Source organism: Chenopodium album, chromosome 9 (genome assembly GCF_948465745.1).
Source record: "Chenopodium album chromosome 9, dcCheAlbu1.1, whole genome shotgun sequence".
NCBI classification, from domain to species: Eukaryota; Viridiplantae; Streptophyta; class Magnoliopsida; order Caryophyllales; family Amaranthaceae; genus Chenopodium; species Chenopodium album.
Window position 1 is genome coordinate 174,853 of NC_137842.1, and position 142,150 is coordinate 317,002.

Below are 142,150 nucleotides of genomic sequence, written 5' to 3' on the forward strand. Positions count from 1 at the left end.
CAAATATTAGGGGGAGTAAATTGCTTATCTGTAATAAAAATATCTTTAGAAACTATCCAATCACTAAATAACATTGACAAGTAACTCAGCTCAGGGATCTGCAAGGGATTGTCCCAGCCTCCCAGGCCTGCAGTGTACATCACGCATGCACGAAAGAGGCCCAATCCAGCAGCAAAGGCCAATCGAATAGCAATAGGAGGCTGAGCTGTTATTCTGAGTTGGAAAATCTGTTACAAGAGTTTGTTAGGAGAAGGGTAATTAAGTAATCTGACTAGAGTTTGTTATTTTTGTTAGCTGAGCTGGAGTGAGGGAATATTGTAATAAATTGAGTAAGGGGTTGGGAAGGGAATTCATTCAGAAAAGTTGTTACCAGAAACTTGGAGAGAATTCCTTCCTCTCGAAAGAAGGAAGTTGTATTGGGAATACTTTGTTTTCAATACAATCTATCTTGGGCTAATTTCTTCTGTGCTAATTTGATTGTTTCTGTTTTTTATCCTAATTCCTAACAGGATACCACAGTAGATCGTATGATAGGTCATTAAAAAGACTTTTAAACCAACTCCAAGTTGCAGTTTTTAAAAAATCAAAAAAATCAAAAAAAAAAAAAAAAAAAAAAAACAAAATTGATGTAGTTATAATTAATCTTGTATGATTATCAATAAAACCACAGTGCAAGCTGTAATTTAACATAGACCTGCCATCATAAACTGCATAGTAGAAACACGTACTGTTGTTTAATGGGGATTAACAGACATGGTTGTGGCAGATGATTAACATTCTCAACAAAGGCATAAAAGAAAACAATAACATGGACTCAGGCTTCTACCATTATACCCATAGTGATTAGCCATTAAATATCAAACCATAACAAAAGAGAACCAAAACCCATAATAGAACATAATATCAAACAGTAGATCATGGATGAAATATTGTGGTTAGTGACATGACAAAATAAACAATATTACAGTTGACTGTTGACACAGAAAGTAAGCAAAAAGAGTAGTATGAGAGTATACAATATCAAACTTTGAGCTTTGAAGCTAATAAAGGTCATACAACTACTAGTGTTCATGTGTCAAAAAAAAAAAACTACTAGTGTTCATAACTTCACACGGAATTTAGAAATCTACAAGACTAATTTTAAAATGAAGATGCATAGTTTAAGAACCTAGGAGCAAAGCCAGAACAGATTCAAACTTTGTAGGGGCATAATTTTGTGGCTAGGTGCTTAATCAAGGTGATTCGATTAAACCCTTCTTTTTGTAAAACACTAACCATCAGGGAGGACTGGAGAAACAATTTATGAAAGGTGAGATACTAAGAGAAAGCTAGAAAGGGGAAAGGGGCTACAACTTTGCACGTGTGTGTTGATATGGGTTAGATCTTCAGAGATTTAATTATTTTGATGAAATATTTGTGTTCCACACGTCTGTAGGAAGGTGAACCAATATCAATTGTCTAAAAAGGCCTCTAGGAAACCCAATTTAATGTACTTTGGAAAAGGCACACTAGAACAGTAAGCCAAACCCCATCAAATTGATATTCGAAAAGCAAAACAGCATGAAAAGAATCAATTTAAAAAAAAAAAAATCTGCCCCAAATCATTCCCCCACTATAACAAAATGTTTTGAACCTCTAAAGTAGTTTTAAAAATCCTCAATAAGAGAGCGGAAGAGAGAGCAGACCCTTTTCTGTTTTTAAGATCAGAGAGAGAATGTGGTTGTGAAAGAGAGTGGAGCTAAGTGGGTTCAATAAATGGAATAAGAGAGGATAGAAAGAAAAAGGGTAGTGCAAAGAACATTAAGGAACAGCTCAAAATGAAAAGATGCAACCAATTAAGGAATGGAGGGAATAATTAATTTGAGATAGTAAGTTGGGTTTAGGGTATTCTAAATCAAGAAGCTAGTGGGTATCATTTTGCCTGTTTGGAGAAGACTTTAATCACCCTTGAAGCATTTGTTACTCCAGAAATACATTAGACTTTTTCCCTTCGATTTGTGCTTTCAGTAAAATATTGTTTTGAAAACAGCAAAAGGCTAGGTGGTAGCTGGTGCATAGCCATTTCTATGGTAATTGTGTGGAACATGTGTAAAATACCCCCTACCAAGGCTACCATCCTAACTATTTTTATAGTGTGGAACACATATTCAGATACAACAGATGTGAAGAAAGAAACCCAAGCAGACTGTTAGTCTGTTACACACACACACACACACACAACCCAAAAAAAAAAAAAAAAAAAAAAAGCACAAACCTGAGACTTTAAGGAGGTAATATAGCAAGTATGACACTTCTGAGTTTTAAAGAATTTAGACCCAATCAGCCAAATACATCCACTTTTGAAGTTATCTTCCTAATAGATAGATAACGGCATAAAGAAGTTTGAAACAAAGCTCATTCCAAATTATGTGAGACATAACAGAATATTCCTTCAATTTCACAAATGACAGCTATGTAGAGCCCACAAATCAAGCATAAATTCTTAGAGAGCTTAAAAGAAATACGAGTGGAAGTCCCATTTATTTCAACAACTAAAATTATCAAGAAAAAGGAAGGGATCGCTCTTAATGTAAAGGAAGTCCCAATTTATCTCCTTGATAAACAAAATATCAAATGGCAAAAATGTAAATAAATCTACAATTTTGTCTAGTAAATGACAGCTATGTAGAGCCCACAAATCAAGCATAAAAAAGAGCTTAAAAGAAATACGAGTGGAAGACCCATTAATTTCAACAACTAAAATTATCAAGAAAAAGGAGGGGATCGCTCTTAATGTAAAGGAAGTCCCAAACAAAATATCAAATGGCAAAAATGTAAATAAATCAACCATTTTGTCTAGTCAACATGACATTTTGGTAAATAAATCAAAAACGGTGGGCCCCAGATTTGACAAAAAAAGTTGTTGATTTATTAACATTTTTGCCATTTTATCTAGTCATCATGGCATTTTGGTAAATAAATAAAAAACTGAGGGACCCATATATGACCAAAAGTAAAAATTCAATTTAGTTCGTTTAGAAATCAGTAAGTTCATAGAACAGCACAACAATGGATCAAATTAATTTATATCAGTTACAATCGGTTTTTTTTTTTACTTCCTTCAGTTTGAATTAGATGCATCACTATACCCAAAAAGCTCTCACATTTTTAGTAAAGTGATGCATCTTTTTTGAAACATAGTAAACAGTAAAAATCAATTTTATAAAACATAAGGTGAAGAAAACAAGCCCTAAGCCTCTAGACGTTGAAGAAATGGTGCATTATAACAAGGATCCTATAGCACCATTTTTTGTTACAAGATTCATGTTCTTGGCTACCTCCACTCTATATTTTCAAGCAAGGACAAATAGTTATACTCATAAATGTAGAATTAAATTGGCTAAGCCAAAACCTAACGGACACGTGCACCATAAGGAATCACTATTTAAAAATCTCATTATGAACTAATTGTGTATATAAGCCTAGAACAAGCAGAAAGTCAATGCCACATCATGGATAAAAATCAATGTAAGATAGTGAATGAAAGAAATGAACAAATCACTTATATTAAAGAGGAAGCAAAGAAAACTCTGACGACAGAAAGGACAACTTAGAATAGTTAGGGCAGCTTCCTAAAGATTAAGAAGAAAACAAAAAGGAATTTATAGAACTGCTAGATCGAGACTGACCAAGCCCGGGAGATATAGTAGTAAAGAAGACAGACAATAAACATGCCCTTCTCACAACATATATATCACGTCCAATATACCACATGGGCTGTTTTGTTACACCATCACCTTTATGCCAATTCATTACCCAATAATGTGCACAGAGTGTGTTACCCACCTAAACCTCCATCCCTCCCAATTTGTTACTAGAACAACCAAAACACCCTTCAAAAATTGCTCCTAACATCATTAAAAATGCCCAATGATGGAAAATTTATCCACCCAATTTACTGCGTTTAATTATAATTCATGAGTTAACATAAACAAATGAGCCACTGGTAGTCCAATGACTCCGTACCAACCATAAATTATATAAAAATGAAGAGTTGAAGACAATAGGTCAATAGGTATGATTTTGAAGAAAAAAATTTGTTTCAACATCAAAGAGGCAACAAGGAACCCAAAAAAAAAGGATGAGCACAAATGCAACAAGTGACATACCAATGCGTAGCCAGCGAGCAGCCCAGCTCCGACTTGGATCCATAACAGAAATTATCCTAGAAAAAAATATGATTCTGGAAAATCAGGAGTTGCACAAGGGAGTTTCTAACAAGCAGCACTACATGCACAAGTACACAACACAGCTCTAGTATGAATATGATATGCATTTCTCAATACGAACATGATAGAATCTTATCAAGTAGAACACTTTCAACTTTCAAGGGATGAATTTAATCTACAAGTAAATAAATGATTAAAAACAAACTAAAACTTGAAACTGATACCCAGAAACCCTTAAAAAAAAAAAAAAAGGGAACATACCCAGTGAAATTAGGAGTAGTACACTCAACAACACGCTCATGATCTTTATCCAAGCCAAAGAAGGGACAATTTTCGCATCCTGATTCCCTAAACTGTAAAATAAAAAACGTGGGTGATAAACCCTAACAATTAAATAAAGCTAAACTGTAAAAACAAAAACATTGGTGATAAACCCTAACAATTCGAAAATACAAAGACATGGAAATAGAAAAGAAAGAAAAAGAGAGAACCTGATCATAGGTTTTGACAAGTCTGCAGCGAAGGCAAGCTCTAAGCTCATGTCCAAAGCTGGTGGGTATCTGTGCCACCACGCTTCCCATTCTTTCTCTCTTTCTCTCTGCGTTGCCGTTGCCTGCCAATGGAATGTTTATTTACCTCCCCAATTCACCCCAATTCAATGGTTACGACTTTCGACGGAGTACTAGTAGTATAGTATTTTTTTTTTTTTTTTTTTTTTTTTTGTTTGTAAGAAGAAAGACCCTACCGTGTCAAAACCTCTCAAAGGTTCTCCGGCCCCAGGCATGTAGGCAACTAGACAATTTGAAAGAGTAGGGGGAAGATAAAGAGAATTCCACCCCCCAAATTGTCTTTAGTGGGGATTGAACCCTCAACCTCATGGAGTCATGGTTGAAAAGTACTATTCTTTCTACTAGATCAAGTTTGGTTTGGTACTCCGTAGTATTGTATACTATATGACACCCGCCTCACAGACTCACAGTTTTAAAAGTTTTAGTACTATGAAATTCAGATCAATTCAGGTCTCGGATCATATTTAGGTTCGACTTTCCTATCCAAAACTAATGAAACATTAATTGTATTTTCATGTAGGCGGTCGAGTTTATGTTTATTTACCTCCCGTATCTACAAGAATGGAATATTATAAGTTACGAGTACTTCATATACTCCGTGGATTACAAAAAAAAAAAAAAAAAAAAAAAAAAAAAAAAAAAAAAAAAAACTTAAGAGTCTTTGCTAAATATACGTATAAAATTCAAGTTGTTTTGTTTAAAAAAAAAAAGAAAAAAAAATTTCGGAAACTAGGTAGCTACTAAGAGTTATTCAAGTTGTTGGATCTCTCAGCATTGCACAGGATCAAAGCTAGTTAGCTACTCCCTCCGTTTTTAAATACTTGCTCCACTTTTTAAATACTTGCTTCATTTCCTTATTTGAAAAGCTTTTAGTTTTAATTCCTTTTATAGAACTTTTTATTCCCTTTTTTTTTATCGTACACAAACTCACATCGTAGGTCTAATTTTATTTAGCAGGAGTGCTTTCACTCAATACAACTCCAATTAGTAGCAATTCCATAAATACAGCTCCTCTTTTATACGAGTACTATGGAGAGTTGGAGACCATACATAGTTATAAATCTCACTTCCTCTTTTTTTTTTTAATACAAATTTACTATGTATGGTCTCCATTTTCACTTTTCCTTAATTTGATGCATAGCAACAATAATTGAGTCACACCCAACAATTAAAACAATGATAATATAATAATCATCTATATACTTCAATCAATAACAACTTTAAGGGGTTGTTTTGTTGGGGTTAATCATCACAGGGAAAGAGAATGAACAAGTCTCATTCCCTTTGTTGTCGTTTGTTTGTCACTTTTTGTCATTCCCTTTATCCATTTATATTTTTGAGTTCACCCAAATTTATTCTACATTGATTCTCCACACCCCCTAACCTTTTCCATTACCTTTCCTTAGCCACCACTACACCACCACCCTCTTACCTACCCACACTATCGGAAAACCCAACCACCGCACCGCCACTCTTCCCCCACCCTTCGCTGCACCTCCTCCGCCTCTCGCTGCCGCTCCCCTCCCCCCCGCAAAGCTCCCCCTCCCCCGAAAAACTTACTGATAATCTCCTTGTTGAAATAACCACTTTATTTAAGTTTGATTCAACTTGAGCTTTTTGGTAAAATCCACTACTCCATATGTCGAAAGCTGAAACTCGTAGATTCATAGTAAACACTTTGACTCTCTCCTTACAAAGCATATTAGGATTTCTACAAGATTTGGATACTAATTTTAGTTGCTCTGAATTTAAGATTAATCTTAGTTAGTCAAAAGTCAAAACTATCAAATAAAGGCATAGAAAGTGGTGTCTAGAAAATTAGAGGATCAACATTTGCAATGGTAGAAGTAAGATGTATCTAAAAACAATGATAATTGCACAATTTACACTTTACAGTAATGATGGCAGACAGAGGCGTAGCTGCAAGGCTTTCTTGATGCTACCAGTGCCAAAAGCAGAATATGTACACAAAAGAAAATAGGCATGTGATGTTATGTATGAGAGAGAGATGTATTGCTATCCTCCTTGCTTCCCTATCTTTTTCCATCTACAAGTTTGAAATTTTGAATTACTAACAACCCCATATTATAACATTCCTGTCATCACTTGCTGATGCCATCATATGAGGGTTACACGGATTCCAACTCACACAATTGACAGCTCCTGAATGTCCAGGCAACGTCAAGAGGAGCTCTCCAGTGCTTCGGTGCCATATGTATACCTACATTTACAAAACACCCTGTCATCAATCCAAAACTTCTGCTCATATATACAACAGAATGTTTGCCAGGCACAAATTTTGCTTTGTGACTATCATAGGTACAAATCCAAACTTCGAAGTTCTTAAAGTATCCTATGGCGGGAGGATGCAAGCCATGCAACAGTCATGGGTAATGGTGTAAAGCCAAACTCAGACAAATGGTACGGGGTACCCAGTAATCGAGTATACTAAAGTTAATAGGCTTTTTTTCTGATCTCTAAGCCAAACAATACAAGCATAGGAGAAGAAGGTAATTGCTGCTAACTCAAACTACTGGGTACCAAAAACTTTCTTTGCCGTCTTTACAGTATTCTTAAATGTGTCAGATTCCCAGCAAGTAACTGAATAACATTCCTATATTTCTCTTGCCACATAGTAATTTTAAGAATAACACCCCAAATAATGCTTAGATATTTTCATATTTTAGAATCAGAGATGAGAAGCAAAAAGTAACTAAAAAACCAGTCTACTCAAGTCTACTTTCAAACTTAGAAGGTTGGAAGTTAATGGAACAACAGTAATTCACCATCAAGCGCCTCAAGTTGAGAGTTATGACAATCTTCTTCATAGCCTCTAGATGGCACAAAAGGAGAATAGAGTGGAATTTACTGTTTTCACCAACTATTAACTGATGATTCAGCACCTATGGAATAAGGATAATACTCCAGCAGAACCGATCAAATATGCAAAAGAAGAATTAGATCCCTGTGAGACTGAGTATACACCACATCTGGAACATTTTCAGCCCATTTTTTTGGGGATGGGGTCTAAGGTGATCCACTGGATTTTCTAGAGACAGTCTATCTAAGGCTACCTGTCTACAAAACATAAACAGAAAGAAAAAGAAGCCAATCAGATGAGAGGGAAATTATATGTTCACATACAATTATTACCTGTGAATCCTCACTACCGCTGGCAATAAAGCCTTGCTCAATGCCCCCAAAGCAGGAACGAACGACAAAACGGGAACGTTTGTGTCCTTTGTACTTACAGATAACTTTGAAATCACCCTCTAGGCTCCAGAGATGTATCTCTTCGTTAGCAAGGTTTACAAGCAAGAACTTGCTGTCCTTAGATAAAGAGAATGATGTTATAGCTTGGTCTTCTTCAATCAATCTCTCAAACTTCGCTTGTCTGTCAAGAAACACTATAGCACTATCCTGGCAAAGGCTTAATAGACTCTTTCCATCATTGGTTATAGCCATTTCCGATGTCTGTAGTGTCCTATGACCTCTCCAACATTCCTCTTCTCTTCCATCTAGATACCATATGCAGATACTTTTATCAGTGGCACCACAGAATACTCCTTTTCCGTCAGGAAACCAACCACATGAAACCAAAGCAGTGCCAAGGTTTTCATAAACATGGAGACATTTACCAGACTGGACATCCCAACGTCTAACAACTTCTTCCAGTCCACATGTAAGAAGTTGGCTGTCATCGGGACTCCAAGAAACAGTACAGACAAGTTCGTTATGACCAGCTAGCAAATGCTTTAGACACACACGGCCACTCTTAAGAGTCTGCGGACAAAGTATTGTGCCACAGAACTTTAGAAACAAAAAAAGGGAATATAAATAGTAAATAGATTACATCGTTCTCACAAAAAAGTAAAATGTTATTCTCTTTGTTTAACAAACACTATTTTACTCACTTGTCACCCCCTCCCGAAAAAAGCCACATATGTAGTTTCTGAATGGTCAAAGATGTGAGTGACTGACTATGGAACCAAGCTATTCAAACCCTGTAGAATAAAACTAAACTTCTTAATTTCCTCACTTTTTCTAAATGGTACTTATTTTACTTTCCTCACGTATTCTAGATGGTACTCACTCAACAGGGGCTTTTAACTCCAGATTTCTTCAACCAACATGATTCTATATCCCTTTGAATCCACAAGGGAGATAGACCCAGAGTACAAAACTTCAGCAATCCTTGGCATATAACAATGCTAAATAAAGGAATAAACAATTGAGTATTATCATACAAAACTGGTAGAACATTAATTGACCTGCCTTTTAATCAAGTATTTTTACAAAATGCACATCTTCATAAGTTACATGCAAACCAAAAGAATAAAATGAAAAATATGTACCTCCCAAATATATACCATCCGATCTGTAGCTGCTGATGCTAGGTACTTCCCATTGTGTGAAAACTGCACATACCAAACTTCACCGCCGTGTGCTTGAAGTACCTGATCCATCAGATCAAACAGCACATGTGAAAGGCAGTATATGGCGAGCTAATAAAGCATATATGCAAAGTCGCAACCTAACATTCTTGGTTCGTGTAACCGAGCCCAATTTTTGGGCTTAAGGCTTTGAGATATTTCTAACTAAAACATCTTCCACAAGCAAATTGGGGTGTAACAATAATGGAAAAAAAAAAAAAAAAAACATGCCTGAGATAAACATTTTGAAAAGGCCAAGTCTTCTTACTTTGACTGCAAAATCTCTCTACAATCACTCCCTATACGATAATGCAATGCTAAATGTCAAATATGGCTTCTAGATTAACACCTAAATCCTAATTGAATAAGCAGATCAATCATTATGTGTTAGCTAAGTAAAGACAAGAAAACTGGTGTAGTTTAAGAAAACCCCATTCACCCATCTTACAGTTGGTCCATCTTCGATCTGTATAATGTGTTATACAGGAATGTTTAACAATGTAACTGAACTATGAGCCATCATACCAAAATAGACAAAATAAGGATATTTTCCTTTGTTTATCTTGTTATACGAACCCACTAGTGGAAGTTATTTTCCACAATGCTTTAGGATCCAGCATCACTAATTTCGTGGTCAAGTCTTTTTGTATAGTTCCTTGCATTAGTCTAGTTTTGTATGATAATCCATAGCTTAGACCAATTTGTTAAACATCGAAGTATTAATTTTATTGCAACCACAAAAAATATTAATCTAACTCAGGAACTGGGGGCTGATTCCTTCTAATAGTATAGATATGTCCAGAAATTCATTGCTTGGAAATTTATTTTGGTTAAAAAAAAAAATCACCATATATCATGATGTTATGGGAAGTGACAATGAGATTTAATGTAAAGTTACATAATGTGCAATATACTTCGTATACATGATTTGAAACAAATAATTTATCAACTTGATGGTCATGTCAATTCTATTGTTCCTAATAGCTGCTATCACAACTAACTTTACCACAATACCCTTGTACGACAACTCAAAAACAAAACAATCCAGTACATACCGATTCTGACCTGTATATTTTCAGAAGGAATCTGGTGGCTCTCACATCGATGGTCAATATACAAGGATAATCCACTATCAAGTATGTTGTGGAACACACAAGATTCTCGTTGCCTGTCAAGAGCCTGCTCCACAAGTTGTTCTAATCTTCTTTCAGGTACAATCACTTCAGCAGGAAGCAACTTCTGCAAATTCTCCAAAATTTCTTGCCGCGAACTGACAAAAATAGTTTCAGTGCTGGGAATTATGATTTGTGAATGAGAGACAAGGCAGGCAGCAAGCTGATGAACCCTGTTCGTGTTTATACAAAGAGGTGAAATCTCATTCCTAAGCGTCAACAGCGAATCTTTAGTATTTCCACTTTGTAGGTGTTCCAGATATTTTTGCTCCAAAATAACGAATGTTGCACATTTCTTGGTCTCAGGAGAGAGACCAAACTCACGCAAAATGGTAATACTGTCATCCCATTTCCCTTCCAACACAAGCTGCATAAATGAAGTTACACTAGATGGATGCAACTTTATTTGGGATTCTTCTTCTAAAAGAGCTCCAGCCTTACCATAACCGAGAGAATACAAGGCACTGGTGATGATTTTAACGAATTCATCTCTTCTTATAAGCCCTCTAGATCCTACCATTTCATCAATGATAAAAGTCCTAGCCATTGTATTCCCCAAAGCAACAGATACCGGGTTGATGTAACAAGAAACTATTCGATTCCTTAGTACGTTTCAAAGGTGGCTCAATGTCGTCTATACCTCCCATATAATGCAATATTCAGTCCATAAGCATTGTCCTAACACGTAAAGAACCATTTATTAACAAATTGCAAACAATCAAATATTACTCAATCCAAAAATCAATTCAAGGAAGCCATTCATTTTATATTTACAGAATCACAAAACACAAAAGATAGACTCATTTCATTTCAGCCCACATAGTATATTCGTAGCAATTGAAATTCCCATCCATTTTCAATGAAATCAATCTTGATAGCAAGAACAACTAAAACGAAATTATATACAATGCCCAGAAACAATAACAAAGATAGTTGCATAATTTACATGATCAGTAGCAAAAATAATATCAACTACTAAGAAATTCAGAATGCACAACAAAATATCAGCTAAAACAAGGAAAATTACACAAGAAACAGTGAATGAATGAGATGAAAACAACATGAAGAAAAAACTGACCTGAATTGATGAAGCAAAGAAGAGAGACACTAAAATGGAGGAATATTGAGAAAGAAATGGAGAAAAAAAGATGGAAGTGTGGGGTTTGGGAAGAAGAAGGGAGGAGAGCGGAAGAGATGAAAAGAAGACCCAGAAGAGAAGAATGCGTATGGAGATTCAATTTGACGCCACACTGCAGACTCAAGTACTGTATATATTAAAGCTCAATGCCTTTGCCCGTTTCGACTTGCTTCTCTCGGTAGATACCTCCAATTATTCACCACAATTGAATTCACCATATATTCTTAATCATTAGCCTTTAACTAACCTATTTATGAAATGTCACGATTTGGTTGCCTTTACTTTCAAGCTTTCCATTTAGATTTATGGGGTTATTTTAACTCTTAAAAATAGATCGGAAATTCTTTCTTTCTGAAAGAAGAATCGTGATAAGAAACCTAAAAATACCAAACCAGAAAACATAGTCTGAGCCTTTCCACTAGTGAAACCAATGGAAACCCCTTCAAAACTCAACTATGGAGACTAGGGTTTAAAAAATCAACAATGGAAACTATGGGTTTAGAAACAAAAAAGGCCGAAGTAGAATTTTGGGTGTTTTGGGGTCTCATCCATATGTATATAGGATTTATAGGCACGTTTATGCTGCTTTTACAGCTATATTTTAGGTATTTTAGTTGCATTTAAATTTACATTTGCATACGCTATCTACCTTGTGCTTTATTACACTATGTTTGTGTAATTCTTAAGATATCAAGTAATTTCATAATCATTTGTCGGCTTTCATAATGTTTAGAGTTAAATCGGACAACAATTAAATGAAAAAAAAAAATGGATTGGCGTTATAGATTAGAGTGTTTAGAGAATGAAGACTCCAAGATATACTAACGAGTTGTAAAAGTTAGTTAGAGCAATACATAGTTTCCCGGGCATAAAAAAACAACTCCTTCAGTGTTGATTGTTGAGGGTAGTACTATCTACTACGTAAAACTAATATAACAAGCTCACATTAGTGTGGGGAAATTAACATTAGAAATTGATGAAATACATATAGACCGTAAAAGGCGTAAATCAAAGTCACCTCGTTATAAGAAAAATAAAAAATCAAACTCACTAGAACTAAAGCAGCTAGCCTGCAAATTGATTTATAATTTGATTTCAGCTCCCTTCTAAGGATTAGGTCAGTATTCCAAATTTGCCTGATTTCCCTGCCAGAGAAAGTCAAGCCTGTTTCAAACAAATGACCTAGGTTATTACATCCCCTTCATGATTGTAATCAATAATTCCCAGAAACTGTATGCATAACCAAAGAGGGTAACCTGAGTACGAGTGGACAACCACCAGATGCTCTAAGGTTACCTGCTCTTGGCAACAAAAATCCCATCAAATATGTGACTGCAAGCCAGCTACATTTTCCCTGAAAAGTCAAGTCATATCAGGCACATAAAAATATCAGCTCCAAGGTATTGCAATTTAAAGCAACAAGAAGCCCATGACTTCTCATGATGCCACACACTTGCACAAAAAAAAAAAAAAAAAAAAAAAAAAAAAAAAAAAAAAAAAAAAAAAAAAAACAAAACTGTATAAATTGGAGCCTTAGCTTGGAGGGAATATTATTCAAAGAAAAGCTCTTTCAAATGCCACAAAAATTTTCAAGGAACTTGCTCAGCTTCTACAGAAAGCAGATCTTAAGTAGTTTGATAATCGGTTAAAAGACCATCAAATTAGGGAACACAAAAGCTCTTATAACGTAGGAATATGCACCTCGATTATATCAGCTTATTCTGAGCTTTCATCATTATCTTCTGAATCAGATCCATCTTCAATCATCTTTTCAAGGGCTTCTATGTCTCCAGAGTGTGAGAGGGTGTCTATCCGTAGCTTGTCTGCATCTTCACTGCAAAATTCAGCAGCCAAAACATAAGAAAATGGAAAAAAATAAGAACAGATAGAAATAATGATATAATTAGAGCACAAGACTTACTCTGTAACTCCAAAAATTTCCTTCACAATTAAAGAGTTGTCCCTAGCACAGAACTCTGAAAGCTGCATCACAATCAAAGCATAACTACGTGAGAGTGCAAGGGTGGGCATTTGTGCAGGAATAAATCAACTTCCATATAGCCTGTTAGTCCTATCATGACTAAAATAGTACTGATTTTCTGGGGCAAAATCAAGGACATTGAAAAGGTCAGCAAAGTAGCAAACCAGTAGGTTTTCTCATTTGACCATATTGTTACTTTCAATGGTACTCGCCATACGGGCTCTAACAAGCAGTCAAGTAATACAAATTCTCAAAGCTACAACTCTTACGCAAATTGAAGCTACTTAACAGTTTACAGGTCTGATCTTAAGAAAGTTTTCACTATATAGGTACATGGGCTCTAACGAGCAGTGAGGTAGTACATCAAGACCTCCCAGATCCAGTCAATAGCATGATCATTAACAGGGGTTCATGTGGAAATCTCTCCAGCTTAAGCAGAATATGCAAATTAGGCGGTGAAACCCCAAGTAAACCATTTGCAACACCTTTAATCCCGATTCTAAATAGTAATTGCTACAATGATTGGGAGCAACAAGCATATACTACATTGTACCTCTTGAACAATTGTATATCTTCAACCTTTTTTTTTTAATCTTGTTACCCCTATATGGGGTATCAATAAAAAAAAATTATAAAATAAATCTATCAAGTTGACAAACAATTGAAAATACGAGGATCCAAACTGAGGACAGAGGGATTAATGAAACATATTTGAAGAAGCAAATAAATTAACATCGGATATACTTCAAAGAGAGGGAGAGTTTGTGCGTATGGAAACTGCTAAGAATAAAGTGGAGCATTAAGCGCAAGTTATTCAAAGACAATATGACAATTACATAATAATCTTTTAACAAAATAAAAGGTAATTAAATTAGGATTGTTTCTTAGGCTCTATTTGCCTCAGTTCAATTTTGCTTAAATTTTAATTATTATTTTTTTTTTTTAATCTTTTTATGTTGAACACCTAGAACTTATTTAAATAAGCTGAGAAGAACAAAACCTTGGGAACCATTTTGACAAAACTATGTGCCCTAGATTTATAGGCATTGGATTCAAGGCTTATTCTTCTTTTCCATTTCCTTAAATCTAGTGCTTTGGGAATCTGATTTGAGAAGAAATGGATTTTTTGGCTGAATCCTACAAATCATACAAGTTATCACTGTTTACAAGAATGAGTGAAGTTCTAAGTCAAACTGTCCTCTGAATACTCATCATATATCAGAAGGCCTAATCTTTCCCCATTATCATTGGGCATTTTTCAAGTATCTGGTATTCTGGCTGGTTTGAATAGATAACAGTTTCAGAGATTCAACAACCTGCAATTTCAGCCATGCTCTTCATAGCTACAGTATCTAAAGCACTCAGAAAATATCTTCAGAATCAGAACAGTTACAGGGGATAGAGAAACCTCTTCTTATTCTTCTTCTTCTGCTTGAACGCCTTAATCCCATAAGTGGGGTCGGCTACATGAACAACCATAAGGAAATCCAAGGAGGTCGCCCATCCTAGTACTACTCAATCATTGTGGTTCATGTCAAGCAGGATGTGACAAAATTTTACATTGGCTAACACTAGCCTACCGTAACCCTCCTCTATCCAGGGACTGGCAGTGGGAAACCCATTGGCGGGATAGAGCAACCAATCTATATAATTGAAAATGTGTCCTCCATAACAGATTTTTCTAACAACCTTTTCCTTTCCTTGGGGGTGGATGGGGGATTTCGCAATCATCCATGCAAAAGCTGAACCAGAAATAAAATCTAAAAATTGATGGAACAAATAAGCTTATAGATTCAACGCAAAGAAGCTTACCTCAGATAAATAGAAAACCTTTCCGAAAAGAGCCTGCACAGCAAGCTTTCTCTTGAAACCCCTTTCAGTATAACCTGAAGCATCCATGACAACAGGACCTAAAGAAATGGAAATAATATCAGAGATATATGGATAATCAGTTTGAAAGATCCATAGAGAGGCAGTTTTTTGGATGCATTGACCATAAAGGACCAATGTTCCAACTTCCAAGTGACACAAAAGGGACAACATACATGCATAATGCTTGCTTTAATTGCTTTACATCTAATTGTATGTAGGGGAATGGAAGTTTCATTAAAAACAGAAATACACAATTAATGGAAAAATCATAGAATCACAATCCAATATCTAACCACAATATGACAAGATGCAAAGGTAGATTAAATACAACTCTATGTCCATGTTTTACACCATTTAGTTCCTGTCCGATAACCAGTTAACCACACTAATTCCATACATGTGTCCCAACAAGTGCAACTTTTGGACTGAGTAGTTGCATATCCTCTCTCACATACAACTTACAATGCCCTCCCGAAAACCCCAACTAGAGTCTCTCAGTTAATCAAGATGTTTGTTTATGCTCATTGTCCTCAACCCCTCTAGAATCAAGATGGAATTGCATTCTCACACCATGAGATGTTAATAATACCTAATCACATTTCACATACGTGAGGAGTCAGTGGTCACATACACTTGAATAGTTTTACATCTCTCATACTCATTGGTAGCAACTCTACCTTTTATGAGGGTCACAACTCACAACCCACAAACCGTGGCAAGTATCACACACACATATACATAGCACAACCAAGAGATATGTTGCCTGATAATGAAAAAAATGTCATCAACCATCATGATACATATGTTGTTGTGTTTTATACTCTTAAAACAAGAGCACAAATGGACAGCATCATGTACTCAGAAATTCCATATAAGTATGAAGTAACCAAGAAGAAGCCAAGACTTACATCCACAACAATATAGAGCAACTAGCAGCTTGAAAGTTATTGATTTTAAGTAGGAGACCGATTTATGAATATAAAACATGGTAAATCCGCACAAATCAAGTCAATCTGACAACAATCTAAGATTACAAGGAGATGAGGGAAACTTAAATAAAACCAGGTATTTACTTTTTTAAACAGGAAATACCTTTGTCCTTCACAATACGTCTTGATACATCATTTAGAATTTCAGCAACTTGGGAGTCACTCAACATTGAGGCTTTCCTTAGTTGAATCAGGTCTGCAACCGTGTCTCCATTGAATGGTTTATCATTGAATGCATAACGAAGGTACTTCCGCAGAACATCCTCCATGCTAAAACCTGTCTGAAAAATATCAAATTTTACAACAGCATGAAAAACTTGAGCATGCAAAACAGCAAAAGCACATTAGAGTTTCTGAAAATCATGTTTGAGAGGTTGACAGCAACATGTGTATCTTCAACTATTATACATAGGAAATAAAAAAATAAAAATAAAAAGAGCGTTCCCACAAAGTTTATTCAGCTAATCATTATCACAATGCAGCATATCATTATATAAGATATCCTCCATCCACAATAATTTTTTTCTTTCAACCTTGCCTTCAAAATTGACAATGCAAGTAATAGATCCCTCTCAATGCATCCACAAGGAAAGAATATCCCAGACAAAGTAAGGTACCACAAATAAAGTAGAAGACTAGTTGTTGGAGAGGCAAGCTCCAAAGAGACAAGAAGCAAACAACACTAGTGACACGTGTCACTATAATTGCATGGTGTAACCTTTTTTTCCCATCCCCTTCCTGTCTTCTAGATTAGGAATTAATGCCTTTTTTTATGGTGGTTTAGCTTTACAAAGAATGGGAGTATATTTGTTCAAGCATCTAGAATCCACCCCCTTTTAAATGGATACTACTGCATTTCCTATAACAACCTGTCGATGAATAGCACCTGCAAAAATGCAAAATCACAGACCACTTCTACGGGATTTCAGATTTCAAATGACACTTATTTGTGTTTGGGGGGGGGGGGGGGGGGGGTTGGGTGGAATTCTATATTGCATAGGGCATATCTTGCAACCAAAGCTTCCCAAAAGCATAACTTTGATAAAAAAAAATTCACGAACTGAGGGCCCAATTTTTTTGACACAGCACATGGCTGCCATAATAATTGAGACGGGCCTGATTGACACAACAATAACAGGCTTATAATAAAAGATATTACTGTAAATAATATTAAAAGACTATCTTAGATGATAAGCCTCTAATTGAAGAACGGATAATATAAGCATATCAAATTACATTGAATAAAAGAAGAAAGAAAATCTCCGACAGTAATATTTTTACACTTAAAAGCTTGTAAATTGGTTAATCTTTTGGGCACATATGTCATTGCCATTGAACGCAGTAATTATTTTATACAAAATGTTCTAATGCATAATTTCTAAAAAATTTGAACAAGGCAAGTGTCTGTTTCTTTCTCTTTTCCCTGCTGAACAATTACTTAGAAGCATGCATCTCACCTTTTTCACAATATCCTCCAACGCAGAATACTGAACTGCATCTCTGCCTTTCTCAAAGAGTTCATCAATTGATTTATTCAGTGTGGCATTTTTCCTTACCTGCAGTTTAAATCCAACAATCACTCTTTGCAAAATGTCCAAATAAGCCAAAAGCCAGTACATACAGAGAAAGATGGGCACCATATCAATCATAATTTCCATCACATTTTAACTTTCATAATCCTACCACTTGAGTTTCATTAAGAAATAGCAAGCATCCTTCACATAAACCTTGCAACCCTATTCGGCACAAAGCTATGGGAAACACAAACAACTAAATTACTTGTATTGCGTTGGGGTGGCAGCAAGGAATCAAAATTTGCATTCAGTACACCACCAAAACAGAACTTCATCAAAATGGGTTTATAACTAGTGCACTTTCAGTGCTAATGCTTTTTGGGGTTCTCTAATACAGAAGATGAGACGAGCTTAAAGTCTAATTGATGCCATTTGACTATGAGTATTAAAAAAAAAATAACCTAAACAAATGTCAAACTCTTTGAGTCTCCAGCTTGTACAAAATTAGGGCTTGTATAACCCCATATCACTCCATTAGAGCTAAACAAGTTAAAATTAACTTACATAATCATAATAAAAAAAAAATGAAAGCACACCCAATTCAAAACACAAAACATTGAAAACATAGGAAAGCAATCAATCAATAGAAACCCAGATAAAAATAAAACCTAAATAAAATGAAGGAATTCAAGTACCAATTTACGGCGTTTTTCTCTTGGAGAAGTGAATTTGTTAAGAGCCTTAAGAAAGCTAGTAACAAAAGTAATCCCCAAAACAGCTAAAGGAACAGCAAGAAACCAAGGGAAAGAGGTCTGGCCAACTCGTGGACCAGGGATAGCTTGAGATACAGAACCAGTAAATTCGACCAAATCCAAAGCCTTTTCTTGTATCCATGGAAGATCTTCTTCAACTTCAATTTCTTCATCTTGTTCAATTTCTTGTTTCTGGGTTTTGTCATTGTCTGTTTTGGGTGTGGAGGTTGATTTGCCGAATGCTTTGGATTGTAACGAAATGGGTCGACGTTGGGATTTGTGAGGAGAGAGAAAGGAAGCGGGAAAGAGGAGAGGAGCAGCGCCCTTCCCCTTTGAGGATATCAGAATGCTTTTTCTGGGTTTCGAATTGAATGATGATACACAGAATGTTGTTGTGCTTACCATTTTCGCCATTGTCAGAGTTGGATTAACAACTTTGAAAGGTGACTGTTATGTAATGCGATAACGGCTACCAAATTCGACAATGTTGAGACTTGAGAGTTGAGAGCGAGGGATACCTTGATGGTTAGAACTCCCCTCTCAATTCCAGGAGATAAAAAAAATCGATTAATGTTGATGAAATTGTTTCAACATCGTGGCTTGCTCTTGTGCGCATAAATGTTACAACAATACGGACTACACTTCTTTCTTAGTAACACAAGGCAAGAGAAATGACAAGTTGACCTGTATAAAAGATCAAATTTGTAACGCAACAAGTCGCTTTGTAATTGAAGCAAACAACAATTAAAATAGTGATGGGAAATTGGAGAGTGCAAGAAGCAAAAGGTTAAATTTGAGGGAGCCCCAATTAATCTCTGAGATTAACATTTCAAGTTAATCTCCCCTCACAATTTCTCGCATTGATTTCTATGCCACTTTATTATTTCACTTTTATTATTTTGAAAATAAACATAAAACAATATATTGTGAGAAGAGATATATTTTCAAGTTTATCACAGAGATAAACTTAAATTTTCCCGTTAAATTTTATTCTTGTAATAAAAACTCCAAAAAAAAAATACAATTAGTGATTTTTTGTGATCCTAACATCTTTTTCATTTATAATTGTTGTAATTATAAAATTTATTCAGAGCTATACATATTTTGAAGAAAATGACACTCAATTGTAAATTATAACAAGTTTTTACTTTATGGCTGCCCTAGAAGATTATTTTACCTTCCAACTCCGTACCCCGATTTAAAGGGTGGAATTACTTCAAGAACTACGCAGATCTTTATGGGACATGGAAGGTATATGTGTTTAGGGTTGCTGTTACTCTATGTTACATCTCAATCTTTTTCTCAAATAAAAAATAATGAATTCAAAAGACAAAGGTCATATTTATAGACTGCTCCAACCCCGAAATTTACCCCGATCGGGCGCAATCTCAGGGCATCAAACTCTTCTACAAAGCTCCTTTCAATGGGTTCGACATCCCGCCTAGTGGCCCCAATCCAGGCAACTAAGGATCAAATATAGTACTCTAGCAGTTCAACACATAGCTTAGCGCCTAATATAGTACAGCAATAATAAATATAACAGGTTAAAGGGATATAACATAGTTTTTTTTTAGACAAAGGTTATAACAAATCAGACTAGATAGAGGTACAGAAAGATCTAGTTAGGCTTTCCTCATAGCTAAGGCTAGCTCATGGGCCTTCTGTACCGTACTTCTGTCCACTTTGATACACATGAAATAGGCTACTTCCTGCAGCATATGTATTATATCATAGACTATGGTTTTCAGCTCCGTTGAGGCCGTGCCTGGAGACTTGAGTGTCTTCGCCATTGATTCACAGTCTGTCTTCAAAATTATATTTTTGAAGTTCTTGTGGGTTTCATGGATCGCCCACCAGACTGCATACCCTTCAGCCTACTCAGCTGAAGTAGCATGAATTCTCCTCTAGCCTTGGATTTCCTCGTGTTTTTGGCTGACGGCAGCCCACTCCACTGTTGCCTGCCATCCTGGTCGGCCTGTTTTTCTCAGCTTTCTTCTTCCAAGATACATCCACAACAAGTGATAAAGTCCGGCTCCTTGAAGGAGTACCTGTTACAAAAATATGCGGGATTTTGCCTACTTTACTATTACAAGTAATCTGTTTTTTTCTGCTCCCTGTCTCATGTACCTATGCAAGCTCCAATATTACTTGGGGCTTATCACTCATGCCTCTGAATATAATATCATTTCTGTGGGACCATATCACCCATAGAATTGTGAGAATAGTACATGGAATCTCTTGTGAACCCTCTGAACCACCGCGTGCAACAGGTGTTCAGGTTTGCCATTGCATTTAGCCCTAGTGGGCTAGCTGCCCAAATTCTTTGGGCAATCTGGCATTCTTTAAAGAGATGTCTCACTGATTCCTCAGTCTGATCACCTAGCACACATCTTCCCTCCACTTATATACCTCTTTTCCTCAGGTTATACCTAGTAGCTAACCTGTTATTCACTAGTAGAAAAACATAAATCCGAATCGGTTTTGAACCGGTTTAGATTTGAGGGATGCTAAAAAGTGAAACTTTCACACCGGTTCAAAACCGGTGGCATTTCTTAATCTTCGCACCGGTTCTTCAATAATTTTTAAAAATAAAAAAATAAAAAATAATGTATAATTTTTTTTTTTTTTTTTTTTTTTTTTTTTTTTTGCATTTTTTCAATATAATTGACATATAAACACTAACATAAATATATATATATATATATATATAAAAACTTATAATTTCCATCAACACAAAGCTGTAATATGACAATTTTTAAGTCAAAAAAGAAAAAAAATATTACAAGTTTAATATTGTAAACAGTAGTGTAGAGCAGATTAGCAGCAGCGAGAGCAGTAGAGCAGCATGCAGCAGGGGGTCTGGTATTCACAAACCACCACACTAGTATTTGGAAACTGGACAAGTACAGGATGCAGAAAATAAAACCAAGCTCAGGGAGGAAGTATATGAAACCGTATATGCAAGTGCTACTTGCAGCCAAAAAGATATAATTAAAAGTAAAATCTCTGTATAGAAGAAAAATGCTTCACAACACTTACTTTGAAAAAAGATGGTTTATGTTTTTGGCTGATGAGGGATGGGGCTTGTATTCAAGGTATAAATCCACCCTTGAGGTGTTAAAGCAGCAATTTTTTCCTGCAAAATGTAGGAATGCTTTTACCTAATGAATAGAGAAAGTTATTGAACCAAAAAAAATCAAATGTAAGCTAAAAAAAAAAATCAAATGTCAAATTTACAACTTAGACTGACCTCGGCAGAGTAGTAGCAGCTGCAGCCTTGCCAGGCCAGCTACAACAGCAGCCTCGGCAGGGCAGCAGTAGCTGCCGCCTTGCCAGGCCAGCTGCAACAGCAGCCTCGGCAAGGCTGCAGCAGCAGCCTCGGCAGGGAAGCTGTAGCTGCAGCCTTGCCAGGCCAGCTACAACAGCAGCCTCGGCAGGGCAGCAGCATCAGCAGCCTTGCCAGGCCAGCTACAAACGCCTTGCCAGGCCAGCTGCAACAGCAGCCTCGGCAGGGCAGCAGTAGCTGCAGCCTTGCCAGGCCAGCTGCAGCAGCAGCCTCGGCAGGGCAGCAGTAGCTGCAGCCTTGCCAGGCCAGCTGCAGCAGCAGCCTCGGCAGGGCAGCAGTTGCTGCACCGGGCAGCGGGCCAGAGTCTCTAGTCCCTCATTCCTAGTCCCTCCTAACCCTCAATGATTCAAAATTGAATGTAGAATTCTATTATACAACCTACATAGCCAATCACAATCAAAACCCCAGAAATTAAAACCATGAAATGTGAGAAGTGAATTCTGATATCAGGAAGACAAAAATAATGAAATTAATTACCTAAAAATTTGAATGATTCGTGTATATACACTTAATCAAAACTCGAGTAGTGTAGGACATGAATATCCTCAGGTTGCAGATGACATTAGAAAAATCCACACTATATTTCCAAAATAGTGTGTCAAGTGTCCATACCAATATTAGATTGCAGAGTAACCAACATGACAACATTGGTACTATAGGTGAAATGAAATGAAGGGCTTGGGTAATATAGCTCTCTAGAACAGTTGGAAAAAAAAAAAAAAAAAAAAAAAAAAAAAAAAAAAAAAAACCTAAATAGAGATAGGTTAGCCACTAGCAGCTTTGATAAATGAATGCAACACATGTATACAACCTATTCCAAACACACAAAAAGTAACCTGGTTCATATCTTAATTGTATCAAGATAGCCTGTGAAGGTGTTACCATGTTACTCAACTGTTTATATTCTAGACTTCGGGAAAAACACACAAAACTTCTCAGACCACTAACTCCAACAATAAAGTAAGCTTAATTATCACAAGGTTATCAGGGTTAGTCCGTGAAGGTGTTACTGTTACCATGTTACTCGGCTGTTAATATTCTAGACTTGCAACTAAATGATTAAAAAAAAAAACACACAGCTTCTCAAATTCCACTCACTCAAGAAGATTTTACATCCCACACACAAGCAGCAGGCAACGCACCACACAAAGAAGAAACATAAGCAGCAGCAGGAACACTTTACCCACAATAAAACGCAGCAACAAATAGCAATATAAGCAACACGCAGCACCCAACACATACTAAGGCACCACGAGACACAACATCACACATTCAACACCCAACAAAATGAAGATTTTCATGCAGCAAAATAATCACAAAAAAATAAATAAAAATCACAAATCATATCCGTGCATCATACCTTGTGATATGAGGATTGGGCTTATAGACTCATAGCAAGGAAACTTCTGAGCTGAGGTTTGGTATGTGGAGCTTGTGATGAGAGAGTTCTAGAAGTCTGAATCAAGTCCTTCAAAACAAATGGTGACCAAATTATCAAGGAGCAACAACAAACATGTAAAAATCAAAGAAAGTGATTGAAGAGCCCCAACAGAAATTAGAGAAGTAAGTAACAAACTCACATGAGAAACTGGATGAATATAGACTACCTGTCTTGGCCTTCCAAATATGACCTGTAGGAGTTGACACATTCACTAGGTGATCAAGTGAGCAAATCTCCAATACAGTCTCTTCCTTGCTATTAAAGCTAGAAATATCAAATGAAACTCAAATTTCGGTAACAAACTAATACAATCATTGAATAACACATCACTGATTCAGTTACAATACAACAACCAATTTCGTCCCTAAAATGAAATATATAAAAATATGCTATTAAAGCTAACTCAACCAAAATTAATTGAAATTGGGAAGAAATTGATCTATTAAAATCAAAAAATCAGCAAAATAAATATTAGGGGAGCTAAGTCACTCATCAAATAATTTTTATACACAAACATATCATTTATAGCCCAAAATCCAATTCAGTAATCATATAATTCAAAAATCTTAAATGCAATTATAAATAAAAATAAAATAAAATAATATCAGTGAAACGGTCAAACTCGGCTGCCATAGATAAATGAAGCAGATCAAGCAAACCCTAAATTACCGCGCGGGGGGGGGGGGGGGGGGGGGGAGCAAATAAATCATGGAAATCTAAATGTTGGGGGAAGAGTAAATTTAATAAAAATGTCAAAACTTAACAGATCATAAATTCAAGATCTATATGTAACTCAAAACCCTAAGAGGAGAGAGGAAGAGGCAAACCCAGGAGGAGTGTCGGCTTCCCTAAATTCTTTCGTGGTTGCCCTTCTCTTCATTAATGGAGCTTCGATCATCATTAAACAAATGAATGCGGCGGCAGTGGCGAACCTCGGGCTCTTATTCTCCTATGGCGCTGCTAAGAGGAGAATGAAGAGGGAAAGGAACCTCCGATGCTCGCGGTGGAGGAGGTGGTTGTGGTGGAGGGAGTTCAGGTGGCGGCAATGGTTCCGGTGCAGGTGGCGAGCGAAGAGGAGGGAACGAGAAAGAGAAAGAATGAAGCTAAGTGAAGTGGGAAAACAAAGAAAGAGAAAGAGAAGGAAGAATAAGGGCGGATTTTTTTTTTTTTTTGTTTATTTCGCACCGATTTGAACCAGTGCAATTAATATAATTTCGCACCAGTTTGGTTTGAACCGGTCTGAATTCTCTTTACTCATATCCCGCCTATTTTTTTCGGTGGCCATTTCTCGCTGCGAATTTATTTTTCTACTAGTGTATGAAAAATTTTCCATCCAAAATCAACCACTTTGGCCAGATCTTCACCCTCCAATATTTCCTCCAAAAAACTTCTTCTCCCATCAGATCATGCAAATTGTAACCTTAAACAAAGTATGAGTTACAGAGTAAATCTTTAAGATCACCTCAATTGGATCTCTACCAAGTTCACAAATTTCATAACAACAGTAACTATTTGTACACTGTTAAGTTTCCTGCTCAAAAAGTCAAAACTTTCACCAGAGTCACAAGGACCATAAGTGACAACACACAACAGACTTGACCGTTCAGTGAGTAAATTACAGTAGTTTATTTTTTTTTCAAACACCAAAATATCTCTGTAATAGAATAGGTTAAGAATAAACACTCTGCTCTTACCAATCTGACAAGATACTACAGTAGAATTACACTTATATACACCAAAGTTTCTACAACTTATACCCTACAGTGATAAATATGTACACCAAACTCCAGAAGTGGGCTGGCTTACAATCAAGTACTAAATCTTATCTTACCACTTAATAACTTACAAAGCAACTTCCTTGAGGCCGCGCTTTTGAAGAAATTTCCAATAATGATTTAGCATATGGTCATTTGGGGTTACCTGGTGCCACTTGCCAGTACAAAAAATTGCATATGCATCGGCAGCATACCTGTACAATGAAATGCAAACCAGTTATGTATTGAGGGTGAATGTTATGGACATCTTAGGAGGATTACAATAAGTCAATAACTTTGCAGATCTTTCCAACAGTACCAAGAAAGCATCAGTTTCACTCACTTTCCAATCCCATGCAGCTGAGTTACGTGTGTCCAATCATCAGATATATACTCCCTAGATAATTGCTGAATCATTGCTGCTCTCTTTCTATGCAACCCTAAACTTTGTATCATACTTGCGATTCTAGTGACATCAGTGCCAATAGTAGCTTCAGCATTGGGGCACACATCAAAAAAGTGCGACAAAACTTTCCTGACCTACACAAAAATAAACAAATGTTTTCACAATCTTGGATCCTCAAAATGAATTCAAGTATCAATAATTAATCCACACAAGAAATCATGACCAAATAATATACAGTCTTTCACCAAAGAAATCCCCTCCAAAGGATACACAAATGGGCATGAGAGGAAGAAAAGAGAGCAAAACTTTAATGATTATTAAAAACTCGTTACATAACCTCATCTATTAAGCTCAGTCACTTGGACAAGCCATGTTACATTACAAGACAATCGAGAATTTATAAATTGCAATAAGTACAGTGTTACTACAAAGTAATAAGCAACAAAGGATTAAAATAGAAAAGACACCAAAATGGGTGTCACACATGTAAATAAGTAGGGCAGAGGACAAAGAAAATGCAAGGTATCATGAAAAAGTGAAGTAGTTTTTGATATCTTTCTATGAGAAATATCCCTTGGATACTAAATGCCATATACTTCAAAGTTTACAAAAAAATGAAAAATAAATAAATTGCATGAGATAAAGGCTTTAAATAACAGCTTCATATTATATATTTAAGACTCAGCTCAAATTGATCATCCAGCAAAAGCAAGCACCAAACATCTCCCATTTCCCAACAACAAAGCTGACTAAATAATCACAAGGTATGAGCTATGGATAATTATCTGGCATATAACAGGCTTTTTCCTCAACTAAAATGCCCAATACATACAAAGTTGCTAACGATAAAACACTATTTATCTGAAATGACGCGTAAAAATTCGGAAACCCAGCACCAACATTTGTATTCATCAAGCTCTTTGCAAACCACCAGGATAATGAAAGCAACTTCAACATATCAAGTGTAGCTGTGACTCCTTATCAAGAGAAACTCATCAAGAAAAAGAGTTTCATATAATGTGGACAGAGAGGAAGCAAACCTTAGAAACTAGAGATAACTTATGCCTTAATCTACAGTCATTTCAAATATTTCATAGAGCATAGTACTTCCATAATCATCACCAATGTCACTCAATTGTTTTAAACCTGAGACACGTAAATGCTCAAACAGCAGCATAGGCATTGCAGTTCAAGAAAATAATGTCTATGGTCAGGGCTAAAATAAAAATAAGTTATTTTAGTACTTAACGCACATCATAAAAACATACCTGGGGTCCAGTAGTGATATTTAAAAGCATACAAATCACTAACACTCTCCAAGGGTCATGGGCATGCTGCTCTTGCAGAAGATTGTAAGGAGAGCAGGGTGGCCTCCAGGTACAGTTTGGTGCTTTTCTTTGGTAAGCATCAGCTCGCTTCTCAGCAGCACTAAGAGTCCTACTTCCACATTGCTGTTTACGTTTCTTCTTACCTTTTCCAGCACTACCGTCTTCTTTCTTACCCCCTACTTCCTCTTCCCTATTCAAGTAGCTGTCCCCTTGGTAAGCATATTTGGAAAGTACCTCTTCAAATTCAACGTACATAGTCTTGTCAACCCTTCTCTTTTTCTTATTTCTACAGTCAGCCTCGTCTCTTTCACCATCAAACTCATTTTCCTTTGACACCTTTCTAAAATATGGAGAGATAACCTTGGATGCCAAAGCTTTTGAACAGTTTTGGTTAGCATGTATAGACCTCAGTGACAAGAAATCAAGTTCATTCTCCTGGCCAGCTGCTGAGTCACATTTTAAAGATGCAGTTTTCTTTTTCTTCTTGTTTTTTGGTTTTTCGGAAATGTTGCCAATCATCAAGTCATACCCGCCTTGATCACCACATAAAGTCGGTTCATCCAGACAATTGTCAACCTTCAAATGGTGCAAGGGTTCCTCTTCATCAACCTTAACAGACTCTAACATAACCATGATATTCTCTTGTTCTGCCTCTTTAGTAATGAGAGCAGCAGAAAGCACAGCATTATTCTTCTCCATGCAACATTGGTCAGCATTATTCCTCAGCTTTTTAACTTTGTCTCCTGTTTCCAATTCCTCTTCAATCACAGAAGTTTTCTTGTTGCTATTTCTTGGCTTCCTTACTTTCGGTAACGTGATATTGCCATCCTTATCATTTAGAATATTTTTCTTCCTTTTCCTTTTATTCTCTTCCTTGCTATCATTCTTCATACTTCCCTTTGTGTTCTCCTCGAGGACTTGATTATTTTCCCTGTCTTTTGCCATCATAAAAGGACTATCATGTCCTCTTACTGAATTCATGTCCTCATTTCCCCCTTTAACATCTTCCCGAATGTCTGGTTTTCTCTTCCTTTTCTTTATTTCCTTTTTCACAAAATATGGAGAAACGACTCTTTTCCCATTCTCATTCATTAAACTGACAAGCAACTCCCTTTTCCTATTCTTCTCAGACCCAACAACAAACTCATTATTCTGTAGTCTAACAAAATAAGGGGAAACGACTCTCTTTTCTTCACCCTCTAACACAACAACCTGGGCATTTCGCTCAACAATTCCATTTTCATCATTTTTCCTCAATAATTCTCTCCTTCCCTCACCTCTAATTTTATAATTAGAGGATGCACTTAAACCTAATACGATAATAGGAATATTATTCACAACGTTAAGATTAATAGTATCAGGAGGTACCTTATTTTCTTGGTGCCCCGGAGCAGACGCCATTCAAATTCAAATTCTGTTTATTGGAATCAATCTCTCTCCTTCCTCCATTTCCGATTAAAGATAATTAGGGTTTCAATTTTCATTAAGAGTATCAAGGTCTTCAGACTCCAAATTTCTTTCTGGGAAAGTAGGAGATGGCTCTACTTTTGGCGGGTCATATGCGACATGGCCAAAAAATATATACTCTGCACTTCCGCGGTGCATTACATATTTCCTAATCGCCCCAAGTCAATCAAAATTTATGGGAATTCCAACTTTCCACAATCACAACCAAATAACTTAGTGAAATTCCTAGGAATTTCATTTGGGAAATAGTTTCCCATGAAATATAAGTTGCTATGGGAATTTATTTCCCTTATCAACCAAACAAGGTCTAATATTGCATATTAACATCTTGTTTATATGGGGATGCGGTGGTCAATTCGTACTCTTTAGTAAGGATACACTCGTCATTCAATCGGTGTCTTTAGTTACTAGTTAAACGCTCGTTAACAAACGCTATAGACTCCGTTCTTGCCAAACTATTTGTATGACCCCATTGGTAATTCCTCTACACAAGCTAACTGCACACCACACCAAAAGATAGAAGAAGGAGATAAAGATGATGGTAAAAAAAAATTCCAGTAGTAAATGAATTTCTAATTGTTTTTCCTGAGGAGATTCCAAAAATGTCATCTGTGAGGGATATTGAATTTACCATAGACTTTGTGCCAGGGACATGACCTATTTCAAAGGCTCCATATAGGATGGCCTTGGATGAGATGAAAGAGCTGAAGACTCAGTTAGATGACTTGTTGGAGAAGGGATATATTCGGCCTAGTTCATCACCATGGGGTGCACCAATTTTGTTTGTGAAGAAGAAAGATAGAAGTTTGAGGTTGTGCATAGTGATGAGCCTATTTTATATACTACCTCCGCTTCGGACTACTCGCAACAGTTTCCTTAAATGGCTGCTTCACATTACTTGCAACAAATCATTTTCTTTCCCTTTTTAGTAAGTTTTTTGGCCATAAAATGACAATTATACCCTTACTTTATTTAAAACATCCTAATTAAATTATAAATCTATTCTTATTACATTAATCCCTAAAGTTAATTAATTTTACCTTACTACCACATAAAAAAACTTCGTTAAAATTAAAAACTGCCTGAAAATCATATTTAGAGGCTGAATTTGGTCATTCTTAAAACGTTGTTTCCACATGGAAAACACTACTTTTTCATCAAAATCGGATGAGTTCAGAATCTGATCGGGATTAAAATGGGATTAATATTAACGAACGGAAATCTAAAAATTAAAACACGAATTTACATGTTCAAAATAATCTGGAATTAAGTTAAACTAATCAGTAGTTATAATCACCAAAATTTCAAAACATCATTACTATAAAAGCCCTAAATCAATTGTTCATAAAAACCCGAAAATCATGATTTTCAATAATTAAAAACCCTAGGTTATAAAATTTACAAAATCTGAAAATTATGACATTTATATAATCCGAAAATTCGTCAAAATACAATTTAAAACCAATTAAATTAATTTCAAACAATTAAATCAAAACCCATAAATCAATAATTATAATTACACAGATTAATAAAACAAAGGAGAAAGAAAATAAGACTAACCTTTTTGGGTGGGAAATTTTTGGGGATTCATGGGGTATTTATAGGAGAGAACGTTGTAGGGTAAATAGAAAGATTGGGCCTCATAAAATTAATGGGCCAAATGAATGAAATGGACTAAGATTTAGTTGTATTGAAATAAATTATAGAATGAAGGTTCATAAAATAATTTGTACCAAAATAATTTTTCACCCAAATTAATAATTTGAATATTTTGAAATTAAATTACGGAAAAATACAAAACAATATTATAAATAAAATTAAATTTCATTTATAACATATTTAAAAATACGGGGATTACAATAATAGTTTGTTTGTTTTTGATGGATGAGTATATATCGTATCTTAATCTTATTGTTTGTTACTTGAAAACTAGATATTTTGTTAAATAATAGGTAAAATGTGTAGGATCCGTTTAAGATCCGTTTTGGACCCGGATCCGTAGGATCCAGCGGATATGGATATGGATCCCTCAAATTTGGACCCGACGGATGTAATCCCTCGTATTTTTAAATATTTTATAAATGAAAATTTATTTTATTTATAATATTTATTTGTTATTTTTCATAATTTAATTTCAAAAGTTTCAAATTATTAATCTGGGTCGAAAATTATTTGACCAAATTATTTTATGCACCTTTATTCTACAATTTATGTTCAATCACACAAGTCTAACTCATTTGTTTACTTAATCGACCCATTATTTTTATGAGGCCCAATCTTCCTTTTTACCCTACAATAATTCTCTTCTATAAATACCCCATGAATCTCCAAAAATTTCCCACACAAAAAGGTTAGTCTTATTTTCATCCTCCTTTGTTTCATTATTTTGCTTAATGTTAATTTAATTGTTTTGGTTTTGATTTTAGTATAAAGATTATATTTTTAGTATCAAATTATATTTTGATGGTATAAAGATTATAAATTTCAGATTATATTTATGTTATAAATTTTCATATTTTATGAATTATAAACCTAGGGTTTCAATTTATTGAAAATCATGATTTTAGGGTTTTTATGAACAATTGATTTAGGGCTTTTATAGTAATGATGTTTTGAAATTTTGGTGATTATAACTACTAATTAGTTTAACTTAATTCCAGATTATTTTGAACACTTAAATTCGTGTTTTAATTTTTAGATTTTCGTTCGTTAATATTAATCTTGTTTTAATCCCGATCAGGTTCTGAATTCATCCGATTTTGACAAAAAAGTAGTGTTTTCCATGTGGAAACAACGTTTTAAGAAAAACACATTACCTTTGGTAGTGATAACTACCCTTTCGTGGCCAAATTCAGCCTCTAAATATGATTTTCGGGCAGTTTTTGATTTTAACGAAGTTTTTTTTTATACTTAAAATATTATCCTTGAGTTTGATTAATAAAATTAATTATGTTTAAATTTGATTAAGCATAAATATATGTTTTTTATTGAATTTTTAAGTGTTGGAAATAGTTTCTAAGTACTACTTTTGATGTTTTATAAAGAGGGTTTAATCACCCATTAAAAAGGGAGATTATTAGGGGTTTTTAAATAATTTCCCGATTTTTATTAAACTTTAAACTTGCTGTAATTTCATGTATAAAAGTGTAATTTAAGGTTTTTATGAAGAAAATTTAAATAACTATATATAAGCCTTTAATTTTAACTAAAGGGAAGGTTTAAAAGTGTTGTTTGATTTGGATTTTGAAGGTTTTAAAGTAGGTTAGTATTGCTGTAAATTTGATTGATTGGGTATTGATTGAGATGTTATTGTTTGGTTTAGGAGAGGAGTTTATTGAAGGTGATTTCTAGTTAGTAAAGTGGCATACCAATTCGTTTATTCAAGGTACATACAAGTTACGAAACCTTGCTTGTAGGTGCATGTTTAAGGACGGATCGAGAACTTAGTATCATGTATAGGGATGACTGAGTTAGACTGTTTGGTTATACATTGTGAATTTCATATGATGTGCACTATTTTATATTGCAAGTATTATTTGTGCTCTAATTATGCAAGGTGCATGAGCTTAGAGGCAAAGGTATGTAATTGGTGTAAAGATTAATTTATTACTCATTCATGATTATGCAAACAGGATGAGTAAAGGAAGAATTCAAGTCTTATAAGACGAGGTTAAGGTATTGGGGTGCCTTATGCACTCAAGGTGTTTATACATCGAGGTAGTAAAGGAATAAATAATAATTGTTGTTTGTCACTAATAAATCAAGAATTGAAATTGAAAACTTGTTTTGTTTGATTGAATTGTGTTTAGAATGTTTGTATTGTTATGCATATGAGTCAACACTAATCTAAACCTGTAAATCACGTAAAGTGCAAGATGGATGAGCAATAAAACTCTGGATTGGTGCACTTCTGGAGTAATGACAATCAGGGGTTGGGGTACACGGGGTATTAGCCGTGTACTTTTATCGAGGCCGTCTGATCTACGAGTCTCCTATTTCAAATATTATTTTTTTTTTAAACTAGAAGTTAGGTGAGATCTCATACTAACTACGGTCACGGAGTCGCGCTCGTGGTCGTTGGATGTTTCTTGGTGTTTCCGAAAGGAGGCATGGGGTTTTTCTTTTATTGATGTTCCAAATGGGACATGGGTTGGACAACCTTGTCTATTGCTAAATCCAATGAAATAAATAAATGAGTTAGTTAATATTAACTAGTGAAGTCTTAATAAATTTGATGGTAGAGTCATGTGCTAAGTCTATAATTTGATGATGCTTATGCTTGATTATTAGTAGCATGTTAGGTATTTCTTAATTTATTTCGCAGCTTGTATGTACTCAGCTTTGCTGATTGCGTGCTTTATATGTCTTTCTTTGGTCATGGCCTTCGCCTTTCAATGACCCTGTGACGATCCAATTTTTACACTTGAAATATTGGGGAGCAGATTAACCACAAGTTCTTTCAAACGCAGCATTCGCATCAGGGTTGTGGGATTTTGAGTAGAGAGTTGGTTATTATTCGCAGTTTATTTCTTTTCATAAGTTTGAATATATTTAAACTCTGGTTTTATTTATTTACTACTTTTGTTGGGTTTTGAATAAGGGCCTTAATGGTTCCAGCTTGTATCATTTAATTTGGTTTTGGTTATTGGTTTTGAAACTTATTTATAACTGAGTTAGTTTTTCCGCTGCTATTTTCTGAAAAAGCCTTAACGTTTGAACACGTGGCGGTAGCACGCCAGTAATTTTCTTGAAATTGTTCAGGTTATTCACAGGTTTAAAGAGAGAATTATTGGGGTGTTACATCGGATCCGGAGCGAATCTGGATCCAGGGTACAAAAACGGATCTGGATATGGATCCAGTCAAATCCGGTCCAGATCCGAGCCGTTGTCATCTCTACTCATGAGTGGTTTGAATAAACTATGATTATTTAAAGTCGAATATTTTGAAAGCATGTTTACTTAACTAAATTAATTTTATATGTCTGGCATTTTGACAGGGTAAAGTCGTATCCCCTAATCAAAAGTAAATACCTAAATCACTAACTAAAGTAGATAGGGAAGTAGGGTCGATCTCCACAGGGAAACTAGTTTTTTTAATCCTAATTAAATATTATAATCTAACTTATTTAAGTAACCAATATTTATGAATGAATAAGAAACTAAACTAAAAAGAGTAGGAATAGGGAGAAAATAATATATAAAGGATCTAGGGCATAGGTTCACCAATAAATAATACTTCAGGGTAAAACATAGTAATCAATCATTGACATTGCATAAATAACATGATTAACAGGCTCTCGCAATTTATTAATCAACATAGATCTAACAGGCTCTCGCAATTTACTAGATCTAAGTTCTTATTGAAAATAGCCTTTAATATCAAATTAACATCTGCTCGATTCATCAATTTAATATTGCTATACTTTTACAAGCCGCAATTGTAAAACATTAAAACAATCCAATAAGAAATTATCATGCAATACCAATAATCAATAATAGTCAATCATCAATGCATCAATTAACCAGATTGTAAAGGGCTCACGCTACTTATTACAATCACACAATTAATTTATCGGTATTAAATCTCATCTCTCGAATCTTGACTTAACCATTTATAAATTAACTTGCCTATTGAAACTAGACCTAAATATTAATTCTCATCTCTCGATTCTTGAATCAATATTGTCAAACTCATGCATAAAAGATAGGCCTAATCTAGTCACAGAGCATTAAATCAATCAATAGGAAATTAATCTAGCATTGATAATCAACAACAATAAATTACCCCTTCATATTATTTATTAGATCCCCATAAACCCTAGAAATTAAACTACTCACACATAATAAAAACTAAACTAATCAAAGTAATAAAATAAATTATGATCAAAGGAATAAAAAAAATAACTAGGATTAAGGGAAGAGAAATCGTTACCGAAATAAATCTGGAATTAATGAAAGAATTAAGAACAAAAGTTTAGAGAGAGAAAAAAAACTAAGTAGAGAGAGAGACTAAGGAAGAAGAAGTAGTAGTCGTCTCCTAATTAATCCGTACAAAAACGTATTTAAACAAAACTAAAAACAACTCCTAATTAGAAACTAATTGCTCGTCAAAAACACTTCTCCAGAAACACGCGCCCGATCGGGCTAGAGGCCGCCCGATCGGGCGTGCCTTTTTTGTCGCACAGGTCTTCTTAGATGCCGCGCCCGATCGAGCTAGCAGCTCACCCGATCGGGAGCGCCTTCCCTTGATGGCACTCCCACGCGCATCCGCCCGATCGGGCGATTGCTTGCCCGATCGGGCCCGGTCTTTATCTTCAAGGCTTTGGACTTCGATTGGGCTAGATTTCTCGGCCCAATCCATATTTCCTCTCGGGTCTCGAATACATGGTCCAATTGCCTCGTGATCCAAATAACCGAGCCCTTAATCACCGGCTCGATGGCTCTAACCGGCCTTGGGCTCCATAAGCGGTCGTGTTCTTCCAATGCTCATAGTTGCTTCATAAAAATCCCGGGAAAATGCTCCAAAGGTGCAATTCCCTGCAAAACTCTACCAAAACTACGAAAACACTAGAAAACACATATTAGTAATAAAAGTGGCCCAAAAGAGCCAAAAACACTACTAATAATGACCACGGGACGGGGGTAAAACACTATATAAAACAGACATATCACATTTGTATGTACTTAGCATTTTGGCTAATACGTATTTCTCTTTTGCTTTGGCTTGGCCCTACTTATCATAAATGATGAGTAGATAGGTGATAACGATCAAACGACGTGAATTATATGCTGCATTGGGAATGATGGGTGGTGATCACCTAGTTTAATTTAGTAAACATAGTATCAATTTTCGTGACTCCAAACGTGTTTCAAAACTATTACTATTATTATTAATAAAGGATAGGAAAATTTGTCTGAAAGGGACTAATATATTCACTATTTTGTGTGGAAGGACCTTTTATGTTGAAAGTTGTCTAAAAGGATCTTATAAGTTTGTTTTGTTGTTTATAAGGACCTTGACATCGGAGTCCGGCGTTTAACTTAGATTCTCCGGCGTTGACCCCCCACGTGCATGTAACGTGACATTAAAAAAAATTACCCTCTCCTTTTTTTTTTTCCCCTTTTCCTCCAACCCTAGCCTTCAAAACACTAGCAAAGTCAAACGTCAGATTCCAATGTTAAGGGGAAAAAAAGGGAGAGGATAATTTTTTTTAATGCCATGTGACATGCACGTGCGGGGTCAATGCCGGAGAATCAAAGTCAAATGTCGAATTCCGATATCAAGGTCCTTCCAAACAACAAAACATACTTATAAGGTCCTTTTAGATAACTTTCAGCATATAAGGTCCTTCCAGACAAAATAGTGAACATATAAGTCCCTTCCAGACAAATTTTCCTAAAGGATAAGTACTTTTCTTCCGCTGCAAGTCTCTGTTAAGCCTTATGTAATCACGTGGCGGTAATATCCTTAAGTTACTCTCAAAATCATGTTTTATAGTAATTATTATCGGAGAGTAATTTGGGGGTGTTACAATATCTAATAAATTTTATAATTTATCAATATATTTCCTATATATTTGTGTTATTTATTCAATCAATTGTTTGGTGGGTGAAATTAAAAGTTATTAATGTGCCTATATATTTGTTGTTGAATGCGGGCTAGTAAAACAAGGGTTATTGTAACACCCCAAAATCTCCCTCTACGTAAATACTATATTTATACGTATTAAAATACCGTAGAGATAGACTTGGGCATATTATCGTCACGTGAAAACGTAAGGCTTAAATAATTACTCAAATTGCAGCGGAAAAATAACTAACTTTTATTATTAATAATATGAACAACCATAATAACTATTTCAAAATAATCCAATAAAAACTTGTCCATATATAAATGAAAATTTATTTTATTTATAATATTTATTTGTTATTTTGAAATAGTTATTATGGTTGTTCATAATTTTTAAATATTTTATAAATGAAAATTTATTTTATTTATAATATTTATTTGTTATTTTTCATAATTTAATTTCAAAAGTTTCAAATTATTAATCTGGGTCGAAAATTATTTGAACAAATTATTTTATGCACCTTTACTCTACAATTTATGTCCAATCACACAAGCCTAACCCATTTGTTTACTTAATCGACCCATTATTTTTATGAGGCCCAATCTTCCTTTTTACCCTACAATAATTCTCTCCTATAAATACCCCATGAATCTCCAAAAATTTCCCACACAAAAAGGTTAGTCTTATTTTCATCCTCCTTTGTTTCATTATTTTGCTTAATGTTAATTTAATTGTTTTGGGTTTTGATTTTAGTATAAAGATTATATTTTTAGTATCAAATTATATTTTAATGGTACAAAGATTATAAATTTCAGATTATATTTATGTTATAAATTTCATATTTTATGAATTATAAACCTAGGGTTTCAATTTATTGAAAATCATGATTTTAGGGGTTTTTTTTTAAGGGATTTAGGGCTTTTATAGTAATGATGTTTTGAAATTTTGGTGATTATAACTATTGATTAGTTTAACTTAATTCCAGATTATTTTGAACACTTAAATTCGTGTTTTAATTTTTTAGATTTTCGTTCGTTAATATTAATCCCGTTTTAATCCCGATCAGTTTCTGAACTCATCCGATTTTGATGAAAAAGTAGTGTTTTTCATGTGGAAACAATGTTTTAAGAAAGAATCACTACTTTTAGTAATGTGCACCACCCTCTCGTGGCCAAATTCAGCCTCTAAATATGATTTTCGGGCAGTTTTTGTTTTTAACGAAGTTTTTTTTATACTTAAATATTATCCTTGAGTTTAATTAATAAAATTAATTATGTTTAAAGTTAATTAAGCATAAATATATGTTTTTATTGAAGTTTTAAGTGTTGGAAATAGTTTCTAAGTACTACTTTTGATGTTTTATAAAGAGGGTTTAATCACCCATTAAAAAGGGAGACTATTAGGGGTTTTTATATAATTTTCAAATTTTTATTAGACTTTGAACTTGCTGTAATTTCATGTACAAGAGCGTATTTTAAGGTTTTTATGAAGAAAATTTAAAAAACTATATATAAGCCTTTAATTTTAACTAAAGGGAAGGTTTTAAAGTGTTGTTTGATTTGGATTTTGAAGGTTTTAAAGTAAGTTAGTATTGCTATAAATTTGATTGATTGGGTGTTGATTGAGATGTTATTATTTGGCTTAGGAGAGGAGTTTATTGAAGGTGATTTCTAGTTAGTAAAGTGGCATACCAATTCGTTTGCTCAAGGTACGTACAAGTTACGAAATCTTTCTTTTAGGTGCATGTTTAAGGACGACGGATCGAGAACTTAGTATCATGTATAGGGATGACTGAGTTAAATTGTTTGGTTATACATTGTGAATTTCGTATGACGTGCACTATTTTATATTGCAAGTATTATTTGTTCTCTAATTATGCAAGGTGCATGCGCTTAGAGGCAAAGGTATGCAATTGGTGTAATGATTAATTTATTACTCATTCATGATTATGCAAGCAGGATGAGTAAAGGAAGAATTTAAGTCTTCTAAGACGAGGTTAAGGTTTTGGGGTGCCTTATGCACTCAAGGTGTTTATACACCGGGGTAGTAAAGGAATAAATAATAAATGTTGTTTGCCACTAATAAATCAAGAATTGAAATTGAAAAGTTGTTTTACTTGATTGAATTGATATTGGATTGATTGTATTGTTATGCATATGAGTCATCACCAAGTCTAAACCTGTAAATCACGTAAAGTGCAAGATGGATGAGCAATAAAACTCTGGATTGGTGCACTTCTGGAGTAATGACAATCAGGGGTTGGGGTACATGGGGTATTAGCCGTGCACTTTTCTCGAGGCCGTCTGATCTACGAGTCTCTTATTTCAAATATTTTTCAAAACTAGGAGTTAGGTGAGATCTCATACTAACTACGGTCACGGAGTCGCGCCCGTGGTCGTTGGATGTTTATTGATGTTTCCGAAAGGAGGCATGGGGTTTTTCTTTTATTGATGTTCCAAATGGAGCATGGGTTGGACAACCTTGTCTATTGCGTAATTCAATGAATAAAAATAATGATTTACCTATTATCAATTAATGGAGTCTTAGTAATATAAGTAGTTGAGTCGTGTGTTGAATCTATAATTTAATGATGCATGATGATTGATTATTAGTAGCATGTTATGGATTTCTTAATTTATTTCGCAGCTTGTATGTACTCAGCTTTGCTGATTGTGTGCTTTGTGTGTCTTTCTTTGGTCATGGCCTTCGCCTTTCAATGACCCTGTGACGATCCAATTTTTACACTTGTAATATTGGGGAGCAGAATTACCACAGGTTCTTACACATGGAGCATTCATCAGGGTTGTGGGATCTTGAGTAGAGAGTTGGTTGTTTGCATGTTATTTCTTTTGCAAGTTTGAATTTATTTTAATTCGATTTTATTCGTTATTTGAACACTGAATTTAATCACTTACTACTTTTATTGGGTTTTGAATAAGGGCCTTAATGGTTCCAAGTTGTATGACTTAATTTGGTTTCATTCGTTGGTTTTGAAACTTATTTATAACTGATTTAGTTTTTCCGCTGCTATTTTATGATAAAGCCTTAACGTTTGAACACGTGGCGGTAGCACGCCAGTAATTCTCTTGAATATTGTTCAGGGTCCTCACAGGTTTAAAGAGAGAATTATTGGAGTGTTACAATGATTGGCAGAAATGGTGGTGCGCTTGCGGTGTTTAATGAGCACAAGAAAGGAATAGAGGAGGGCTTGAAATTGAGAGTAGAGTAAAGAGTTTTCTGATTTTTGGACTTTGTGAAGGGTTGAGAGTCTATTTATAGTGTTTAAGGGGTAGTAAGATAGAGTTAAAGGAGGATTGAGATTAGCATGGGAACATGATAAATGTAAGTTTGTTAAATGAATATGAGTGAAATTTAGTCTAGGTTAATTCATGTGGAAAATCCAATGGAAAAGATTAGAGGTGGAAGTAAGATAGATGCTAATTTGGTTAAGGAAGATAAATTAAGAGATTAAATGCTTAAGGTTAAATAGGATAAAGCTAAGCCATGAGATAAGTAAGCAACTTTGGCTTCAACTAACTCACATCCAATTTATTTATTTATTTATTTTTATTTTTTTTTTGAAAATCATAGTTTAAGATAATGATTTGATAATAAAGTAAAAATATATTATATAATATCAAACTAAAATAGTTGTACATCATTAAATATGAATTGACCAAATTAATTAATTATTATTATTATTGATTTAAAGTACTAAAATAAATAATTAGATACTTATTTTAGGCGCCAAAAATTAATTTTGGCTCCTAATTTAAATAATTGAATAAATTATTAAAATATTTATTTATTATTTTTTTTCAAAATTTTGGGGTATTACAGTTATGTTTTATGGCTAATGAAGCTTTTAGGAAATAAACGAGGATCGATTGATTTAGGTAATGTATTTGATATGTGCAGAACGTATACAACAATATATGAAACGTAAATCTTAGAAACAAAGTAGAAAATAGATGAGATGAACACACAAATTTGCATGGTTAGGTGAATATAACCTACATCCACAAAGTAAGAGATAGTATTTTCTTATTAACTTTCATCGAGGATAAACAAGAGATATAACAAAGGAGATACAAAGCTCTATATCTCACAAAGTCTCTCAAGAGATATAACAAAGGAGTTACATATTGGCTTGAATTGGCTAGGCTAATCAATATGAGCAATTCTAATTGTCCACCCAATGGTTCCTTATATAACATAAGAAAATCCTAAGAAAACCCTAAATTATTCCCCACGGACATGTAGCACGTCTGTTTCTCTTCCCCAACTTCGACGGTACTTCATAAAACGACGTTAAATTTCTCGTTTATTATCGAAATTGGGTATATGAATTATTGTTGGGAAGATCTTGAAGTAAGTTATCACCTCCAACTTGAATTATCTCAAGATCACTTTTGAATTGAGAAATATGTGCGATTGATATTCAGCTCTTTGCCATTCCGATCCACTAAATTTTAAGTCACAAATTAATAGAAGCGGGTGGTATGGCATGAGAATTCTAGAATTATTTTCTCTATAGAGATAGAAAATGAATTAGTCTACTTCTATTACATATAGAACATTATTTATGCCTTTTTCAATTAATAAAATAACAATATAAAAATTAAAAGGGAATAAATAAAATAAAGGAAAAATACACTTTAATAATCCCAACTGTCGATTTACTTCTAATAATCCCAATTAAGGTTTATTATCTAATAATCCTAACTATGGGGTCAGTTTGCCTCCAATAGTCCCAATGACCGGTGACCTGCTGAAAGAGTTTTTTTTTCTTTTTTGTTTTAATCACCCATGTCAATACATAACTGGTCTGAAATTAAAAATTAATAAAAAAACATGAAAAAACAAAAATTCCAGCCACCCTTTCCCACCCCCTAACCTTACCGGAACCTTAACCCTACCCCCTAAGTTCGTCGGCAACCGGCCGGCTAACCCCCCCACAACCACCTAAATTGGCTGACCGGTCTATGTAACCCATTTTTCGATCCCTGAAACTAACCACCTAGCCTACCCCGACCCCCAAACCACCGAAAATGGCAGTGAAGCTCCCACTGCAAACGACGAATACTCAACAGCTAGCCATTGAGTACGATTTTGGCGCAATTGAACCACAAATTGAGCCCTTAAATCCACAACAACGATGATAAAGGCCGAAAATTGCAGCAGTGGTGGGTGAAAGAGGAAGACTTTAAGAGAGAGAAAACGGAGGAGGGAGAAAACGAAGGCTTTGAGGGTTTAGGTGGGTGATTTTGGGGGTCGAAAATGGGTGGTAGAAGACGGCCGATCATTTTTTATGGTTAAGGGGGTTGGCCGGCCGTTTCCTGGCGAGGTTAGGGGGTGGGGTAAGTGTAACACCCCAATAATTCTCCCTTTTCCAAACCAATTACTTTAAATAAAATAGTGGAGAACCATTGACATGTTACCGCCACGTGTTAAAACGTTAAGGCTTTATCAAAGTATTGCAGCGGAAAACCAAACATAAGTCTTTAAAATAATATAATTTAGAAAACCAATAAGTCAAAGCTTACAAATTGGAACCATAAAGGCCCTTATTAAAACCAAACCAATATTCAAAATCCCAAAACATAATTAAAGTAGTAAAACATAAATAAGTTCAACACAAAGAACGAATACTCTTAATCACACCAATCCCTTGACAATGCGTATGTCAAATCACCGAACTTCACATCATCAAGCTAACCTGTGCAATACTGCTCCCCAATAATACAAGTGTAATAATTGGATCATCACAGGGTCATTGAAAGGCGAAGGCCATGACCAAAAGAAAACACATAAAAGCACGCAATCAGCAAAGCTGAGTACATACAAACTACAATGCACAAAACCCAGCATGCTCAACTAATTAAAGTAAATAAACATACAACACAAATTCATTAATCAAGACCCCACACTTAAACAATTCAATTGACTCAACATACTTGCTAATCAATTCCAAACACTTGACTCTTTATATTTAATTTAATTAATTTAATTTGGAGTAAGCAATAGACGAGGCTGTCCAATCCACCAAATCATTTTGGTCCCAAATGACCATTTAAAATAAAAGTTTAGCGCGATGCAAGAATGGGCGCGACTCTATTGTCACAAAGTTAGTCTAGGATCCCATCTAACTTTCATTATAAAATAAAATGTAAATACCAAAAGAAAAAGAGGACATGTTGATCAAACAAGCCTCGGAAAGCCACGGGCTACCACCGTGTACCCCAACCCATAATTGTCAATACTCCAGAAGTGCACGCTTTCCAGAGTTTTATTTCTCATCCATGTTTCACTTTACGTGATTACAATTTTAATTGATAGCCGACTCAATCAAATAGACCATACATAAAAATCATACATCAATTTACTTTTAATCTTATTTAGGACAATGGTGATCACATCACAAATTGACCTTTAATTTCATTAAACTTCCAAATTATCCAAATTGTTGAACATAGTCAACCCACCTAGCCATTTCGGCTTAATCCACTTTTACTCAACATACTAACAAGTCATGCTTGATTAATAAATAAAATAAATAACAACCTTGTGGAATAATTAATAAATTCATTCCACTTAAACCATTCAATTTTAATCCTTTAATAATCCAAATGTGGTTAACAAACCGATCCAATAAAAATATGCTTGTATCAACATTCCATACAAACAATTAATCCAATATAATTCAACATGTTTGCATCCATAATTCCATACAAACATAATCAATTCACCAAAACATGTCTCATAAACATAAGCACATGAATTAATTAAATGTATAACCAAACAATTTTCATCCAAGTGTTCTCTAATCATAAAACTAAGTTCTTTTCTTTGGTACCTAAACATGATACTACTTACAACGAAGTAGACATGTACGTACCTCGTATAAACAATCCTTTGTGCCACTTTTAATCAATTAAAAGTCTCCTAAGAAATAATCACTTCCTAGAAAACAAGCAACAACAATAAATTAATACTTAACCAAATTTCCAGAAATATAATTTAGATTAAAAGTCCTTAAAACTCCATCAAAAACATGTTTTTATGGTTAATTAATCATTATAAATACAATAGGAACAAAAGCCCCAAATTAATTGCTCATTAGAACCCTAAAATCCCAATTTGATTATATAAAAACCCTAGGTTTATAAATTATAAAATCTGAAAATATATAACACAATTAAAATCTGAAATTATAGGTTTAAGCTATCAAAAACATGATTTTGATACTAAAAATATAATCTTTATACTACAAAATCAAAACCCCAAAACAATTAAATCAATTCTAAGCAAAACTAAAAAAAAAAAAAAAAAAAACAAAGGAGGAGGAAAGGGGAGTGGGCCACGGTGGGCCGCTTGGTGGGTCGCCACCGGCGGGCGGCGGCAGCAGCCAGCAGGTGACGGCAGCAGGGGGAGCAGTGAGCATGGCTCATGTAGGAAGCAGGAATAAGGGGAAAAAAAAAGAAAGGAAAAAAAAAGAAAAAGGAAAGAAAAAGAAAAAAAAAATAAAAGAAAGGAAAAAGAAAAGAAAAATAAAATAAAGGAGTAAGTAAATAATATTAACCTTTTGTGTGGGAAAAATTTTGGAGATGTATGGAGTATTTATAGGAGAGAGAGTGGTGTAGGGCAAGTTGTAAGATTGAGCCTCATAAAATTAATGGGCCAATTAAATATGTAAAGTGAGATTGGCTTTGATTGTTTGGACATGAATTATAGAATGAAGGTGTGTATAAAAATTTGTACCAAAATAATTTTCGACCCAAAATTAAAAATTGAAACTTTTGAAATTAAATTCCGGAAAAATACAAATAAATATTATAAATAATATATAATTTCATTTATAATATATTTTAAAAATATGGGGGATTATAGTAAGATTCTGGCGAAGTTAGGGCAGATGTGGTGTAGGAAGTGCAGCTTGGTGTGGTGCTGCTTGGATTTGGTGGGAGCAGGGGGTTAGGGGGATGGTTATGTTGGTTATTAGGTGCGGTGTAGGTTAAGAGTTGGAGTGGTGGAGGTTAAGGGGGGCAACAGTTATTTTTTTAAAAAAAAAATTTTTTTTTAGACCAATCAGCTGTTGCAAGTTTCATGGTAACCTGTTACGACAGGTCGTTGACTTGGTGTTGACCGGTTGAGGCTGTTGGAGGAAAACACATAGCATAGTTGGGATCATTAGATAATAAACCTTAGTTGGGATTATTAGATATAAATCGTCCATAGTTAGAATTATTAAAGTGTATTTTTCCTAAAATAAAATAATTAGAAATATTATTAGTGAATGAAAGTAGTATAGATTACAAGTTACTACCTCTGTTACACATTATTTGCAATGATTTGACATAAAGTAGAGAGGGAAAATGTCTAATCGTTGCAAATAATATGTTACGGAGGTAGTATTTTATTTTTTTAATTTTAATACTATCCATAATATCTGTAAGACATATATAACTTATTTGTTGCAACTAAATAAACGGAGGTAGTAAGGGCCTGTTCTCTTCAGCCTCAGTTCAGTTTAATTCCTAATTTTCTTCTCTCATAAACAATTCATTTCAGCTCTATTCAGTTCAGTTTCGTTCAGTTCAGCTCCAATCACTTCACTTCAGTTAAACAATTCATTTCAACTCTATTCAGTTTAGTTACGTTCAATCCAATCACTTTAGATTAGTAAATCAGAACAGACCCTACGTATCTAATTTTAAAAAGTAAAAACTGACAATGATTCCAAATGAAGTCCAGTTCAGATTTGCTAAATTGAGCTGAAATGAATTATTTATGATAGAAGGAATTTAGAAACTGAAGTAGCTAATTAAAGCTGAACTAAACTGAACTGAAGTAAAATTAAGCGGAAGAGAACCAACCCGAGGAACTGAGGAAGGCCGAAGGCGCAAGAGACAGCGCATATTGTGGGTTACTTGCAGTTAGAGGATCGAATAGCGCGAAACCCTCCATCGATTTCTACTTGTCCAGTTCTCCCACAAACTCACTCTCATTTGAGCAGCAATGGAGAATAAACCCAGAATGTTCGACAACTTTATGACGCTTTTTCAGCGCCGGATTTCCAGTCCTCGCTCTCCTTCCTCTTCCGATTCTCCCAATTCCATTCCCTTTCTCTCTCCTATGGCTAATTCTGTTGTCGCTCGATGTTCCAAGTAAATTATCTTACCCCCTTTTTTTTAATTATTGGACTTTGATTTCTTATTATCAATGGAAACTCAAATTGCTCTCAATTTTTGCTGATTTTGTATACTTTAATTTTGATTATGTTGATTGCTATTTATGTTCAAACTTACAACTAAGAAACTGTATTTTTTTTTTTTGTAAAATCTGTAGAATAAACTAATTACTATTGATTAGACCTGCATTTAGTGGACTTTAGGTTGTTAGGTGCCATTTCATGATACTACTAGCTATTTTCCCCAATTATGGAGGATTCGTCTTGTTGGATTAGTCCTGATCATATAAATTGCTACTACTCCGTATTTGTTTACAGGATTTTGAATATGGCTACGGAAGATTTGTGCAGTTGTTTCGACGTAGAGACCGGTGAAAGTGGCAACAAACCAATCACGTATGCTAGACATTTGTTAGAGTTTTGCTGCTACAGGGCATTTAATGTTTTGACCGCTCGTGCTGATTATTTGAGCGATAAGGAATTCCGTCGTTTGACATATGACATGATGCTTGCGTGGGAGGCCCCCGGTGTTGACTGTGAAACTTTATACAAAGTGAGACAGCAAATTGCTTGTTGATCTTTGTAAGATACCTTGGTATTATAAGTAGCATTTGTCAAGGAATTTGCATGATGGCTAATATTTTTGAGGGTCAAAAACTTAGAGTTTGCCTTCAGCCCTTCACCATCTGGACTTACCGACCTTGTTATGTGGTAATCTTGCAGGAAAGCGCCTCTCCCAGTAAGATGCAGAGTGAAGATGATGATGGATGGTCTTTATTTTATTCAAGCTCTACTGCGACGGCTGTTCAGGTCATTCATATGGTTTCATGCCCCAAGGAGTTTGTCAATTATTGTTTATTTAATTGCTTTATGCTCAAATGGTATTTGATACTTTTTTGGCAGTTCTTTTGGTTTTTGTATTCATTTTTGTTGTCTGTTGATCGATAGGTTGATAATGAGAATACTGTTGGTCCTGAAGCCTTCGCACGAATAGCACCTGCTTGTGCAGTTATCGCTGATGTAGCAACTGTACAAAATCTTTTTGATGCACTGACAAACACTTCTGGAAATAGACTTCATTTTCTTATTTATGATAAGTACCTTCAGAGCCTTGATAGGTGTGTTTCCGGATCTGGAATTGGTTGACATCTGCAAGTCATCTATAGTTTTTATGTTTTCTACAAAATATTTTTTGTGAATAAGTAAAGTGACTCCCTTTTTTTTTTGGGTATTTTATGAGCTCAATGTAACATGATAATAATTATTAACAATAACTACTTATTCATAACTATATGGTGTTGTCACTTATCTACATTTAATTATAATTATTAGGTCACATTTGTTAAATCTAACTTTTTTCTCACTTGTTTATACCCTCTTTGTTGAGCTATAATAGTATACAAAGTATCAAAGCAGCAAGGGCTTTCCCATATTATTCTATAGGGGAGATTTACAAAAACTGGGATAATTTATAGTCGTGGCATTTTGGGTGATGCTATGAGGACACCTTGTTTCTTGTTTGTTAGATTTATGATTTAGTGTAGTACATTGCTGCTTGTGCATGATGTACTGTATATTTTTTTGTCAGGGTTGATGGTTTGTATTTCTTTTATCCTTGCTGGTGCAGGAAAACAAATGGAACTTCTCTTGATAAGGAACTTTGTTGGTGATATATCTTTTGCAGGGTGATCAGGAGTGCAAAAAATGTGTCATCAGTTTCATCAAATCTTGAAATTGTTGATGGGGAGATCATTGTAGATGTTGATGGTACTGCCCCTACCCAGCCAATTCTCCAGCATATTGGAATCTCTGCATGGCCTGGTCAGTCATTTTCTTCTTGGGAAACATACTGTATAATTTGAGTTAGATGATCTTTACATGATTAATTGAAGACTTGATTATTTAGAATTAGGGTTTGAGAATTTTATTTAGTTAACAATATGTCAAGTTTATAGATTAACCATTAGTGGTCAATAGTCTTATGTTTTAATGGAGGATATCTATATGAGATTGACTACTCCCTTCGTGTTTTTTTTTAAGTGTTACGCTTACCAAATGTGGCCGTATTTTTTTTTTTTTTTTTTTTTTAAAGTGTTGCACCTTTTTTTTGGCAAAGAACTACATTTTAATATTATATCTCTCTCTCTCCTCTCATAGTCCCCACCAAAATTCACTACTCCGTCCCTTAATACAAAACCTCATTTCTCTTTTGGGTAAACCAAAATACAATGCCTCTTTCTATTTAGAAGTTGTATTTTTTGACATTATTACCCTCTTGTTGATGAGTTGTCATTTTTTTCTTTTACTTTTTTGTACTTTTAACATCAATTTCCAACACTTTATCTCTTTATCTCTTTAATTATTTCCAACTACTTTTTCTTTCTCTATCTTTCTCTAACCCCACATGCACATAAGTACTTTCAATCATAAGTTTAAAATAATTTACAACTTTCTTAATTTCCGCGTAAAAACCAAAAAAGGTTTGTATTACAAACCTTTTTTGGTTTTTACGCGGAAATTAAGAACTACTTTTTTTTTTTAATTATTATTATTATTTTTTTTCTCACATTCATTACTTTACAATAATTATTAACCTTCCCTAAAAAAAAACAATAACTATTAACCCCACTATCTTTCGTTTACAATTTTTTATTACTCTAGCTACCCCACTTACCTCTTATTTTATTTAAGTCCTAAATTGCCTAAAACAGTAAAACTATGTGCCGGTAAAAGTGTAATACTTTAAAAAAACACATAGGGAGTATCTTGTATTCCTACACTTGGGAGTTGGGATAGTTGGAGTCAGTGGAAGATCTACATAGGTATTGGGTAGCCCAAAGTTTTATAAATAATTGAATTCTACAACAAAAGCAACCAGAACAACAACAAAGCCTTAGTCGTACGGTGATTTGGGTTTGGTTAACATAAACTGTCATAAGGGACCGTCAGTAAAGGGAAATTAGCATATCAAGAGAAAAAAAATATATATAATCATGACACATCCGCAATGTAAAATTTCTCCCTCCACTTTGCTCTATCCAACACCTTATTTTCCTTAATCCTCAAAGTACACCGTAAAAATTTAAATTCTATCACAAATAAAACCTTTTATATACGTGACTTTGTCAATTACAATCTTTCTAATCAAGTAATTAACATCCTCAGAAACTTTTGTAAATTAATTGGAAATTTGTATTTTACCTTCCCAAAAAGCACACTTTTTGATTTAACCACCCTTTTTTTGTTTATCATTAAATATACTACCTATTTTTTTTTTTTTTTTTTTTTGAGGAAAAGCTAGGAGTACCATTAATTAGGGAATTGACAAATTGTCCATGAGTACATAAGGAGCTACATCGGAAGGAGCTACAAATTGGCCACATTTGGTAAGCGTAACACTTAAAAAAAAACACGAAGGGAGTAGTCAATCTCATATAGATATCCTCCATTAAAACATAAGACTATTGACCACTAATGGTTAATCTATAAACTTGACATATTGTTAACTAAATAAAATTCTCAATGCCAAAAGGTACTAATCTAACTAAATGATGGGCGACATAGTTCCCATCTCTACAAACATGCGACCAAGACACAAAGTTCAAATCCTTGCAAGCGAATAGAATATCATCTAAAACAGAGTCAAGGTCAGAGAGATAGGTAGCAGACTTGGAGAGTCGATTAATGACCAACTGACAATCGGATTCCAAATGACCAAATAGGACAGCTCCATTCTCATCACGAGCTATAATTCCAAGTCCCACCCAACCTTCATCCCTCAAGCATGCATCACAATTTAGTTTAACAAATTCAGCAGGGGGAGGACTCCAATGTTTCGGGCTGCTCCTTTTCTTCACACCCACCCCACCATAAATCTTAGTCATATACTTGAGGCAATCCTCCATTGTTTTCTGCACTCTCAGCTTCACAGTCAGGTGAGGCACCTCTTCTGCGTTAAAAACCTTATCATTCCGCCTGCTCCAAATGAACCAGAGCAAGGCCGTACCTCGCAGGCACGTTTTGGAATCCATTTTGCTCCAACGCACGAGCATATCCTTAAAATCTTCAGTTGGGTCAATGGGAACCAGCTCTTCGCAATCAAGCTCACGCCAGAGGTCAATTACAGCAGTACAGAAAAAGAATGTGTGGTGTTTAGACTCACAGATCGAAGGACACCATGGGCACGAGTTTGAGTCAGCCATATGTCTATAGTGGAGAAGCTCTCGTGTGGGGAGTGAGTTTGTGCAAGCACGCCACTGAAAGTGCTTAATTTTAGGGATCGTGTCAAGCCTCCAAATAGCCACCCACGCCTCATGGAAGTTGTCTAGATTGCACGACTTGCCAAGGAGGTATGCTGTCTTCACAGAGTATTCTCCGTCACTAGAAAAGGCCCAAGTCAGCAGGTCTGTTGATGCACGCAGACTTATGGGAATTTGCAGGATACAATTAATGTCTCGGTCAGAGAATTTTGCAGCAAGAAGGTCATGGTTCCAATCCCTCCTCTCTTCATCAATGAGGTCTCGAACCAATGTAAGTCCATCAGCTCTAGGAGAAGTGATATATTTCCCCTGCTCATCCGCAACCCAAGGACTGGAATAAATTTCAATTAAACTTCCATCACCAACTCTCCAAATTAGGCCCTCTTTCATCAGAGCCTTAGCACCCCAAATACCGCGCCAAGCATAACTCCCGTTGAGTCCCAAAGATGCTTCGAGAAAATCACAGTGAGGGTGATATTTCCCTTTTATAACACGGCTTAAGAGAGAGTTGGGAGCTGAGATAAGTCGCCAAGCTTGTTTTCCGAGTAAAGCATCATTGAATACTCCCATGTCTCGGAAGCCTAGGCCCCCAAGGCACTTGGGTTGACACATTTTCTCCCAACTGAGCCAATGGACTTTGTGATGATGATCCGTGTGCCCCCACCAGAATTTTGCAACCATGGATTTAATATCGTCAATTACACCCGTAGGAATTTTGTAAATCCCCATAAGATACGTGGGAATGGCTTGTATAACAGATTTCACAAGCACCTCCTTAGCAGCTCTCGACATTAATTTTTCCTTCCACCCATTCAACTTTTTCCAGATTCTATCTTTCAGAGCGGCGAAAACCATCTTCTTTGATCTCCCCAAAATGGTCGGGATGCCTAGATATTTGTCGTGTTCATCAACCAATCTCATCCCCAAAATTTGAATCAACTCATCCTGCTTTTCCGCACTAACACCTTTGCTAAAAGAGACCTCCGATTTATCGTAATTAATTTTCTGCCCGGAAGCTGCTTCATAAACGTTGAGAATATCAACTATTTGGGAGCATTCCACTCGGTTGGCCCTAGCAAAGAGAAGGCTGTCATCTGCAAAAAAATAGGTGAGAAACTTTCGGACCTTGTCTACTGGCACCCGCACCATGAATAAGTCTGTGATCCGAAGCCTTTTTAATTAAAGCTGAAAAGGCATCTGCAATAATAATAAAGAGGTAAGGGGAGAGAGGGTCCCCCTGCCGGAGGCCACGGGAAGGAATCACTTTACCACACACATTTCTGTTGATAATAAAGGAGTACGATACTGTTGTTACACAACTCATAACAATTCTGACCCACGATTCAGCAAACCCCATTTTCAACAGTAATTTTTCCGGAAAAGACCACTCCACCCTATCATATGCCTTGCTCATGTCCAGTTTCATTGCTATAGTTCCTTTTCGGCGTGCTTCTCTTTTTCATAGTATGAAAGAGCTCCATGGCAATCAAGGCATTGTCCGTTATCAGTCTTCCAAACAAAAGCGCTTTGATTTTCCGAAATTACATTCGGCAAGATTTCTTTTAAACGCATCACAAGCACCTTTGAGGCAATTTTATAAATGACATTACATAAAGCAATCGGCCTAAATTCGGCCATGGAAGTGGGAGAATTAACCTTAGGGATGAGAGCAATATTTGTGTTGTTCACTGAAGATGGAGAGGAACGCCCTTCGAGGATGTGGTTAACTCTAGAGAAAACGGCATCACCCACCACGTGCCAAAATTTCTGGTAAAAGATGGCATGAAGTCCGTCATCCTTGCTATAGGGCTGTTGAAGAAGCTCGTTATCTTCCATCGTGATGGAAGGAAGAACAGCCTGCAAAACACGATCACACTCATCCATTGAAGGAACCGAAGAAGAAAAGAGATTGGTGTAGAAGCTTTCAACTATTTCCTCAATTTTCTCCTCTTCTGTGCACCAAACTCCACTAGCATCGAAGAGGCCTTTTATTTCATTCCGCTTCCTTCGTTGGGAGGCTTTGTGATGAAAGTACTTCGTGTTTCTATCACCATCTTTAATTTCAGAAGCCCTCGATCTAAGATACCAATATGCTTCCTGTTTTTCATGAAGATCATCAAGCTTCTTCTCTAAGGCCGAACATTGTTCAATATTGACTGCCGACATACCCCAACTTTGTTTCTCCTTTAACTGCTCCTCTGCTGCTTTTATTTTGTTATCCAGATCAGAAAACTTCGAACCACTCCAGCGTTTAAGTGCTGCTAGAGTAATCTCAAGCCTTGCTTCAGTCGTCCTATGTGAATTTCCATCCCAAGCCTCACGGATTGCCTTCTCGCATGATGGATCAAGGAGCCAAGCTGTCTCGAAATGCAATGTTTTCTTCTCATTCTTCCTTCCTTTTTTTGCTCGCTGCATTCTCAATAAAATTGGGCAGTGGTCTGACTTGTACCTCACCAGATTTTCGACTGTAGCCTCGCGAAAGGAACTTCGCCACGAGTTATTACAGCAAAAACGATCTAAACGTTCTCGAACAAGAGTTTGGAGAGTATTACCCCGTTCCCATGTGAATTGCTGCCCACTATAGCCCATGTCATGTAAGTTACAGTCCTGCAAAACATCCCTGAAGTCAGCAATAGCCCTACGTTCATTCTCAACTCCACCCTCCTTCTCCGAGTAATTCAATATCTCATTAAAGTCTCCCCCCACAAGCAAAGGGCCATGATACTCTTCACAAAGTTGCCGAAGGAGCTGCCAAGTTTTGTGCTTGTTAGCAGCTTCCGGCCACCCGTAAATTCCAATAAACCGCCACATAATGCCATCACCACAAATAATGTCACCACAAATATGGTTATTAGAGAAAGAGACTATAGTAACATCAAATTTACCTCTATTCCAAAACAAACAAAGCCCTCCAGAAAGTCCTATACTAACACCAAGTGCACTATCGAAACCCAATCGAGATTTCAAATTTTCAGACTTACATTTATCAATTTTTGTCTCCGAGATGAAAAGTAAATCCGGGGCAAATTTCGAGCACCATCTTCGTAGTGCTTTAACTGATCGAGGGTTGCCCACACCTCGACAGTTCCAGAGATTCATTGCTCTTCACGGGGTTGGTTTCTCCCAACACCCGTTACTTGAAGTTTAAAGTGCTCCTCACCATCTTGGGTTGAACCCACAGTACTCCTCATCTTGCTACTATCAATAACTCCTGTCTTTACATGTGTATCACCACTGAGCAGCTTGATCCTCTTATTTACCCCTTCAACTTCTTCTGTCTCTTTAGTCATACCCCGACAGGACAACCCTCTCTTCTTGCTAGCAATGGTGTTGCTGGCATTTTCAGAAGTATCCATAAAATCTCCATCCCCATCTTTCCCTATTGCCCTCTCAATTTTCTTCCAAGTTCTCTTTTTATTATTGAGGTCATCTCCCACCGCTTGCATATCTGAAGTACTCAGCACCGGTTGTTCCTCTCCACTCGAATCTGTCAGGCCTCCTTTCAAAATTCTCGGAACATCATCCTCCCCCCTGGGATTCTGCTCAGGAGTTACTGCTTTCTGAGTTCTGAGAACAAGAGTATTACTTCCTTCCACCATGACAGCGCACAGGGATGCTTCACGAGGTTTAGGAACAGGGGAGTTAGACCTCGTAGGTGAGAACTGAAGTTTCCTTGCTGCACTAGGGGGCCCCAGCCTGATAGCATTTGGGTTATTATAGGTCACTCTTTGGACTTGCTTCCTACCTACCAAATTTTCCACCCACTTCTTCTCCTTTTCTCTTTCAGCAAGATTTATTCGAGCTCTTTGATGGGGAGATGCCACAAGGAAAGGGCCATATTGAAAAACCAGCGCATTTTCTCCTACTTCTTGCTCTTGCTCCAAACAATCTTTGTCAGTGTGTCCCAATTTTCCAAAGAAATAGCAGAAGTCACCCAAGCGTTCATATTTAAAGCCTATCCATTTTGTCTTAGCAGAGTTAACTGCCACCATGACTCCTCGACGCAAAGGCTTAGCAATATCAATCATTACCTTAACACGCATAAATTCATCCCACCCAACTGGATCCGAATCATCAAATTCTAAGAACTCACCGATGGCATCTCCAATTTCACGAGCAAAGGCAGCATTACGGCGCCCAAAAGGAACGTCCAGTAATCTAACCCAAAAAGGCGTTCTGTCAAAAACAATGTCAGAGGGCTGTTCATCTCCATCAATTGCTTTCATCATTAGCATCTGATTGTCAAAAGTCCACGGGCGTCCATCTAAGACCTTATTTTTATCTTCCTCATTGAAGAATTGGAAAATAAACAGATTCGTTTCCACCGCACGAACCACCACATTGCCCTGTAATCTCCATAGTCCTGTCAGGACTCGCTTCATAGCATCTATATTATAGGGTTTGGTGGTCAGCATCTTCCCTACAAGGGAAAGATCCAATTTGATTTTTTGGTCTTCGTCAATTGTGTCTCCCTCCTCTCCTCCAACAACCAGACTCTCATCATCTGTGAGTTTGAGTTTTTCCCAAACTCGCAGCAATTCATTCGCCATAGCACGGGATTATTGCTACACAGTTATCAGGATTAAAAAGCGGACTGAAATCTAAAGGAAAATTGTCAACGAAAGCAAAGGATTGTTCTCAGGAACTCACTCGCCAAAACCCTAGCAGAGCACTTTCGAACCCTACTCGAGGGACTCTTAAATATACTACCTATAAAAATGCAAAAAATCTATATTTCACCACCGCTTAACGGTTACGTTCGATTTTTTTTATTATTTTTTAAAAATTTTAAAAATCATCAATCTTTGTGACGAAAACTTGCTTTGTTAAGGTTATGGGGGTCATTTCGGTCTTTAAGGGTCCGATTCGAGGTCAAAATTGACAAAAAAAATTGAAAATGTCCCGTTTAATGCGCTAAGAAATGCTACGGTTTGTGTGACACACAAAAGAGGTATTTTCGATAATTTTTTTAGTATTGACCTCAAATTGGATTCTAAAGGGCCAAAATGACCCCAGAATTAGAGCAAGTTTTTGTCACGATAATAGATGTTTTACTTTTTATTAAATTATAAAAATATGACATTGATTCCTTTTGACCAAAGATGACTTGGTTGGAAGGAGTGAGGAAGGATATGAAGTGCATGGATTTACGTGAGGATGAAGTTTTGGATCGTAAGGGATGGAGGAGAAAGATTTATGTTGATGACTACACGGAATAATCAAATTTGGTTCATGTTAGCCGACCCCACTTTTGGGATTAAGGCTTTGATTGATTGATTGATTGATTGATTGATTGATTCCTTTTGACAAATTTTTATGTTTATTGATAAATTATGTTATATTTGGTGATTTTTATGTTTAGTGACGGCATTTATAGAAACCTAGCACCGTAAAATGCTAAGTAGAGGAAGTGTAGAAAGAAAGTGGAAGAAGAGACTTTTAGGAAACATGGCACACAAACAGTTAGTTTATATGGTTAATTGTGCAGGAACATTGTTCAAAAGTCTCATTCTTTCTTAGTCTTTGAGTCTCCTACTCCCAAAAGGTTTTAAAGTGAATTTTTTGTAAAGGTGAATTACACTTTTAAGTTTTAATTGAAAAGGCTGTAATTGCCAAATTCACCTACATAAAAGGTTGTAACTGATAATTTTTACTCTATAGTAAGGTGGATATTGATTAGATTATGAACACTTTTTAATCCATACTTTACTAACTACTCCCTCCGTCCCCTAATACAAAGCCTCTTTTGGTTTTTACGCGAAAATTAAGAAAGTTGTAAATTATTTAAAACTAATGATTATAAGTAAATATGTGCATGTGGGGTTAGAGAGAGATAGAGAGAAAGAAAAAGTAGTTGGGAATAATTGAAGAGATAGAGAGAGAAAGTGTTGGAAATTGATGTTAAAACTACAAATAAAAAAGGAAAAAAAAGATGACAACTCATCAAAAAGAGGGTAATAATGTCAAAAATACAACCTTTAAATAGAAAGAGGCATTATATTTTGGTTTACCCAAAAAAGAAATGAGGTTTTGTATTAAGGTACGGAGGGAGTAGTAAATAAGCAATAAGATGTTTCAAAAGGGGTGTTTTTTAATTTTTTTTTTGTTTTTTTGAGAAACCGATTTTTTTTTTTTTTTTTTATTAATCTCACCAAAAAAACATTACGCAAAGGCTACTAAGCCCCTAAGCATTTACACTTTAGCCAAGCTAAATTTCTAGCCTTAACTATACAAGAATCTATACTAATTCTATGATACACATCCAAATAGATTCTACTATTACAATAGCTTCATTTCTTTGCTGCCATATGCTATACACAAGAGCTTTACAAAAACTTTGTATCACAGTTTTGTGAAACCTGTTCAGTGACTATACTCACATTGAAAAAACATATGTTGAGAAGGTTGAGAACATAAAGGGCAATTGTCATTATCAATGACAGTAAACTGCTTCAATTTTTCTGTAGTTCGAAGCTTTCCCCACATTGCCATCCAAGCAATAAATATGTGATTTGGATTATTAAACCTTGAGCTCTACAACCACTGATAAGCACTAGCAACAGTATACCCTCCTTGATTATGCTTTCAAGTATTCCTTGCAAACCCTTCCTTGATTTGTTCTTTCACTAACCTGATTTGCTTCCATTCCCAACAAGCATGAGTTGAACACCCAATTCTTTTCCAATTCCTCCCTTAAATGTAATGATGATGATGGTTAACCCACCTCAACCATAAATTGTCATTCTTATTTGCTATATCCCAAACATACTTCCCCATGGCTACTATGTTTCAAATATAACAATTATGTACTCCCAAACCACCCTGTTTCTTAGGTCTACAAATAATGTCTCAAGCAATTGGAGGAGATCTATAATACACCACCCTTCCATCCCAAATGAAGTTTCAGCAGATAGCCATAACTCCATCAAGCACTTTTTTGGGAAGCACAAACAGATTAGTTATTTAGTGCCCAAAGAAAGAAGCATAGAGTAACCGCAGAGTATGACATATTTTTACCACCGTAAATTCTAATTATGGAAACCACTTTATCAATCAAAATTTGACAATCATCTATAGAGAGTTTCTTAGCATTCACATGAACACCTACCTGAAAGGGAGCTTTCCTTCTTGAAAATCAAAATACTAATGATTCTTTCCATGATATCTTGCTGAAAATTGCAAAAGTACACATTAGACTTTCCCCCATTAGCAACCAAGAATGGCCAAATCTTTTAATAAAGAGTAGCAGTTTTCTCATCTCCTCTCCTCTGCTAAAAAAAATCAAATCATTTGCAAACATAAGATGATTAAGCTTAACCCCTATGCACCTTGGATGAAAATGAAAATCCTTATGCTCTCCAATTTTATGCAGAATTCTTGTTAAGTAATCCATACATAGAACAAATTAAAGAGGAGACAAAGGATCTCCTTTTCTCAAACCCCTTCTACCTTGGAAAAAGCCCTTAACCTCCCTATTGATAACAAGTGAAAAGCTTGGAGTTGTAAAACACTCCGTAATAAGCTTCACAAAGTGAATAGGAAATTCAAGGCCTTCATCATGTCTTCTAAGAAGCTCCGGCTCACAAAATCACAAGCTTTTCGAATATCCATACATCTTGGAGGAGATTTTTTCCTTTTATATCTTCCAACCAAGTCCTTGATAATGCAAATATTATGACAAATTCTTCTCCCTTCAACAAACCTTGACACCTTCTTTAGTCTACTCCAAAGAAGCTTAGTGATTACTTTATATACTACATTGCAACATGCTATTGGTCTGAAATTCTGGATGATCACACTTTGGCAAAAGCACCAAGTTTGTGCAATTTATCTTCTTAAGCAGCTTTCCAGTTTCAAAATATTCCATCACTGCATCACACATATCATTCCCTACTATCTCCCTCCCATCTTGAAAAAGGAACTATTGAAGCGATCTGAAGCGTGGGATGCCAAACATAGCTTTCTTAATTTCTTCCTTAGAAAACAAAGTCTGTAATAAGACTTATTAATGAGAAATGAAAGCCATTTATAAAACTTAATGATAGCATCAAGGCATCAACAACAGAACTTCGATCATGGCACCAACTCCCATTCATATACTTAATGGATCAACCCTTTTTTGTAAGCTTGCATTTTGATGCTTCGATGACATTTTTTTTGTATTTCATCTCCATGTTTCAACTAATTCAAAGTACTTTACTGTTGAAGAAAGGAAAAACAATCCTTTCTCAGCTTAGCATAAGAAGCAAGAAGATTAAATTCCTTCTCCTGAAGAGTTATATCTCCATAATTCGTCTGAATGTGTTTTGGAGTAGTAGCTAAATCATCTATAGCAGATAAAAATCTAGCTTCTATTTCAGAATATTCAGATTTTTCAAAACTTTTTTGGCTTCTTTCTGCTTCTTAGCCACCTAATACATATCTTTCTAGAAACTCTGGTATCAAAGGGGTATTCACCAAATCACCAAAAGCTGGATTACTACCGCACATATCAAAAAATTTGAAAGGTTTTAGACCAGATCTCACTTCCTCTTTAAAATGAATGATAGCCGATTTCAGGATTGTAGTGAACATAAGAGCCAGGAAAAGCAGAATTTATCAACGTACTATCTATCTTGCTTTAAACCCGAGCCTTACCCCGCTGCTTATTAGTCCAGGTATGCATGCGTAATGTCCTGCAAATCATAGTACTCCACACATTCTCTTAAAGGAGCCATCTCTCTATTGCCAATCTATCTTCCAATTCTATCATCACTGTTCAGAGGACGATTAAAGTCTCCCGAAACAATCCATGGACCATTACACAAACCAGCTATATGATGCAACTGATCCCCATAAAGCAACTGTCATCGGGATCATTTGCCCCATAAACAAAAGAGAACTCAAAAAATTTCTGTAAGTCTTTTTTACAATTCTAGTACGTATAATGTGAGGAAGAGCATAGACAATATCCACACTAAACAAGTCATGCAACCAAGCCACCAAAATTCTCCCACCTTTAGTATGACTAAAATTTGAAGTAACACACACACACACCATCCTGCTAACATTCTTTAGTATACTTCAGGAAACTTATCTACAAAAACTTTATTATCAAGTAAGTAAGCAGCAAAGACCTATATGATTCTGAATCAAGCAGATCTCTAGCTGCTTAGCAGGCTATTTTAGCCCCTAATATTCCATATTAAAGCTCTATCCATAGCCCAGCCTTAATTCCCAAAGGAACCTCCCCAACGTAGACTTGATCTATTTGTTCCTCCTCTACCGCTATAGCCTTAAAAGAATTTTGAAGTTGCACCTCTTCTCTTACATCCTTAGAAGATTGCTTGATAGGGCTAAGCCTCTTCTCATTTCCAGAAGGAGTGAAAACTGGATCAGAAGTGTTCAGAGTTCCTTGCCTAGGTTTAAAATTAGCAGGACAGGAATCATGAGTTCATGACCACCTGATTCTCTTTTGGTTCTACTCTTTCCTCACCTCCCTAGTGGGACAATGGTCTTCAGCATGTCCTAACCCTCCACAACCATTACACCACTGAGGTTTCTATTCCCGCACTTCCTGAGCAAACAAATCACCATTTTCATCATAGAATTCATGCTCAGGAAAATGCTGTTTTAAATCAACTTCAATCAGATACCTCACATAAGCCACCTTATCGCGAGTTTGAGTAGCAACATCTGGTCGAATTGGAGTTCCTAATTAATCCCAGTTACGGAAATGTGCATGTTAAGGTGGATGTGTGGGAACACTCTAAGAGATAGAATTAGAAATGAGGTTATTCGCAAGAAAGAAGGCGTGGCAAGTATTGCAGATAAACTAAGGGGAAATCACTTGCGTTGGTTTGGGCATGTAAGACGTAGACCCGAGGGTGCACCGGTTCGAAGAGTGGAAGAGTGGGACTATGGAGGGGTCAAACGAGGGAGAGGGAGATTGAAAATGACTTGGTTGGAAGGAGTTAGAAAGGATATGAAGTATATGGATTTGCATGAGGATGAAGCATTGGATCGTAAGGGATGGAGGAGAAAGATTTATGTCGATGACTACACGGAATAATCAAATTTGGTTTATGTTAGCCGACCCCACTTATGGGATTAAGACTTTGATTGATTGATCGATCTTCTCAAGACACCCTTTTCCCTAATATTTCCGAGGTAACCCACCCTAGAAGTTGAACTCAATTTGGAATTTTATTCACGTCATTCACATTCAATTCCATACCATCCTCCCATTATTTAAGGCAGATAGTTTTCTTATCCACTATGAGATTCGAGATAGCTAATGCTTTGTCTTGAGAATCCACATTCAAGAATCTAACCAAGAGCACACCCCTCTTCAATGGAATTACCTTGTCTATGTTCGACTTCCCCCAAATTCTCCTGCAAAACCCTTTAAAAGTCTTAATATGAGGATTACCCGCAATAGTAAAAGCTACTACCCCCAATTTCCAATAATCCAATTCACCCACAATATCATCCATTGTCAATTTTGATCTAGGTTTATCAGATTAAACATGCAAAGAATTCTTCACAAGAACTATCGGAATAATTACAGGAGAATTAGAAGATACACTTCATTTAAGAATTCGATCATCTGTTTTTCGAACCCATATACCCACTTTCGCAAGCTTTGAGTTTAGTCATCCATTCTGAAAGCTTCAATTTCTCTCGCTATTTTGTGATCAATTCTTCCGAAGATTTCTTAGGTGAAAGAATACGTCGATCTACTTTATTCTCTGTCTCCAATGGCGGAATTTGACCTACATTCCCCCGAGTTTTCGTCTTCTGCCCTCCAGCATAAGGCCCTAAGGAATCTAAGTTCTTAGAAATCTTCATTGCAGTCTCCTCCTTATTCGCTGTGCTTTGTTTCTCTTTCTTCTTCCTTGCTAGAGAAAATAGAGAGAGAGAGTCTAGAGAGAGAAAGTTAATGTGTTTTTGATAGTGCTTTTTTTATTTTTTTATTTTTTATAAAAAAATAATGGTTTAAGTAAATAAAAAGTATTACAAACTATGAGCCTAACTAGCTCCTTTGTTACAAAGAAAATATCTAAAATTAATATACATCTTTTATGTTTGATCTTGTCGGTTTGAATAATCTTCCATTTGCCTTCGAGTATGCGACGAGGAATACAACATTCTATTTTTGTATCCCACATTCCTTTGAACTTGACGAATGCATAAGAGGATGACAAACAAACTAATTTTGGCATACATTTTAACGAACGAAGAAGGACTGCTAATAACATTAAGTAAATGAGGCGGGAAAACAAAGTGGTCTAACATCACAAACCGAATTACCCATTTAAATGCTTCGATACGCTTAAGTGCGAGTACTATTGATCCCTTCTTTAAAGAAGAGACCATTTACATACTATAAACACCCAAAATTGTCTTTAAGAGGCCCCCAAACATTTCATTTTGGGGAGTAGTGTTAAAATTGGTATTTTCAAAGCAATAGATTGAAAATTTATTACTAAGCTAAAATAAAGGACTTCAAGGGATAACCTTACGTGTATGCTTCCTAACGTTTTTTATTTTATTTTTAAAATTTATTAGGCATCTTATCCCATTAGTGGAATTTGTTTAATGTTAATGGAGCTTTGAAGTGTGAAAAGAGTATATTCCGCAATGAATTATGTGAAGAAAAAGCTGTATAATATGGGTTTTTTTGGTTCCCTCTAGGGTTTCCTCCTGTGAGGGTTTTTCTAGCCTCCATCGCTAGATTTTTTCAGCTTTTTTGAATGTTTTCCTTCACTCTTTTCCTTTTCTCTCTTTCTCTTTCATCTCTTTTCTTCTAATCTCAATTGTAACTTTTTGTAGGGGCTTCCACCGGTGTTTTACCGGTGGTAAGCCCCAAAAAAGTTTTAAATTGCTTTCAATAAATGAATCCCATCTTATGATGGTGTTTATTCTATTAGGGTTATTTTCTTTGTTTGTTCATGTGCTAAAGATTGAAGATTTAGAGTTTCATCGTCTCCGAAAGTATCTAGAAGGCTATATGAGTTTTTTCACCCAAACAACTACTCATCTGTGGATCTCAAGTCGATTTAGTGCTAACTCACAAATTGTATTGCTTCGGATGAAGTTTTTTATTAAGGCAATCATTGTTCGATTCTGCGATGTAACTAGTTCTAAAGTGATTTGTAATTGTGTTGGAATTTTAGATTTCCTAGGAATTGTTTGTAAGTGCCGTTTGGTTGTCTTTCATTAATAAAATCTTTTTTCTTCTCGTCAAAAAAAAAAAAAAAAAAAAAAAATTTATGTTTGATTGAAGGAATATTTTTCACTTGTAGCCTTTTGTATAGGCCATTTTAGCAATTACTACCTTTTCAGATTAGAAATAAAATTAAATTGAATTTTACAACCCTGCATTCACGTATTCATCAAATTTGATACCTTTTGCACTTTTTGATGTCTTGAAAAGTCGTCTTAAATGCTAATTTTCATTTTTACCACATTATTCCATTTGATTGAATTATCAGTCAAATTAAAACATAAGTTAAAATGTAAAAAGTCATGATAAATTTCCTAAATATATCAAACAATCAAATATATATGAAAGTTGCTATTTAGGCTGTAGCATACAAATTTTTTTTTTAATAATACAGAAAAGGCTGTAATTTCATGGTAGTCTATACAGAAGGTTGTAAGTGACAATTCAGATTTTAATGAATGATATTTTAGTAACATTCATATAGAGAGACCTTTTTATTTTAACTCTCAACTTTCAAGTTTATCTTATTAATTATTAACACGTTGGGTACTTTCCTTGAATAATGTACTCCCGTCCTCTTATAATTGGTCGTAATTAATTGTTGATTGAGTTCTGACATTGGGCTTTGTGGTATTTAATAAGTTTATTTAATCTTATCTGTTTTTTTTTTTTTTTTTTTTTTTTTTTTTTTTTTTTTTTTTTTTAAATCTGATCCTCTGCTTGATATTTTTGCAGAACACCTTCACTTTGTCCTTTTTTTGTGTGCATTGGAGGTGTATGCATGGTTAGGGAATATGTTTTGTGTATGTATTTAGTGCATGTGAGTGCGTTGTGTCAGGTGTATCTGGTCCTGTGCCTGGCCTGTTTGCTATGCTATGTATGGTTTTCATTTCATCCTAAAGTACCCATGTTGGGTATTTGACTAATTAGCTTTTATGATAATTCATTGGTCTTTTAAAAAAATTGTCTTGGAAAGTGGAGTATTATTTTAGACTTGTATTTGTGTTTGACATATGTTGCCAGCTTTCCACTAGCCAAGTCCATGTAAACACTGTGTGTTTCTGTGAACAAGAGGGGTTGTGGAAGGAATAGCAAAGACATCAGTTTTATTTAACTGCGTTCATTTATTCTTGTTTGTTCTGGTAATGACACCATGGGATTGCTGTGGAAGTTAATATAATAACAAAACACCCTGCCTCACTCCACCTGTGCATCAGGGTAACATGACAGTCCTATCTGTATCATTTTAGATTCTCTCCTAGCTTATTCTCATGATTATTTTTATCATCAATTTTTTTTCTACACACTTTTTGGGTTTCAAAATTTCTTTGGTCTTTCTTACAGGTAGGTTGACCCTAAGCAGTAAAGCTTTGTATTTTGAGTCATTGGGAGTGGGTCAGTATGATAAAGCTGCACGATATGATCTTTCTACGGATTTGAAGCAGGTCATTAAGCCTGAATTGACTGGGCCACTTGGTGCTCGGCTGTTTGACAAAGCTGTGATGTATCGAGCAGTAACACTGTATGTATTTTGATCATGTCTCCAGTTTTAGGTGTTAATATTTTGAATTAGACCTCCATAGTGTTATACACTTTTACAATTTACATAGCCAAGTCTGTTTTTATGTAGTAATGTAAAGTTATATTGCGCATAGTGTTATAGAGTAAACCCTACATTCAGCTGCTAACTTTTTTCATTTACAGAGAAGAGCCCATATTCCTGGAGTTCCCTGAATTTAAAGGAAGTTCACGGCGGGACTACTGGTTGGATATCACTCTGGAGATATTGCTCGCTCACAGATTTGTTAGGAAATATCATCTAAAGGGATTCCAGGAATCCGAAGCGGTTGCTAGGGCTATTCTTGGCATATTTCGGTGTCGTGCAGTAAGAGAGGGTTTCTATTTTTTCTCATCACATTATAAAACATTGCTTCTATTTAACCTTGCTGAGAATCTTCCTGGTGGAGATACAATTTTAGAAACTCTGTCAAGTTGTTTAGCGCATTTGAAAACGAGTAGTACTCAAGCAGATTCATATTCATCTGGGAGTGTTTGTACAGAGAAACAGCATATGGTATACCCAGTTTCGCTTCTAGCACTAAGAAGATTTGGATTAATTCTTCAGGAAGATGTAGAATTTGATCAGGAAGCTACATATGGTAGCGGATATATACATGTGGGTGAAGTAGATCTATTGGAAGCAGCAGTAAAACAATCAAAAGTGGATACAGGGAAGGCTGTAGCAGCACAGGAGACTGTCAATCAAGTTAAAGTAGACGGGATTGATGCAAATATAGCAATCATGAAGGTAATTGAATGTTTGAACATCTTGTATCTTCTGATTCTTCTTTAACTATCTCTCTGCAGGATCGAAGAGCTGAAGAAGTTATTTGTTGTCGAGATTTAAGTGACATTGTAGTTTCTAAATCCTATTTTTACGCCTAGGAAATACTTGAAATTATGACATTGTGACCAAGTGAAATTTACATGCTTTTAACTTCTATAATACTACTGGTGCAGTTTTAGTTATAGTTTTGTTGATGTATAGGATATAAACGTGTTTTTAAAAGTACTTAGCTCCTTAACAACTTTGGAAGTAACTCTTGATTGGTCAGAGCAGAGATAAGGGGTCCTTGAATTTGTTACCACCAAAAATCACTTACTTGGATTTAATTTCTCACACTATCTTTACAATCGGACCATCATTATCCTCATAGTACAAAACTTCCAAAATTGTCAAGAGAAATGTGTGGACTAAGCTGATGAACCTGCCAAGGCCGCAATTAATCAAGTGTATGTGAGTTGAAACAAGGGTGCTTTTGATAAACCACCTTGAGTTGTTTACAAGAGCAGAGCAACATGGGGAAAAGTTATTTACAAGAGAGAAATTAATTAAAATGTATGTAACAATGATTAGGGAAGTGAGAGCGAATTTTTTTTTAGTAGCCTTTTTTTAAAGTGTGATGGTATATTTCTTAGTATACATGATAAGTCGCCCAATTCTTTATTTTTCTTTCCTTTTGATTTTGATTATACGTCATAAACTTTGACATTGCCCTTATGTCTTTAAAGACTAAAGAGGAGCGGCGATAAGCTTTTTTTAAAATTTTTTTTTTATATGCCTGAATTGGCTTTTCATTTAAAATCTAATGACTGTATGCTTCTTTAGTATACAGTAGCACTCATGTAAGCCAAAACATTAAGAAGCAATGATAGTTTATTCAGACATTTTGATCCAGTCCATCATAATCTAAACTTTGAAAAAAATCACTTGGCTAGTGGGCTGCATTGAAATGATTAATTATTTTATATGACTTGATCTAGAAAGTATGGCTTTTTTTTCAATTTTGTGCATTTATGATATAGGGGACTCATCTCTATATTGCTCTTGACGAAGTTATCCTCTGTCATGGTTAAATTTGCATAGTAATTTGTTCATTGTCTTTTGCGTCGATCCTTCTTCCCTAATCAAGTAAGCTAGTGATAGATTTGATCCTTCTGGCAGGAGTTGCTTTTTCCACTGATTGTACTAGCTAAGCGTGTTCAATTTTTGGCTTCGTGGGAGGAACCTTTCAAATCATCAGTATTCTTGGTGCTGATGTGCTACTTGTTTGTGAGGTACTCTTGATCTTACTAGAGCTCTACAAAGATTGAATGCTTGTTTTTCTTTCTCATTATTTTTGGAATGCTTATTTTTAGATCTTGTTATATTTTTGATTGGTTGGATAGTAGGTAATATATTTAGCTATATTTCTTTTAGCAGAAATGGGCTGTTAAAGTGTTTGGAACTTGGTTTTGTTATTCATATGTGAGAGATAAGCAAGCTTCAAGATGTGCCAAATAAAGTTAGACTCGGGTTTGAGTAGCCTTTTTCAGATTTGAAATATTGAAATCACACTTTACATGATGATTGGCACTCATAATGTGTCAGAATCTAATCATTTTTAATGTTTGTACGCTTAAGCCTTAAGAGTTAAGACATAGTTGAAGGGAATTGTCATCAACCTACTTATGAAACAATACAAGGTTGCCATGTGGGGCCTTAATAGGATTTTAGGACCTTAAATATCTTATTATGTGTAATGAACTGAGTTCGGTCACCCAGTAAAGTCAGTGTAACAACACTGATTTCGGATTTTAACTAGCAAATTTATAAATAAGAAAGCTTTTAGATTGATTGATAATGGTGGAAGGGTTACAAGGGATAATGTAATAGCTTAAGGCTATCAATCTTCGATAGTGAGTTTAGGTCACAACTCTCCAATAATGGGCTAATGGCTTTAGGCCATAACTCTCCAAAAGGTTTACACCAAATTTCTGTCTACCTTCTACTTTTTCTCCTCTATCTATTTATACTAAAGCTAAAGACTCTAACCTAATAATACTAGACTACCAATATTACCCTTCCGTATGTTAGTCTATTTCATTATGCTCTCTGCGATTGCAATATATACTTAATTAGAACACAAGCTCGTTTTTATGTAGACATAGACTTTAAAATGTCAAAGCTTATTTGTGGGATGCGACTATAACTTCCATCGTTATTGAATGAGATTTCCACGGATGCTTATTACTCCCTTCGTCCGAGAATACTTGGGACGTTGGGGTGGACACGTAGTTTAAGGAAACTACAAGTGGGTCCATTTAAAACATTTGTTTATTGTATTTTAGATTCTCTTTTGTATTTTTATATTGCAAGAAAACAACAAGTGGGTGGGAGTGGGGTAGATGAGGAGATATAAAATGTGGGAAAGTATTTTTTTGTTAGTGGTCCCATTTCATATTTAGTAACGTGTCAAGTATTTTGGGATGGATGAGAATGAGAACTGTGTCTAGCATTATGGGCCGGAGGGAGTAGAATATAAGTCCGTTTTTATGTGGAAGTTTTAAAGCTTATCATTGGGATTTGGGATGTGGACGACTGGTTGTATTATCTATACCCTTTTTAAATTTTCTTTTGTCCTCCCAGATGTTTGACTAGAGTTCATCATTTTGTTTTTCAGTGGATGGTTTAAGTTTGTGCTGCCATTCATTCTTGTTTCCCTTGCGGTGCTTATGCTTTGGCACCGTTTGGCCAACAAAGGGAAGCTGGTAGATGCCTTCAGAATCATAGCCCCTCCCAATAAGAATGCTGTGGAGCAGCTGATTACATTACAGGAAGCAATTTCTCAGGTAGAAACGCTGGTCCAGGCTGTGAATATTGTTCTCCTGAAGATGAGAGCCCTTCTATTGGCTGTACTTCCAGAGGTATCTCTCCCATCCGAATAACTGAACTCGACTTCTGTTTTTGCTTTTTTGTCAGCTCTATGATTTTTTTGTTCTGTATTTTTTGCTAATTACAACTTACTATATATAGATATCTGAATGTGTATTTTTCACTAATATTAATCGCTAGACATTGAGAAAGTTTAATGTCACAAGTGTATATTGAAATTTAAGAAGCAATCTTTTGTAATCTCTTAAACGAAAGAAAGCTTATACTTTTTTGGAATGAGATTCCTATGTGAAGTAGGAAACAACCTTTTTTTGTGTGTGTGTGTGTGTGTGTGTGGGGGGGGGGGGGGGGGGTTGGTGGTAAGTTCGGCAATGAAAATCGGAATTTCATACTACCTCCATTACTTTTATAGTTGCAACAAGTGAATTTTTATCTCACAAAAAATACCCTTTTGTTGCAGCTAAAAAGAAATCTAGGTAGTATTATATCCATCACGGAGATTAGAAAGTGACATCTGATTTGACATTTGTTTTCATCTATTCTTCTGGATTATGAGTGTATGCATTGATACTTATGCCCATCAATTAGTTTCTTTGTACATGTGAGAAGAGTATGTCCATCGTAGATGGGATGCTCAGAAACAAGATTTGTCATGCTTGATGATCTGATAGAGATAGCTTTTGAAAATTATTAGCATGCTTAAAAGACATACAAATGGATGCATAAATTTCTGTACTTTGTGCCTGAAATGTTTTGAGAAAGATCCCTTTTTCCCTTAATAGCTGTCTTTTAGAATTTTCGAGTATCCTTGCTTCTTAGATTTTTATTTGTGAGATTTACTATAACACCCAATATTTTCCCACAAGCCTAATGAGAACAAGGCATAACGGAAAGAATAGAATCCAACCTTCCTTTTCTCATTTTATACTTTCTAGGACTTTTTTTTATTAGTTTCCAAGGCTTTTGAGGGTTTCGTCACCCGCTTTAAAGCACCCCAAAACCACTACAGTCCTGCAGCAACTCAATTTTCTCATCATCGGTCTCTTCTAATTTTATGTGTGCTTATGTGCTACTTACTTAAAAGGGCCCAAATCCCCAAATCAACCCTTGTCTTTGCTCTTAGGCAAGAGTGTCCCTTTCAAAATCAGATGCCTGCTTGTATCTCTCTGCAATATCGCCTATCTGCACAATCCCCCCCCCCCCCTCTTTCCCCACGAGGCTTGAACCCTTGCCAACAAATAGCAAGAGTGCACCATTCTGGTGTCACAACACCCAGATCATGACTCCTTGGCAACGGTTTTGCGTCTGACCCCACTTCAATTGCATGGTATGTGGCTGCCCTCGCTCACTCTCCCCTATGAAATTAAGCATAAATTAAGGCATAGCTATGTTTCTACTAGCTCCATTTAAAGCTTTCCATGACCCTTAGTTCTGAAGTTTGAATCCTCTTACTACCTTTTTCATTTTGATTTCCTTATTTGTGTGTCCTAACCTTTATCTTCTTCTGCTCCTCAGGCCACATATAGGGTTTCCATCTTTTTTCTTCTTACAGCGGCATTGTTCATACTAGTGCCTTTCAGATTTATAATCCTTTTTGTTCTAATGGAGCCCTACACTAGGGAAATGCCTTTGAGAAGGGAAAGCAGCTACAGGTGGTTGAGGAGACTAAGAGAGTGGTGGTTTGGGATACCTGCTGCTCCAGTTCAGCTCATCAAGCATGAGGACAGTAAAAAAAAGAAATAACCCCTCGGGTGTGACACGAATTTGTGAAAGTGGATGACGAGACTGTTTTTCGCTGCTGTAAGAAGCCTGTGTATTTAAGTTATATGACAGCAAAAGTACCTGCTGCATCACATTTTAAAGTTATGCAAGGAGGATGATTTTTTACAAAAAAAATAAATTTTAAGCTGTTTGTTGTACACTTCGTACCTAATACATTAATACTCTGTATAAAGTTATAAACTGTGAACTAGTGTGTGCTTCAGGTTTGCTACTTTGAATATCATACTGTATTATTTGAGTTCCTAAAAATGAACTGCTTTATAAGTTTTTGTAAAGCATGCATTTCTAAGGCTTTAAGGCTTTGTGTGCGTTCTTTCTTATTTTTTGTTGGAAAAATAGGTATGTTATCTTTGCTTGGTTTCTTTTCTATTCTTTCTTTTTATTTTTACTATTTTCCCAGATTTATATGAAGTACATCTTTGTATTATTGTCGACTTTAACAAATTATCAATTAATTGTAGTAAGAAGTTCAAATACCGTGTATCCAATGTATTATTGAAATCAGAATCCCCTATAACTTAATTATCATTGGCTTCTTAACAATATGTTAGTGTCTCAAAAGTTTACCTTAATCAGTTGTAGGAATTTTTCGTCCATCAGCATGTATGTAGGAAACCAACAAAAAAAAACTGCATCTACAGAATTTTCCACTTTCAGAAAAATGGAGATATCGAGTAGTATTAAGAATTGATGGAATACCTACCAGTACCAAGAATGTGTATTCTAAGTGGAAGCTAAAGCAATACTATACTTTGAGGAATTGGTAACAATTGTTCGTTTGTTAGCAGAAATCAAAATTTCCTCACAATCACTGAAAATCATGTGTAGGAAAAAAGAAGAAATTTTACAAATACAAAAAACTGCAATTGACAAAGAAAAGTGTATGACAATATGCTTTCTGAGCATTATAATAACGTTCTCCTAAAGAAAAGCATAACCCCTGTGGAAATATATGGATAGAACTATAATAAGTTCTAGCATTATTGTATTTCAAAATTACAACTAGGGTAGTGGCTCAAACAGAAATACTGCATATGAACACATATTGATAGAACATGGAACAAAAACAAAATTCAGTGAAAACACCTGTCACCTAGCAGGCTACAACACTTCCTGATCGATCTATCTTGCAAGTCAATTTCCATCATCATACATGTTCTCTCTACGTTTGGGGAAAGCAGAAGAGTCTAGATTAGAACCTCTGAATTTCAGCTCCGAGGTTGCTCTATAATTGGGATCAACAGATAACGGTCTGGAGCTAGTGTCCACAGCACTTGGCCTAAAAGAGCTGCCTCCACCAGGATATCGGGATGGAGAAGTATACCTTCTTGAAGGACCTCGTAAACCATTATTCCTCATATCCATGATATCAGCATTTCTTGATGACGAATCAGTATAAGATCTTTCTCCTGACCCAGACCCTAATGAGGCTCCTCCACTCGTGACCGAGGTGGAATTAAAGGGATCATCTGGGCCCCATGATGTAAGTGCTTCCTTCTTCTTGGCAAAGAACTGCCATGCTCCAAAGAGGAAGAGTATGAAGAACAATACAGGACTTGTCCAGAGTACTGCGCTGGACTCTCCTCTGGTAATTGGAAGTTTTGAACGGTACATTCCAACATATCCTCCTCCAAGACCAAGAATAACAAGCTTTTCACGGTCACTAGCTATTAGTGGTATTGCTTTTCCCTTCCCGCTCTCATCCACAGCTTGACCAGGTAAAAATGATGATTTGATCTCCTCTATACCAGCAGAAAATGTAAGACGAGGAGCACCAGACCTATAGTGCTGAGTTGAAACATTATACACATAGATCTTTTCTTGGCCTATGATTAGTAAGTATCCCTTGATTGCCTGAAATGCAAGAGGATCATCCATGTCAAACTTTTTCCTGGATCTAACCCTGCATTTGAAATTCGTCACATCACCTAATAATAATAGATGAATCAATTCGCCAGATGATGTAAACCCGTATGCCTTTGACCGCTCAGTAGCATCAAACACATAGTTAGACACTGTGGAATCATTCAGACCTTCACATTCAGTCTCCCTAATCTTCATAGTCCTCAAGTCCAAAGATCCGGCACCCTTCTCCATCAAGAACAAAAGCCTTTGTTTCAGGAAAGCCAGGGGGCGGCTCGTTGGCACAGCCAACCCATACAAAGTACCATTCTCTCTAAAAACCTTGATTTTCCCCTTCCCTTCCACTGACAAAATGTATCTAGATCTAGCAACATGATGGACTTCCAAGATTGAGACTGGGGCGCCAATCGACCCAGCTTCCCCCGTATCCAATGCCACATGATTCTCCATGTGAAGGGAACTCAAATCCTCAGCAAGCGACGTCTCCCAAAGCCTATGAGCCAAAATAACCCCATTACTATGTCCTGTAACCAACACGCTCTCGTTCATATAAGCTGACATATAAGAAAGCATAGCAGTAACAGGTGAATCAGTCAAGGTACTGAACTCAACCAAAACATCCCCATTCCTCAAAAAGACGTAAACTCGGCCGCTATCATCGCCAACCGCGATGTACTTACTAGCACCCTCGTAATCTCGAAAGGGTAAAACATTAACACTAGTAGCAACTGAATCCAAACTCACAGCCGACATAAACTGAAATTTCTCAGACCAAAAAGGGCTGTACTTTGTGATGGAACCCGCCTTCAATCGATTCCCAGGCGCAGCAGCAGCAGCAGCACCACCACCACCACCAACCTCACCTTTAGAGCCCTCATCATGAATTCCAACATCTCTCCCCACAATATGAGCTGATCTATCACCCTTGTCTTTGTTATTAACATAGCTTTTTGAATCATCAAATTTGGACTCCAATCTTGTAACTAGCTCACTCAAATTCTTCACCAGTTGTTCAAGCTTATCAATTTGAGATTGGTGTTGATTGTGCAGAAAAGGGTCACCACTATCATTGTCATTGTTATTGCTATGTTTATCAATATTATTATCATTGCAATTAGGAAGGAGCTGATTATCAGGTAAAGGGTTATCACAGTTTACAAAAAACCCATCAAAGATTATGAAAAAAGAAATGCAAAAAACAAGAAAAGGGACATAAAGCTTGCCTTCCATGGAAGTATTATTGAACATTGAGAAGAAATTAAAAAGCTTCTCCTTGAGTTTGTAGCTGCTAGCTGATCATCCGAACCAAAGATAGAAAATAAAATCTGGGATTTGCAGAATGATGAATAAAATTGATGGGGATTTGAGAAAAAGAGTGAGTGAGTGAGTTAGAGAGAGAAAGATTGCGGGTGTTTTCCAAAGTTACGGGCAGAAAGGAGTGAGTTGCCGGTTGACTGAAGGCGGTTTCAAAGGAGGTCTTTAATCTTACACGGAATTTTTAGGATTTTCTTGTCACAACAATTTTATGCCCACTCATTTTTACTCTACTGTTTCATTTTTAATTTTCGGGTGCAATTTAGTTATTTAGGACAATGTGAATCATATACTTTTCACCAAAGTCTTTATGCCCCCTTTTTTTTTTTATCACATTTTTTATTTTTCTACTTGGATATTTCAAAATGATCAATTTGTTTTTTTTTCCTATTCAATGTCTTTGTTTCACAATGATAAACTAACTTTAAATGTTATACATAAATTAAAAATACAACTAATGAAATGTTGTCCAAATAGAGAAAATACAAGTTCTTCATGAATGAGGTTATAATTATCTGGGTAGTCTTGTAATTTCAACAATATGTGAAGTTAACAGTGTTAACTTTGTGAAGCACAACGTTAATGAAAGAAAAGCTTCAATGGAAAAAGTGAAGCTCGAAATTAGCTTCAATGGAGGAAGATAATACCTTTACCCTTAGGGGTTCACCATGCCTTTAATTTCACCCTTTTTTCATAGGGTTTTCATTATATTTGGCGGCGAAGCTGCCGGGATAGTGGTGTTGGTTGTAAGGGGGGTGGAGATTGCAGAATGAAGAAGAAGATGGAGGATGATGGAGAAGTTAGTTTTAGTGGAGGAAGAACGAGAATGAAGGAAGTAGATGGGTCACGTGAGTAATGTCCGTTACTTTTGCAAATTGAGGAAGTAAACAGCTAGATGCCACTCAGTCAAAAAAATTCTTATTATAATCAATCTATACTATTTTCAAGACAAGATAAATATCTATCGTCCAAATATTGAATGTGGACGAATATTTTGTTCAATTTATAATTGTTTTGTTGGAAAGGTGGGATTGGATATTTCTTGAGTTATTAAATAGAATGATGGTTTACCGTTTTCATCCATCTCAATAATGAGAACTAATTTAACCTAATCATGTTTATGAATTCACAATTTCCATCGATTAAGCAGTTATGATTGTTGCTCATGATACAATTACAAGTTCGCAACCAACTACTCAGATATTAAAAAGATCCAACTATACGTCTCATTTTAGTAATAACCACCAACAATTATTTTATTTTTATTTTTATTTTTTAATTTTACCACTTACTATTTCTTAAAATATTAAATTTTCCCACCAAATCGCCCAATCCCTCATGCATGATGTCATTGTGGTGTTCTCCCTAAAAAAAAGGCATTAAAACTGGGTTAGGGGAAAACATTTGGTAGTCGATTCAACATAATAAGGTCACACGAAGATAATCAAGTTACAAAACATATATCAAGTATATCAATTTTCCAAATTTCTCGGGTCAAAACAACACTCAAACCTTGAAAAACAAGCCGAACATACCATTTAGGATCCACCAAAGTGTCAATAAACACCCATTTTTCTATCTTTGCCAACCTTTTTCTTAATTGCCTTTTGGGACTATTCCCCCAAGTGTTGTTGTTTTTGTTGTTTCCTATTAAGGAGTACTGCTTTTTTAGTTGTATTTTTCTTTTCTCCACTGGACCGTATGTTAAGAAAAAAAAAAGAGTAATCCCTATAATACTAATAAGTTAACCCCTATTGTACTGACATTAACCCCTTAGGCCCTGTTCTTTTGAGCTATTCTGCTCTACTGTGCTCTACCCTACTAAAATCTGCTCTGTTTAGCCCTACTCTACTGAAATCTTCCCTACCCATAAGCTGAAAAGAACATGACCTTGTTATACTTATAGAGTTACCCTTATATAACATATTCACCCTTACAACACTGACATAGTAACCCTTACATTATTAATAAGTAACACATATAGCACCAACCGAGGAACCCATATAACTCTAACTGAATACCCAATGGTAGCGGGTCACACGTATAATTAGCCAAATATATAAAAATTAAAAATTAGGGTAATGAACAGTGTTATTATTACACTTTTACAAGTCTTAAGCTACTACTTGGCCAAAAATTTTGACCATTGACCTCAAGAAGTAAAGGAAAGAAAGAAAAAACAAGTCTACTTTCGGGTTTCAATCGCATATCTACACATTAAACACATCTAAAGCGCCATAACAAACTCAGGAGTTCATACAGCCAAAGAAGTTCCAATCTTAACGTGCCTTAATAACATAATATGAAGATAGCAAAAAAAAAAAAAAAAAAAAAAAAAAAAAAAAAAAGAGAGCAATACCAAATATTTGACAAAATTATCATTTGGCCAACTGATTACAAATGATTTGCACAAGACATATATAAAAAATCAGACAAATATCGAAGGCATAAGTCATCTTCAAAACCAATAACCTTGCTATTAAACATCAAAATTCCAAAACCTTATCACCCAAAGCTAGATCGTAACATTATCACCCAAACTAGATTGTGCTATCGTTTTTATATACAGTACACAACTACAACACAAGTCAAAACATGAGCAAAAATCTTCACTAGCCCTATGATGATGGATTTAAAGTGAAGCCTTTCCAATTTGAAAACCTCCAAAGTAGAAATTACAATTTTTCAATCATTGGACAAAAGAATCAAGTTCTAGACTTCTTTGGCATGCCATTAGATCCAGGTTCAGCTTTCCGCTTGATTCCTAAAAAGTGATCTACCTGAAAGACACAATTAAACTTAAAAATTAGCATGCACAAAAGGGACAAACACAAATACATCAGAGCGCTTTATAAAGTGACCTACAAAGCTCACAAATTCACAATCAATGTTACCTATATAGTTCAATATATTATAGGCACCTGTGTCGGGTACTGCAAATTTATGTACTAAACAGTCCTATATTTATTTATTTATTTTTGAATGCTAAACACTCCTATATGATTATAAAATATGTGTCTAACCCCGTTTGGAAAGTGGTAATGGTTTAATCTTAGTTTTAAAAGGCGCAAGGCGCAAATAGTCCTTGTAGCCTAGGCGCAAGGCGAAGGTGCGCGCCTTTTGTATGCAAGGCGAATGTATTTATATATTTATTTCAAATTATTTTTTACTTTGATTATACTTGATACTAAGCAATTAAAAAGATTCATAATAAATTAAATAATGATATATGTAAAAAGCTAAGGTAGTCTGAATTTGAAAATAAGTTGTCCATCATTCATCTATTTATAACTTAAATCTTAGTTATTTTCCTTGAGGCGCAAAGGCGTGCCTTATCAAAGGCGCTTTGAGGCGCACGAAGTGATTGAGCCTCGCCTAGCTAAAGCCCATTTCCCAAAGCCTGAGAGCAAGGCGAGCTTTTTAAAACAAAGGGTCTAATAGATATGAATTTGCACAAAAATCTATATCGGAAATTGAAGTTTGTTTACATGATAAAGTAATGATAGTTCACCCCAAATTACTTTTCTTCACAAATTTTCATGACCATCCATTACCATTGAGTGTCATTGGGTGAAAATGGATTTTTATGAGATGTGTTATAATGCTTGCCAAATTACATTTACATTCTTCCATTACCACTACCTATAAACTAAAAATTACCGTTAATTTTTATTACAACACCATAATCATCTTAGGCCACTTCAACAGAAAATAGATAAATAAATAACAAAATGTTAGGCTATGCTTACGAATGGGCATGAGATATTAACGGGATCTAGCAAACAAGAAAATCTATAATTTGGATATGGATGCACTTTTTCAAGATGAACAACAAGTATTATAGTATTGGTCTTTCAAAAAAGTATTCTAGTATTGGGAATATGTTTGAAGATTGTCATGTCCGGATTTCCCAACACTTAGGTCGCAAGCATCCCATAAAAACACGACCCAAACACGAAATCATTTGGCTAGAACCAAACCAATGATCCATTTTACAAGTCCTATCACTGCAAGTCTCTCACAAAACAGCTCCTTTATGTGAGCTCCATGTTACTCCCTCCGTTTTTAAATACTTAAAAAAAAAAAAAAAAAAAAAAAAACGGAGGGAGTATAAATTTAAACTCATATGTTCTAAATTTTACACCAGGTGTTCCAAATTTTTATTCACATATTCTAAATCTAAAATGAGTTAAATCAGATGTTCAAAATTATTACACACATGTTATAAATCTTAAAAAGTTGTCCTAGATTTTAAATTGTATGTTATAAATTTAACTCTTATGTTCTAAATTTAAACATATTTATAAATTTTGAATCATGTGTTCTAATTTTTACTAACATGTTCAATCTTAAATCAGACAAGTTTTCTAAATTTTACTTACATGCTTAGAACTTAAATCATATGTTTAAAATTACTACTTACGCACATTTTCTTAATTTTACTCATATGTACTAAATTTTGAATCATAATTTCTATGTGAAAACACTTTCTAATGTTAGATCATGCTCTAAGTTCCAAATTTTTAGTTGTATGTTCTAAATTTTAAATCAGCTTAAGATCGTGCGTTATAAAATTTTTAATCATATTTTCTAGAATTTAAATCAAATATTCTACAACTTTACTCGTATGTTCAAAGCTTTTACTCACACGTACTTAATTTTATTGTTCTAAATTTTAAATTAGGTATTCTAAATTCTTACTTACATATGATGAATCTTAAATTAGATGTTCCAAAATTTACTCCCTCCGTGATTAATTACTTGCTCCACTTTTCATTTCCAGCCGTTTTTAATTACTTGCTCCATTTCCTTATTTGGAAATTTTTTACAATAATTAATTCATTTCTCTCAACTAGTGGACCCAACATAAATCATATTTTATTAATTTCAATTCTCTCTCCTCCAATTCTCTCAATTACTTTTGCTTTTTACAATTTTTTATTCTTCCACCAACCCTACTAGGCTACTACCTCCATATTTTCTTACTTCCCCAATTTCTCTTAAAACTCCGCGCATAGAGAGGAGCAAGTAATTAAAAACAGAAAGAGTATGTTCTAAATTATAGTTTTTTTGATTTTTTACTCTCATAATCTTAAATCAGATGTTCTAAATTATTACTCACACATACATTTTCAATTTTGCTTATACATCCTAAAATTTTGAATCATGTATTCTCAATTTTTATCATATGTATGTTCAAAATTTATATCCAATCTCAATACATGTATTGTAGTCTCGCGCGCGCACACACACATACATATAGGGGAGGGTTTCGGTAAGAACCCCTCCTTATATAAGAACTCTATCTTATGTAAGAACCCATATGTTCTAAACTTTTTCTTATGTTCTAAATTTTTTTCAGCTTATGCTCTAAAGTTTTTTCTATTTTCTAAATTTTTTTTTCTACTTATGTTCCAAATTATTTCTTACTCCATATGTTCCATTTTTTTTTTTTAAAAAAAAATTATGGTCTAAATTTGTTCCTATGTTCTAATTATTTTTTTCAGCTTATGTTCTAATTTTTTTTTTTCAGCTTATGTTATAAATTTTTTTCCTGTGCTATAAATCATTTTTTCAACTTATGTTCTAAATTTTTGTTTGCTTATGTTCAAAATTTTTGCTATCTTCTATTTTTTTTAACATAGGAAAAATTTTAAAATATCAATCTATATAAGAACATAGGAAAAATAATTTATGACATAAGTTGAAAAAATAATTTAGAATATAGGAAAAAATTTAGAACATAAGCTGAAAAAATAATTTTGAACATAAGAACAAATTTATAACATAAGCTTAGGAAATATTTTAGAACATAAGTAGAAAAAAATTTAGGAAGAAAGCAGAGAATTTCATTTGTTATGATCAATTTCCCCTCAAGCAATAAGGCTTTGAGGAAAATAGTTAGTACAAATCATCTCTTCACCAACATTAATATTCCATCTAGCAATTATATGACCAACTCTTCTAATGTGATTACAAGAGAAATCTACAAAATTAGATAGACAAACACTAGTATCATTTTTTTGAGGAAAAAAAAAAAAGAAGGAAAGAGGTATAAAGGAGAGACTTCACTCCACACGATTTCTTTCAGACTGCATTCACCATATTCTGAGCATCAGATTCGAGAATAACATGGCTGTAACCGAGATTCTGAGCAACCTCCACACCAAAAGCTGCGGCTGCTGCTTCAGCTAGATCAGCACCCCATCTTACTCCTTTCTTCCTCACTGCCCAAGCAACCAATTTCCCCTATGATCCCTTACTGCTGCACCCAGCCCCACACAAAATCTCTCACACACATGTGCATCAGTGTCAACCTTTACAAAGCCAACATCAGAGGGCTGCCAGCTTGCTAGGCTCACTGTATCCACAATAATCCTGCACAACTCAGACGAAACCCGCAGCCATTTGTATAGCACCAGGAACACAATGCTCAAATATCACCTTTTTTCTACAAGACCATGCTGCCCACATAAGTGCTGCAGAAGTTCGAAGTTCTTCCTTAGATACTTTCTACCTAACCACATCAGTCTATCTCCAAAAGAAGAGGTATGAGCACCATTTAACAAGCCCAACTGATCGTATGACCAAATCTCCTTTGCTGCTTTGCATATGTACACTCAAAAAGTGAATGCAAAATTGATTCTAGAGCATAACCACATACCTTGTTTTGGACAATGTGGCGATAGATGCAATCGATCCATCACAGCCAAGCTACCTTTGCAGGCCCTCCATAGAAAATGGTGAAGCTTCATTGGACTCTATACCCCCAAACTAACTTCCAAACTAACATGAACAGGTATTACACATAAATATTAGCTGATTACTTAATAGTCTTGAAATTCTCCTAAAACTTGTGTCTTGGCAATACAGCTAAAAATTCTACTTGACAGTTTACACGATGAGGTTACTGTTACACATAGAATATTCTTTCTTTCTTTCTTTCTTTCTTTTTTTTTTTTTTTGAATAAAAACGTAGAACATTCTAATTCATAACACTTTCATATTTTCAATAGAATGATCACATTTTCAAGAAAACAACGTAAGAACCCTCTATGGTTTTCTTTGACAAAAGTTTAAATTGAAAGAATAACAGGAAGACAAAAACACAATATAAAATGTCAAATAATGATCCATATATCATCGCTACTACCTCCTTGCCCTTAACCTTTCCATCTTCAAAGGCATCATAATGTAAAAAATGGGTTGCAGGTGCACATCATAAATGTGCCTTCAGTTATTAGTGAGCACACTCATTCAAATACCTTTCGACATTGAGACTGACAAGCCAGCTCAAGTGCCGATGATCATGGGCCACTTTGTCTTGTTTAAAGAGCGCAACTGGTTTAATAGCAGAGGTTATTCAGTGTGGCAGGCCACATGGTGCGGCAGGGGTTACTTGTATGGTGTTACTGGTTTTGTCAAAGGTTATTTGTAGGTGTTACTTGTATTTTGGGGTTACTTGTAGGGGTTACTTCTGAGTAACCCCTACAAGTAACCCCTGATCAGAGCCACGTACCAAACCAGTAACACCTGACCAAAACCAGTACGACCATACAAGTAACCTCAAAATACACTATACCAGTAACACCCTGACCAAAACCGGTAACACCCTACAAGTAACACCAGAATACAAGTAACACCCTATAAGTAGCCCATGCCACACCATGTGGCCAACCACATACAAAAATTTGTATAATAAATTATGTTTTGTAACACTTTCAATTCTTGAACATAATGTAAGTATGGTTTTGGTTCTCCGATTTGGCTTCCAAAACTTCAGGTTGAGTATCCATACAACAGAATAAAGTCGGCTATACATGACAACAAAAAAATAGTGGGAGAAAGATCTGTACACGGTATCGTAAACAAATAAGGGCATGCAATTAGTTTTCCTAGTGACCCAATGTCAGACATTCTCTGGCCAAAACTCTCTGAAGAATGCTTGACGAACTTCATTTTCTTGCCGACGCTTTTCTTCATCCAGCATTTTCCTCACCCTTTTAGAGAGTGCTTTCTCCTTTTTTGACATTTTCTCCTGTCACAAATAGCAACAAAATTAGCAAGAGAGAGGACTCAATGATCTGAGGAGTAATGACTAAGGCCCACAAACAATAATTAAACTACAAAGTATTAGTTTATCAATATTAAGCGAGACTCAGTAGTTACACAGCACCACCACCAGTCCTCCACCACCCCTTATGCGTCCCACCACTCAAGGCAACATTTTCATAGTAATGTATTTCACAGATTACATGCATTTCCAAACAGCATAATTAAACGAAAATGAGCAAAACCCAATGCAAATACTCAATAGAAACTTCCCACTCTGAAAAACAAGGATCGTCTCCTATTAAAAAACAGGCAACGCAAAAGTAGAAATGTCATGGAGTCTGTGCAACTTCAAAGAGGGCATAGCTTATTCAGCTACTTAACAAATACTTCCTCCATATTTTATTACTCGCTCCATTTCTCGAGACATGGAATTTTAGGAAGAATAGAAGAAATTAGAAAGTATCATTTTATGATGAAAGCGGGGTTGGTTGAAGAATAAATAAATCTGAAAAAACAAAAGTAGAGTATAAGTAGGGAGGATAGTGAATCTGAAAACTACTCCCTCCATTTTACTTTGTTAGTTCCATATATTATTTAGGCATTTGAAATATATATAATATATTCCTAACATTATTAAAGAGTAAATAATTTTAATAATCTATGAATAATTAATCTAATTGGGTGTTTAAAAGAGTCAATTAATTCTATTTGGTTAATATATGTACTAGTGGATTGCTGACATGGCAAATTCTTCCAATCAAGATTTATTATAGGCGATTTAATTACACCAATTCCCATAAATAAAACAAATAAAACAGGAAAAGACAAAACATTGATCACAAGCTGTAAACAAATTCCAAATTATTAGGATTCCTCTTTTTCATAATTTAAGTGATTGATTCCAAAGGAGACTAACAAGGTGAAATGGAGGAAGTATTAATTAATGATATGAGAGGACCACTAATGGGGATGAAAATAGTAAAATATTGTTACAAGTGTCAAAAAAAAAGGAAATGGAGCGAGTAGTAAACTATAGCCACAAAAGGAAAGTGGAGCAAGTAATAAAATACGGAGGGAGTATATGATTTGATAATGAGGGTTGCAAAGTTTACTACACCACGCAATGTTAAATTCTGAATGATTCAATCTGACATAAAATAATAGAACCATGTAATACAACTCGAGGCAATCCATATCTGACTCAGAAGTATACACACCAGAATATGCAATGATAATACAAAATGCACCTCCACAACCAATCCTTGTCCAATGTCCAGTACAAGCAACACAGATACTGACCACTACTCAGGACCTCATATGTTCACATAATCATTAGATTTGGAATAAATAACAACCTTGGTGGCAAAGAAAGGTTGTAGAAATGCAGGTAAATATTATTGCAAGAAAATTGCAGGTGGAGCTTGAGTAAAAGAGCACAACTTCACATATACAATATACTTGAGCTTGTTATAACTAAATAGTAACAAAGTTCATGCATCAAATCATCTGCTAGAGGGAAAAACCAACAAAATCCTCTTTATTTTTTAATTTCAATCCAAAAGCAGTGATGCAATTGTAAAGATAATAATTGGTTTTCTTAAAAAGCAATAACTTCACTGAGAGCCCCAAAAGAATAGCTAATGAGAAATCATCAAGCTATAAAAGGGTAATACACTACAAGAAATTTTTTTTTTTTAAAAAAAAAAGTAAAAATAAAGTAAAACACATAAAGGAAACCACATTCACTCTTACTTATACTTTGTAAGTTTGTATATATAAAGAAAACTAAGCAATAATCTCCTAAAGGAAACTATATCCTCTTCACTTATGATTTTGAAAATGACATGATTGCATCCTGGATTCTACATATTCGAAAAATAAAAGTTTTTTAAACTAAAAATTTAGTTGAAAGTAACAAGTGAAACTTACAGTTTTTTCCTTCTCTCTGGAGGTGATTGTTGTGGATGATTGCAAGGTCTTCTTTTTCCACTTTTCAGCCCCTAAACCTCTTTTGTTCTTTTTAACATATGTTTTCACAGGCTCCAACCTCCCCTGTTAACACCATGGATCACCAATTAAGACAACATTATATTTTGATTTTCAAACCTACAAGCAGATACATGCACAACATGAAACAAATATTTACAAGTCAAACCAATATAAATAAGCCTCTTCCCGTAAATTTAACAAGAGATGCCAGTTGTAAACTTTTACCATATTTCTTTATGACTTACACGAGAAAAAGTAAGCTAAAGTCCTGGATGGGGCAGTACAATATGGCACCCAAAATGCAACCATACACTCGTATGATACAAAATCATGTTCAATAACATATTCATACAGGAGTTAATTCAGAAGGAAAAACACAAAAGGCTTCAAAAGTTTATAAAGCAAAATAATCCATGAATTCAACAAATATTTTAAATATCTGGTGATCCATTCCTCAGATAAAACTTGGCTCCACCACAACTAAGTGACTAATGTTTGGGTATGAACATTCAGATAGGAAAGAAAAAGAAGAAGGAAAATATTCAACATGATAACTCATAGTAGTGGTTAAGAAGCAAGCAGATAACAAAGAAAAATCAACAGACAATGGAAATGAACCAAGTCGAGGAAAAGAAACAAGTTGAAAATTAGCAACAGACAATGAATGCATCCGATGAATGCCTAGTGATAAAATTAATCCCAATATTATTAAAACAACATGCCAATATAATTCCAAAGCAACTTGGCAATCTAAACAGTAAAGTTAAGGTTTTGTGCATATATAAAAGTAATTTTCTTTAATACTCGAAATTCATACTTGATATAAATTGAGAGAAAAACAAGAACCTGTTGAGAAGCACCAAGACCAGTTCCTTCCTTCCAACCATGTTTCTTCAACAACTGAGAGTAATTTACAAATAGAAGTGTTAGGGATTAAAAATCAACCCAAAAAAAAAAAAACCCATTAGAGAGGAAGAAGGGCACCTGAAATCCGATGTTAGAGGAATTAAGAGCAGATGTTGAAGATTCCTCCATTCTCTTCGATCCAACCCTCAATCGCTGTCGTGGCTTTCGAAAATTAATTGACCGTCGGCCTTTATATCCAATTTTCCAGTTTTTCAATTTCAATTAACCAATTTACTCCTAATTTTTTTTGAGCTTGCCCCATCAAGGCATTAATAACCTTATACTCCGTATTTTGCAACTTTAATGAGGAAAACAATTTGATAATTACAAAATTATCCCCAAATTTACCCGTAAAACCAAAAATCTGATCCATAACCGTTCCAAAAATTAGGGTACCCAATCCGATAACCATAACGGTTCGGGTACCATTTCCCATAATTTGTTATCGGATATGGTTATTTGGTATAATTTTAAAATTAATGGTTATAGAATTCTATCCGATAAGCAATTTTTTGTTTTTTTTTCCAACTTAAATTTATTTTTCCAAGATCTAAAATATTAATTTACTTCATAATCACTTTATAATACCAATGATTAGTAATATTATTAATAATTTGGTCAAAATCATGTGGTATCATTGTTAACCAGTGTTAAATAATATCATATTAACTACATTATTAAGTTTAATTATCATTATTGGATATCTTATTGGGTACTCGATAACCGATTCAAAAATCCGGGTACCAAAAGTCCAGGTATCCGAACTTATCGATTCGATTATGAATATCACTTTTAGTGATATTGATTATCGGTTACCCGTACCATGCTCGCCCCTACTTCAAATGACTGAGATACCTCTTGATGTACACCAGTTTTCGTATGTCAGGCTTGTTTTTGGTAAGAAATGAACAATAAATTTTCTAATTTTATATGATAAAAAAAAATAGAAAAAATTGTGAAGAATAATCCGACCTTTGTCTCATCAACTCAAAAAAACCACCCTACCGACCCAACCACCGTCCTCCATCCACAGCCGCCTATACCCACCAACCCGACCCCTGCCCTAAAACGTCGACCCTCCTCCCTTCCCCTTGAACCACCAAACCACCCTCGAAAAAACCCCTTCCCCGTCCCAATCCTGACCCTCTCCCCTTCCCCCGTCCCAATTCTAGTCCCTACTCCTCCCCATTCCTATTGCGATTCTAGCCCCCTCCCCTTCCCTCTTCCCAATTTCGGGCGTGAAAGAGTGTTCTTCTTCGACGCCCATGATAAGAGGGGTGTGACACTTATTGAGCTTGTCGATGAGAGTAACAACGACGAAGGTGGGTTCGAAGGAGGTGGATGTCGTTGCCATTGGTGGAAAAGAGAAAGATATTTAAGGTTCATTATCCTCAATGAAAGCACGAAGGAGGGTAACGCCGATGAGGAGGTTGGAAGGAAAAGTGGGGCTGGGACTAGGGAATGGGTGGCTGGGGCAAGGGGACTAGTGGCTGGGCTAAGGGCCTACAAGTTTCTTTTTTTAAGGAAAAATTATAAGTTCACCTTTTTTGAAATAACCACCTATTAAATTTTGTATTTTATTTGACCACCCTTTATATTAAAAAAAATAATATTTAAATCACCACCATTTCTTTCTTTTTGGTCACTTTTCCGGCCTTGGGGCCCACATAATGGCTACTAATGACTAATTTGACCCATATTTTCATTTTTTTTCCCTCGATTTTGTTGTATAAAACAACTTCTCACACTCTTCTACAATATTGAAATCATTTACCTCAAATTCTCCCAATTTTTACAAGCTTTAATTTGAAGAATTTGACCCAACCAAGTGTAGTCACTTAAGTCCCAATTAGGTAAGCTCAATTCTTTTTGTATCTTGACAAATAATTTTGGGGGTTTTTTTGGAGGAATTAGGGTTCCTCACACAAATTAATTGGGGATTTTCTAAATTTAAGGTTCTTGACACAATTTAATTGGGGGTTAATGAAATTAGGGTTCTTGCCACAATTAAATTGGGTTTTTTTTTTTTTTATGAAATTAGGGTTCTTCAAAACTTTTGATATACAATTGTACTTTTGTTCTGAAATTTCATAGAATCCCTAATTCATTAGTAGCGAGAACCTAATTGACGAAATACCCCATTTAATTTGTGCGAATAACCCTAATTCAGTAATCCCACAATTCCCCAATTTAATTTGTGCCAAGAACCCTAATTTTAACATAGAATTGATCATACCTGATTGCAAAATTGTGCGTCTACACTTTGGGGGGGTGTTCGTCTTCAAATACAACTTAGTAAAATATGTGAGAATTTGGTAGACATTGGAGAAGAATCAACTAATTGAGTTGGGGGTGTAATACCCGAATATTTTATGATTTTAAATAATATATTTTATAAAAAATAGTTTATTTTTATTTATTAAATAATTTTCCTAATCTCATTTTTTTTTTCATTTTAGAGTTCGGAAAATTTTAAAACCCTATTTTGTTTAGATAGAACTCTTTGTTTACGAAACTCTACATATTATTTATACTCTAATTTTTTTTCCGCCTTGCCTCCATGTACACCAGTTATATACTCTGCGGCTAATCCAATTTTCATAAAAAAAATAAAAAATCGTGAGCTTTCTTGATGTTTATGAAGAAAATCATCAATTGGATTTTCTAAAATCAAAGTCAACCCTTTATTGCTTCCCCACCTTCTTCCAATGTGATGAATTTTGCATTCCATAAGCCACCTAAAGTTTGTATAGTGATATTATTCTGTTTGTGGATTTTGTGAAATCAGAATACTCTTAATTGAGTCCATGGGTTATTACTCTCGAAAAATAATCACACTATATCAATTTGGAGATGTTTGATTAATTTGATTGTATTATTAATTATATGTTATTGTTTGTATTGATTGTACATCGTACTAGTGTGTGCAAATTTTATGTTTTGTTATTTGTATGATCGATTATATATGTGTGATCATTGTGTTGTGTTATACTTCCTCCGTTTTCTTTTAGATACAACACACACTTTAGCGCAGTAATTAAGAAAGGTGGGGTTTATATGATATAATAAACTTTAAAATAGGATGAGTGGTTGTTAGGAGTGTTATTTAGTGGGCCATGTGCTTTAAATAAGGGATATAGTATAGTTTTTCCCTAAAGTAACTTTCCTTTTATAGTGTGTTGCAAGTATTGTGACATGCATTTCCTTTTTAGGGAAGTGTTGCAAGTAAAAGAAAACGGAGGAAGTATGATTTAATTGTCATATTGATTGATTGTGTTTTTATTCTAGGGTTCTAATTAATGTTGTTGAAGTAGGGAGTATTGTTCTTGATTTTTTATGGTTACTAGTATTATCTTGGGTTGAGATTAATAAGATTTGGGTACTAGTATTATTGTATAAGAGTTGAGAAATTTTGAGAATCGAATATGTCTTTTATATAATTTGGGAACATATGCCGTTATTGAGATATTATTATTTATTATCAAGTCAAAGTTAATTTGATCGATGTATGATATCAAAAAGGTTAAGATTATTATTTTATTCTTGGTTTGAGGCTCAGCGTTATATACCTTAGTCCTTGGCATGTTGGTAATGAGATAATGATCATGAGTTAAGAATGACGTATAATATTTATTTATATTTTTCTATGGTCCCCTATAGTGGGATTTGGCCCGTATGCGGTCTGGTCCAAGGTGTTTTCTGGTTATTGAGAGTATTCAAGTTTTATACTTGTTGATTTGTTATTTGAATTACCCATGTCCAAGGCTAGGTATAAAACAAAGAGCGTGACACATTTATGGGACAAATGAGTTGAGTAAAGGTTTGTATTATTATTCGAGGTTGAGTCAGACAAAGGTTATTTTTAGAGTACAATGTGTTATGTAGTTTTGAACTACATTGTTTAATTAAGCTAGTAATGTTGATTATTCTATTATTCTCTGTACTATGATATGTGATGATTACTCAGTTTTTTGGTGACGTGTGTGTTGTTTTGTTGCGCTACCTGAGTTTGCGGCCATGTATTTTTCTAATGGTGGCCGTGCGACGATCTATTTTGGAATTTGTCCTCAATGGTGAACAGTCAAGATTTTTTTAAGCAAGTTTAACAAGTGATCGTAGCTAAAGGAACTCAAGTGTTTTGATTAGTATGCTGTCACGAATTTGTAAAGTTGTATAAATAGCTCACCTAGATTTATTGGGTTGTAATTATTGGGATTTGTAAGCCTTAACACTTGACATGTTGTTGAGTGTGGCAGTAATACCTCCGATTTACGTATATGCTTCCGCAATTTTATTCAAAGGTTATTTATTTTTCCTTTAGTTCTTGTTTATTATTTTATAGTAAATCGGGGGTGTTACAGGAAGAGTTGTTTGATAGAAAAAAATTGGGGGTGAAAACATTAAAGAAGCTCAATATAACTGTTAATAGCCATTAGGTGGGACTCATTGAGTCACTGACGGAAAACTCACCAAATTTTTGAAAAAGGTGGGAATTTACTTAATTTTTTAATTTAAGGGGTGGTAAAATAAAATAAAAAATTTAATGGGTGGTTATTTAAAAATAAAATAAATCATTCTAGTTTTTTTTATCAATCGGAAGATATCTCCCAATTCAAAGTAATATGATACATATATACAAATAATAATTATGTATGTAGATAGATGAAATTTATAGATTAAGCCAAATGACGACACCTAATAGGGTAATGCTATATGTAGCCTTATAAGCATTAAATACACTTTTGAAAATTGTACTCCATAAAATTTAGAATTATTGATCAAACACATGCGTAAATCATTATATTTTTGTCCTGATTTCCTAAATATAAACAAATTTTTAGAGTGTATTTAATGATTATATGTAACACTAAGGGCTATGTTGCCTATATATAACATATTTCTACCCCGTAACAAAATTCTTTTATGTTAACTACAAGTTTTAAATCTTAATTAACGCTTGCATCTTATGCAGATTAACAATTGACTTCATATCCCACAAATCATTTATACAATTGTATAAATACTTGTAGGTGAGTAGGTCAAATGAGGATCGAGTGATTAATAACCAATAACCAACGGTTGATTGATTGATGAACGGACGCGACTATAATACGAGTAACACAAGACAAGTACCTAATACACGTACTAAATCTAGGGTGCAGCAGGGGGTGTGGTGGTTTGTGAGGCTATTTACGGTGTGCGAGTGCCGGCAAAACCCCCAAATTATTTTCAAAGATCTTCCAAGCGCTGCTGCTCTTCGTCTTCTTCATCTTTTGTCTTTTCGTTTGATTTGAATCACCCTTTTTCTCTCTCCTCCAGATTTGGTTCAACCACGAAAACCCTAAAACTAAGAGAGAGATTGAGTGTGAAAGTAGAAATTTGTGAGATTATTCAGCAATCCAACAATTATTACAAATGGATTTGGACCAATGGATCGCCAAGGTTAAAGAAGGCCAGCATTTGGCCGAAGATGAGCTTCAGCTTCTCTGCGAATACGTAATTTCTCTCCCCTCTCTCTATTTCCTCACTCTTTTGATTGTTTAATTTGTGTTTGTAATTTTGGATTTATGGAGTAATGATTGGTAGACTAGTCTCAGTTTACCTCCATTGATAGGAAGTTTGCTGTATTGATAATGCTTAGATGTATTTGTTTCAAATTGGGGTTTCGCAATAAGTCGTGAGTTTGCTTTTATGCAATAACAAATGTTGGAGATGGCCGGGCTGTGGTTTGCTGCTTCCAACCGAAATTCTTTGCGGCAGCAATTTATGTTTATGAGTATATGAGAATATGTGAATTTTCTTGGAGTTATGAATCTGATGATGGATGTTGAGATTGGTTGATATTAATGATTTTAGGCCAAGTTTCTCCTAATTCTTTCACGAAGCCGGCAAAGGAATGCCATGTATTGGCAAATGGCAATGCCAGTCACACCTTTTTTTAGCTGTATCTATTTGGAATGATATGATGTTATGGAAATAATTGAATTTCTAAGAAAATTCTTGCTTATTATGTGGTATTCCAATTACACTGGTCTACTGCAATATATGCTAATTTGTAAGAAAGAAGTAACACGTTGGGTGATAAATCTGATAATGGTCAGCCTGAAGGGTTGATGATATCAGGCCTAGTATGCTGAGAAGTTCTGGTGTGGATTTTAAATGTATGTCTTTAAGACATGTTTCCAAAGGGATACCATGCTTAAGAAAGGATTAATGTAGTGTTTGGACAACATTTAGGCTTTTTTTTTTTTCCTTCCTTTTTCTTACATAGATTTTTGTGGAGTACTACTTGATTTTTTAGCAAAGCATTTTGAATTTAGACTTTTTATCTTGAACTGTTGTTGCAGTCTGCTCTTAGGATGTTTACTTTACTATCATTCACTTTCTTCTTTATGGCTAAATTTTACCCTTTTGTTTTCTGTTTTTTCCACATCTCATCTGAGCTGGTTCCTTTTCTGCCAGAGCTCATAAAATTGTCAATTATCTGATCTTACTGATCATTTCTTTGCGTATACCCATATGTGGAATGTATCAGGTAAAAGAGATACTAATTGAGGAGTCAAACGTTCAGCCAGTCAATAGTCCAGTCACTGTCTGTGGTGACATCCATGGCCAATTCCATGATTTAATGAAGCTTTTCCAGACTGGAGGTCATGTTCCAGAGACCAATTATATATTTATGGTACTAGTAGTTATATATACTAATATTGCTATGCTTGTGTGATTGTCAACATTTGTTCCCTTCTTTCTTAGATCTATTGACCTAAAAATCTCAAATCCTTTGTCAGGGAGATTTTGTTGACAGAGGCTACAATAGTCTTGAAGTCTTTACCATCCTTTTGCTTCTTAAAGCTAGGTATGCCTTAAATCTGTTATGCATATGGATTTTATTATTAATGCTTGTAGTTGTTGTTACTGGATTTTTGCTTTTTCTCCATTTCACTATCATGTCTTATATCTGTAATCTTTGAGCTTGATGGTCTTAGTGGTTTAGGACCTTTATGTATAGAGATGTGCAAAAATCAGCAGGTTTTGGATGTAGACCTTTTCTTGGAGAAGACTAAAAATACTTGACTAATAGTATGGTGTTTGTTTGATTGACTAATTGCCATTATGTTAAGAGCAGTTTCACAGTCAACTTGAGTTATTTAGGTACTATATTGGAAGAATCATAATTTTAGAAGATGTGGATAGGAGTCTAAATAATATTGAACTGTTGTATATGATCTCTCTTGTGAAACGGATAAAGGTCTTTGTTATTGTCACTAACAGTTGTAATATTAATCCTTAGTTGTGAGGAAACCACATTATGCAGTGTAGAAGCAACCAGATGTTTAGATCGTGAATGGAATGAAGTCATTATGCTCTTATTTACCAAGCCCTTCACTCGTTAGTGATTATTGTGTCACTATAGTTTTTGGCCGGTCTCTTTACCCTTCGCAAGGGAATTATTCTGGTTTGTAAAAGATTGGCAAGTTTTGTGAAATTGTGGATCACTCATCATTGTTGGATTTAGACGTAGATTGATGATAATTGTAATGATTTTGATTGTTGAGAACCTGAGACTACCTGTCTCCTGGGATTGTTTGAATGAAGTTTATTTTTGATGGCGATGATTTGATTTCACTTCAATTATAGTTTCTATGAACAACTCTTTTATCTTTCATTGCCGGAGAAGGTAATTTATAACTATGAAGACCTTGTGAAGGAATGTGAAGTTGTGAACGACACTTTATCTGTTGTCTTTAAGAAAATAACTGTTCAGAGAATTGACTTTTAGAATTAGACTGTATCTAGTGTTGTATGAGCTATGTTAATTACAAATCTAGAGAGCTCCTAAGCCAACTTATTTTGGCTGGATAAATTGCATTATGGGTTAAGATTCTGTTTGTTACTGGCGAAAAACTGCTGTTTGCATGGAAGAAGAGCCTGGATTGTGAATGTATGATTGGGGCTGACTTATTGGAACCAATATCCTATCTCGCTTCCCAGTATTATTGTAATCATGTTTAGCTGGCCTGTATAATAGCTGGCCTGTACCATCATTACTGGATCTGGCATGTAAGGTTAGTAGAATGTTGTAGACAGCTAAAAGCTATTGAGGATCTGGTGGCCATATTCCTTATTGGTACTATTAGGATGTTCAACAACTCATATAAAACTTTAAGTGCTTTATGCTCTATGACATTGACATTCGTGATGGTTTTGTATAACCATTGTTCCATTGTTTTGTGAACTTGCTTCAAGTGATTGAAACTGAGAGTAACATTCAGTTGTTGGTTTTGATACATACAACCCTAAGATCTAACTATAAGCATTATTGCATTAAACATATTGCTTAAATTGGTCTTCATTTAGGGATTAATGACAAAATCTGTATGTTGCTCAGTGTTATTTTGTTTAATTATCATTTTCATTTAATTATTGCTGTGTCCATCCTTAAGTTTTGGCACTAACTAAATATTTCTTACCAAAATTTAGCAGAATCTGTTTCGTTAGGAACTAAGGAAGTTCATAGGTTGTTGAAAAGTGTGCTTAATTATTTTTTGAATTTTTTTTTAAAATTTTCTTAAAATCTCTTTTTTTGTCATGAAGAGATGATGGATTGATGGCTGCATTTCACATAATTTCATCCTGATTTAGTGATATGATTAAGCTTCTGTTTGGGAGTGGGATTATGAATAATTTTGCTATCTCTATCTTATGTATATTGTTCTCGCTAGATTTAAATACATATGCCATCATTTGACAACAGATTAATCAACCCTGTGAAATTTTTTCTTCTGTACCCTACTGCCTTTTCCCTAAGTTACCAATATTATTAGGTTATTAGTACTTTATAAGGCATACTTAACTTAAATTTGTTGCAACTATGCATTCTTCTCGTTTGCCAGGTATCCTGCGAACATTACTCTTTTGCGTGGAAATCATGAAAGCAGGCAGCTTACTCAGGTAGGTATCTGACATGTGCTGCTCTAGCATCCTTGTTCTTCTTTCAATCATTGGTTCTTTTTACTTATTTTCTTTAATGTTTGCTTCATTAGCAATTTTGCATGACTATTTCTTCTCCCTATTTTCCATTCAGATTTTCTTGTTTTTTCTATTGATGTTTTATGGAGACATAAGTTGGCGAAGCTCCTTTTTATTTGATTAGAATTTACTTGATTCCTCCGTTTCATACCAGCTGACACGTTCCTTTGGGCACTATTCTCATAAATCATTTTGACTACCTTTTGTGATTTATACATGAGAAAAAACATGATCATGTGTGATTGTGTGGTTGTGTTAGATTTGTCTCAATGTATATCATTCAATGAAGATTTAGGAGTGGGAAAGTGAGGGAGAATCACTTAAGGTGGTTAGGCCATGTAAGATGGACATCAAGTGATGCACTTGTTAGGAGGCTTATAAAGTGAGCAAAGTGATGAGATTGTGAGGGTTAGGGAAAGACCTAAGAAAGCTTGGTGGAGGGTGATTGAGAGTAATATGAATCTATTGGGGATTGAGGAAAATATGGCATGTTATAGGGCAGGGTGGAGGGAGAATATATGTTTCGAGGACATTACATGATTGTTCATCTATGTAATTTTCCCTTTCTTTTTCATCCACTTACTTTGAGCCTTGTTTTGCGAACTTTTTTCCTCGCGCATATTATACTTCCCTCTCTTTTCACTTTTAAGTTTCTTTTGGAACGCTTCGTACAAAAATATGTGTATTGCTCAAGTATTTCTGCTTAGTATGATGATTTGAAGGTGTTTAGGCCTCCTTTTATTCCTCAAAAATGTTCTAAGTTATAATTATTTTAATTTGTTTAGGCTAATAAGTCTAGAAAACGGTTGGTAAGTTCATTTATAACCTTAGTTTTAAAAAGCACGAGGCGCAAAGCGAAAGCACACGTCTCTTGGATATGAGGCGCAAAATTTTAAATTTTAATTTATTTATTTTACTTTTTTTTTTTTTGGTTAGAAAAAAAGGTGGTGAGACTAGTCATGTGATTAACAGTCAACTGGAGAAGTAGGGCTTTTGTTACTCTGTCAATTAAAAAAAAAGAATAAATAATAAAGAAAAAAAAACTTTACGTTATTGTAGGTGGGTAGAGACCGCAGAGGAGAGAGATTAAGAAGAAGCAGAAAAAGAAAGAATGGAGAAGAGCGGAGATCAAAGAGAGAGAATAGAAGGAAAAAAAACCTACCTGGGTTGCTTCACTGGTGTCGGCTGCCGGTAAATCTGCTGCCAGAAACCACCGGGGGTTGATCTCCGGCAAAGTCTGTCGTTGCAAAACCCACCCATTTTTCAATTGCATAGCCACCCGTATATTAGTGTTTTTGAATTGGGGGTCAAATTGAAGTGATTTTATTCAATTTACAAGGGGCTTTTGCTCGAATTATCACTCTAAAAGACTGGGTAAGCTTCAATTTGGGGAAAAAAAAAGTGTTTTTAACAAAAATTAATCCAAATCCCCTTTTCTCAAGTTTTTAAACGTAAGACGGCTCAGGCGCTGCGCCTTACGCCTTGGTGGAGGCGGTCTGAAAGGCGTGCGCCTAGGAAGGCCGAGGCGTTTTGGCCTGCGCCTCGCATTGCCTTTAAATCTAAGTTTATAACTAAAAGTATATGTTAGGGCCAATAAGTTGGTAAGTTTAGATCAGATAAGCTTGGAGTTTGTACTTGAAAACTAGATAGCATAAAAATTCAATCAGTTTTTGTTCATATGTATAGAAATGGCTCATGTTATAAATAGATAAACTTGTGCGTGAGAGGAAATCAGTTGGTGATGTGGACTCGTCTCTTGAGAAAAGTAAAGGACACATGAAAAATTGTGATATGTCTTCTATTTATGTGAGTGAAAATCGGGTAGTATATTATTGGTTTTCATCATCTGTATATAATAGATGCGAATGCGGCTGGAGTGCTGGACAGTTTGGTCAGATCTATCATTTGTGTGATATACAGTTTGGTCATTATTTTGTTACTGAGTTGACATTTTAACTAACTCATTAAATTGAGATATTCATAGTAGTCTGGAGAAATCTATTGTTTTTATAACAAGTTACCTTTTTTGTTCCTTTTCCTCTCATGAAACCGAAACCTTTATATAAGAAAATGTCAATGTAAGATATTGATTGAAAGAAAGTTAAGGGTATTGATTAGTTTGAAGTAATGCTTGTTTTTCACTTTTTCTGTTATCAGTGCTTGTGATTGAAGAACTATTTATTTTCAATGTCTGGTATGGGCATGCTGTTTATCTGGAGAATATTATTTTTTAGCTTTGTAGTTGTCAAAGACTTGTTTTTGTCATCTTCCCCTGCTTCTTTGACATGTACAATGTGAGTTATATCTTTGAAAACTGCCACGATGTAATGATTTGAAAGTGGAGGCATTTCAGGAATCACTTAACCTACTCATTTAGGGGGGATTTGTAGGTTAAGTGAAGTTCCCTTGCAGCAAAGCAGAGCTTTAGCTGCCCTTAAGGCTCTTGTGTGGAAAAAAATAGGAATTAATATTGAAAGTTAATGCTTCTGTCAGTTATTTCTAATATAGTTTTTATGCAGGATTAAATTGTCAGAAATAAGGTTAGCGCTACTTGATGTTGTTATCTTTTGGGATGTAGAAAGGACACAATACATTTTGCCTCCACCTTTTATTTGTCTCCCTGTTTTTTTTTCTTTCTTTTTTTTTTTACCTTAATTTCTGTTAAACAGCATCTGTGCACTGCTGCGTAATCTGCAACTTGAGTATTTTTCTTATTTTAGATGAAAAAACCTCACTTTTCAAAATAAATTAATCTCTCTGGCCTTAGATGGTAACCTTTGATTTAGAAGTTCATATATTATCATCCCTTTTCCCCATCTCTTTGAATACTGTCAGATTTATTCAAATGTCACAATCTCTGTACTCAATTGTCCCAATTCAGGCCCATTTCCATTGGACTCAAATATTTACTTAGTGATCTGGACAGGTAACTAGTAAGCACTCTAGGCTGGGTATGGAAGGCTTTTTTTATTATTAGACTTAATAAAATGCAACTAGACTGGCAGTGCTTTTGCCTTGATTTGCATGATCCTTAAGTTTTGATCTTGGTTGCATTGAGTAAAGATGGTACCTGTGGTATAATGTATTGTAATCTGATTAAGCTTAATGTTACCCACTATGCGTGACATCTAATGCCGTAGATATACTTATGGAAACTAACTAGTTGAGGCTTATTTTCTCTGTTTTTTCTTAGTCTTTTCTGGTGGTGATGGGTGATAATGTTGTTATATATTTAGTGTCTTCCTTACTTTGGTATTGAGCTGTTGGTGCGCTTAAGGAAAGTGCTGATGTGTTCTCTGTTGATGAAGTCTTTTTATGAGTGGTATTCTGCAGCTTCCGACTGCGTTTCTTGTTGAATGATAGGCTATTTATATTTCTGGTGTAGAGAGATGCAGGTGTTTGAATATTTTAAAATTTCATCTGCGTACTTTGGAGTTATCTTCATTGTGGATTATTTACCTGAAATTTCAAATACGAAAGTATGGTTTTCTTTTGTTCTCCATTTATTAATGTTGTGAGTTTTAATTATACTGGCTTTGAAGGTCTTGAGACCTCAGTTTATGAAGGTATCATAATCATAAGCAATAGTCTATATATGGAGTCAAATAGATCTGCCAAGAAAACACTTGGCATGCCCCTTACATGCCTAGTATCCCTCTATGTAATTTGACAAGTACGGAATATGAAGTAGCTGTATTTTATAAAAACATGAAAATATAATGGCAATTATGAACGTGAAACGTTCCATATCTTACTATGACATAATTTACCGTGTATAATCATCCCTCTTTAATTATATTACTTATCAAATATTCCTAAAAAAAGAAAATACTGTCAAACATAGAAAATTTGTATTTTTCTTATTAACAGAATTTTAAGCCCATGCTTGATATGGGGCACCAATCTAGTTTCATTGAATATTTGAATGTAAAATGTGTAGTAATAAGTTAATAACCTCAAGAGTTTAAGTCTCTACTTTATGTACTTCTGATGATTCCTTAAAGTTGTAATCGGGATCACCTTTCCCCTGACTATTGCAGGATAGTTGAGTGTGTAGGTTTGTTTGATTGATGGGATAATGACCTTTTTCTCCTCAGGTATATGGGTTTTATGATGAGTGCCAGAGGAAGTATGGAAATGCCAATGCATGGAGATATTGCACAGATGTTTTTGATTATCTGACTCTCTCGGCAATTATAAATGGAACTGTAAGTAGTTTTTTTTTTCTTTCTTCTTATTCTTGGTGTAATGGTAGTATAATCCATTTCGGCTAGGAGGTCAATGGTTGCAGTTGCAGTAAGATCATCTTTGTCAATAGTGGGTGGAGACTGTACATTTGACACCTTTCAATGTTCATATCCCTTTTTTTTTTAATTTTATTTTTGTGTTTTTGTTTTGTTTTTTTGTTTTTGTTTTTAAACTGAAGCATCATGCACTGGTTTTTTTTAGTTGCAGCTGTCCTATTTTCAAGCTTGTCAATGCATAAAAAAAGTGAAAAAAAAAAGTTGGTTTTCAAAGTATGTGTTGAGGCACACCTAACAAGATTTCACATTGCTAAAGTATAAACCTAAAATTGTCTGAGTAGAATGCGTGAATCGTGTAAAAGTCAAATGCTGCAGCCTGCAGCTAAAAACTCTGGAGAAAGTACGTGTGAATAGGTTGAGAGTATTTGATGGTCTTTTTTACAATCTTCTTTAAAAAAATTTCCTGTCGCATCATTTGATCCTGAAAATTAATTGCTCTATCATGACACAAATACTGCTCTGAGAATCCGTGTACCTTGTCCTTCCTCTCTTGGCTAATCATCTCAGTTTGATCTTGCAGGTGCTATGTGTTCATGGTGGTCTTTCACCTGATATTCGAACGATTGATCAGGTTCTGTCACTGCTTCTAGTTTCAATGTCATTTTGCAATATGCTGTTGTTGTGGGCATTTTTTATACATTGCAAAATGTTCAATAACCCTGATATTCTAAATGTGATTATATGACTTTATTTGTTTCTATATTTAGTAGATATTCAAGTTTCTTTTTCCAAAAAATTTCATTTACCATTAGTTATAAGGAAATCTTGATTTTGTTTTTTTTGCCAAACTGGGTTTACACCCCCCCTCCCCCCCCCCCCCCCCCCAACTTCTTTTTTTTTTTCTTTGTTGTATAGATGCATGAGCTTATGATCATAAATTTGCTTATAGTGAGCTAAATTTTGATTTCACTTCTTTTTTTGACTTGCCAATAAGCAGATAAGGGTTATTGAACGAAATTGTGAAATTCCTCATGAAGGGCCATTTTGTGACCTTATGTGGAGTGATCCTGAAGATATTGAGACATGGGCTGTCAGTCCTCGTGGTGCAGGATGGCTTTTTGGATCTAGAGTGACAACTGAGGCATGTCTTTTTTTTTTTTTTTTTATTATGTTCTGCACAGTTTGTTTGATAAATGTACTAAGCTGTATAATTCTAAATGCGCAGTTCAACCACATAAACAATCTTGATTTAGTTTGTCGAGCTCATCAGCTCGTACAAGAAGGTCTCAAGTACATGTTTCAAGATAAGGGCCTTGTAACGGTAAATTTGCTGCTTTGATTCCTTATTTATAATTTTGTAAAAAATGTTTACAATTCCGTTGAAGGATTTGGCTTTGATTTAACAGGTGTGGTCAGCACCAAATTACTGTTACCGTTGTGGGAATGTTGCTTCAATTTTGAGTTTCAATGACAATATGGTGAGTTTGGCGTAACCTTTTTTTTTTCCCTCCACTGGAGTGGTTAAATAAACTGACTGCATGAATAAGCATGATTGTGTTGACCTGTGGTTATCTGAAATGATAGCCTATCCTTTCTCTCATGTTCTTTTCTTATTATTTTAAAATTTTTTGCTTGCTGGGAGAAACTTGCCTGATTTTAAATAACCTCGAGGGAACAGTCAACAAGAAAACACATGCAGGAATGACCCGTACAATTACCACTAACAAATTTCCAAAAGATAAGAGAACACAGAAAAAGAGCTAGACAAATATAAAAAATATACATATGCGGCTACTTTTAAACTTTTTACGTACGAATTATCATTAGATTGTAAGAATACTATTTGGGCAATATCGAGAGAGATGGGCCAAAAATAGTATGTAAGTCTCATACTTATCTCTATAATTTCTCAGAGAAGCCCCTTCAATTGGAAGTGAAGCCATCAAATACTAGTGCTTTTGTTCTTTGATGGCTTCACTTGATATGGATTGTCATATAATTCCTCTTTGCTGTCTACAGTAGCCGTCATGTCCACGCTTTATGTTTTAAATCATCTTATGATCTTGTCCTTTTTATAATTTAGTTTCATGTTTCTCCTCAACATGAGCCTTGATCTCTTTGTGATTCATATGTACAGGAAGAATTTCTGCATTTAGCAATCTGAACTCTTATTGCTAACTTTACCTCCCAAGTCCCAAAAGATTCCAGGGACGTCTCTAGAATCTTTTATGATATTGGGATCTTCTGGACTATCAAGTTGCCTGTTATGTTAAGGAGTTTTTGGCGTCTAGAATTAATGGGATTGCCTAGTGTTAACTAAAAAATGCAAGTCTCAACCAGTAGGTTGAATCATGGGGAAGTAGGTGATACAGTTTTATGATTGCTGGATGTGACTGTTGGATTACATTATTCTTGGCTAATTTTCAGACGCAGTCATATTGTCTATATGTAAAATGCATGGTTAAAGATTTAATATTTCTTATTTTCTGGTCTTATGCAGTCCTCTTTCTAAATCAACTTATGTAGAAGCTATATTTTTTTAAAATGTTGTTGCTGTCTGTAATGGAAGCACCGTTTAAAGTGTAATTTGTCATGTGTAACAGGAGAGGGAGGTGAAGTTCTTTACGGAGACAGAAGAAAACAATCAGATGAGGGGGCCGAGAACAGGGGTCCCATATTTCTTATAGACATTTTCTCTCAGAATTTAAAGACTTGTATAATTATTAATTGATCTGATTTTTCAAATTTATAATTTTTAGGAAGGGGTATGAATTCTTGGTAATGCTGGCTCATTCATGTTACATTTCTGTCAGTAAATGCTTTAATCGCGCCAGAAAAAAATGCCCTCTTGTTCCGTCATGCTTTGTGATAACTCAGATCAAATGTTTTCTTGTTTCTAGTGGTATATTTGCATCATTTTTCTAATCTATTGTTGTTTCTTTATCAAAATTTTAGATTGCATATAAAATAATGAAAAATGTTTCATTTGCTGAAGGTCAAATGATACCGAACATATAGTTGCTGGGGAGTGTGAACTGGTGAGTGATTATATATTTATGCAACTCTGTTATAGCTGCCCTAAAGGCCTTACAACTACTCAAAAGCCAAAAGAACAACTATTAGCATAGTTTAAGCTCTTTATTTATTGATTGATGGTTAAAGCAACTCCAGGAGCGGTATGCTCCCCTTTCCGTTCGCCACCCTGAATTCAGATTTTCGAAGGACGTGACCCTCCTTACGACCAGTTTGTGCGGCCCTTGAGGTCAACTCGGTGGCTTCTATGAGGAACACAACGAAAAGGAGATCCTATTTCTCCTTTTAGTTTTTAGACTTTCATCCCTGCATGAAATTGTCATATAATTCCGTCTCATTAAGAGACTTAGGGCCTATTTCGATTTACTGATTGGGGATAAACTGAATTGAATTGAACTGATTGAAGATGAACTGAATTGAACTGAACTGATAGGGGATGAACTGAAATGAATTGTTTATGAGAGAAGGAAATTAGGAACTGAAATGAATTGATTGGAGCTAACTGAATTGAACAAAAATTAAGCTGAACAGAACATGCTCTTATTCACTCTTAAAACATGGCGTGGTTGTTAAACGACGCTCACACTTTAATCATGAATGGATGAACATGCCCTTGCGTGTATTATAGTTTTCACCTTCTAATTCAATCCAACATTCCCTCCTCCAAACAAAGGTGATTAGAAGACGTCGAATTGTCTGTGCATGATACAATGCCAACTGATCCTGATGCTCCTCCTCAACATATTCTATTGGATGAGAATGTTAAGGCTAACAAGTATATATGCATACTACTGCATTGATGCTTTTAAGGTAAGGTTGCTTCTTTTTACTCCTCTACCAACTAGGAGTATTACTTTTGGTTTCTGACCTCATTCTTTGGGGTGGTTCCTATTTCACTGTAATTGCTTCCTTTGAAACAATTTTCCTCATCACGGGAAAGATTTAACCACCTTTTAGCTTTGCTTTTCTTGAGTGTTGTCTATTTGTGGTTCGTAATTAGTGAAGGACAAAACAGTTTCAGCTGTTTCTATAAGGCTTTTTAAACTGAGATACCTTAGTGACCGGGTGGGGGATTTGATGCTTCTACTGTTCTTGTATGGTTAATTATAGAGATTTTATGTTTATAGATAATTCTGCTCTTGGCTTTTATGGAAATAAACAAAGGATACGAGATATCATTACTAGATCATTGTATCGATACCATCGGGTACATGTACCTCTAATAATATGTTTCCCTCCAGTTCATTTTGTTTGCCTAAGCTTTCTGGTTGGTTCACTTTTGTGCAACTTTGACTTCCAGCTTTTTCAAAACCATCTTGTTGTTTATGAGAATGAAGGCGGTCTCCTGAAAGTAGTTGTCTATCGCCTTCCTGCCATTGATCAGCCGCTTGAAAACCTATTTGGGGGCCTCTATCTATGTTGACTTTGTTGATCCTGCATATGATGTGCACCATCTGGAGTCGCAGTTTTCTTCCAATGTTTTGAGGTTCACATACAGCTCCTGGAGTAATTGTAAGACGGATTGGACTTATAGTATTAGACCCCTGTTCAGATTTTACTGGACCTTGAACCAACTTTGTTGTTTAGATTATGTTATGAGTTATAAGAAGTATATTTCATAAGAATAAAAGATATGCAGATATATAGCCATCAAATCCAAATTATGCTGTGTCTGTGGCAGATCAACGTGTGATGTACTCGGAGCCTGCTAAATTTGTGGCAAAATTGAGGGAGTTAAAGACTGATGATAATATACTGTTGTTTAAATGTGATTTTGGGGCAGGGCATTCGTCTAAATCAGGGAGGTAATCTTCCTTAGTTTTTCTTGTTTATGTCTCTAATTTGAAAGTATGTATGTAAGATTTGAGATTCTTCCACGGAATTATACGAGTAATTGGTGTTTTAGTTAATGACAATGTATCCCTTTCACAAATTGGATTGGTCTATCATGATACAAAATGCCATGGCAAATATAGTGATATGGAAAGGGAAATGATTTCATGTGTCCTGTTTAGATCACCTGTAGCAGGCATTAAGTTCAACCTAGACTTTTTCCAGTTTTCAATTCCCGTGTTGACAATTTTACATACTCACTGCTAGTCTGCTACTCTATAAACAGTATAACTTCTGCCTGGATGGCAAACCATAAAAGGCAAGTGCAAATATTCCAAGAACATTTGGTGATGGAGACATGGAGCTGTATAACAGTATCATTTGTTTTATACTTTTATAGTTTTATTATACTTTTTTCCATTGATCTCAATTATGAATGCCAATACATCTATAAATTATTTTCAGATTTGAGAAGCTCCAGGAACATGCATTCACATTGACATTCTTGTTGAAGATTTTGAACATGATTCCTGCTCCTGAAATGACACAACCATGACAGTGGAAGATTAGATGACAATGCTCCCTCAATTGGTCTGTCTGCAGAAGGCCATTTGTGCACTGTAATTTGTTTCTGAAGTGCGTGATGGGGTTTTCCCTGTTTTGGAAGATGAAGGTTGCCATATGGGGTGCTTCCATGCTTAAAGCATTTGGTTCTTTCTTCTCTTCACTCCCTAGATATTTCAATTACCTATGTGGTAAGTGGCAATTTACCCCTGATGGATTATGGACTTGACATTTTCCTAATGCACCAGCTTCAAGTAGGAGATAGTTCAGCAGACTGGAATGATGCTTACTATCAATTCAGGGTGTTTTCGACAATGACTTTTTGAGTACCTTCAAAATTTTTAAATCACTACTAGCAAATAAAGTAGTTTGAAAAATTTGGTAACCCTAGCTTTTGAGGTAGTATGTGTTCTGTAAAACCCTACCAAAACTAGTTTCTGTGAAATGTTTTGCAAAAACTACTAAAATGAGCTTTTAATATCCAGTTCATCAAATGTGTCCGTGAGCACACATTAAGAAATCATACTTTATATTTCATAATAATAATTGAGGGATGTTTATGAGTTTAAAATGATGGTTGTATTATTTGTAAAATAATGATCTTCGTTATTTCCTTTAACTAGTGCTAAGAGTTTTTTTTTTTTCTTCCATTTTTCTAAGTTCTTTTCTAATTTATCATAGCCAACTAATTTCAATATCCATTTCACCATGACAATTTGTTTTGTCGCCTAACAATGTCACACTGTCACCTAACTTCAATACCTGCTTAACAGAATAACCATTATAACAGCAAGATTTCTTTTAACCCAATCATGACTGCAATTTAGTGTTTTTAAACTTGAGAAAAGTTTAAAATGAGTTTTCTATTACAGAAAAGATGAAGAGCTTGAAATAGGGGATAAAAGGGAAATCCCGCTAATAATGCGGGCACAGATATTAGAATTTAGAGTACAAGTATTGTTTGCATTTTCCAAATCCTTATTTCCATCAACAACAAACTCAAACATTTGCAGAAATTTAAGGTCATCATCAATGGCGACAGGAGAGAGAATGACGGTGCCTCCGATTGCCAAGAAAGAGAAACATCAGATTGAGATGTTCGGCGACGTTAGAATCGACGACTATTATTGGCTCAGGGATGATTCTCGCTCTAATTCCGATATTCTCTCTCATCTTCGCTCTGAGAATTCTTACACTGATTTCGTCATGTCTGGTAATTTTCTGCAATTCTAAATCATCATCAATCTGTTGATTTGTAATTTAATTTGATTTAGGGATTTTATAAAGGAAATAGATTCAATTTCGCTTATTGTCGGGAATTTGTTTTATTAAGGGAGCAAGCAATTCGAAGAAAAGTTGTATGCAGAGATTAGAGGACGAATAAAGGAGGATGATATGTCTGTTCCTCTGCGGAAAGGGAAGTACTATTACTATGAAAGGACTCTGGAAGGGGAGGAGTATGTGAGGCACTGCAGGCGTGTTGCTTTCGACGATGGAGCCCCGTTGTCGGTGTATCATACTATGCCCACTGCCCCTCCTGAGCATGTTATACTCGATGAAAATGCCAAGGCTAAGCAGCACACCTATTATTCCGTGCATGCCTTTAAAGTAAGCAAGCCCCATCTTAATCATCCCTACTTACTTTTCCCTTTTTTACTCGTCATTTTTCGTTTTCGTTGCTCCAGGTTAGTCCCAACAATAAGCTTGTGGCATATGCTCAAGATACTAAAGGGGATGAGATTTATACTATACATATCATTGATGCTCAGTCTTTACAACCTGTTGAAAAGCCTCTTGTTGGTGTCACATGTAATGTGGAATGGGCTGGTAACGGGGCCTTGTTGTACACCACTTTGGACCAGATCCTTCGTCCAGATAAGGTATCAATGCTGTACTTGTCAGATGCTTCTGCTTCTATTATCTAATACTTATGTTTATCAGAGCTGCATCGTATATTAGAACAATGAATGCATCCATACTGGATATCATGTACTACCACTTTAATAGTTTTATCAATTATTGGCTTCCTTGACATACAATCATACCTATTTTCATGGAATAATACATACTAAAACTTTAAGAATGACATCATATAAGTTCTACAAGAACATTTTGCTATTTTCATATATGTAAAGTCCTTAATTTGGACTAGGGTTCTAAATTCATCCAAGAGTTTATTTGTTGTGAACCTAATCACATTCAATAACACTAGTTTTAGCTGTTTATTGATGTTAAAATTAACCCTGACAAATAAGATTATAAATTAATTAAATTGGAAATCGAAACACATATCAATCTATATTGAGGGTTAAACCATGCTCTAAATTAAGAAACTGCCCACACATAATAATTAAATAATGAAATAAATAAATTATTAAAAGTAAGCATTATAACAAGTATAATATGAGAATTAAAGGAAGTAAAAATACTTGGATTAATTTCATTAACAATAATCACAAAATGAAACTTGTTCAAACCGAAAGCGAAATTAAGAACAATGTCTAATTTATACATTGAATGGTACACTATATTGTGTGTATTAGATTGATTGTTTATATTTTAATTATCAGTTCCTAATAATTTCCAAAATTGATTGTTCAGTTGACATGAGCTTTGGGTTTAGTTGTGGACTTGTGGGTACCCCTGTGATTCCATTTTTGATTTCAGCTTAGTATTCGCGTGATTGTTGTTTGATTAAATTTGGAAATTTTGTGAATTATTGATGGCTTGCTCTACCACAAATAATCAAAAGAGAACCCATGGGGTTTCACAGCCCATAACTACACCTAAGGGTAAGGGTTCTACATGCAATAGTAAATCTTTAGGTGATAATGGAAAAAACTGTTTTCCTAGGTAAAATAAAAAGTTGGTCATTGACCACAATGACATCTTCAATGGTGATGTACAATACAAGAAGTTGTTGTCATTCGTCATTGTGAACATGATACTCTTAAGGCTTTACATATTGAAGATGATGTTGTTTGCTCTTTTATAAAGTTGGATGGGGTGGTTTTCTAATGCATAAATACTCGACATATAAGAGAGTCATACTAGAATTTTAGATATTTTGATATGATTACTTATTGCCTAAATAATGAAGAACACTCATGGATCCTTAGTTTTAAAAGGCGCAAGGCGCACCAAGGCGCAAATGGTCCTTGCAGCCTAGGCGCGAGGCGCAAGGTGCAAGGCGAAGGCGCATGCCTTTTGTATGCAAGGCGCATGTATTTATATATTTATTTCAAATTATCTTTTACTTTGATAGTACTTAATACCAATCACAAAGATTCATAATAAATTAAATAATGATATATTTAAAGCTAAGGTAGTCTGAATTTGAAAAAATGTCCATCATTCTTCAATTTATAACTTAAATTTTAGTTATTTTCATTGAGGCACAAAGGCGCGCCTTACCAAAGGCACTTTGAGGCGCACGAGGCGCGCGCCTTCCGTAGGTGACTGAGCCTCACCTAGCTAAAGCCCATTTCCCAGAGCATGTGAGTGAGGCGCGCTTTTTAAATTCAAGCATGGATCTTGGCTGAACTTAATGAGGTTCTCGTTTTCCCACTGGCAATTCGGAGAAATTTTAGAATGTTGGTCGTCTTTGGGGCATGTTTGATGACTGTCCACTGGTCATTCAGCTCTCTATTTCCATCAGTTGTGTTGTTTTTGTCAAAACTTAATCTGTCATAGAATTTTTTCTGATTAGCTTCCTCTGTGCCACATGCAAAATTGACAGGTATGGTTGCATAATTTGGGAACAGAACAATCAAGTGACTCTTGCCTTTATCATGAGGAAGATGAAAAGTTTGGTCTTGATCTTTATATTTCTGAGAGTGAGAAGTTTTTATTTGTTGCATCTGGAAGTAAAACTACGATGTTTGTCTTCTACCTGGACACTTCAAAACCTGAAGAAGGCCTCAAGGTTTTGACTCCTCGGACAGAAGGTGTATCCACATATGTCGGTCATCGTGGTGACCATTTCTTTATAAGGAGGAGGACTGATGCGTGCTTCAACTCGGAATTGCTAGCATGTCCACTGGAAAATCTGTCTGCAATGACAGTTCTCCTTTCACATAGGGAAAGGCAAGACTTTTAGTGTTCTTTATTTTATTTTTCTGTTTTTTAGTCTTCATGTTGTGTGCTTGGTTAGTTGGTTGTAGACCTGGATTTCTTTGTTTTAATGGACTTTACCACTCTTCAAGTTGTAGGCTAGACTCATTAGAGTATTTTCTTTCATTTTTTGTTTAGAATTCTACAAGACTTATTTTGACCTATGTGTATTCAATTTGTACCTGGATTGTAGACATGACTTTTGTGGCTATGTTGGCTTGAGGGATCAATTTGTAATTATGCATTGGTGCCTGGTTGGTGAACCAAATGTATTTCATGCTGCATGCTTTTATACTTGTATTTTATTACTATTAAAATTGTCAATTTTAATTATTAATGCTTCCTTGAGAAACAAATTTTTTTTTTTTTTTTTTCCTCATACATGATAAGGAGAAATCAAACCATCTAGATGTCTTGTATTTGTAGGGTGATGACTGATTACTGTTTGCATACATTAATCAGTGGATCCCAATATAGCTCTTTTTCAAAGTAAAGCTGGGAATATGAAAAATCTGAATCTTATGATAGATTATTGTTTTTCGTACTAGCTTAAGAGAATGCTAAGAGAAGAACATATTGTCTTATGTTTGTTGATTTATATGGTTACAAATGATGCTCTGCGTTTAAAGAAAATTCTTTTAGGTATCTTCAGAAACAAAATATATTATTCATTTCATTGATTTTGGAGGATACAATAGTTGTTACCTTATCTAAGTTCTGTAATTGATTGCCTGAGGGTTGGGGGTTGGTTGGCTTTTTGCAGTGTAAAAATTAGAAACTTCCAGCTTTTTCAGAACCATCTTGTCGTGTTTGAGCGTGAAAGTGGTCTCCCTGAGATAGTTGTCTATCGTCTTCCTGCCATAGGGTTGCCACTTGAAAACCTTTCTGGGGGCCGCAAAGTTGACTTTGTTGATCCTGTATATGATGTGCACCCTGTGGAGTCGCAATTTTTTTCCAATGTTCTAAGATTTTCATATAGCTCCTTGAGGACTCCTCCTTCTGTATATGACTATGACATGGACAGTGGAGAGCGTGTCTTGAAGAAAACCGATACAGTAAGCTCATTTTTTTTGCTCTTACGAAAATTCTCTGTTCGTTTTTTGATACGAGATGGTCAATATTTATTATTCCAATTCATCCACTTGTCCTCTAGGTATTAGGTGGTTTTGATTCATCAAACTATTTGGCAGAAAGAAAGTGGGTCACTGCGTCAGATGGTACTGATATTCCATTATCAGTTGTTTATAGGAAGGATCTTGTGAAGCTTGATGGTTCTGATCCGTTGTTGTTATATGGCTATGGATCATATGAGGTGAGCCATATGTTTTGCTTCGATGATAGTCACTACTGTATTTTGCGTTGCATTCACAAGACATTTTCAGTTACCTGCTCTAAATCCTATGTCCTTTTTGATACATTACAAATTAAATGTTTTCTCTTTCTGTTGTCCTTATACTCTGACATAATGCATTACGTTTAGTTCTTTTCATCGTTTGTTCTCTTGGAAGATAGTGTTAATTTAACCTTTGAGCCTATATATATTATCTTGAAAACCTTCAGCTGGGAGAGTGGTCGTGGATAGTTGTTAATATTTTCTAGTATCTGGAATGACATGCATACATCCTATTTTATGTTGTTTATTGAATTTGTATTATGTCTTGGCAGATTTGCATAGATCCTGCTTTCAAAGCATCAAGGTTATCCTTGTTGGACCGTGGCTTCATTTTTGTAATAGCTCATATACGTGGTGGTGGAGAAATGGGTAGGAAATGGTACGAGAATGGAAAATTATTGAAGAAGCTGAACACTTTCACTGATTTCATAGCATGTGCTGAGTATCTTATAGAAAATAAGTACTGTTCAAAGGAAAAGCTCTGCATACATGGAAGAAGTGCTGGAGGATTGCTAATTGGTGGCGTATTGAATATGCGCCCTGATTTATTTAAGGCTGCTGTACTTGGTGTACCTTTTGTTGATGTTGTCACAACAATGCTTGATCCAACGATTCCTCTGACAACTGCTGAATGGGAGGTATCCTATATCTTCTCTCTCCTAATAGCAGATAATGATGTGTATGGAGACCCTACATCCACACACGTATAATTGTATCATGTTTTTGCTTCCTGGGGCCTTGGTTAACATAATGGGCAGAATGTTTAATTTTACCAAATGCTACTTCCTCCCCCTCCGTCGATTTGCGTTCCCTTTTCAGATAATAAAAAGGGAAGTATACACCCTGTAAAATATGTACTACGTAATTCAATGTCCTGCAGGCTGTAGCCTGTAGGTCAAAATTGGTTGTCTGCTGATGTAGAATATTGCTAATTCATATTTTCCAGATTAACACTAAAAAATTTTGATCTTCCTGATTGATAGACTAACTTGATGTCCTCCATAGACAATTAAATTTTTAAGTAATTGCAGCATGCTATATGTTCTGACAGGAATGGGGTGATCCTCGGGAAAAGGAGTTCTATTTTTACATGAAATCTTATTCCCCAGTAGATAATGTGAGTTGCACAATTTATTTTCTCAATAGTTTCATTCATTGGCACTCTATCATTGATTTTGGTGGGTTGTCATTCTGATTGATAAACCACTTATGTGAACAGGTTAAAGCGCAAAACTATCCTCATATACTGGTTACAGCTGGCTTACATGGTAAGTACTAAGATTTTATGTTGTGTAATGAGCATGTAGGCTTATATGAATACATGGTAAGTACTAAGATTTAATGATTTGTCATGATCATGTATAAGAAGTTAAGAACAGGCTGTTCATCCCCTTATAATGTTTAGTCCAGTATAAATACTCCGTTTGTTTTATGGGCAAAACCCAACCATCTTCGTATGGTAGTATCCTTGATCAATTGACTTTGTAAGCTTTACAGTTTCTTTAATTTGGCAAGAATGCATTAGACAAAGCAAACTGAGGATGCTACTTTTCTGTTTTCAGAAGTGCATCTTCCTTGTTACTTCCCTTTTACCATTCACCTTTGCAGACGCTTTATCACTTCATCGATAAAATCTGACTTCCTGTAAGAATTTTTTTCCAGGATTGGTAGGCTTTGACGTTGTAAAATGATCGACAGTAAATGAATCCCATTGACCATTGTAGACTTGTAGTTCATTGTCAGGCAGAATTTTCATGTCCCGACTTCCAAATATAATTTTAATTGTATCTATGGCAGATCCCCGTGTGATGTACTCGGAACCTGCTAAATTTGTGGCAAAACTGAGGGAATTGAAGACTGATGACAACACACTGCTTTTTAAATGTGAATTTGGCGCAGGACACTTTGCTAAATCTGGAAGGTAATATTCTTTGCTTTTTCTAGGTCAATTTCTATGAGCTACAAGTATAATGACTTTAAAATGTCATTTTGTTATGATTAATGTAGGAAATTAGGAATGGTATAATATGATTTTAAAAGAAATATGTAGGACATTAGGAATGGTGTACTCTAAGGGGGCGTTTGTTACGAGGTATTAAAGAAAGGGAAAGAGAATCAAGAGGGTTGATTCCCTTTGTTGGTTTTTTAATGACATTTTGTTCATTCCCTTTACCCTCTTCACTCCCCCAAAGTCATCTAGCGTGATTCCCTAACCCCCTTTGGTATTTCAATTCCCTTTCCTTAGCCACCTCCACATCAACATACCTCCATCATTGCCACCACTGACAGCACTACCCTCATCACCAGTTCACCACCAACCCACAGCCACAGCACAACCCTTCCACTAGCAACCCACCAATGCCACTCTCACCACTCACAAAACCCCACCTTAACCCACTCCACCACTTTCACCACCCACAAAACCCGACCTAAAGCCCACCTCCATGCCTAGAAAATCAACCGTCATCTACTAAAACCAACCACGTCCTATGGAAACTCACCCTATTCACCCAAAAATCAACCCTCATCCACCGAACTCCCCCTCCCCCCTCTTTTTGACTCTGGAAAAAAAAGTAGATCTTAGGGAGAAGAACAAAGAGAAAGAGAATTAGAGAATGAGGGGCATTGATCCAGTGAAATGGATGGTAGAGGTTTGGTGAAACTCCGTTGCAAGTGAGATGGTGTTCCGATGATTAGGGTCCTGCTAGTTTAGCTGTGTAGTTGTGGAGATGGAGATGGGGTTGAGGAGGAGTAGCGGTTTTGTTGTTGCTGTTTTTTTCCTTCCTCTTTGTATTAAACAAACAGCATAGCAGATGTAAGGGATTTTAAACTTTTAATTCCTCTCTCTCTCTCTTCCTTACCCTTTCCCTTTGTTTTACCATATGTAACCCTAATTGTTAAAGTTTTCCTTAGCCAAGTGAGTTTGTGCCAAGGGAATTGCATTCTTGAAGGCTTATCTAAATCGCTTCCCAGCCTTATATATAAAATTTTGTTGGTTAATTAATGCTGTTTTATTGACAAGTTAGCTTCATATACTATCCACTACTCTATGAACACTGATAAACCTTTTCCTTGACTAAACTGTAGATTTGAGAGTGCAGTTTTTTTAAGTGTGTTTAAATAATAATGAAAGTGAATTAAAGCAAAAGCATCATATATCCTCATTCACTTTTTTTTTTTTTTCTCCACCCGATTGATGTGATAGTGCTCTGGATTTGTAAGTTCGAATTAAATTATGGGTAATTCAGAAAATTTGAAGCTAAATTTAGAAACTTCATTTCATTTGGTGAGAATTTAAATTGGAATTTGGAAACATGGCCTATTTTTGGGATAGAAGGGAGCTATAGACTCGTAGAGCGTGTCAGGAGACTCAGGACAACATATTGTCTTAAACACTTACTGCATTTTTTTTTGTTATGGATGCTGTATGGATTTAATGATCTGACATGCTGATGTATAATTCAGATTTGAGAAGCTCCAGGATGATGCCTTGACATTCACATTCCTGTTAAAGATTTTAAACATGATTCCTGCGCACGAAACAGCTTAATAATGATCTGTCACTAGTTGCCAATTCTCCCATGCAGCATGTTCGCTGTAAGTCGTTCAAGTTTGTTTGGAGATGATGGTTATGATAGATGAAGGCTTTCGTTAGATGAAGGCTTTCGTCTCTCAAGATAATCAATTCAAGCTGAAAACTTCTGTAGCCAACCAACTTCAGAAGTTTTGCTTAAGCAACCTTTCACGATTACAGTAGATCAATTGTTTTTTTGATTTGATTTTATTGAATATATAGTTACTATTAAAAAGTGGATCAGGAGTTACATTTTATACACTGATATTCACCTGCTGTTTAACTTATTATCATCATTAGCAACTCAATTAAATTGTAAAATGGGAATGGTGAGAATGTTTCTTTCTGGTTAGATGATAATTGGAACACCTATCAAAGAATTTTCAACTCGTATAGGCTAAACTACTCCTGAGATTAAATTATGTTGAAGAGGTCTTCGGTCATCAGTCTTTTTCAATCTAGTGCTGAGCAAAACTATTCAAAGATCTGATCCACATCCAATATGATACTAATTCCAAATTGAATATCTGATTCGAAAATTTCGGATAATGTATATCGAATCCACATATCAGGATTTTAGATGGTGGATTTCTGATCTAAATATCCAAATATTGGGTATTCTTATGTATTTCACATTTTCTCTTAAAAAAAAAATAAATTTATATAATAATATTGCGTATATTGGGTATCCGGTATATCCAATCCAAAAATTTTTTAGATATCATCTAAAACTATTCGAATCAAATTTGGATTTCGAATATCCCATATTTTTAATATTAGATATCCAATCTGTGATCACCCATTTACCCCTACCTAAAGAAGTAAAGATGGCACTGGGTTGGGCCTGCTCCGCTTTTATTTGGGAGAAGCACGAAAAGACACGGCACGGTCAGGCCTGACACGACAAAGCATGCTAAAATCAATGCAATTTTGCTTAGGCATGCAAGCACGACACGTGGGCCTAGGTCATGCACGGGCCAACCTTTTGAAAACTTCGTCCCGCACAAGACTTGTGAGTCGAGCAATGGACAGGCCTAATTAACCCTAAAGCACGTGGGTCTGGCACCTTTACCTCTACCTCTACCTCAAAATGTACAAAGGTCATTTTCATCATTAGGAGCTATTTTTGTTGTCCATGAGTAACAATATAGAACTCATAAAGACTTACTATTTATTTATTTAACAAAACATTTTTCAGCATGCAAATTGAAAGGAAAAAACAAATTACGAACTAACCACTAACGAAAAATGTCAATTGGCATCTTAACTCTGAACGAGTAAAATTGACGCCAAAAACTTTACTTGAAAAATATCCGCAGCAAAAATATTATAATACTAGTGACATGCAAAACGAGGTTTTTACATGATTTTGACTGAGATCAATCAATTTGTACACTTAAGGGCCAAATACCTCCAAAACCTTAACGAAATATTTTTCGACATGCAAATCAAGATAACAAATTAATAGTTGAAGAGTGGTCCCCACTAACGTTTTTTCTAACAAAAGTTGTTGGTAGGTAGTTTTTTTTGTTTTTTTTTTTTTTGCCTTTTTTTTTTTTGCTAATAGTAAAATTTAAAAAAAAAATTGTTTCAAAAAAGAAAAAAATTAGATACATAGTAAAATTAAGCGATTTCCCTTAATAATGTAAAAACCTTATCGTTGTGGTTTTCTGTTTTTTGGCTTTTTGTTTTTTAAAATCATATGATATATGACATATAATGAATTAAAAATTAATCAAACTTATTAAAATCATGATAATTTTGAAAACTGACAATAGAAAACTGAAAAAACTTTTTTTTGTTTCCAGTTTTTGGTTTTTTGTTTCTAAAAAACAAAAACCTAAAAACAAAAAAAATGCCAAACAAGTATATACTATGTATATTGGTTTAAATCTATTTTTCACAGTGGCGTCCGCTTAGACTCATTTTAAGGTTCGGTACTGTATTTGCCAATATAAAATTGTTAACATTGTTGGCATTTCGAACTAATATGAAACCTCAAATGGCATTAACACTTTATCGGTTCTATATATAAAATCGAATATTGTTCTCGATTTTATACTGAAAAATATCGAACCTTAAAATCAAACCTACATGAACAATATTGTATAATTTTTTTTTAAACCGACTTATATAGTGAACTAAGTTAGGTTCCGTGTCATGCACGCTTATTTTACTTGCTCCATATTTTCAATAGATAAATTTATTAATACAAAAAAAAAATAAAAAAAAATAAAAAAAAATAAAAAATAAAATAAAAAATGAGGCTTAGTACATGCGGTTGGAAACGCTCAATTAAAAGAGCAAATAATGTTCTTGTGCAACAAGACTGTTTAAAAGCTTAGTATCCCTCTAAACTATGTTTTATGAAAAGAGAAGAAAAATCATAATCTTAATTACATTCTACTCTCTGTAAATAGTCCATACTAAATTAGTTGATGTAGATGGATTAATTCATTACATTACTATCGGCTTTATTAAAATAAAGAAAAACATTGGAGTTTTTTTTTTTTTTAATAACAATTTGAACAATAAAAGTGTAGTCTGTTTTCCCTTAAAAAAGAAAGTGTAGTCCATTTATGTAACTAAATTATGTTTTTGATAAATTCTTCAATTTATAATATAGTGATTTCTAAAAAATATAAATCGAATGACGTGTCTTTAGTGTATTGTCAATTAAAATGAGGGATAGCTCAAGTGGTTGACAAATACGAAAATTATATGGTTGACAAATACGAACATTTTAAAATAACTTCCTTAAATATTTCTATTTTTTAACCCCAGAAATAACGTATCATTAGTGTAGTGTCAATGAAAATGAGAGATAGCTCAAGTGGTTATAATTTTCTACCCGATTACAAAAGATCCTGGGATGGAATCGAATCTCACCCGTCCTTGTGACTCTTTAACCACCCAAAAAATTGTAACGGTGAATGGTAATAAAAATCCAAATTTTCTAAATAAAATTATAAAGATTAAAGTGGCTCCTTAGTCCTTTGGGTTTTGGGGGTTTTCACTTAAAATTAATAAGCTGCACCTCTCTCAGTCTCTTACTCTCTCTACTCCATTTGAAGCGTACTCTGATTTCCCCATTGAAGTTGCTTGCTTCATTGAAACAGTTTATCAGGTAAAAATTTCCTATTTTTAATCAAATATCAATTTCACAGTCTAGGTTTCTCAGGTTAATTAACGACCGATTTTGTTACTGCAAAATTTATAACTGTATATGCAATTGACGCTGAGCAAGAAGAATATATTATATAGGGTATGTTTTTTTAGGCTAATTTGATTATTAATTGGTAATCTGTTGCAGGCCAAACCTTTAATGTTAAGACCGAACTATGATAATGGAGCTTTATGAGCTACTACTAGTTTATTAATTGTTTAGTGTAGTGTTGTATGAAGCCACTGATTGATGATAATAAGTAGTTTATGTGGTAGACACGATCAAAAGCCGCTAACTTTGATTCTTTATACTGAAATCTGATATTCCATTTGATAAGAGAAAGAGGAAGAAGGCAACAAAGGTGAAGGGGTAGTTTAGTCATTTAATTCAACTGTTTGCTTTGTGGGGAATTCTATTCTATGGGGTTTTAGTGAAAGTGGTGTTGAGCATTGACCCCTACTTGTAAGAGGAGGAAAGAGTGGTGATCGAAGAGACAAAGAGTTTTATAAGGAAGATGGTTTGATTGATTAAGTGACTTGGGTTATTGATTTACTAAGGGCACGTCAAAACCTTAGGAGTACATGGTGTGTTTCCAATAATACGCAGGAAATTCATGTTGAGCTCTTATTTGGATTCTCTAATTTGGATCTACTATGCAGGTTTTTGCCCACATTTTGGTGGCTGAAATGGGTGTATATGCATGTTGATCTCTTAATTTTTTTATTTTGCGATATTTCCGGTGACAGTTGGATGATTCAACTTTTGGTGTTCACCAGGTTCGGTCCTTATTTTTGAGAATTTACTATTTGTCTATCCTTCTCTCTCCCTCGTAATTATTCCTAAATAAGGCTTGTTGATATTACTGTTTGTCTATCCTTCTCTCTCCCTCGTAAGTCGTAACTATTCCTAAATAAGACTTGTTGATATTACTGTTTGTCTATCCTTCTCTCTCCCTCGTAATTTTCTCCTTAATGCTGTCATAATTTGCTCTATTAATTTGCTAATATTTTCATTGCTGAGCTGATTCCTGGTTAGTCTTAATGCAGATCATCACCATGTCAGGCTAGAACTTGGCAAAGGCTTTGGTGCCGTTGCCTGTCAAAATCAACAATTTCACATCCTTTGCAGGCATCATCAAATGGCTTTGAACGTAAGGATAAAAAGGTGGACATTGAGGATCTATTCAGGCTCTGCTTCAGTGCACACGTTGTTAAGAGAGTTCATGCCCTTCTTGTGGTCTCTGGAACAGCTCAAAGTATATATGTTAGCACTAGGCTTATTAATCTTTATGCTTATCACGGAGAGTTGGCTTTTGCTCATAAAACTTTTGGCAATATCCCTTCAAAAGACGCTTACACTTGGAATTCAATGATAGCTGCATATGTGCGCACTGGCTCTTGCAGTGAAGCGTTGAATTGCTTCAATGAGCTGATATCATCAGCGACGGTTCTGCCTGATAATTACACCTTCCCTCCTATCCTGAAGGCTTGTCAGAGCCTTTTGGATGGACAGAAAATTCACTGTAGGGTTCTCAAAGTTGGTTTTTTGTGGGATGTTTTTGTGGCTGCTTCCTTGATTCATATGTATTCCAGATTTGGTCTTGTGGCTGATGCACAAATCATTTTCACTTATATGCCATTCCGGGATTCAGCTTCTTGGAATGCCATGATTTCTGGATTGTGCCTGAATGGCTATGTGGAAAAGGCATTGGAAGTTGTCAATGAAATGAGATTGGAAGGCATACATTTGGACCCTGTAACTATAGCTAGTATTCTTCCTGTTTGTGCTTTCGTTGGTGACTTCTTCAGTGGTATTATGATCCATGTATATGCCATAAAGCATGGTCTAGAGCATGAGATCTTTGTTTCCAATGCTTTGATTAATATGTATGCAAAATTTGGTTATCTGCAGCAGGCACAGGAGGTTTTTGATAAGATGTTAGCTAAAGACAGAGTCTCATGGAACTCTATTATATCTGCATATGAGCAGAATGAAAATGGTATCTCTGCTATTAGATTTTTTAGAGGGATGCAGTGCTTAGAACTAAAGCCTGACATATTGACACTAGTGAGTCTTGCCGCAAGTGTTGCTCAACTTGGGGATTGTCAAAATGGCAGACTGCTTCATGGGTTTATCGTAAGGAGAGCCTATCTTATGGGAAATGTCATTATGGGAAATGCTGTTCTTGACATGTATGCTAAATTAGGGATCTTAGATTATGCACAGAAGGTTTTTCATGAGATGCCTAAAAAAGATATTATTTCATGGAACACTTTGATCTCAGGCTTCACCCAGAATGGCCTTGCAAGTGAAGCTTCAGAAGCATTCTCTGAGCTAGAATCCTGCATGGAAGTAACTCCCAACCAAGGAACCTGGGTGAGTGTGCTACCAGCTTATTCTCATCTAGGGGCTTTGCAACAAGGTATGAAAATTCATGGCCGTGTCATTAAGATGTCTCTTCACTTGGATACATATGTAGGTACTTGTTTAATTGACTTGTATGGGAAATGTGGTAGATTAGATATTGCATTATCCTTATTCTATGAGGTTCCAAGTTTGAGCTCTGTGACTTGGAACGCCATTATATCCTGCCATGGGATCCATGGACATGTTGAGACATGTTTAAATCTTTTTAAAGAAATGCTGCAGGAAGGTGTGGTTCCAGATCATGTGACTTTCTTAGCATTATTGTCCGCTTGCAGCCATACAGGACTTGTTGACAAAGGTCAATGGTGCTTCCATTTAATGCAAGATAAATTTGGAATCAAACCTAATTTAAGGCACTATGGTTGCATGGTAGATATGCTTGGCAGAGCTGGGTTACTAGAGAAGGCATATAATTTTATCAAGGATATGAAAGTGCAGCCAGATTCTTCTGTTTGGGGTGCTCTTCTTGCTGCTTGTCGAACACATGGAAACGTTGAACTGGCGAAATATGCTTCTGATCAGCTGTTTTCCATTGATTCAGAAAATGTAGGATACTATGTTTTGATGTCAAATATTTATGCAAACGTGGGGAAATGGGAAGGGGTTAATGAGATGAGATCATCGGCTTTGGGCAGAGGATTGAAGAAGACTCCAGGATGGAGCTCTGTTGAAGTGTGCAACAAAATTGATGTTTTCTACACCGGTAACAAGTCTCACCCTGAGTATGATCAGATCTACAGTGAGTTGAACTCTCTAACTGATAAAGTAAAGAGGCTTGGGTATGTTCCAGACTATAGTTTTGTGCTACAGGATGTGGAGGAGGACGAGAAGGAACATATTCTTTCAAGTCACAATGAAAGATTGGCTATTGCTTATGCATTGATTAGCACTCCTTCAAAAAGCGTTATTAGGATTTTCAAAAATTTGAGAGTTTGTGGAGATTGCCACAATTGGACCAAGTTTGTTTCTGAAATTTCTGAGAGGGAAATTATTGTGAGGGATTCTAATCGTTTCCATCACTTCAAGGATGGGGCTTGCTCATGTGGGGATTATTGGTGAAGCTGATATACTTTTGTTTATGTCAATTTCCATTGCTTATTCTGCCGGTTGATGTTGAGCTCAATGTTGTCATGTTAGTCTCTTTTCTGGGGAAGGAGGAAAAAATATTTAACTTAGCGTCTGATGGCTCAAATATTATGTCATATATCCATTCGCACCTTTGTCAAAGAAGATATTATAAGCTTGAGGATAATGCTTAAGATCCTGCTGCTAATCGTCATAGGTATCCACTTTCATGGTATTGCACTGTGCCTGCTAAATGCTAATAATGATTAAATACTTCTTCCCATTTTTCCCAAAGTTTTGAGTGCTGTTACATATTTATATTTTTGACCTGATGATCAATACAACAACTATTTATTTCAGTTTTGAGAAACTCTGGGAAGATGCCTTCACATATATACATGTAATCCCTTTGAAGATTTTTAACTTAATTTTTGGCCCCAAAACACTGTAACAAACACTAGTTGCCACTTTTCGCAATGTGGCATGCTGCAGAAGGGCGTCCATGCCATTTACTATGTCTCTGGTGGAAAACGCAGGTTGCGGTCCATTGATGTAATTTCCTTCAAACCCGGACAGGGTGATATCATCTTCTCCTCCTTTATAAGGTATTTCAGAGTTGTCATTTTTTAGTACAATATTACATACACTTTTATTTGGTGTAGAACTACAAAGGATAATGTTATAGATGAGATCATGGAGTAGCATCAAATTTTTGGCACCGCCCCTCAAGAACTTAATATCACAATACATATCATCAATAGATTAATTTATTGTGGAAATAAAAAGAGAGTTCCTCACATTTTATTATGTAGATTTGTATTTTGCTAGCTTAATATTGTTAAATTTTCTTCCTGCTTTAAGAATTGTGAAGTTTGTTGTTGCTTCTTAGTTGATTGAGTGATTGTTGGATGTTTAGTGGTATTTTAAGTGTTTATTTAGCTAAGACAGAAAATTTTTAGTGGAAATGGAAACCATTTAAAAGACAATGGTTGGATGATTCAACCTTTTAAAATGCCTGCTCAAGTTGTGTTGTTTTCATTTCTGCTTTGAATGAGGCAAACTCATAGTAATTTTGTGTTTATATGGCTATTTAAATTGAATTGAGTGATGTTTTAGCTGATATAATATGCTGTGATTATTTTGAAAATCACAGCATTGTGGTTCAATATTTATCTTTTCGCGTTCCTTTTATGCGCTTAACAGATTTATTATCATTGATGGTTAACCGTTAGTATGCTGTTTTGGCACAATCAGATTAATTATATTATTAGTTTAAGTAAAAGTAGAAAGGATACTTGTGGCAAGCATCAGAAAAAGTTTGTGCCTAAATCGAAAGTGTCATTTGAGCAGCTAGTGATGATGAAAATGGTGTAGATTAATAATAGATGACGGATTCCTTCTTGTTACAAAGTAAGAGCCAAAAATAAAGAGAATTTTTATTTATTTATTTTTGAACAAGCCAAAAACAAATTCTCTTTTATCTGCTATGCATGTGTATGCATACGTGGTCAATATTCCCCTTTCAAATAAAATATCTGACATAATAATACCAAACCTCCAAAAAGGATAGTGTTTATTCTTTCCAAAAAAAAAAAAAAAAAAAAAAAAAAAGGATAGTGTTGGTGATTGTGTTCTTAGTCATCTGTGATGAAGTGGACAATAGGTCCATCTTATCACTTCCTAACAAACTGCGCATCTAATGCTGATTATTAGCTTAGGATTCAAAGTCTTTACTCTATTTTATTTGTTTTCATCCTAAGCCTTGCCACCTTGATTATCACACTCTCCTCTCTCTTTTGCATTCATCCACAACCAGATAGAGATGTCGCCTAATTCATCAGATCAGGATGCCTCCAACAGCAGCAGCAGCAGCAGCCGCGACGACTACCTTCCCACCCTCCTGGAAGCAGCCAGACCATTCCTCCGAGGCGAGTTAGAAAACATCGATGCCAAACTCCCTTCCTTGCTAGCGGTGCTTCGATCTGTTGGTGCAGGGGAGTGCTGGCATAAGCATGGTAGCTTCCTTGAACACCTTTTCGACATGTACCGTATACTCAAACTCTGGGGTGCTTCTGATGCTGTCTGCCTTTGTGGCCTCTTTCACTCTGCCTACTCCAACTCTTATGTCAATCTTGCCATCTTTGATCCCTCCACCGCCCGCCAAACTGTCCGAGATTATGTTGGAGACGCGGCTGAAAGCCTCATCCACCTCTTCTGCATCGTTCCTAGGCAACCCCTCATCCATGATCACCTCATATTTCATTACTCTGATTCTCAACTCATTGAGCACTTGAAAATGTCTGAGAACTCACTTCAAGATATCAAAGAGAAAGGATTGTCGAGCAGAGATGAAAAGTGGAGGCAGAAGATCAATTCTTTGGTTCCTGAAGATGGGGTGGTGGTGAAACACAATAAAACAGGGGAAGATATCAGGGTTTCTAGGAGGATTGTCGCGATTTTTGTTTTAATGACTATAGCTGACTTCAGTGATCAGCTATTTAGCTTCCAGGATGTCTTGTTTGATAACTCTAATGGACGACTTGAATTTTCTGGCAATAATATCCAATCCTTGTGGCCCGGAGATGGTAAGCCAGGGCTTTGGCTGAACTCACTGTCAAAGATGGGAGCAGTTTATGTGCTACTTGTGAGAGAAGAAGAGATTATGATGGAGGAGAGGAAAAAGACAGGTGATGGAATGACAAAGGTACTAGAAGGAAGAGATGAAGATTTAGAGCTGGTTGTACCGCCAATTTTCGACAATTGCACAAAAGTTTTGAAGGCAGAGGACCAAATAGAAGCAAGAGACTTGTACTGGGAAGCTGTATGTGAGCATGGAAAGATAGGGATGGAAAAGGCAGAGGAATTGCTGTTAAAGAGCATTGAGAAGAACCCTTTTGTTGGGGAGCCTCGTGTGGTTCTAAGTCAGCTGTATCTGGGCAAGGAAAGGTTCGAGGAAGCGGAACGACAGGCGGAAAGAGGGCTGATTCTTCTGCTGGAATGGGGAAGTCCATGGGATAAGAGGATGACTTGGGAAGGTTGGATTGCATGGGCAAGAGTCATGCTCATGAAATCCAAGGAAAGGTCTTGGCCTCAGACTTCCTGGGGCATCCTTAACCTGGGCCTTGTAAGATGAAACTTAATCAATTGATTACTGCTAATATTAATGTGCCTAATAAAGCTTTAATGTGTTTTCATGCTTATGATCAAATTTCTATCTGTGATCCAATGAGATAATGTCAGAAAATAAATATTTCCTTGGAATTATTTCAAAATTAAATTGTCATCCTGCTAGTGTGTGGTTTGTAACTTTGTTTCATTATATGGTCTGTTCCATTTAAAGATAGAAAAACCTTGACTACCTTGTGATTTGTATAAGTTTAAACATAGTGGATTTGCTAGATTCGTGTTGATTTGGGCTTTCAAAATATTAAATTTTTTTTTTTTATGGAATTCTAACTAATTTTTTAATTACACTTAATGAAGATATTATTGCTTAAGATAATATCAAATTGGATTGGATAAACACTAAGAAATGAGCTCCTTAAATTAAGGATTGGATTGGATAAACACTAAGGAGAGAATTTAAAAAAATAATAAAAAAAATTATCTGCAATATATTACTAATTATGGCTTTATTTGCATAAAAAAAATTAAAAAAAAAAAAAAAAAAACTAATTATGGCTTTATTCAAAAATTAATAAATAAATAAATAAGCCTAATTATGGTTAATACTAGTATCTGATCAAAAAGTCAGATATAATATTGCCAAGAGAATAACAGATTAATTAATTTATGGAGTTTATTCTTCCTCTAACAGTCTACCATACTTTTGTTAAAGATTTGCTGGTTTCCATGATTTACAAAATTATATCAACAAGATAATAATACTATGATTATATATCAATGATATTTTTTAATTAGTAGATTTTACTCCTATAGAATTAAGTTATGCCTTCTATCAACATTCCAAGTGTATTATTCTCAAAAGATGGTTTATTTTACTATTGGTATTGCTCTGTATTCCTTTAGTTTAACTCTCTCAATTTCATCGTTTAATACAAATTAATCATTCTTAATTTACATTGGACTATTGAAAATCATATCACGCTAAACCTAGGATGAGAATATTCTATGGATATTCTCTATCACACCCCCGCAGTCAGAGCGGGAGAAAATCGGATGCTCAGACTGGATCTGAATCACGCATCGAACGGTAAGGATAGTATAGTAACCCATGATCAAAAGAGAAGTAGTAGACGTGTGCTGGTGATGACGATGAGAAGCAACAACCACGACCTACGTATAGTAGAGATATGCGCTTTTAGGCCGAAGGAGAAGAGTCACGCATATACTTGGGCCAAGTTGCAGATCCAGAGAAGAATAAGTTAAGGGATCAAACCATCATCAGGGAGAAGACACTACACTACTACGTGAAATCACAGTTGAAGAAAAACAAATAAAATTGCGCAAGAAAAGATTAAATCCCACCGCTTGAAATTAATCAATTCTCAAAAGAGAAACCAGGTAGCAAAAATTAATACTCCACAAAGATTCCAAGTGCTGCAACAATAAAAGGAGCTAACTTGATAGCAAAAGAGATGTGCAAAAGTTGATCTTATTGTGATATACCACCACCAGAACAAAATCTATGTGATTATGTGTAAAAAAAAAACCAATGAGGCAGTGTAAGAATCATTGTTGGTCATGGGGAGGTGGAAGTAGAGTGCGGCACATGGAGTAGGTTGGCAGATGTGGTTACTGCCAGTAGTGGGAGGCGGTAGTGTATGCGATTGCCAACAACGATGGAGGAGGCTTTTCGCGATTGCTACTGTTGGTAGGAGGCGCAAGGTTACATAAAGATTCTAAAAAAAAAAACTTTGAGAAAAGAAAAAAAAAAATTCTATATGTGTTTTTGCGGAAGCATAAAAAAACTTCCTTGATAGAATGATTTCCATTGATCAATATTTATAGGGTTACAATGAGAAACCTAATCATATTAGGTAACTATAAGATATGTACAGATATCAAAGATAATCTTATACAAAATATATCCTAAACCTAGGATGAGAATATTCTATGGATATTCTCTATCAATTAGTATTAGGATTTAGGAATTGGGTCTGCTGAAATATCTTTATTAGATGCCAAGTGTAGTCTAGCTAAAATGGAAGAATATAGTCAAATGTGGAATGAAATGGAGTTTGTTATGTATTTGCTCAGAAATTCCATTGCACTTGAGCAAATGGTGATCTTGACCAATGAGATATCTCCAAAGTTCGACTTGTTGTATGGAATACATCCAACTGCAGAGCTCATAATCTTATAATTTTGATATGTTACAGCAAAACTCAGTAGAGTCCTGCATAAGCACAGCAGCTTCCTCGTTGACATTTACTGTATTCTGAAACTAGGCTGCCCTCTGATGCTGTCTGCTTTTGTGGCCTCATTCACTCTGCCTACTCCAGCTCCACTTCCTATGTCTTTACGGTATTGTCGAGTAAAGACGAAACTGGAGGCAGAAGATCAACTCTTTGCTTCCTCGAGATAGAGTAATGGTGAACAAGGGCAATACAAATTACAAATGGGGGTGAGGGATTTAAACTTGTGATCTATCGTACACATACCCTCAGTTTTAAGTACTAGGGCCTAAATCTCAATGGTAGTTTTTGAGGTGTATTAATAGAAGTCAAGACTTCAATTTTATTTTATATTTTGATTCCAGCAAATTGTGCTTTACCTCGGTTCTTGTTATGCTCAGTTGCCATTTGACAAATATGTTCATAGTCCAACAGAATGCTGTTTTTTTTTTTAACACAAACGAGAGGAAATATATTAATTAAAGATTATCCTTACATCAATATGAGTACAGGAAAATTGGATGCAAGTAATCCAACCCTTCGAACCTAGATTAGCAGCTAGAAAGAAGAAAATAAGAACATGAAATAAAACAAAGCAGCAGCAACTACTACTACCATTAACAGCACTGCTACCTTTACTACTAATCCTAATACCAACACTTAGAACATCAAGTAAGATCAATTTGCAACTTCAGTAACCATCTCTCTATCATAAATCATCTTCACACGAGTAGGCACCTCAAAGTACTCTTTAAAACCAACATGCATCTCATTCCCTTCCTCAGCAAGCTCATGAGCTAAGGTATTCAGGTCCCTTCTGATATGGGTGATAAGGTATTCAGCTGCAACATCATTAATCACCGCAGCAAGCTCATGGTGAACACGATCCTCATTGTTCATTTTGTCAAACATGACCTTAATAGAAACAGCATCAGAATGCTGTTGAATAAGAGTAATTGGATAAAGAAAAAACAATATGTTGAATTTAAAGTCTGAAAAATAACTAGCTGAAAATTACTGTGTAAAGGCTGTACAGAGTGCGGTTTGCGGTTTGAAAATTGCGGTGCGGTTTTTTAAAATGACCAAATCTCGGTTTGCGGTTTGGTGGGTATGCAAAATTATTGAGACCAAACCGCACTTTAATGCGGTTTGCAATTTTTATACTATATTTTAAGTGCCGTTTGCGATTTTTATACAATATTTTCATTAAAATTATATAAAAAGAACTAAAATATATGAGCTAATTTTTTACTATTAGTTAATTAAAGGTTAATAAAAAGAGTTTAATATTTAAATTATCAATTAATAATTATAATATAAAATAAAATTTTTGTCTTAAAAAGAATAATTACAATTTTAATAAAATACGCTTAAATCGCAAACCGCACCGCACCAAACCGCATCTTACGGCGCGGTTTGGTGCAGTTTTATTAAAAGTGCGGTTTGAAAAAAATACAAACCGCACTTTTGCGGTTTGGTGCGGTTTATGATCCAAACCGCACCGCGAACACCCCTAAGCATGTAATCCCTCCGTTTTTAAATACTAGCTTCATTTCTTTGTGCGCGGAGTTTTAGGAGAAATTGGAGAAAATAATAAAATATGAACGTAGTGGGGTGGGTGAAAGAATAAAAAATTGTATAAAGCAAAAGTAGTGGAGAAAATTAGAGGAGAGAATATGAAATTAATAAAATATGATTTATGTTGGGTCCACTAGGTAAGAGAAATTAATTAGATATTGTAAAAGCTTTCCAAATAAGGAAATGGAGCATGTATTTAAAAACGGCCGAAAAAGAAAAGTGGAGCAAATATTTAAAAACGGAGGGAGTATATAGCATGTTTGATTTGATTGATTCAATATTTACTTTGGGTAAAGGCAAAACTGGAATAAAATATATTTCATCTACTATAATAAACATTAGATCACCATTTCATTTTACCTATAAAATAAATTTCTCCTTTAATTATGAATAATTGACACAGTTTGATCAGTCATACATGTCATTGTATAAGTTTAGATGTCAATATATGAAAAAATACATTACTAAAACAATAAAACCTACAAAAATGTGATATAATGAAAACAAAAGTAAATGTTAATATTAATTGATAACAATTTACACGATAATATTTGAGTTTTTTATATTAGTATAAATATACGGTTAAGATTAATAAATAAAAAGTGCAAAAGTTAAATTGTTTCAATTATTCAAAAACAAAGGGAGTGAAAAGATAATTAAGTATCAAATAGCTACTAATCTCAATTAACACATTACATTTTCTTGTTACTCACATCTTTTTTGAATGATAGAATAATAGCTCTCTCAATAAAAATTAGGTGAAGTGAGCATACAAAGCTTTGATTTTCAACCAATCATAAATTAATTGTTGCATGTCTACTTATATGTATGGAAATGTCAATTACATTTGCACCTTCAAATATAAAAACGACACGAATTAATCTCGATTATTTTTATAGCTTATAAGTAATCATGTCACAATTTTGAAGGACGATGTAGCTTGTTACAAATTAACAAAATTCTCCTAGACAAACATACAAGCTAATAGTAATAAATTGCATTCATAAAGTCCTAGTAAGAGTATTGAAAAAGTGGTCGATCTTTGAAATTGAAAAGGGTAAACAGTGGCAAACTGTCAATCAACCACGATGGGCGGAAATACAAAGGCACGTCTGATCTAGCTAAACTCTCTCACATTACATATGAAAATGATAGCTCCAAAATTAAACCCCCAAAATTTGAACATTTTTTAAAAATATAGTGCGCTCCAACGTTCTAGTTGAAATTACATTCCTCGTGAATTTTTGTTTTTCATCAAACGGTCAGGACAATTGGACAAATGATTGATTATTCATGTGAACAAAATTTAATCACCCCGCTTTTCATCTCAATATTTGTTTCAACTCTTCAAAATGATGGATTATTGGCTAGCTTTTTACATCACTTATATAAACACTCCCACCAAATGGACTTGTAATTCTCATCTTTCGATTCTCTCTTTGCCTTCCTTGTTTATTTTTTACAAAATCGAATTAAAACCCGCTTGGCAATATGCAGAATCTGAGATGGGTTCTAATGCTCCATCTGATTATTTCATTCTCTGCTCAGTTGTCGAAATCCCAAAGGACTGAGGCAACTGGCCCAGGCTGTAATGCAGCTGATAGAGCTGCACTTCTTAGCTTTAAAGCCAAGATAATGAGGGACACAACTGGCATACTCGAGTCGTGGGTGGGCGCAGATTGCTGTGGAGGAAGCTGGGAAGGTGTTGGATGTAACCCGGCTACTGGAAGAGTCACTTCCTTGGTGCTGCAGAAACCTTCTGGCGGTGGTGCTGCTGATAATATTTACATGGAAGGCACCCTGTCACCTGCTTTAGGGAACTTGCAATTTCTTGAGGTGCTGGTGATCAGTGGGATGAACCGCATCAGAGGAAACATTCCGAATACTCTCTCAAGTTTAAGACACTTATCCCAGCTTGTCCTGGAGGGAAACTCACTCGTAGGACCTATCCCTTCAGCCATCAGTCGTCTTTCTACTCTTAAGACCCTCTCGTTAGATGGCAATCGTCTGAGAGGTCGAATCCCTCCTAGCTTAGGAAACCTTAAGGACCTCCTCCAGCTCAATTTAGCAAAAAATTATCTTGCAGGTCCTATCCCACCTTCCTTTAAAAACTTTCAGAGCTTGCAGTTTCTTGATTTTAGTCACAATTTACTATCTGGGGTAATCCCTGGTTTTATTGGGCAGTTTCACAATCTGACTTTTGTCGATCTTTCTAATAACCAGCTCTCTGGTCCAATACCCATATCACTTTGCAGTCTTACTGCGCTTTCAGATGTTTCCCTGAGCAACAACCAGCTCACTGGAAGGATCCCTGACCAAATTAGTGGCCTTAAATCTCTCACCAGTCTTTCCCTTAGTAATAATCATCTTACAGGTCAAATTCCTGCATCCCTTGCCAAATTAGAGAACTTATGGAACCTGAATTTATCACGAAATGCACTCTCAAATCCTTTGCCAAGTACTCTCGCCAAAGGCTTGCCTTCTTTGCTGTCAATTGACCTGTCCTACAACCGTTTTAGCTTAGGGACAGTTCCTAATTGGATCATGAGCAAAGAGCTTACTGCAGTCCATTTAGCTGGCTGTGGCCTCAGAGGGACTCTCCCAACCTTCACAAAACCTACCTCTTTAACCTCCGTAGATTTCTCCAATAACCATTTCGTATATGGGATCTCTACTTTTTTAACAAGAATGTCTAGCTTGCAGTTTCTCAAGCTATCTAACAACCAACTCAAGTTGGATGTTTCTCACATTTTATTGCCAAAAGGGATATCTTCTATTGATCTCAGTTCAAACCAATTATTTGGTCCTCTCACAGCAATCCTCAATACCCACACAACCAGCTTCCTTGAAGTCATTGATGTCTCAAGGAACAGAATCTCAGGCAGTATTCCCGAATTTAGGAAAGGATTGGCCTTGAAAGTACTCAACATTGGGAGTAACAAGATTGCTGGACATATACCAAGCTCAATCTCAAATTTGATCGAATTACAGAGGTTTGATATAGGTCGAAATCAAATTTCTGGAATCATTCCATCAAGTTTGGGTTTGCTGGTGAAGCTGCAATGGCTGGACTTATCTGTTAACCGCCTCACAGGAAGTATTCCAAACAGCTTGCTTGGAATCAAAAACCTGAGGCATGCAAGTTTTCGAGCAAACAGGTTGTGTGGAAAGATACCACAGGGCAGACCTTTGAACATCTTTCCTGCAGCAGCTTATGCCCATAACCAATGCTTGTGCGGCAAACCCTTGCTTCCTTGCAAGGGAAGAGACCACCTCAAATAGGCCAGTAACTTACTTTGTAACGAAAAGTAACCTGCCATCTATAACATTTTCATCTTCACTTGCTGCCCATATGATGCTTTTCATATAGCAAAGAAGGAATTAGGTACAAGCTTTCTCTGATGCTTGCCACAAGCATCCTACATTGTACTTTTACTTTGTTGTAAAACTAAATACGAAGTAGCTCTTTAAAGTATAGTCTATTTAATTGTGCAAAAAATGCATACCAACAGTTAACTAATGATACTAAATCTGGATTAAGCGCAGAAAAGGAGATTATATATATTGGAGACAAATTATGGACTGAAAAAGCATGAACATTTCATTGATGATCATCGTTCAGCATAACATCAATAAGAGGAAACATCACTGTTTTAAAAAAGATTCATAAACTACTTGTATACTTTCCTAGCCATAAACAACACCCAAATTTACAAGCTACCCATAACAATCACCATCCCAAAAAAAGACCTACTTCTGGAAGCCTCTAAACATCATGTCAAAACACTTATGCATCTTCATCACAGAGTTCTTCAGCTTGAAGATCCTCAGGTTCCTGAACATAAGAAGCAAAAAGAAGAGTTAAAATGGAGACAAACTCAGTATGGCCAATACTGCAGTAACAATGATACCTCTGCATTGTTATCGGCATTGTAAGCCTCCATGGCTTTCTCATACTCCAGTTTGAGCTCAGCAGCTTTATCCAGATATGGCTTCTTCTCCTGCATGACCACCAAACAGCACACAAATTTAGTACCCTCAACAATGCAGGGAAAAACAATTGAGCTTTCACTCAAACTTCAAATTACTTCACCAAAACTAACCTCATCAGTCATGGACTTCCATTTTGCTCCAGCTTCCTTGGCAACCTGCACAACACAAATTAGATAAACTATTAAGAAACAGCAAAAGCAACAAACATTTCTGTAAATAAAAAATAATAATTATAAGAGAATGGAATATGGTTTACCTCCTTCACACCCTTGGACTCGGGATGCTCCTCCTTGTACACTTTTCGGAATTCCTCCCTATCAAAGATAAAATATAGAAGAACTTCAGCCCAACTTGACAAGCTTAGAAGGATTATAAACATTCTGCAAAGTACGGAAACAAGGAGCATACATGAAAACAAAATAGCCACTCATGGGGCGCTTTGGCATGTTAGGATCCTTCACTTTGCTAAGCTTTCTCTTCTTTGACTTAGACTCAGAACCTAATGCAGATGATGATGGCTTCTTCCTGCAATCATGTTCAGAGAGACTGTTTATAAACAACACATTAAGAAGTGTCAGATAACGATAGAATGATCAAACACAGTATCAAACCTCTCAGCTGGCTTCTTCTTAACCTCAGCCGGCTTTTCAACAACAGTTGCATCTAACAAGCAAACACACAACAAAATGAGCATATTAAGTTGATCAACTGACATCATAAACATAAAATAAACTAAAACAAATGAAATCAGATCAATCACAACTCATAAACCGCCTTACCAAGGCTCATCTTGATTTTAGCCTCAATGCTGCAGTTATGCATATCAATAAGAGCTACTGGCACACTGCTGTTGCATTCCTCACTGTCAGATGTTACAAAATAGTCTCAAATCAGATATTTATCTCATCAATACTGGAAATTACCACTACAACAGTATTCAATTCAATTCAACTAGCTATATATGAATTATATTACCAATAAAATTCATCAATTACTCTTCCATTTCAGATAAAACGACAGATTTTAGTGCATTCAAAGCAGGAACAAAATCAATAAAACTGTAGCAGGCGAGACTTAAATTCAGAAAGACGCATAATACATTCTAATTCACACAAAAATTCTATTCCTCATTGCCGATCATCCTATCAACATTTACCACTAAATATTATCAGTCCTAGCAAATAAACACCTAAAATACCACTAAACATTCAACAGTCGCTCATTCAACTTAGAAGGAACAACAAATTCACCATTCTTAAAACGAGATAAAAATCCAACAGGTTTAAGCAGGCACCATACAAATCATAATAAAACGTGAGAAATTAAAAGTCTACAACATCTAACAGCGAAATACACTCAATACAAAACCCTAAAACCTGAAAAAAATTAGGGCTAAACAAGACAAATAGCAGAAAATCAAAAAAAAAAAAAGTAAAAGCTAGGTTTAGACACAGGGAGAAAAATACCAGCGAGAGAAAGCGCTGCCATCCTTAGCACGCTTAAGAGAAAGAGTAGCAGAAGGCGAAGACTCGGCATCTGGAGACTCAGCTTCAACTCTCTTCCTCTGCTTGGGTGGGTTGCTGCTTGTCGATCCACCTGCCATTTTTGCTGCTCAAACTAACTTCTTCTTTCTAGAGAGAGAAACAGAGAAATGAAGGATGGTGAGATCTGAGAAAATGAAGACTTGGTTTATAATGGAATTCTATTCAAGTGGAGGGAAGATTTCTAAATTCTGTTTTCAATTTTAATTTTCGATTTTATTATTTTCAGTTGGCGCTCAATTGAATCTACGTCCCGCCTTGCACGTACAATTAATGGATCGCTCACTTGGCATCGTTTATTGCCGTTGGATGGTTATTATTAATCGACGGTTTGGATTGCTTTGTTTCTGTTCTCGATTCACAAAACGTCCATTCCTTTTTTTTATTATGGGCTCAGAGCCCAAGGCCCAACACTCAACTCTAATGTTAAGTCCAAACTCCTTTGAATTCTCAAGCACATTTGCTGCCTGCTGGGTATGTGTTGGAAATTTGGAATAGATTATCAGCTTTAATTTCTCATGTAACAAATTAAATTGTACGACTAATATCAAACTACCCCTTTATCGCTAATTGTTTGCTCCACTTTCCTTTTTAAGGTGTCCTCAAAAGATTGTCTCATACTACTTTTGGCATGTTTTCCCACTTGCACTCTCTCTATCTCTCTCCTCGTTGATATTTGTGTCAACCCATGTGCACCATTTTTTGCCCAAAGCCTTAATAAAGTGAATTTATGGTTTGGGGCAAACAATTGGGAACAGAGGGAGTCTTAATCATCTATGCTAATATTAAAACTTTGGGAGCAATGCTCGTACTTTGCTTCCATGAATGTAAACTATATATGCGTACAAGCAAAGGAAAAATCGTATCATATGTACTCCATTCCAAATACCTTGGTAAATTTCATACATCTGGATACCTATAATTACTCTGCTAAGATCTATGCATCTAAATCAATTTTCATCTTCAGACGACCCAACATCGATGAAAAGCACCTTTTGCATCTCTACTGTCATATGCTTTCAAGTAGGCCTCTTCATCTTCATCCTACTGATAACATGAATCATTAATCAACAACAACTTAGTGATCCGATATTAAGGATCCCTCACCAAAAGCCTTTTCATCCTTCTTGAGCTTCTGACTTGCCTGCAAGAAATTTAGACCAAGGAATGGTATTTTTGAGAGGGTTTAGATCATCTATAGAGTAACAATAACTCACAATAGCTAATTTCTTGTTATGATAATAGTGAACCATGTCTAGCCATAGGTGAATCTCTTATCATTTACTCCACATCTTCACTTTCTACTTGCTTCTCCCAACGAGAGGTAGCAGCAATAGTCTCAGCAAGAGTCCCCGCGACCGTATAGGAATCTTGTAATTTTTGGAGTTTGAATCCACCAAAGCTAATACATTTCGCCGTTCTTCTTCTTCTTGATAATTAAGCATCCACAGCCTATCACTTTCCTTCAATGGTTTTGCTACATATGGGGGCAAAAAGACAATGTACTCTATGTTTCTTGAGAATAGCATCCCCCAAGTCAGTCTCTCCAATTGGAAGTTGAAAGTGCTCAAAGAAAACATGGCATATTATAAGATTGTAGACAAACTGGCTACGATCTTGGATGTACTTAATTCAGTTTACTTAACAAAATTGAGAGACTACGCCCTCACTTTCAAAAGGAAATAATACTAGACCAAAGCACAAATACAACTAATAATAAGTACAGTGTACAAATATACAATCACTACAAATTGTGCTTCAAATTTGCATTAAAACAACAAAACAAAACAAAACAAAATATGCTTCAATTTAGGAACAAAAATAAAAGTACAATTTGATGTAAGCATATCTTCAAGTAAATTGCAATAGAATTCTTGTGACAAGACAAATACTGGAATATATATCCACAACTTTGGAAAAACACGAAAAAAAAAAAAGGATAGAAAACTTTATCTTCATCTGTTTTCTTGCAGCAGGACCGGTAGAGTTCCGTTCCAGTAGCAGGTCAGCAATGTACTTGTCACAATCATAGAATATCAGCAAAAATACTAGACAAATACTAGTAAGAATTTTTAGATGTTATATCAGCCATTTGCGCCCTTTTCTATATCTCCTCTTCTTCAAATGGATCACATTCAGGAAAGTCTCCCGCCTGGAAAATGAACATATATAATATATGATGTAATGCTTTGACATCATTGAGGTGCCACTGTGCCAGCAAAAATCTAAATACTTGCAGCATCAGTCGGGCAGCTTAGATTCATTAAACTAAAGTGGACATAGACGAAAGTATTCGAAGGGGAAATAGAAAAGAAGTACTCAAACTCCAAAGAAAAATAAGCTCCTTGGTACCCATGATAGATTGACAGCAACAAAATCATTTTTCAGAAAGCAAAACTAAATATAACTAGCATTCCCAGCGAACTATTGAGGCATGGAAAAAAAATAAAGAAAGAAAGAAATTGAGTTCATGAAAGATAAATAGGACTTATAGAAAGGCATGAAACATTGTATATATGTATATAAAGGCATGCAAATTGAATTTCTTGTAATTACTAACAATTTCTCTAGCATAATTGAGTTGCTAGTAAAAGGATGGGAGTATAGGACAGCTGACAAATCTATCTCAACCAATCAAGTAATCCGAATGAAACTTCTAATGACTAATTATAGTTATCAACCTATTATCATGGTAGATGAATAGGACTTTAATGGTCCTTTCCAATAAGTGACAGATAATATTGCTGGATTGGCAAAATATGACTACAAACAAACCTGTACTTTATCTGGTCTAGCTAACCATCGCACCATGACGTGGTGAACAATCAAAGTAGCGAGTCCCTTTGACCCTGCAACATGAAAAGCTGAAATGAACAGTCTTAACATACAATGGATTACGTTTTGCTGCAAGAACTACTATTCATCTTCAAGTGAAAGTTTCTAACAAAAGAAACACATGGTTATTGGTTACAATAAGGGTTATGATTTGTAAGGACATTAGAAAGTTTCTACGTGAATAATAGCTGAGGGATTTGGTTACTTACAATCCATCATGCTTCCCAAGTGGTTCATCATACTGAACTCCAACCCAGAAACCATGGCCTAGATTTTCTGCTTGGCTGACATATTTCACAATACCACGTCTGTCTCCTAGTTGAACTTGACATCTATTCCCACCTGAAAGAAAAGTAAGAGGTTATAGGTAAGCACAATAGCATACTGCTTTGGGCCAACTAGTCAACCAAAAAGATAAATACGTAGTAAAAAAAAAAAAAAAAAAACCGGCCTACACCAAAAGACAGGAAATGGTTACATTGGTGAATAGCCATAAACCAGCTAGTCTAGCTTATACGAAGCTCTTTTCATGCATTCAAACATGAAATAATACCAACAGTGATAGAGTATAATGCATAAGGCGCTTTTGATAACACAGAAACACGAGGAGAGTAGTTTCAGGGATGAGATTTTATAAATTTAATGAATCCCGTATACTCAACACATAATACAAAATTGTACGTAGGCTACATGAGAAAGTGAAGAATAAGACATCCTTATAGTGAAAGTTGACAAATGATGATAAAATATAACTAAACGGAAGGTTTAATAATAACATCAACAATCCTACACAAGGTTTAGGGATTCCCGAAAGCATTTAGAGGGGGGAAAAAGGGGGTGCTATATAATATATTGAATCAGTCCATATAATACAAGCACATGTGATCTTGAAACCAACTATGTTGTTATAAAAAGCTAAAACTGATAAAACCAAAACATCATCCAAATGAAGAACCAGCAAAGCATCACAAATATACCATACAACATCAATTCAGTTAATTGCCCAAAAATCTAAAAGTTTGAACATTAGAAAATGAGCAAGGGGCGTATCAAGGTATTTCTTGATATCCTATTGATGGAAAGAGATAGAATGGAAAGAAAGTGAACATTTCTTTTACTAATCGAAAGTTGCAGCACATATATTTGCTAGAAATAAGAATTAAACAGTAAATTCAAGGCACGCAAAAAAGAGCCCCTATCACATTAGGTTAGCTCGTTTAACAGGGATGAAGTAGCCCAAAATAGGTTCTATTGATATTCAAGGGGAAATCAACACAACTTCCTTCTTTCGAGAGGAAGGAATTCTCTCCTAAAACTTCTGTTTACAACTTTCTGAATCCCTAACTCACATACTCCCTTCTTAATTAACTACAAGATTCCCTCTAACAAAGTAAATTACCTCTTCTTGTAACAAACTCTTCAACTCATTCCAGCTCAACACTCAAGTGGCTGAATTGAATCCAGCCTTCCTACGAGCATAAGTGTATTGTATTTTGGGCTTGGAGCTCCTGGGTTGATTCCTTGCAATATTTCAGATTGGCTCGTTAAGGTGAATGTTGATAGTGCAATATTTCAACCGGCTCATGAACCTGAAGTGAAAAGTGAACATCAATATTGAAGCTTTTGATATTCGAATGTGTTACACAACAAAGGACTGACTCGTCACCTTCAATTTGCAAACGAGACCCCATCGAGCCTGAAGATTATTACAGAATGTCGTGTTTCCTAAAATCCCAAAAATCCTTGCATATAGACCTTTGAGGTAGATATAAGTCCTAAGAGGTAAAACATAATTATTCAGCACAAAAGCCCTTATATTATAATATATACAAGGGTTGAGATACTGTAAGAACCACAATTAACGATCGAGAAGCAAGATACATTGAAAATATATTATATTATAAATACAGTGCAAAAAAATCTAATAGAGGTACAATTAGGACTAAAGGCTATGGAGCATGCACTTAAAGAAACTAAATTGAGCATTAGTCACCAAAATCTATGGATCAAAACATATTAAAAAATTAATCAGCACACTGGAAATTTGATAACCTTAATGCTACACTAATTCAATTTAGCAGTTCTCTCTTATCTATACAATTGAATTTAGAAACCAACTTCAAAAAATAGAATCCAAATCTCGGGGATTGGAACATCTTTGAGCATATGAATTGAAAGCCGCAGCAAAAAAAAAAAAAGGGATAAAAAATAGAAATATGTTTCAGAAAATAAAAAAGAGAAGAGGTTGTTTAATCTTGATAAGGGAGTAAGGTTATAAATACTTGTCACCCTATTCACCTTAAGGATGATTCTGACATGAGCTTAAGTGAGAAAAGCAAATAAAAAAGACATGGTACACGCTTGTTAAGTCGCTAGTGAAGTTTGAAGCTAGGGAGAAGAGACAGGAACCAATGTGTGTTACAGGGGCACCGAGCATATTCATTATTCAATGTGACTTGATGAACATGGGTGAAACATATCTCTTTATTAAGATACCTTTATTTTCTCATGAAATAATAAAAATAAAAACTCGATCTGGATAATACCTTAGGCAACAAGCCATATAAACATGATACACAACCATAGTACCTCCCTCCAAATCACAATCAGCAATTACCTGAAGGTGTTGCAATGCTAGTGAGCTAAGGTAGTTGAATCGACACCTCTGATCACCTGGATTGTGAAACTGATAGAAGAGTTATATGGCGCTTCAATTGCAATGTTAGATTACCTGAGTAACAAATCAACTAGACAATTCAAGAACTGTTTTCTCCTGATGCTACTTTCTCTCAAAGGAACAGTCAGTCCTACAAGACAATGCACCACTACGCTAATATTATGCTTTGTCTGCTAAACAAGTACTAGGTTGCATCACTACAATAACAAACACAAAGCTTTAATTTCACCCATAATCCTAAACACGGTGTAAAATACTATCACATTTACGGATTTACCGAATAGATAATAAATGTCAGTCATAAGGCTTCCTGGGTATCAAAAAATCGAAAACTAATTTGCTTGGAAATGGCAAGCTCTAATCAATGAATTGGATAATTGTCAACAAAATTAGTTTTAATTTCGAGTGGATCGAGTCATATTTTTTTTTAGTTTTGGGAGCGACTATTTGAAATTATTCTAGCTCTTTGGATTTCATGTACTTTGTACAGAGTATAACTTAGGTGTAATTTGCTTCACTTTTTGCTGAACTGAAATTATTTTTACTAAATTAATATATTTGATTAATGAAATACTTTAATTAAGAGGGACGAATCAGCATTGTCATAAATTTTTATTGTGGTATTGTTATAAATTCAACAAGTTGTAAATTGAAGTATCGACATCGTTAGTTCTCCCTCCTTCCTCCATGCTCTACTATTGTTTCCTTCTTCTCCATCCTCCATTGAAGCTTACTCCTTCGTCCATGCATGCTCTATTACTGTTACCTCCTTCTCCATCCTCCATTGAAGCTTACTCCTTCCTCGCTCCATGCTCTGTTATTGTTTCCTCCTTCTCCATCATCTATTGAAGCTTACTCCATCTTCCATTGAAGCTTTCTCCTCCTTCCTCCTCAACTAAAGCTTCTGCCTCTTCATTATTCTTTCCCCAATTTCCACCAGTATCAAAAACAAACTTGAAAATCAAGCTCAATGGCAATTTCAATGGAGGACATGGTCACCCCCACCCTTAGGGTTGATTATGCCCTTAATTTCACCCTTTATTTATAGGGTTTCGTTTAGTTTGACGGTAGAGATGGTGGTGTCATCAAAATTGAGATGATAAGGATGGTGTCAGTGAGGGTCGACACAAGGAAGGAGGTGAAGGATTTATGTCTTCCTCAAGTGCAATTACTAGATATATAATGGAGATAATTATGGATATAATTAAGTTCGTTTTTTTGGGTCGTCGTTAGACATGATCAATGATCTTTGGACTTGTCAAATAGTCCAAAGCCTAATAAAATGGATCCTATAATGTCACACAAAAGGGTGTTTGATTGAACAAAAGAAAGAAGCCCATTATTGGGCCTCATGGAGTGGCCGACCATATAGGTTTTAAAGGAAGAGTATTGTGGGCTTGGTTTGGACTCTAATTATACATATGATGTATAAATAAAGGCCTTGCCTAGGATTTGACATACAACACAATTAGCAGTCAATTGAGAATAGACTTGCTAGTAACCAAACCCTAAGCCTCACGCACACACTCTCTCCTCATCCCTCACGTCCGCACACACAGGTGGCGCATGTGGTGCATGGTGGTGTTCATGGTTGGTTTTCTCCCCCCCTCTTCGTAGAAGATGGTTCGAAGTGTTCGTGCCCAACTACCTAGCAGTAGTGGAGGTTAAATCCTATCCCGTAGACTAAGTAGAGGAGCAACTATTGGGGCTCTATTATCTCCCTAATTGACAGTCAATCACTTGTGGAAATCACGGGTCAAAGATATGTAATATGTAATTCTTTATGTGTTATGCTTGTAGATCCTGATTAGGTGCGAACGAATATGATTTGTGAAATTCCGCATTATAGTACCTAAAACATAACAAGAGGAAACTTCAATGGTGGTGTCAAAGGGGTAAGGGCTTGTTGAGTTCAGCTTAATTTAGTTCAATTCAGTTCAGCTCTAATCGGTTGAGTTCCTAATTTCCTTCTTTCATAAACAATTAATTTTAACTCAATTCAGTTCATAATTTCGTTCTCTTATAAACAACAATTCATTTCGAATCTATTTAGTTCAGTTCCCAATTTTCTTATCTCATAAACAATTCATTTCAACTCTATTCAGTTCAGTTCAGTTCCTAATTTCCATCTCTCATAAACAATTTAGTTCAGTTTAGTTAATTTGTTTTCATTAAATCGAAACAAGCCCTAAATCCTGTTATCTCTCTATAACAATGACATAAGTATACAGGGGTAGATTTCTAGCTTTTATATTCATATAATATAATGCGTAGGTGTTTTTTATTTTTCTATTTTTTTTTTTTACTTTTTATAATTGATACACAAGTGTGTTTAATAATGAATATTTATATTATAAACATAAAATTGACTAAAAAAATGTAGCAAGTCGCGTAACCCTTAGGTGGAGCAATGACATTTAGTTAGGTGGATAAATTGTTTATAAGTGCTGTTTGGCTATATTTCATTAATGAATTTTCTTTTCGTGTAAAAAAAAAAGATAAAAAATGACATACAATTTATTCACGACATACTTGAAATTCAATTTCCCAATATACTACCTTCGGTCCAATTTACTCGCAACAATTTCCTAAAATGGATGGTTCATATTGCTCACAACAAATTCTTTTCTTTTCTTATTTACTACTTCCTCTGTTCTTTTTTACTCGACCTGTTTTTTTTTATCACACTTGCCAATGCAAAACTTTAGCGATCAATAGCTTTAGTTCTCCATAAGTAAAAATTATAAAAGTTGTATATTATGATAATACTTATTGAGAAAAATTCAAAAAGATAACACATGAATATATTTTTCCTTATATATCATTCACAAAAGACGGTCAAAGGAGGGGTGATGAATAGTGTAAAAGTCAAAGCGGGTCAAGTAAAAAAGAACGGAGGAAGTATGTTTTTGGGTGGTAAATGACCAATACCTTACTTTTTTTTTTTAATAAACAACCTTATTAAATTACAAATCAATTTTCATTAGATTAAACTCCAAGCTTAAATAATTAAACCCTCATCCCCTTTAATTTTCTCTCTCCTCCTCCAACCCCATATTCATGGTGGCTTCGTAGGGTTAAGAGTGGTGGGGTTCGTCGGTGTTGGGTGGTTTCAGGTCTTGGGTTTCAAACAATGACCTCGTGGTTTTAGATCGGCGGCCTCGTGGTTTCAAATGAGCGGGTTTCAAATGGTAGCTGGTTTACGTGTTGGTGGTTGGTAGATCGTGAGTGCGGTGGGTGGTAGATCGTGGGTGCATTGGGTGGTAGGTGGTAGATCATGGGTGCGTTGGGTGGTAGATCGTGAGTGCGGTGGGTGGTAGATGGTAGATTGTGGGTGCATTTGGTGATAGATCGTGGGTGCGTTGGGTGGTGGGTTTTGCTGGGTTGGTGGGTTCAAGGGTGACTGATTTCGCTGAGTTGGTGGGTTCAAGGCTTTCGTGGTTTAATTTTGTGGGTTTTCAAGGGTGGTATGGTGGGTTGCGGCAACTGGGATTTGCTCGGTTCATGGGTGGTGCTGGGTGTGTCGGTGGTGCTGGGTTTGTGGGGGTTAAGTCCTAGGTGGTGGTGGTGGTGGGTAGTTTCGGTGATGTTTGGTGGTGTCGGTGGTGGTGGGTTATTTAATTTAATTAAGGTTGAATTTGTTTTTTTTTTTTTTTGAGTTGGATTAATAGTTAAGAAAATACCTTTGTTTTTCAAAAATCATACTTTTAATCTTTTGACTTAAAAACCGCAAATATGTCGTTTGTTACGGAGGTAGTATATAAGAATTGATTATAGTGAGAGTCATGTAAAGCATGGGCTCCAAAAAAAAGTACTTGTAGTAGAATAGGGTTTACAGTTTTACACTAACAGAGCCAATCAAGTTAGTTCTCTTTCTCTTTCTCTTTCTCTTGGTGATGTCGTGCATTTTCAATTGAAACCAGGATCTTTGGAGGAGAGAGAATTTCACAGAGAACTCGACTCAATTTTCTCAACTTTGCACCACTCTCTACTCCCACACTTTCTCTCTCATCATGCTTCTTCTTCCATTCCCTGTTCTAGTATAAACTCCTAATTATCGCACTAAAATTCCCTAATTACCTCATCAAAATACCTAATTTACAAGCCCAATTTGCCGCCATTTTTATCCAACTGCTTAATTTTACTCTCAGATTACTGGAATTTTGGTAATTGCAGCCACTTCGTTTGGTTTGTTAAAACCTAGAATTTTTGGGGTAAATTCTTTTCTTTACTTCTATTTTATATCTTTTGCCCTTAATGATTGCGTCATTTTATTTATTTTCTGATTCATGCAACGTAACCCCTAATTTCTCTTTTAATTTTCGGAAAAATTGGTGTTGATGGGATTTGGATAGAGTTTTATTATGTGATTAAGCCGTTTGATTGTTATTTACTTGTCAAAGTTTGGATTTTTAAGCTTTAATCACAAAAATATTCAATGTGCAATATTTAGTTAGGGCATGCAAGATGATTTGAGCGGTTCTTTCGGATTGTTTTAAGGGTTTTATATTGATATAGTGTATGAGTGCCTAATTTGAATGCTGATTTCGTATACTCTTGTTTTGATCTGCTTAATTTACTTAGCTTTTTTGTTAATATTGAAAAATCTTTGTATTTGGTGTGAAAATGCTGCTGCTTTCAGAACGTATTTGTATGATGAGATTACTAGATGTCTGATGATGGGAATAATCAACGTGGAATTGTAGAATCTACTCGGCGGTTTTATTCACTCTTTAGTCAATGGATTTCCAGTTTAACGTTCAGGCAGCTTGCTGATCTGGTGAGTTTATAACACTGACAAACTATGTGGTACCATGTTCGGCTGTTCCTACTATTTGTGGTTGTTGACAAATATGACATTTACTTTGTAAAGTCGAAGCACCTCATATGACAAATATGTATGGAACTGCAGGTCAAGTCTTCTTCTTCTAGCACCTCTTATTATAATTTATCTGAGGAACAAGGAAATCAGAGTCAAATATTTTTGGATAGAATGGAGACTATTGATATTACATCATCAGGAAGCGACATTGACTTGTCCTCTGATGAAGATGACACTGTGGAAGTACCTCAACCTGAATTCTCGTATTCTAGTAGTAAAAGAGTTCTACCAAGTTGGACTAGGGAAAAGGGTCAGCAATCAACTCTCAAGACTTCAATGTTCAATTTGCTTGTCAATTTTTGGGTGGTTTCCAATGTTATATTTTATCTTGTAGGTCCTCCAAAGGCATCTTCTAGCAGAGGAACATATTCGCGTGCTGGCAATCATCAGGGTGAATCCGCTCCTAGCACTAGCTATGGCACAAGCAGTCGAGCCCTGAATTCCCGAATGGGTGTAGGAAATGGAAGTAGTTCTCAGCCAAGGAAGAACGATGAAAAGTCAAATATGAATATATCCTTGTATGCCCGTGATGCAGATCATGAGCAACACCTAAATAAGAGGGTCCTCCCTCCTTACCCCCCATTTTCTGGGTCACAGACTAATCAAAGCAGTTCTTGGGATAATTTAGCCAGCAATCGTGGGTATCTTAGTAGGGGAAGTGCCGATGATGGTTTTATGTATGATAATAACCATCCTCGCATTCTTCCTCATACTTTGGCGCGTGGAAGGCCTGGTTCATCATCGGATCATACTAGTTCAAGTGACCCTTACCTAAATGTGGGGTTTGGGGAAGATAGGGTTTTAGGAGACGAAAGAATAATCTATCAAGCTGCACTACAGGTACCCTTCCTATCTCCTTGCCATTTCTTTGTGGTATGTTGCTTCACATACTTGTGCTTTGTTCCCTGAAAAGTGCCTCATAAGATGAAGCGCTTGGTACTCTTTGGGGGTGCTCTAGCTTGTTCTGCAATTCTCTTTATATGTAGTAGTATAATACTAGAATGGATGCCAATCTGTTAAACAGCTGTGGGCTTGTGGTGAGCTTTTTACTGCATGAGTTGTTACCAATGGTGGTCAATTAATTTCTCTACTTATTAGGAACATGTTTAGGTCCATTGGAACTCTTTAGGGTGCTGTAGCTTTTTCTGAATTTCTCTTTATATGTTGTAGTATAATACTAGAATGAACGCGAGTCTTTTAAACTGCTGTGAGCTTGTAGTGAGCTTTTTACTGCATGAGTTGTTACCATTCTTACCAATGGTGGTCAATTAATTTCTCTACTTATTAGGAACATGTTTAGGTCCATTAGAAGCTGCTTCCTTGTTCTCCCAGGAGTAACTTTATGCCATCTTCCCATGCTATTTCAGTGGTATTATTACTGGGTATTTACATTTATCCTTCTTTCTATACACATGGGAGCTGAAATTTATCAGAATCTCTAGACATAAAATTTATATTGTTCATAACTTGTATTTATATCATTTTGTTTATATGGCACCCTTAGAAGACACTGCTCTTGAAATATATGGTGTATATAAGATGGTCCTTTGTTCCAAAATAAATGCCCCAACTTGATTGGCATGCAAGACGGAACTTTGACGCATAATATCTTGAATTATCAATAAGTATAAATGATACGTACTAAATAGTTGATATTAAAAAATTATACATTGTGACTGTTCTAATAGGTACCCACTTAATTATGTTTAAATTTATATATAAAGCACAAACATTGCTAAAGTGGTGTACATGAAGTAATAAATAGTTCAAAAGTCAAATTGAGTCATTTATTTTGAATAGGAGGGAATATTAAATTAATGGCTCAAACATTTGTATCTCATCAATTTTGTAAGTGTTCAAATTATTGAAACATGAATTACTAGGCTATTTAAGACTCTTACATGAACATAACTAACTTAACAAACATTACTTGCTCTTACAAACAAAACCTAAAAAGCAGTATTGTTCTTCAAGTTGTTACTTGATTAGTTGGAAACTTGGAGCCACTTTGTAGGTAGCCAAAACCTATGACGTAAATGCTTCCCATTTGTCCCTTTCCCCTTAGGGTGAAGGCGTGAAGCTGTAACCACTGAAAAGGTCTCCTTGAAACCTATGGAGCTTGA

General features: G+C 35.4%; 13 protein-coding genes, 1 long non-coding RNA gene and 1 pseudogene across 21 annotated transcripts in view; 7 read left to right on the forward strand and 8 right to left on the reverse strand.

Moving 5' to 3' along the window:
• LOC145559307 (transcription elongation factor SPT4 homolog 2-like) overlaps positions 1 to 4,880 on the reverse strand; it is a 6,674-nt gene extending 1,794 nt beyond the window's left edge. Inside the window, exons 1-3 of the mRNA XM_081620732.1 lie at positions 4,700 to 4,880; positions 4,470 to 4,561; positions 4,149 to 4,204 (exon numbers count right to left, since the gene is read on the reverse strand). Of these exons, the coding sequence (XP_081476858.1) occupies positions 4,149 to 4,204; positions 4,470 to 4,561; positions 4,700 to 4,789 (238 nt within the window). The 5' untranslated portion in view covers positions 4,790 to 4,880. The remainder of the gene's footprint in view (positions 1 to 4,148; positions 4,205 to 4,469; positions 4,562 to 4,699) is intronic.
• Positions 4,881 to 6,596: 1,716 nt separating this feature from the next.
• LOC145559308 (WD repeat-containing protein 26 homolog) lies at positions 6,597 to 11,682 on the reverse strand. The gene is made up of 5 exons (XM_081620733.1): positions 11,461 to 11,682; positions 10,276 to 11,060; positions 9,133 to 9,234; positions 7,931 to 8,560; positions 6,597 to 6,998 (listed from the first exon to the last, which is right to left on the reverse strand). Exons 2-5 carry the CDS (start codon positions 10,927 to 10,929, stop codon positions 6,849 to 6,851), a joined length of 1,536 nt encoding a protein of 511 aa, XP_081476859.1. The 5' UTR covers positions 10,930 to 11,060; positions 11,461 to 11,682; the 3' UTR covers positions 6,597 to 6,848.
• A 707-nt stretch (positions 11,683 to 12,389) lies between these two features.
• LOC145558155 (uncharacterized) lies at positions 12,390 to 19,198 on the reverse strand. Of its 3 annotated transcripts, none has more exons than XR_014092379.1 (8): positions 18,572 to 19,198; positions 17,820 to 17,918; positions 16,466 to 16,643; positions 15,314 to 15,411; positions 13,442 to 13,503; positions 13,222 to 13,354; positions 12,777 to 12,874; positions 12,390 to 12,665 (listed from the first exon to the last, which is right to left on the reverse strand). XR_014092379.1 is itself a non-coding variant. In XM_081619299.1 (7 exons), the coding sequence occupies exons 1-6, from the start codon at positions 19,040 to 19,042 to the stop codon at positions 13,237 to 13,239; spliced, it is 1,026 nt and encodes a 341-aa protein (XP_081475425.1). In that variant the 5' UTR covers positions 19,043 to 19,198; the 3' UTR covers positions 12,390 to 12,874; positions 13,222 to 13,236. The 3 variants fall into 3 exon arrangements, 1 of the variants encoding a protein (XP_081475425.1); XR_014092378.1 differs by having other exon boundaries at positions 12,390 to 12,684; XM_081619299.1 differs by having other exon boundaries at positions 12,390 to 12,874.
• An 850-nt stretch (positions 19,199 to 20,048) lies between these two features.
• On the reverse strand, positions 20,049 to 23,320 carry LOC145558158 (uncharacterized). The gene is made up of 3 exons (XR_014092380.1): positions 21,879 to 23,320; positions 21,668 to 21,764; positions 20,049 to 21,523 (listed from the first exon to the last, which is right to left on the reverse strand). It is a non-coding gene; the product is annotated as an uncharacterized LOC145558158 (long non-coding RNA).
• Positions 23,321 to 23,333: 13 nt separating this feature from the next.
• Positions 23,334 to 28,648, reverse strand: LOC145558157 (uncharacterized). The gene is made up of 5 exons (XM_081619300.1): positions 26,844 to 28,648; positions 25,513 to 25,709; positions 24,243 to 25,384; positions 23,555 to 23,605; positions 23,334 to 23,442 (listed from the first exon to the last, which is right to left on the reverse strand). The coding sequence occupies exons 1-3, from the start codon at positions 28,302 to 28,304 to the stop codon at positions 25,258 to 25,260; spliced, it is 1,785 nt and encodes a 594-aa protein (XP_081475426.1). The 5' UTR covers positions 28,305 to 28,648; the 3' UTR covers positions 23,334 to 23,442; positions 23,555 to 23,605; positions 24,243 to 25,257.
• A 16,234-nt stretch (positions 28,649 to 44,882) lies between these two features.
• LOC145558159 (uncharacterized) lies at positions 44,883 to 68,884 on the forward strand. Of its 4 annotated transcripts, none has more exons than XM_081619302.1 (10): positions 44,883 to 45,108; positions 45,450 to 45,684; positions 45,855 to 45,941; positions 46,080 to 46,249; positions 46,816 to 46,952; positions 62,943 to 63,120; positions 63,303 to 63,906; positions 65,104 to 65,216; positions 66,602 to 66,845; positions 68,433 to 68,884. In XM_081619302.1, the coding sequence occupies exons 1-10, from the start codon at positions 44,960 to 44,962 to the stop codon at positions 68,532 to 68,534; spliced, it is 2,019 nt and encodes a 672-aa protein (XP_081475428.1). In that variant the 5' UTR covers positions 44,883 to 44,959; the 3' UTR covers positions 68,535 to 68,884. The 4 variants fall into 4 exon arrangements, with proteins under 4 accessions (XP_081475428.1, XP_081475427.1, XP_081475430.1 ...); XM_081619301.1 differs by having other exon boundaries at positions 44,884 to 45,108; positions 68,329 to 68,884; XM_081619304.1 differs by lacking the exon at positions 44,883 to 45,108 and having other exon boundaries at positions 45,665 to 45,726; positions 68,329 to 68,884.
• A 577-nt stretch (positions 68,885 to 69,461) lies between these two features.
• LOC145558160 (putative membrane protein At1g75140 pseudogene) lies at positions 69,462 to 71,961 on the reverse strand (annotated as a pseudogene).
• Positions 71,962 to 79,507: 7,546 nt separating this feature from the next.
• On the reverse strand, positions 79,508 to 82,987 carry LOC145559309 (uncharacterized). Its single transcript, XM_081620734.1, has 4 exons — positions 82,801 to 82,987; positions 82,663 to 82,716; positions 81,757 to 81,879; positions 79,508 to 79,810 (listed from the first exon to the last, which is right to left on the reverse strand). Exons 1-4 carry the CDS (start codon positions 82,849 to 82,851, stop codon positions 79,682 to 79,684), a joined length of 357 nt encoding a protein of 118 aa, XP_081476860.1. The 5' UTR covers positions 82,852 to 82,987; the 3' UTR covers positions 79,508 to 79,681.
• Positions 82,988 to 87,852: 4,865 nt separating this feature from the next.
• On the forward strand, positions 87,853 to 98,921 carry LOC145558161 (phytochrome-associated serine/threonine-protein phosphatase). The gene is made up of 10 exons (XM_081619306.1): positions 87,853 to 88,218; positions 89,258 to 89,404; positions 89,511 to 89,578; positions 91,617 to 91,674; positions 95,850 to 95,960; positions 96,577 to 96,627; positions 96,994 to 97,137; positions 97,222 to 97,317; positions 97,403 to 97,474; positions 98,600 to 98,921. The coding sequence occupies exons 1-10, from the start codon at positions 88,138 to 88,140 to the stop codon at positions 98,681 to 98,683; spliced, it is 912 nt and encodes a 303-aa protein (XP_081475432.1). The 5' UTR covers positions 87,853 to 88,137; the 3' UTR covers positions 98,684 to 98,921.
• A 3,523-nt stretch (positions 98,922 to 102,444) lies between these two features.
• LOC145558162 (uncharacterized) lies at positions 102,445 to 110,893 on the forward strand. Its single transcript, XM_081619307.1, has 11 exons — positions 102,445 to 102,639; positions 102,760 to 103,034; positions 103,112 to 103,306; positions 105,166 to 105,512; positions 106,303 to 106,594; positions 106,693 to 106,851; positions 107,205 to 107,570; positions 107,984 to 108,049; positions 108,152 to 108,200; positions 108,730 to 108,853; positions 110,398 to 110,893. Exons 1-11 carry the CDS (start codon positions 102,459 to 102,461, stop codon positions 110,480 to 110,482), a joined length of 2,139 nt encoding a protein of 712 aa, XP_081475433.1. The 5' UTR covers positions 102,445 to 102,458; the 3' UTR covers positions 110,483 to 110,893.
• A 2,619-nt stretch (positions 110,894 to 113,512) lies between these two features.
• Positions 113,513 to 117,657, forward strand: LOC145558163 (pentatricopeptide repeat-containing protein At4g33990-like). 2 transcript variants are annotated; one of them, XR_014092381.1, is made up of 4 exons: positions 113,513 to 113,633; positions 114,332 to 114,448; positions 114,719 to 117,396; positions 117,525 to 117,657. XR_014092381.1 is itself a non-coding variant. In XM_081619308.1 (3 exons), the coding sequence occupies exons 2-3, from the start codon at positions 114,369 to 114,371 to the stop codon at positions 117,156 to 117,158; spliced, it is 2,520 nt and encodes an 839-aa protein (XP_081475434.1). In that variant the 5' UTR covers positions 113,513 to 113,633; positions 114,332 to 114,368; the 3' UTR covers positions 117,159 to 117,420. The 2 variants fall into 2 exon arrangements, 1 of the variants encoding a protein (XP_081475434.1); XM_081619308.1 differs by lacking the exon at positions 117,525 to 117,657 and having other exon boundaries at positions 114,719 to 117,420.
• On the forward strand, positions 117,632 to 120,574 carry LOC145558164 (uncharacterized). The gene is made up of 2 exons (XM_081619309.1): positions 117,632 to 117,769; positions 118,981 to 120,574. The coding sequence occupies exon 2, from the start codon at positions 118,987 to 118,989 to the stop codon at positions 120,295 to 120,297; it is 1,311 nt and encodes a 436-aa protein (XP_081475435.1). The 5' UTR covers positions 117,632 to 117,769; positions 118,981 to 118,986; the 3' UTR covers positions 120,298 to 120,574.
• A 4,917-nt stretch (positions 120,575 to 125,491) lies between these two features.
• LOC145559310 (uncharacterized) lies at positions 125,492 to 127,620 on the forward strand. Its single transcript, XM_081620735.1, has one exon. It carries the CDS (start codon positions 125,591 to 125,593, stop codon positions 127,379 to 127,381), a length of 1,791 nt encoding a protein of 596 aa, XP_081476861.1. The 5' UTR covers positions 125,492 to 125,590; the 3' UTR covers positions 127,382 to 127,620.
• A 54-nt stretch (positions 127,621 to 127,674) lies between these two features.
• Positions 127,675 to 129,772, reverse strand: LOC145559311 (high mobility group B protein 7-like). The gene is made up of 8 exons (XM_081620736.1): positions 129,559 to 129,772; positions 128,872 to 128,954; positions 128,704 to 128,755; positions 128,501 to 128,617; positions 128,349 to 128,406; positions 128,203 to 128,247; positions 128,011 to 128,100; positions 127,675 to 127,934 (listed from the first exon to the last, which is right to left on the reverse strand). Exons 1-8 carry the CDS (start codon positions 129,693 to 129,695, stop codon positions 127,887 to 127,889), a joined length of 630 nt encoding a protein of 209 aa, XP_081476862.1. The 5' UTR covers positions 129,696 to 129,772; the 3' UTR covers positions 127,675 to 127,886.
• Positions 129,773 to 138,952: 9,180 nt separating this feature from the next.
• Positions 138,953 to 142,150, forward strand: part of LOC145558165 (helicase-like transcription factor CHR28) — a 15,049-nt gene continuing 11,851 nt past the window's right edge. The window contains exons 1-4 of one of the 2 annotated variants that reach the window (XM_081619311.1): positions 138,953 to 139,359; positions 139,788 to 139,925; positions 140,058 to 140,277; positions 140,362 to 140,867. In XM_081619311.1, coding sequence (XP_081475437.1) covers positions 139,815 to 139,925; positions 140,058 to 140,277; positions 140,362 to 140,867 — 837 coding nt within the window. In that variant the 5' untranslated portion in view covers positions 138,953 to 139,359; positions 139,788 to 139,814. The remainder of the gene's footprint in view (positions 139,360 to 139,787; positions 139,926 to 140,057; positions 140,278 to 140,361; positions 140,868 to 142,150) is intronic. The other variant, XM_081619312.1, reaches the window with a different exon arrangement.

Bases quoted from the DNA above. Each gene is read 5' to 3' on its own strand.
- LOC145558161 (XM_081619306.1), top strand. From the start codon at position 88,138: ATGGATTTGGACCAATGGATCGCCAAGGTTAAAGAAGGCCAGCATTTG. The intron at 89,579-91,616 runs GTATGCCTTAAA...CTCGTTTGCCAG, and splicing joins CTTTTGCTTCTTAAAGCTAG to GTATCCTGCGAACATTACTC. The intron at 96,628-96,993 runs GTTCTGTCACTG...GCCAATAAGCAG, and splicing joins ATATTCGAACGATTGATCAG to ATAAGGGTTATTGAACGAAA.
- LOC145558162 (XM_081619307.1), top strand. From the start codon at position 102,459: ATGGCGACAGGAGAGAGAATGACGGTGCCTCCGATTGCCAAGAAAGAG. The intron at 102,640-102,759 runs GTAATTTTCTGC...TGTTTTATTAAG, and splicing joins CACTGATTTCGTCATGTCTG to GGAGCAAGCAATTCGAAGAA. The intron at 105,513-106,302 runs GCAAGACTTTTA...GGCTTTTTGCAG, and splicing joins CTCCTTTCACATAGGGAAAG to TGTAAAAATTAGAAACTTCC.
- LOC145558164 (XM_081619309.1), top strand. From the start codon at position 118,987: ATGTCGCCTAATTCATCAGATCAGGATGCCTCCAACAGCAGCAGCAGC.
- LOC145559309 (XM_081620734.1), bottom strand. From the start codon at position 82,851: ATGGAGGAATCTTCAACATCTGCTCTTAATTCCTCTAACATCGGATTT. The intron at 82,717-82,800 runs GTGCCCTTCTTC...AATTACTCTCAG, and splicing joins CCTCTAACATCGGATTTCAG to TTGTTGAAGAAACATGGTTG. The intron at 79,811-81,756 runs GTAAGTTTCACT...TATTTGTGACAG, and splicing joins CCAGAGAGAAGGAAAAAACT to GAGAAAATGTCAAAAAAGGA.
- LOC145558155 (XM_081619299.1), bottom strand. From the start codon at position 19,042: ATGGCGAAAATGGTAAGCACAACAACATTCTGTGTATCATCATTCAAT. The intron at 16,644-17,819 runs GTGAGATGCATG...GATATTTTTCAG, and splicing joins TGGAGGATATTGTGAAAAAG to ACAGGTTTTAGCATGGAGGA. The intron at 13,504-15,313 runs GTAAGCTTCTTT...ATTGTGATGCAG, and splicing joins AGGTTTTCTATTTATCTGAG to CTTTCAGAGTTCTGTGCTAG.
- LOC145558159 (XM_081619301.1), top strand. From the start codon at position 44,960: ATGGAGAATAAACCCAGAATGTTCGACAACTTTATGACGCTTTTTCAG. The intron at 45,685-45,854 runs GTGAGACAGCAA...GTAATCTTGCAG, and splicing joins ACTGTGAAACTTTATACAAA to GAAAGCGCCTCTCCCAGTAA. The intron at 46,250-46,815 runs GTGTGTTTCCGG...TATCTTTTGCAG, and splicing joins TACCTTCAGAGCCTTGATAG to GGTGATCAGGAGTGCAAAAA.
- LOC145558157 (XM_081619300.1), bottom strand. From the start codon at position 28,304: ATGGCGTCTGCTCCGGGGCACCAAGAAAATAAGGTACCTCCTGATACT. The intron at 25,710-26,843 runs GTATGTTTTTAT...ATTTTTGTGTAG, and splicing joins ATATCACTACTGGACCCCAG to GTCAGGAAAGTTTTGTCGCA. The intron at 25,385-25,512 runs GTGAGTGAAACT...TTCATTGTACAG, and splicing joins CAGCTGCATGGGATTGGAAA to GTATGCTGCCGATGCATATG.
- LOC145559308 (XM_081620733.1), bottom strand. From the start codon at position 10,929: ATGGCTAGGACTTTTATCATTGATGAAATGGTAGGATCTAGAGGGCTT. The intron at 9,235-10,275 runs GTCAGAATCGGT...CTGATGGATCAG, and splicing joins TTCCTTCTGAAAATATACAG to GTACTTCAAGCACACGGCGG. The intron at 8,561-9,132 runs GTACATATTTTT...CTTTGTCCGCAG, and splicing joins GGATGGTATATATTTGGGAG to ACTCTTAAGAGTGGCCGTGT.
- LOC145558163 (XM_081619308.1), top strand. From the start codon at position 114,369: ATGCATGTTGATCTCTTAATTTTTTTATTTTGCGATATTTCCGGTGAC. The intron at 114,449-114,718 runs GTTCGGTCCTTA...GTCTTAATGCAG, and splicing joins CAACTTTTGGTGTTCACCAG to ATCATCACCATGTCAGGCTA.
- LOC145559310 (XM_081620735.1), top strand. From the start codon at position 125,591: ATGCAGAATCTGAGATGGGTTCTAATGCTCCATCTGATTATTTCATTC.
- LOC145559311 (XM_081620736.1), bottom strand. From the start codon at position 129,695: ATGGCAGGTGGATCGACAAGCAGCAACCCACCCAAGCAGAGGAAGAGA. The intron at 128,248-128,348 runs GTAAACCATATT...TGTGTTGTGCAG, and splicing joins AGTCCAAGGGTGTGAAGGAG to GTTGCCAAGGAAGCTGGAGC. The intron at 127,935-128,010 runs GTATCATTGTTA...TCTTATGTTCAG, and splicing joins ATGCCGATAACAATGCAGAG to GAACCTGAGGATCTTCAAGC.